Below are 144,179 nucleotides of genomic sequence, written 5' to 3'. Positions count from 1 at the left end.
GTGTGACTCACATGTGCTGTGCCGTTTTACATCAAATTCACTCCCGTGTGAAATGGAAAAACTACTTCGGCACAGGGTGCAAAAAGCTCTCTGTTAATCGTCATCCACAGGTCTCTTGCAGTCTTTTCTTTAATAAAACTACATTTTATTTTGTCCACATTCTTATTTTTCTTCAAAATCTGACTACGCTAATGTAACTATGTCGTTAGCAAAGTATCTATGGGATGACCTCATGTGTACCCGTTTTGAGTGAAAGCTGACAGTGGTTTGATGACAGGCTTCAGTACTTTCTTCACAGCCATTGGATGAAAGTTAGATCTGGCCACCGGGGATGATTGCTTAGTTGGCGATGCAACTGACGTTTTCCGTCTACTTCAGTTTATAACTTACTGAAATGTTATTGTAGAAACATGAGAAAGTCTTTTACTAAAACCTTAACTGTTCAAACTGTTTATTTCCAATCAAAATGCGGTAGATCGTCTCAATTTGCGCGATGAGGGACAAAGGACTACAGTGCTGTGCATTACAATACAAATTGGGACGTCTGGTTACCCTAGATTATAGCCAAGTAGGGTCTTTTTGCAACCAGGTTGTGCATGCATTTCTTTTTGTTTACAATCACCAAAGGGGTCTTTTGCATTCCTTTTATATATAGATATATAGCCGTTTCTAATACTTAAGTTAAGCTGAACTGCTTTCTTTCTTCCTCAGCACATAGTCTGGTGTCACTCCACACCAGCCCTAGACTCAGGAAGGAGGCATGATAATATAATTTCTATTTGATTTGTATACATTGCCTTTAAAGAATTGTGTCATAGCTCTATTGTCACACAGTATATACATAATTAAATTTCGTCTCTAATGCCATGTGTAAAAGTTAGCGATATCTAATGCCTGCTAGAGAATAATAAGCAAATTCCTGTAGTGTGTGTGAAGAGTATTGTTATTGGCAGTGTTAGAGAATGAAAGCACACTGTGTGTAAATGAAGCCAAGCTGACATTCTGTGTGTGTGTGTGTAAATAAACTTTGATATACTCAGCTTGATGAGTTCCTTATTTTCCACCAGTACATCTGACACGACAGCAGTTATTCTGACTAATGAGGGAGAGAAACGGCCCACAGTGGCACCGAGCTTCATTAGAGATGTTTAGGACATGATGGCTGTGAACTCGCCGCAAATGTGTGAAATTGATCCGATGAGTGTCAATCTGACTCACCCAAACATGTTTGAAGTCCAAATAGTCTGACAGAAATGATAAAATCCTCATTAAATAAGGGAGAGTTTTACTAAACAACTTAAAAAAGAGAGTTATCTAGGAAATGTTGTGATCTAGAAACTCATAATCAGACAAAAAATGCACTAATTTCTCCCCTTATACTAAAAATGTTGTCAATCAGTCAATTAATTTTGCCAAGGAGCTACAACGTTAATGTGGCATACAAGAAAACTATGTAAACCCATGTAAACTGCATGTCTAAATAACTGATTGTTTCAGGAAATTAAAAAAAAAAATCTTTTATATAATCATAGAATGAATTCATATTAAAAATCAACTGTGTCATACAGATGGATGACAGCTTTCTTTCTTTTTTCTTCTTTCATTCGATGAATCCTTGTGCCCTGTGGATCGGGCGGAGTCATCCTGGAAGAGACCACGCCCATCCGGATACAAATGTTTAATTGTAGGACAAAGGAAATCAGTCAGAAGAACTTTGTATTCATTTGCATTGACACTTGACCCCAAGGGAACAAGTGAAGATCAATCATGCAACAAAAGTAAATTCTCCCCACAGGAAAAGTGCATAACAGTGCCAATGGTTTTTCCTTTAATTTGTCACCAGACTGTATACTATCATTCGAGTCACTTCTAAGGTTCAATTCCACCTTTAAATTTTAAGCCACACCTGCTACCTGAGACGGATGCTAGCATATTGACTCTAAATTATGTGCTGAGGAAAAAAGGTTTGCGCTATTACTGTTTTTAACTCTATGTGCTTTTCTCTATATTTGTACATAACAGTGTCATACAGTGTTGGTAGATATTGCTTGGGAAATTATATCACCACCCAACTCACCTGACATGGTGTGTGATGATGCTAAACTGGTGGCTTTTCTATTCTAGCTTGAAAAATTAAAGAATCAATCTTCAGACACTAAAGATCGACTACATTTGATTTTCTCTAATCATTAAGGTGTATTACCTGTAGATTACCGGTGTTTTGGATGTTAATGTGTTGCTGTAGGCAGTGAAAATGCCACTGCTGACGAATGAATGCAAAACAAATCTGAACATGTTGAATATTTTATCCTCTGATGAATGGTGCGCTGATGGTCCGTCACTGCAGCACTGAAACACAGGCCTTCATGTACACGGGGGAATATTTCTGGTATTTATACAGCTGCAGGAGGTCCAATGCAACAACACCCACATATACGCAAAAACACAAGCACATCCATGAACACTCAAGGACAGTCAAGTCACAAGACACAATTTTTTTTGTTGTTTTTTTGTTTTATTAACTTTAAGAAAGGGGGAAAAGAAAGACTTTTAAGGGAATGACTGTTTATAGGTGTTATATAAGCAATAACAGGAACTAATTTGTTTCATGGATGTTCCATAACTTTAACTGTAATTATAAATGGACAAAAAATGGATTTAAACGCTAAAACTTCATTACCTTTTTCCCACTCCTAAGAAAAACCAACATCTGATAAAATCACATAAAATTAATAATAAAAAAACAGATATATTTAATATATGCCAAAGAAGAGGTTCTTAATTCCAGTCCTAGGGAGCCCCTGCCTGCACAGCGTGAGGTCTTCCCTACTGATGACACACCTGATACAACTGATCAGCTAATTATTAAGCCTGTAATGATGTGGGCCAGGTTGAGAGTTAAGAGAACTTCAAACTGTGCCGTGCAGGGGGTCCTGCTGACTGGAGCTCTGATGGAAACTGGTTGCATCAGAACTAATTTACACCACTGGGGGTGAATACTTATGCAATCACAACTTTTACAAGTTTTATTTGTAAATAATTTCACAAACTATCATGATTTTTTTCTTCCCACTTGAATATCATGGGCAAATTTGTGCAAATGTAATCCCAATTAAGCCCATTTCTGTTCTAGGTTGTACCAAAAAAGGGGATGGGAAAAGGATGTGTCAGAGGGGGTGAATACTTATGCATGCCACTGTACTTGTATTTTTTCCACTAGTTGTGCTATTGTTCTTTGTTCCCCAAAAGTAAAAGTGTCTTATTCCTCTTATATCCCACCAATTTGATAACAGGTACAATTATTTTATTTATTAAAGACCAACAAGTGATTCTTTTTACCCAATTATTAGTTACATTTAATGTTGTGGAACGAAGTTAGTTCCTGTTATCACTTACATTACAGCAGCTATGAACAGCCGTTTCCTCACCAGCTTCACTTTTTCTCTCTCTTGAAGTTGAAACAAACAAACAAACAAACAAACAAACAAAAAACCACAGATTGTCATGTTATGGATGGAGAAACCAACTCCTGCTGGAAGGAGTCTCCGGTGTTGCACTGACACTGGAGACTCCTTCCATAAATGCTCACAGAAAACTTCATCATATGAACAATTACACACATTTATTAATCCGTTTATGTGGATTCTCAGCCATACAGGTCCTTGTGTGTGTTGTTGCTACAGAAATGATTCTGTATTAGAACTAGAGTGTTATTATAAAATTGTAATTTTGCAGCTACACTATTGTCAGAGTTGCTGTTATAGAAAATTAATCAACACCTTCTGACCAATGAGATTCAGAATTCAAAAATGAGGTGGTATAACACCAAATAAGACATTGTGGATGGGAAAAATTAATTAATTAATTAATTAATCTTATCTTGAAAGAGAAGGAGGATGCAGCCCCTCTATCCCAATTACGATAAAAATGGAGTTTATAACTTTTTTTTCAGAAACATGAGTTTCTTATGTTTTTTAGCATCAAATACTTGTAAGTAACAGATGAAGTGTGTCAGGCTTAGACCTTTCTGTTTTGGGCTTTTAAATTTCTCTCAATGCCATATGTTGCTGTGTAAAAGAGGTACAGCCTGTCTGTATAGCTTTGCACATATGCACGATAAATAAACGAGGAACGAGCTCAGTTGAGTGGGTGGGAAATACGTTAAAATGCTTAAGCCAAAAGAGACATGGGCTGTTGGGTGAGCTGACAGGGTGTTTGGCAGGTCCTCAAGCCAGAGAAACCGACAACATGCGTTTCTGCCAAAGCAACAAAAGAGAGAAGGCAGAAAGCACATTCCACAGGTCAGCGCAGAGAAGCACATGGTTCTTAATGAGGCCTGAGCTGAGCTTTAAATGGCAGGACCACATGCGGCAAGGCCTGTTCATCACCACTAAAACGTCTCTATATGTTTAGAGTGGTCGGAATTCTGCTATATGTCAGTCAGTAATGAGTGTAACAGTACCTACTGTGGACTCAGGGCCTGAAACACACTGCTAGAGCTCAAAACACACTGCTGCATGGGTTTGCCATGAATCCAAGTCATTCTCAACAGTTTTTTTTTTTATTATAATTATTATTTTGTTTGCTGACATGTGTATCAGCAGTTTTATTGACTGTCCTCACAAAGAGACACGTGTGTGCTAATTTTGCTGCCTTTCATTTAGTTTGTTTCCATAAAATTGAAGAAATTAAGCAGCAGATTACATGAAATTACACAAAACTGAATTTTTAAGATATTGTAGACATTCTATTTTTTTTTAAACTAAGGAAGATTCTCATCAGTCCAGTCGTCCCAGTCTGTCACTATCTGTAACAGCTGTTGTGTGTTTTTTTTTTCTTCATTTCACATGAAGAAATTTGTGTAATTGGAAAATTCTTCTTGCTAATAATATTTCTGCTATAGTCCCCCTATAACTAATACACTTACAGTGAAACAATTAGCCTGCACAATTCAAATGGAAAACCGTTATAAGGCAAATCACAGGTTTATATTAATGCACTTGTTCTAATATGTCATGGTTTCTATAGTTACAAATAATTCACAGATGCTCCACATAATCTAAGATTAAAATGGATTAAAAAGTGTTATTAAAAAGGAAAAAGGTATCATTGTTGATTGATGATTAAAATTTTGTCTCAATAACACAACAATGTGCAATATTTGTTTCATGTTTGTTTCATGACTTGTTTCATGTTCCACAACATTAAATGGATAAAAAGTATGACATCATTCTTTAATAAAAAGAGAAAAACTGCAAACTGCTGCACTATACAAGGAATAAAACACTTTATATTCAACCATCTTCTTCCTCACATCATTGTTGATTATTTTCCTATATCACCACAACACCAAGTGTTTTATTCCTTACTTATTAGCCATTATATTTGCTTATTAGCAAATATTTATTGATGATCTGGTCCTGTCTGTTGTCTTTCATTTCGTTTTCAAATTCAAGTCACTAACTAGTGCATCGTTAATGGAAGAATCAAGAATACTTCTGGGTATTTTAAACATTCACAGTACTTCACTTTTCCAGTATTGAAAACAAACTTGGTGAAAGCTGATGTCAAGCAAGTGCATGAGAATGAAAGAACTACGGAGTTCTCATATCTATCATATTGTGAAACACCTCAGGTCTGGCCAGCAGGGTTATATGCTCACATTAGACCTTTTCTTCCAGATTTAAGAGTTGTGCAAGAATCTGATCAGCATCTTTCCAATTACCGAAATGACTGCCGGTCATGGTTCTAGTTATATGGAACTGTTTGCTATTTAGAGTTTTAGGGAATTCAGCTATTTAGAGAAATCAGATATGTGTGAGGTTTGAGTGCCAGCCCAAGAAGAACCTAAAGTAAGTGTAATCCAGAGATACTGTTGTCTACTACAGCTCTATAAACTAGAATTGCACCATATCTGGGCCATAAACACTGGGAAACAAGACCTACTCAAGTATCATGTATAGACTGTCCAGATTTTTTTGCAGTTGCTTGATCTAAACGTATTGTAACAGTCACCGTCTGTCACAGTTATGCTCATGTTATGTTCATCCTAGCCACTAGGGAGACCTATGTGGATCACCCCGTATTAAATAAAAACAGGAAGTAGTAGAGTAAGTGCTAGGTTCTGTTTGGAGCTGCCTCATGGTTGCTCTACATCCTAAGCCTGTTTGAGAAATATTTATGTTTCCAGCTCAAACGTTCTGTTTGGAGCTGCCTCATGGTTGCCGGTGTCCTGCATCCTAATCCTGTTTGAGAAACCTTTATGTTTACAGCTCAAACCTCAAAGCTCAAACCTCTTGATCAAGTATTGGGGCTACTTCTTTGTGCTTATGGGAAAGTGCCTTACTATATTGCTGAAGCAACTCCATCTGGGTATTTGGAGTGAAACTTTCATACCGACCAGACATCCAAGTTTAGGGCTTTATCATCAGCCTTCATAACTCTGCTCATCTGCAGATAGGACTGGTTTCCTTTATTTTATGAACTGTTTATAATCTCAACCTGCAGTGGACTGTGCTGGTCATTTCAATTCCCTACACACCCACGTACTCTCGCTTATGGCAAACTTGTTGAACTGTATGTATGTATATATATATATATATATATATATATATATATATATATATATATATATATATATATATATATTTGTAAATGACTTGCCCTGTCTGGAGTTTGTGTCTGTCAAAATGTGAAAAATGTTTGAAAACATGTTGAAAGAAACACCATTTTGTTTGTGCATGAATTTATTTATTTACTTCACATTAGGTTAATTCTGGCATTTGCAAAGAAGGTGATTCCCCCCCTTTTATTTCTTGTAGTTCGACCAGTGCAAAGTAACTGGGACAGTTATAATATGGTGCAGAAAAAATACAAAGAGCCACAGCAGAAATCTACAAATTCACATCAGAATGGACTTTTGCTTGGTAAGATTCACTTACAAGGCCTAGTAAGAACAAAAAATTGGACTTGGGAATTGACACAGACATTGTAAGAAGCAACAATTTGATTAAAATTAGAAAGTAAACTGAATGGTGCAAGAAATATTTAAGATATATTTGTTGATTGCATGATGTACAACATTGAACTCCATTAAATAAAATATAAAAAAAAATTACTAACAGTGCTGACCAACCCTGTTTACCTTTTTCAACAGCTATTACATGGAAATACAACCAGGTGTGCACTAATATTGACTGAATATATCGGTATAAGGCTAAAAAAAACCAGATTTAAACACTTTTTTTTGAAATAAAGAGTTCAGGAACTTAACTAAAACACTTCTCATTAGAAACACATTAGTAAGTCCACCATTTCTTAACCTGGAGTCTGCTTTTCACTCAATGGCAAATTTCTATCATGTAAATTTCAACATAAACGTGAACAGATGTGCTCTTGTGTTGTATAAACTAGTTTTTGCAGATATTAGAGTGTTCATGTGTAGGGATTAAAAGGATGAGACAGAAAACATGGCTAACATTCACAAATGCCTCTCAGCTCTGAGAGTAAAAATACGTGAAATTAGTGAATGCTTCAGTTTCAGCCAACCATAACACTGCCTCCTACTGATAGCAACAGGAAATGCCAAGCATACTCACATTCCAATGGAAAACTTGAAATTAAGGCACAGATGTTAGCAATTGCAGATCCTGATGAAATAAAAATGACCTTTAAAAAAAAACAGAGATATACAAAATGTGTGACCACACTTTGTGGGCATCACATATTCTAGATATATTACTACTTTTGTGCAGGAATTGTGCAGTTTGTTCTATAACATGTTCTTACCAAGAACACGATGTGCAATAGCATTGCTAACATTCAATCACTCAACATTATTGATCTACATTATACACTTTGATTTCCATGTAATGTATGAACTATTATTCTGTACTTAATACATGTAGGCCCTGACTTACTAAGATACTAAATAATGTGTGCAAGAGGGTTAATCATGCATGTAAAAAGTGGATGTGTTGCAGTTTATTTACAAAAAAGAAATGAGTGAATTACATCATATGCAAAGTAAGGCTAGAAAACAATATGTAAATGAGGTGTATGTTTTATTCATAGGGTAGGGTCTTATTTAAATGTTGGAGGCATCTGAGGAACTCTGTAATATCAAGTCATTTTAAGGAACTTTTAGAAATATTGTGAAATACTGAGGCATAATCCTGATAAACCTTCTCATTATTAAAATGAAGTGAATGGTATAATTTTGTCTTCATTTCGTGGAAACAGACTTTCGCTAATTTAATACATGCTCTCTGGATGTATTAATTTGCTCATGCATAATACAACCAAAGTGACTTTCAGGTTTAAATCAGATTGCAGAGGCTAAATTAATGTCTTTATATTGACTTTGTCCTGAACCCTTTTTTTCATGTACCAAGACAGTTTGGCTAAGTCTTAAATGCCTTGCAGGTTCTAGGTATTAAGAAGAAAATAATTGCCAATAATTTGGAGGTTGCACAACATACTTATCCAGTTAATACATGCAGTCTAATGGTTAGAGTCTTGGACTTGGAACCTGAAGGTTGTGGGTTTGAGTCTCAGGTCCGGCAGGGATTGTAGGTGGGGGGAGTGAATGACCAGCGCTCTCTTCCACCCTCAATACCACGATTGAGGTGAGACCCTTGAGCAAGGCACCGAACTCCCAACTGCTCCGCGGGCGCCGCAGCAAAAAAAGGCTGCCCACTGCTCCGGGTGTGTGTTCACGGTGTGCGTGTGTGTGTGTACTTGGATGGGTTAAATGCAGAGCACAAATTCTGAGTATTGGTCACCATACTTGGCTACACGTCACTTCACACTCACTTAAATCTAAGAATGTAGATTTGGTTGATAAACTAGGAAGTCAGTGTACAGCCAGCATTAAACATTAACTCAGAGTATTTATAGCACTCATCACAGTTCAGGATATTTTTGGAGAAAACATAACTGGAGATGCACTGATCCAATAATGAGTATCAGTATTAGACTTATATTGTGTATTATTTATTATTTATTGTGTATTATGTATTATTTATGTATTATTCATACATGAATATGTTTAATTTGATGCACGTGATACAGACCTTGCACGTGAACAACGTCTCTTATACCATGCCACTGCCATGCCTGTGATTTTTCACAAAACATGGCAACAGAAACATGGCAATTGACTCAGTCACTGTCAGTATTGTATCAATATCGACAAATAGTAGAGGCTCTGCTATGGCTATGAAAATGAACAATATGGAAATTCTTAGATTAGATTAAGTCTAGGTCAATTTGTAGATGTCATGCTGACTGTATCCCATCTGTCACACTGCACAATGTGTCCCCACTCTACCTCATCCATCAATAGAAAGAGACCACCACTGAGCAGTTTTTATTTGGGTATTGGACTATGCCAGGTACAGCAATGTCAGCGCTGGGTTGAAAAACAGCCAAACAACCAGAAATCTCCACCAAATAGCACTTCTGTAGTGGGAAACTGACCCTGATGAGGTGGGGACGATTAACACACACTGTACATGGAAAAAAGATGAGCTTTAGGCTCTCACTCCGCACCATCAAGATGGACTGACAAGATAGGAGTGTGTAATAAAGTGGCCAGTTAGTATAAAGTGCAGCTTGTCACTGGAAGGACTTGAAGGTCAGGATAGAGAAGCTAAAATCTAAATAAAAGCTGCTGAAAATAAATCTTCAGGGCACGGGTTGTCAGCTGGCAGACTTCAGCAGATTGAACAGAGCACTCAAAAATGACTGTAGCAGAACTGATAAATGTATGAAAAAACTGTCTGTAGTTCAGTTTTTTGTGCCTCTAGTTTTTTTAAACATAAACCACTGCAGCTTCTGTAGCAGATTCTCTGATTTCATAGACTTGCAAAAACATTTTTTAATTAATTTAACTTGGTCTGATTAGGGAAGGGATGAAATGGCTTGTTCAACAAAAAGTTGTTAAGGAAAACACAATGTTTAAAGATGACTGGACAGAGAAGTATGCATTCTTCAAGTCTTTTTTTCAAGTATATACATCCATACATTAATTATTAATTATCAAGCATTAAAATGCAACTGTTGATGCCATTCAATCATGTTAGTCAGTTATTCAGACCTTTGTAAGAAAGGAATTTTTTGTTGAAAACGCCTCAAAAAATGTTTGAACTGATGAGATCTCCTAATAATAAAATAAATAAATCCTCCATTGATTGATTGATTGATTGATTGACTGGTTGGTTTGTTTGTTTGTTTGTTTAGTGGCATTGATGAGATCCCCCTCCAAAAATACCCTGGCCTACAGATTTCAGCTCCTCCCGAGGGATCCCCAGACATTCCCAAGAAAACTGTGAGGGGGTCCTGGATCTGGCCCGAGGTCTCCATCCAGGGGGCGCTGTGTTTGATACAGCTTTAGTGGGAGCTGAGTGGGGGTATCCTTGTAAGGTACCCAAACCCCTTCAGCTGGCTCCAAACCACATCACCCCTTTTGACTAGAGCCATGAACTCTGGACAGATGAGACACTTTTTGATGTAAAGCAGGGAGAATAAACACATACTTCTCTACAATTGCCTTTAAACGGTTTGCTTTCATCAACTTTCAACAAACTAGCCACACTGTCAATTTGCTATGAGAGCAGAGAACGTGAAAAGAAAAATCAGTGAAAGTCTATGCTTTTTGAGCTAATGTTTCTTAAAACTGTAGCTAGTCTTTGGTCCAATGCCTTCAGTTAAATAATTTACATAAATGCATGTGATTAGATTAGATAAACCCCAACAGAGCATCTACTACAGAAGCTGTGCTGGTTCATGTTTAGAAAATTGGAGTCAGTGAACTAACGCCAGGTTTTTTTTTCATACATTAATTGGCCCTGCTATGGGATTTTTTTCAAGTACTTGATTGGGACTGCTGGAATACTTCTCTGGATCTGCATCTGGACCATAGTCCACCAACTGTCATCTCCTGCTCTAAAGGGTTGTTCAGTTTCAGGAAGTAAATCCATCTTGAGCCACATAATTGTTCTACTACTTCCATTATCCTTCAGTAATCCAGTAAAAAAAAGAATGTGTGGCATCAAGAGAACTTGTGCTTACATGGAGGAGCTCTTAATCTTCGAGTTAGTTAATATGCAGCCATGTTGCTCAAGGTCAGCCCAAGTCAGCTATCGACAGTGGTGAAAATTGAAAAGCAAATATAACATCCATTATTCATTGGGTTTTAGTGAGCTGAAAGATGAAGTCACAGCTGCTGTAACCCTCACACCCACCGCAGGAACCTTGGTCTCGGCTCAGCCCGCTCCAACTGACTGGACATGAAGGAACGAGTCTCTGAATGCTCACGTTACGAACACGTACAGCAGGCTTACAAAAGCATAATGACAGAAGAATGTGAAGTTCACACAGGCACAGTTTGGTCCAAAAATAACACCAGTGCCACTATATAAACCATATGGTATCCAGTAAATAAATACTCTGTACTGAGGTCATGCGGTTGAACGGTGTTTGCTTTGAGAACAGATGGCGGCTGAACTTTTCCCAACATTTCTGTGCTCGGCAGACGTGTTTAGAAGAAGGCTCATTAAAGCACAGGTAATGAAAAAGAGAAACAGCTAATTATTTCTGCCTCGGTGAAAGACAGCAGTTCAAGAGGCTGAGACTGACTCACTGAGTGAAAGATGAGCTGCACAAATTACACATGATAATCAATAACACACACACACACACATTAAAACCTGAAAATAAGTAAATGAAATATATCAAGTTTGAAGCTTACAAGCAAGTCTCACAAATGCTTAAAAAGGCTAAAAACTGTCATAAATGGAATGAATTTTCTTATGCCTTCTTAGAATTCCTATACATTTCGAATGTGATGTGGTAGCAAACAATTGCTATAAATGAATTTTAGAGAAGAATTTGGCTTAATCAATTTGATTGGTCGTCCTATTACTTTATTATTGTACTTAAGTCTGTTTTTAATGATCTGTACTTTAGTTTAACTTTCACTTGCTACATTTCAAAAGAAAAATATCTACTTTCTCCTCATTACCTTTTCATATATCACTACACTATAATACACTAATACACTATACTAATACACTATAATAATACTACACTCTATAATAATAAATTTGTAAGGCAACTTTTAGAATCAGATAGCTTCTGATCTAAATTCTTAACAAATCTAAATTTTAACAGGGGTGACAGCAAGAATGTGACCTAATACTAGGGTGTAAACCTCAGGCTTACGCACGATATGATATGATTTCAATTCATACGGCAACGATTCTATATTTGACGATACCACTGATTATGCTGTGTGTGTGACCGATATGTGACCAACTTGTTCAGAACATGGGTAAGACTAGCGTTAATATGTGAATGATAATGACATAGAGAAGGACTATTTTAAGTATTAGAGTTATGAGCTAATCACCTTGCTAGCCTATTTACACTTAAAATATGATTTTTTGAGCACCAGTTTTCTTTTTTTGCTAATAATCAATTTCTAATCAATAATAATTGATTCATAACCAATTTTAATTGATAATCAATTTATGACTGTTGCCAAAATTCAGTGCAATGCCAATTGTTGCCTTTTCAATCAATGCAATTCAGTTGAGGCAGACGTCTTTTTCATAATGTTTATATTTTAAGTAAATGTATTATTTTACACTTTTCTACTTTAAATTGAGTGAAGATTTTGAAACTGTACTTCAACTTTTACCAGATGATTTATTTAGAGGAGTAATCACACTTATACTTGAGTAAAGGATTTCAATACTTACACTACCTCTGTTGAGCCTCAGTTTCAATTACACAACCCTGTAATTAAAGCTGCAATTCACAGACCAGCTGAGTCCAGAATGTTTGGCTCTAGTCTGCAGATTTTCGAGGCACTCGAGTTTCAGGCCAGTCAGAGCTTTTTAATCAGACACTGGATATAGTCTGCCATGACCGCACAAAGAAAAAATATTTGAACCAATCAACATGTAGAGCTGTGTGATATATTATTTATTAATCTGGAAAAGTTGTAACACTGGTATGGAAAAAAATACCAAAAAACAAACAAACAAAAAAATTATGTTCAAATTAATGGCATATGGTTTAATCTTGACAGTTTATAATTTCACTATTTTTTTTTGTTGTTTTTGCTGTTTTGTTTTGTTTTTCAGTATATTGAATTTCCAAATGCAGAAATGTAAATTATTACAAGGAACCCTTTTAAGGGAGAGCTACTGCACATATTTGGGGAAAAAAAATGTTCAATCTAGAACCTAGATTGAAATCTAATATGTTTTGGTTTTTATCCCTGCTGGGAGAACCATTAAAGGTTCTTTGCATACCCTATGGCAGTGTTTCCCTTTCAGAAAAAAATTTGAAAGAAAAAAAATTAGAAAGCTAGAAATTTTAACCAGTCTGAAGAATCTTTTTAAGACTGTGCAGTCCTGGAAAAAAATTTAATCTAAAACACTAATATGTTCACTGGTTCTTATTTTGAGGGAATCATTAAAGATTCAATGTCAAACCTCCTGACAGAGGGTTTTCCTTTGTGAAATGGTTCCAAAGGCAAAAAAATATTAAACTAGAAGTATTAGCCAATCCAAAAAACCTTTTAAGACTGTGCAGCTCCACATTAGAATTTTTCAGGTTGTGAGCAGAACCTTACAATCAAAGAAATTCCCAATCAAAAAAGTTCTAAGGAAAACCAATTTAGGAAGCTAATAAAAGTTAACTATCTAAAGAACCATTCTGTCTAAGACCATCCATCTTTACCTGCAAGTCTGTTTTGCTGTTAGTGTCTCTTACAAAGATGAAAGCACATGTTTTGTGGAAGTTTGATGTGTTCAGTTAGATTCAACAAAGTTTTTCGTGACCATAAAAAAACCTACCAATATCAGTGGGAAAGTGTGAGATCTCCTGTATTTGCCTAATCTTTTAGGATCATAAAAGTCATATAGAAAATCCAAGGCTTTAGTCATACCGCTGGCAACATTAAGCAGCTTTGATTGGCTAAACAGCACAAGCCAAAAACAAGAACTCTCACTTCTCACCATGAGTGAAAAGAACCTGGCAGCTCATCTAGGACTTTATTCTCCAGGGCTTTTATTCAGAGCTCCACTGACTTCTTCACGGGCCACGGGCTTGGAAGCACAGCTCAAACCACAGATGGGCTAGGACACAGATCACTGAGATCCCCTTCCCTTTGAGATCCTGGCTGATGAATTAGGTGCAGAGAGAAATGCAGAAGATGGAACAGAAAAGCAGTCCAGGCTGGGAGGTCTTGGGCAGGTGCTGGCCTTCTTCCTTCAGTAGTCGATTTTCTCTGTGGTGGAATTTCTCAGATTCTCAGATTAAGGGAAAAGATGACAGAAGAGGTTGAACTAGGCCTGGATGACCCATTAGTGGACCTTCAGGAGAACCGGGCACTATTAGGCTCTTTGATAGATTCATCCATTCACTCATATTCCTTCTGCTTTTCCTGATGAATCTTAAAGTTGCAACAGGCTGAGAAGTTCAGTTCAGATATCTCTATCCCTGACCACAGATTCCAGCTCCTCCTGGAGGATCCCCAGACATGCCTGATGCAGCTCTCCTAGGAGCAGACCAGTGGGCATCCTTGTAAGGTATTGGGGCAAAAACCCAGCAAATAATACCAGTCAGACAGTCACTTACTCTGTTGAACCTCAAAGACACACTTATTCTGTAGAACCACAAAGACACACTTACTCTGTAGAACCACAAAGACACACTTACTCTGTAGAACCACACAGACACACTTACTCTGTAGAACCACAAAGACACACTTACTTTGTAGAGCCACACAGACACACTTACTCTGTAGAATCACACAGACACACTTATTCTGTAGAATCACACAGAAGACATACTTATTCTGTAGAATCACACAGAAAACACACAGACACCATTTAATTTAGTAATCTTTATTTTCATCATTTTTGCAATAGCATTACAAGCACTAATAAGTGAAACTGTTGGGATACAGTACAGTTTTGCACTGCATTCGACTTTTTCTTGTTTGTTCATTTAGAAAGAACAAACTTAAACTTCTGAATCTGTTCATGCTTTTAATTTTCATTAGGGGCTGTTTTGTTTGCCTAGTTACAAATTACATCACTCATTAAAATTTATTTAATAGACATTCAGATGCGGGGCATGTCTTAATTTTTAATTTGTTATTATTCAAGTTTAACTTAATAACTTAATTTGACATTTTTACATTTTAAAGTGTTTTTCTATCACGGTACAAAATGAGATATTCCATAGCTTTTTTTTTTTTTTAAACCCGTATTTAATGAAGGACTGCATGCTTACTAAAGGGATTCAAGTTGTTTTGGGTTCTGCATAGAATTTCTAAGGGTTCCCCTGGAGGGAAAAGCTGAATAATCCTTAATTTTTGTAAGAAACAATAACATATCAGGACTTAATGTAGTAAAAGTTCACTTTTAGAGCACTTTCTTACTATTGGCTGGGTCAGAATCAGAGTTGAAATTGTTCCATTTGATTTGTTTGCTATTTGGTTTATTTGGTTTCACACTAAATATAACAAAGCAAATTAAAAGGCACAAAGAGAATGAGTGGGGCTGAAAACATTCTTGTAAACAAATCTTTGGAAAGTGCATATAGAAATCTGGGAAAGTCAACAGTGGATGGCTCACACAAGCCCAGCCCTAAATAAATGATTAAATAATTATATGAATATCTATAATGAAATATTAGTACGTTTGTGAACTCCATCCAGCATTTTTTTTCTTTTTTGCCTTTTGGTCCAGATATCCAGAACACATCATATTTCCTCAGCACTCAAACTCTGTCCAATTGGCTCAATTTGTGCCTCACATGTCAGTTTAACAGCTCCCATTTTAAAAAATGCCACTTGCAACCCAAAATACACAGTGTGTTTGGTTCAGTTCCTGAAGTTGGGTCACATCATGTTCTTACTTTGTTCAAACTTTGCTCAAGGGATTGTTTGTAACCAGATTGAGACCACCACTCTTTGTTCACACGTGCCTCCATTTTTTTTTTTTTTGTCATAGCAGAGCTTTCAAAAGTTAAAAAGTTCAACTTTTTAGAAAAGCACCAACAGATGTCAAGCACTTTTTATTTTATTAATTTTTTTTTGTACCTCCAGACCAGTCAGGTTGCAAACTGGGGGAAAGCAAGAAAAACAATCATGGAGGACATAGTGCTGGTGAAAAATGCAAGTGAAATATGAGAAGATTTGCAACATGTTGAATTAAAAACACTTGACTGCCAGTAATCCAAAGTTGCAAAAATAACAGAGTGTGTATGTTTGGGACCTTCAGCAGTATGTGATGTGACACACACTTTAACTGTGGCTGCATACGGTCACACAAGTAGCTCAAATTCTCTTAATTTTCTGCCTCGAAAGCTCCAGTGAAGGCAAACAAGCTCCTCATCACCAGAGTTAAATCATTCTTTACTTCATCTCTATTACAAATAGTTATAAATCCAAACTAGAGAGCAAGCTCTGCTAGTTAGTTAGCCAATACTAGTTAGGACTGGTAAGAGTGTTGTTATGACTACAGTGTGTCTCACATGAGCGACTTATATATAAGCACAAAAATGTGCTCTGGTCAGTGCTTTTTCTATTAAAAAACACTGTGTGTGTGAAAGCACCATAAAAATTTTATGTTAAACCATTTTATGAAGATAACCCCTTGAGGAACCTTTTTATCTAGGAGTGAAAATGTGACAACACCAATTCCAATTCAAGTTAGAATAAATGAGCTCAGTAGAAACACACAGCTGCTGAAAAAATCGTCAGACTGGAAAGAAACTTAAAACTGTGAGTGGCAGGTCAGGAATGTCCTCTGTGCAAGGTTTAAGGACGGCCCATAAACCTTTATACACATGGGTGCAATTTTCTTAATTCCTCCATGTAGCTCTCAAATAAAAGTGACTTTTCTCCACTTACCACTGAAATGCCCCTGTCCTTGATTCTTAACCTTGCTAAAATGCAGTTACAGCTTCATTTCTGCTCGTTGTTTTAAAACAGGCTTCCTCTACGGCAGGATAAATTCTTTCCCTTGTCCAACATTAGAGTTGTCCTGAAGAATCAGCCCTCTAGAGCGTACCAGACATTGACATATCAAATTTCTTTCATTTCTCTTCATGCAGCTCCCGCTAGGCCATTTCTCACCGTTTTTATCCTGACGTATTATGTCTAAGCCTTAACTCGAAACATGTTTGTGAATCAGCGGCTGTCTGTCCAGGCCAGATCACAGCTGAGATGGTGTTATTCTTTTTGATTCCTTTCCAATGTGTACCTGGACTCTCTCATATCGGATTTGGCAAACAGCAAGCAGCAAACACATCAGCTCCCCCCCCCCCCACACACACACACACACACACACACACGGCATTATCTATCTGACTGAAATAGGGCCTTATGAAATCCTACATCCAGACCCTCCTTATACCATCACATGAAGCATGGTTTGAATTAATCCACCCCAGGATGCAGGGTTATGAAAGCTGGGAGAAGAACATGATAAGAGCAGTGGATGTCTTTCGAGGGCCAGCTAATAATCTCTGGCATGTTGAAAGTGAGCACATGAATCAAAAAAACTGAAATTAAAGGACATCTATGATTCACATTTCCCACAATGATGAACCAAAATCAAGGGATAAGGTTATCTTTCATGCAGAGATTTCCAACAGGGAAGAATATGAGTAGGTTAAGCAGAGTTTACTTATGGAAACTTTAGTCATAAACAAAATCCAGACACTAAAATATAGGACGAAAAAAAGGGGGGGGGGGGATACTTTTACCACCACAAAGTGTTTTATTCCACTTATACCACAGTAAATTTCCAGCAATTAAAATTTTATTTATTAAAGAACTACATTTATATTCAATGTTGTGGCATGTCTGCAAACCAAGCTAGTTCCTGTTATCACTTAGGTTATGGCAGCTATAAACAGCCGTTACCTCACCAGCCTCACTTTTTTACTTTTTTCACTTTTTCAAATACATGATTCAATCCATTTATGTGCACCATCTGCTATACAAGTCCCTGTGAATCAGCTGTTACTGTAGAAAGAATAATGTATTAGAACAAGTGCATTAATATAAACCTGTGATTCGCAGGTTTGCAGCTGCACTATTGTCAGAGCTGCTGATATAGAAAATTAACCAACACTTTCTGACCAGAAACAAGAATTCAACAGCAATGTGTTTTCAACAGCAATGTTTTTTCAATCCCTGCCCATGATTTTTAAATAGTGACCTCTTCTTGGATGGCTTATTTTAATGATAGAGAGTGGGATTTAATTCAGTGTCATTATCACAGCACCATTTGTTCATTCATTCTTCAGTGAAAAACTAATGTGACTTCACAAAACAGGCTCAACACTTTGAAACATATGAGACTCAGAATCTAAGTCGTGTCAATCTGGCTAGTAATGGGTTAACACTGCCTACAGTAAAATGCAATACAACTGTACAGTGGCTTCAACCATTCACAGGGCAAGGGCAGTGTCCCAAACTATGTACCACATACTAAGAGGAGGTAAATTGTGCCAGTAAATGTAAGCATTCTCAGTTTCAGTGTAAGCATTTTGATTATTTCCTCAGACACTTTATTTAGCTAGCAAGCTATAGTAACAACTTAGCAAAATATGTGAAATTGGTGTGTAGCTGTGATGGACATGCAGATTGAAATTTTAAAATTCAGGTTTGTTGATCTTGACAAGCAGTCACCCTTTGATTGAGGCTCTTACTGTCAACTAACTTTAGTTTACATTAAGATTTCTAGATATTTAGCCTCTTATGTGTTATAATTAGGCAACATTCTAATGTTAGCCTGTTAAGAGATATCTGGAGAGAAGATTTACATTAGAGTTGGTTAGTACAGCTAGCTACAGTGTGTTAACATGTCTTATTAGTGATGATTTGACCACATGTTTAGGCCTATATTTATATTGTGAAAGTATGCCATAAAAGAAATGACAGGAAAATTAAGTTATGCTCAAGGAATGGGAACTTGATGCTCATTAAGTAAAAGTTACATGTTAATTTTTCTCTGAAAACCAGTGCACAGAAGAGCGTACTCTCGAAATATGCAGGGACAATCAGAAGACAACCTTCAAGAACCTGAAGCATGTGTCCAGAAACGTGCGCAAAAACTACACAGGCAGAGTGTGTGAAGCTGAGACTAGTTTGAGTGCAGCACAAAGACATATGTCACTTATACTGTACGTACAACTCTTTCTTAATATATGAGAGCTGAAACTTGACACAAATGCTTTTTCAGCTCGGTTTGGATGTCAAACTGCCTCTGTGGTTATGTGGCTCAAAGTCCGAGAAGAATAAAACCATGACATGGCAGGACATGAACTGTGCATGTGCATATGTCCTTAAGTGCTACTTCCTTTAGCGTGCAGTGAGTGTGGATTTACTGGCTTAGCTCACATTCGATTATCATTATTAAATATTAAATATGTAACTCCTATAAGACTGACCATGCAAATAAACTGAATAAATGAGGATGGAGTGAGAGGACTAATTTAGTCTGTTTTTGTACAAACTGAAGGTCATTGGAAATGCTATAATCAGGCAAGCGTGACTGTGTCTGGGATTGTCATATTGTGGTTGGCACGGGAAACTATGCTTTAGCAGACCGTGGATTATATTTAGCAAACAGCACAGTGGTGATGGAATGATAAATGGACTACAGTGAAGTGTAGTTTTATTGGACAGGAAATCACATAAGAAAGGGCCAGACATACTCTGCAATTATCCTTGGGGAGAGATCACTCATGGCTTTCAGCAGAGGAAATAGTCGACGCATGATTCGAGCATAACATGCAATATTATTAACAACCAGCTAATGACTGTGCGGACTTTCTCACAACCTAATACATCTACATTACAGATTGGAGTGTATAACTATACATTTATTTGACGTAACGTTTGTTTCTAGCTCTTTTGATGGAGCAGCTAATATAAAAAAGTTGAAGCTCCGTAGTAAATTTGTTTGGAAACATAACAGGAGTTTGCATTATGAGAAAGGTGATCAATAATGGTTTTATTTTACTGTTTAATATCCTGACCACATTTTGTCATTACCGTGGTCAGTTCATTCAGAGAGGTGAAACTCGTCACTAATGAGTTACAGAATTAGTTTTCTCAACCAGCAGAGGGCAACCTTAACTCCAGAGAATTTTTTTTTATAACATTACTTCTTTTGTAGGTTTTATATACAGCAGTGTTAAACGTACTGTACACTGATACATCTCACCTACAAGGCAACACACACTGTTGAAATGGAATTTTTTGGGTAAAGATAAATTAAAATGTTTTGTCTAGTAAAGATACGTATGGGTTGTTTATCTGACTAGAAAATAAATGAGTGTTTTATCTACCGGTAAAGATAAATTTGAGAGATATATCTAACTATAAAAAGTGAGTGGTTTATAAAAGTGGAGTGGCTTATCTAAGTGGTAAATAAATTGAAGTGGTTTATCTAACTGGTAAATAAACTGGAGTGGTTTATCTAACTGGTGAAAATGTTGGAGTGGTTTATTTAACGGATTCGTGATTTCGAGACCACCTGAGGTGAGGCCGGTTCAAGACCAAGACCATAGCCAGTGGAGTCTGAGTCAAGACCGACGATGACAGAGGGGCGAGACTAAGACAAGACCAACACCACACATGGCCGAGTGCATGTCAAGACCGAGACCAGGGACTCGAAGGTGTTAATTTGATGGTTGTAGTATCTTCCTAACCTGATATGAAATTTCTATTGAATTAACTAAAATAACCCATTTACTTTGGTAGATTATTATCATTTTGTACAAATAAGTATATAGGACATAAACAGGACATGTTAAGCATAGCCTATTCTTCTAGCAAACGCTGCAGTGTAATCCTATTTTATATCATTGTTACACAAAGCACACATGGGATGGGGGGGTGGACAGGGCGCATGCATGAGATAGATAAATGACACAGAGTTTGCTAGTTATACAAAAGATTCAAAGCAGTACAGCACATGTAAAGATTTGCAAATCAAAGCACATTTCCTTTGATTTAAGCACACAGCAGGTAAATAAAATGCAATAAATACTAGAATTTATTTTGGCTCATACAACTTTCTGAGACCAAATCCAGCTGTGCATTACAAGTACCTGTGCTATATTATTTTAACCATTAGAAGATGAAGCACTTTGAAACATAGTCACTTGAAATTTACACGTGCTATATAACTCCATATGCAGAGATAGACATTTACATTTAACAGGAATATTACAAAGTATTTGTTCATGGAAATGATGTTATGGTCTCGGGTGGTGTCGAAAAATTTTCCGTAGGCTGAGACCTACGTGAGTAAGATTTCACCTGGGTTTATGACAAGACCATTGGTTTGTGTTCTCAAGAGTACCACAACACTACTAACTGGTATATAAAGTTGAGTGGTTTATCTAGCAGGTCAATATACAGTATTTGAGTGGTATAGGAGATATGTGAGTGCTTTATTTAACTGGTAAATAAATTTGAGTGCTTTATTTAACTGGTAAATAAATTTTAGTGGTTTGTCTAACTGGGAAATAAAGTTGAGTGGTTTATCTTCCTGGGAAATAAAGTTGAGTGGTTTATCTAGCAGGTCAATATACAGATTTTAAGTGGTATAGGAGATATTTAAGTGCTTTATTTAACTGGTAAATAAATTTGAGTGGTTTGTCTAACTGGTAAATAAAGTTGAGTGGTTTATCTAGCAGGTCAATATTACAGTATTTTAGTGGTATAGGAGATATTTGAGTGCTTTATTTAACTGGTAAATAAAGTTGAGTGGTTTGTCTAACTGGGAAATAAAGTTGAGTGGTTTATCTTCCTGGGAAATAGATCTGAGTGCTTTATTTAACTGGTATATTAAATTTTAGTGGTTTGTCTAACTGGGAAATAAAATTGAGTGGTTTATCTTCCTGCGAATTAAAGTTGAGTGGTTTATCTAGCAGGTCATATACAGATTTTAAGTGGTATAGGAGATATTTGAGTGGTTTATTTAACTGGTAAATAAATTTGAGTGGTTTGTCTAACTAGGAAATAAACTTGAGTGGTTTATCTTCCTGGGAAGTAAAGTTGAGTGGTTTATCTAGCAAGTCAATATACAGTATTTGAGTGGTATAGGAGATATTTGAGTGCCTTGTTTAACTGGTAACTAAATTTGAGTGGTTTGTCTAAGTAGTAAAGATAGCAAAGTTTAACATTGTTAAAGGAGCTAACTGAAGATTTTGAATTTTTTTCTGCTATTAAACGTTATTATAACTGTGCTAACAATGTCCCCCTGTGACATCAGTGCAGCAGACAACTGCTAACCTCTCACAGGAATAATAAAAATACAGCATCAACCCACAAAGTGGCACCAGATTCGTGAAGCACATCACAATTATTGAAATATAAACATATTAAATATATTTAATAATGTTTCAGGGTGGACTTTTCCTTTAAGGATCTCTGTTTTACAGTGTTTGAGGAACAAAATGTACCAGCACAGTATCTTTCCTTCTGACAGTGTATGTATAAATACTTGTAGCATCCTTGGTTAGGTCTCTATGTGTGTATTTCTGCTGTTTTTCAGCTGTAACTGCTTTGCGTTAGTAAGAAATATATTCTTTTGTGATACCTGTAATAGCTTTGTAATAATGATTACAAAAGTTGCAAATCTTGGGTCAGATTTTTTTTAGTGTATCAAACAATTCAAATGATTATGCTACTACTTTGGGGAAAAGATTTTGGTCTTGTAGTTACTTTAGTGATAACATAATAGGCACCAGTGTTTTTCTCGCCCTCTTGGCTAGACAGGCTGCATTTTTCTTTTTAACTTAAAACAAAAACAATAAATCAGCACACATATTAGAGGAATCAAAGCATTCTTCACATTTTAAAAAAATGATTCATTCTGGGTACTTGTATAATTGTGAATTGTACTGAGGTCATAATGTTCCCATCATTACAGAAATAACTGATATATTACTAAAAACTAAAATGAACGGTATTCGTTAGAGTAGTTAATGTGCTCTGTTTGTTCAGTAATTATGATTTGTTTGTATGGACAAGTCCTGAGGGGGGAAGCAGCGATGTGGCCTCAGTCACTTGGGACTGTATATGAAAATAAACCTCCATGCAGGATAGGCCTAATTAGTCTGTCGCTCTTGCTCTTTTCATTTTTTGGCCCTGACAGTTGCAGTCACGAGCCTGTGAGTTAAATCGGGTGGCAGGGTCGCAAGAGCCCCGCGGCACTGGCACAAGATCCATCACTCGAACATTCAATAATGCTCCCTCTATCTCCACTGTCTGTGCTGATAGATGACATTTACAACTCATTAAAATGCACTCATTGTTTACAGGCATCCAGCTCCAAGTGACACAAATAACGCTTAATTCAATGTTTTGTACAGTCTGTATGCAATTCCGGACAGATGGAATATGCAATCGTTGGTTCTTGCTCCAAGATATTGTGTCAGAATTGGCATCACTGCCAGTGTGATTTGGTTTTTAGTGGGAAATTTGCTGTCTGAAGTTTGCTTCTTTAGTTTTGCACTAATATTTACCATGTAGCTGATTGTAGTAAGGTTACCAGGGCAGCCTTCTTGGTCTGCCAGTAACAGTGTAAGAACACTATTTATTGATGTTATCATTTCAATCCCTTGGGCCCCACCTCTCAAGGTTTGAAGAAAGAATTGTACTAATAATTTCCATTACTTGTTCCTCTCACACCTCTAGATCAAACATGTCTTGGATGGTTGAGTGCACTTGGATTAAGGAAGAAAACTGTGTACATTTGATTTTTCAGGAAACTATTTCTTGAAATAATAGGAGCTGTAACCTCGTTTAAAATCTTGAGAAGCACAATGATCCAAGGCTCTAGCTAGCACCCAAAAAGGTATTTCAAATTTTCTCCCTGGGGAAAACCTTTCTATGTAGAAGCCTACAGTAGTGGGTTTCTGCATCAGAGAGAGTTCCAAATAAAACCCCTTTATGAATGTTAGAACCTATGGGGAACAGTTTTTTCTAAGTGTGTTGTGTTATGTGTAATTACCAAAACTCTAAATCCTAGGTCCTCATACATTTTGCATCAAGGGAATGTTTGCATCAAGTGTAAAAAAAAAAATAAATAAATAAAATAAAAAATAGAGACCCCCTCAGTACAGATTTATTAGGCACACTAATTTTTTAATAGTTTGTATATATTTTTTTTAATCCAATTTGGTCACCTTCCAATTCCCACCCACCAGCCAGCTCTTCCCTATCATACTGACTGTGGCATCATCAGGATTTGAACTCCTGACAATAGGGTGAATGCTTTTCTGGAGCCCCATAGAAACCATTTTTAGTGAAATTCCAGTTTATTCAGAAGCAAAATAACTGACAATAGTGAGTTGTAGTTTCTACCACTGGAACAAAATTAGAAAATCACAGACCTAGTTGAAATTTACTGACCCCACTTTGAGAATTATGGTTCTGGAGGATCTATGTTGACAGCTTGGTGACCAGTTTATGACAGTAGTGGTATTGTTTATAAGGGTATTCCATTCTCAGGAACTAATCCAACTCAACAATCCAAAGAGTATTAAGCTACATTCACATTACATGCTTACACATAATTCAGATTTTGACATTTGTAACTATAAGTCACCCATATCTGTCTTTAATTTGAGCACAACCATCCCCTAAAACACTCTGTACACACACACATCGATATCAGTTTCACATGATTCATATGAATAGCAAAAAAAAGTCTTATTTGTGAAACAATCCTTCATAGTAGAAGAAACAAAAAACGCCAGATGGCCAGACTGTCAGACTGTGATCCAGACAGGATTCATAGTATTTCTATGGGATAACAAGTGGATTTATCACTTAAAATGCAGTCAAATGTTTGATAAAAGAGGCATGTTGAGTCTTTTGCCTCCTTGAACTTAACGTTAAGGCTCATTGTTTTTCTTTGGCATTGTAGCCATGTTTGTTTGTGGCTGTGGTTTTGCCATTTCTTGGGAAATTGTGTGGAAAACTACTCAGTTTTGGTAGGTTCCTTCCAGTTTTGCTTGAATCAATTCCCCAAATATCAAGTAAATCACCAGTTTCCACCTCCTTCCACTGAATATAGTCACTGCTGTTGTTGTTGTTGTTGTCAGCACTGGATGTAGACAACAGCAATGATATGCACATCCACATTGGGAAAAAGTCATTCAAATTTCAGTCTGAATGTTCTCATTCATGTCGCATGGCCACTTGTCAGATACGTATTCGATCTAGAATACGAAAAAGGCTCAAGTCTGATTTTAAAAGATCAGATTTTTGTGTCCACACCGTTCTGAAAAAAATCCGATCTTTGCCGCTTTAAGGTATAAAATCAGATTTGTGTCACTTCAACATGGTAATGCGAATGTACAGTAGTAGGGGTGTACTGATACACAGAAATTCAAATTTCATATGATACACTGGTGTCAGCAAAAATAAGCGTTGTTTGAATGAAAAAAGATGTGCATTAGTATGTAACAAAATTAAGCATGCCTAATCATTTTTTGTTTCCTTTGTTTTGTTGTGCATTCTCCACTGCTGAATAGAAAATGCCATGGTGATTTCTTTAGCTCGTATTTAATCAGAAAGGAAAGGTTGCCTGAATGCAGCAGGGAGTTTGCTATAGGGAGTTTACACGTGAGTGTGCTCCCTTACACCTTAAAGATTTGGTGCTGACTAAAGCCATTGCTGTTTTATTGAGCTAGTACTCTAGTATCTTAGTGTGGCAGCATGCTAGCCTATTGCTTATGAAAAACAGCGTGCTTGGGAGAAGTGTGTGTGTTTTTTTTATCCCCTGTAGCTTTCCCTGAGCTCAAAAAGGAAGCTACTCTTCCAGAGGAAGGTGTATGGACTTTAAATGGTATTTTATGACATACTTTATTATGTAGCCTGTTGAATGTATTGTTCAATATACAGACATATAGTATCAAGAGCCTCATATTGACTGATCTGATACGTCATATTTCTACAACCATAGAACGTGGCCTCTAGATTTCTGTGAAGTTCATGCACAGTATATTAGAATATCGGCAAAATACAAACTAAATTTAATTAATGTTACAGATTCTGTGGCTATTTAAAAGAGCATCTGTGGCTGATTATCTCCTTCAGAGAGGTGCAAATAGGTCTGACTGGTTTCCTTGGAGGGATGGGGTGTGGGGAGGGGTTAGGTGGGCTTAGGTGAGGGGTTAAGTAGAGGGTGTGGGAGACTCACTAACCCTCATGGTGAAAGGGTCAAATCAGGTCAGGTTTCCACCCTGTAGGTCACAAGTAGGTCCTCATATCACTGTACTGCTGCCAAGCCGAACTCTGTCAATCAGTGATTCAGCTTCAAGATGGATATACGACTGTTTTTAGCTCCGCAACATCCATTTTTTTTGAAGATAACTGTGTCATAGTGTCAGAAACTCAGAACAAATCCGAACAAATTGTTGGGATTTTTCCTTTGAGATTCTCATTAGGTCATGTGCAATTTAAGAAGCTAAAATGAGAATCCAGACAAAACTTACTTTAAATTTAAGTGATCAACCAAGACAGCTATAAAGCTAATACTGCTAAAAAGTGAAGTTTATAGCCTCCATTTTAGCAAACAATATGTTGCTCAGCGTCTCAAAAAGACTTGCTAATGTTACTTTTGACACCGTTATCGATAAAAATGGACAAAAGAGCAGAGCAAGCACATCTTCAGCACATAGTACTCGGCACAAACATAGTTTAGTGTCATTCCACATCAGCATCAGACTGAGGTAGGGGGCATTAACTAATGTTTGATGGCAGAGCCATACATTAGAAGTGATTTGGATGATAATATAGTGCATATTTTATGTGTATTTTCAACTATGGGCTTATTCTGCATATTTTATGAAATTGTTTTTACATATTAACAAATTACTGACCCAAACCATGTCTCTTAAAGTGAATGTGTAATGTGTTAGGGATGGACTTTGGTTACGTGTTAGCTAAATTACTAAAAACATTCAAATAAATAAATAAATAAATATCTGTGAACAGTTGTGATTAATGTTATGTAATTTCGAATTAAATAAGTAACAAAATTATATCATAAATTTCTAAATATACCATATTCTGTTATTTTTAATTGTCAGTCTTTTGATCATTTTATGATATGTATTAAAAAACATGAGGTACAGTATGTACAACAGTTTGGGGAAACATCCAGACATTACTGGTTTCATGCGTTAATCCTGTGTGGGATGTGACTGTCTGGAATTACTGAATTAATGACATAGATGACATTCTTATAATAACACACAGTGTTTTGTTCACATTATTAAATTTCCAAAAAACAACAACAATAAAAAAAATTTCTGCGCAAAAAAACTATGATGATGGATTACATTATACTTCTGGAATGTATGTTAAGGCATGTACAAACACTGAATAAAGCTTTAACATCGTATTAATCCTCAGTGCCTAATTTTTTTTTTTTTCCTAGATTTGATACTTAGGCTTACAGTCTTATACTGTATATGTGCACTGTTTGTTTACTGCAACATTGAATAATGGCATAAACAAATAAAAAATGATAGGTCATAAGGTAGTGTATGAAAACTGCTGTTTCTAGTACAACTAACTTATGCCTTGAAAGTCAAACAGCGAACAAATAAAAATACAAAAGCTTTACAGAATGATAGTTTATAATTTGAAATAAGATAATTCGAAAAAAGCCCAAATATTTTTACTATTAACTGTGAAGCTACGAGTGATTTATAATTAAAAAAAATTTAATAATCATCTTTCATGGTGTGAGAGCTATCACATGTTTTAAACATCTTTACAATCAGAGCAGCCTTTAATCTTTAAGACATAACTATTTCTCTATATTTATTTATCATACATTTTATAAAGCTGTTTTGTGACAATGTTCATTGTTAAAAGCACTATACCAATAAACTAGAATTGAATTGAATTTCTTCAGATTACCATTTGATTTTTTTTTTTTTTTTTTTTTTTTTTTTTTTTGAGTTTGAATTATCCTTCCAAAAATGGCTGACTGAGAAGTCCAAAACAGCAGAAGAGCAGAAGGGAGGAAAATGCAAAAAGCCACTTCGAGGCACTTAATATGCAGCTAACTTAATATGCAGCTAACTTAATATGCAGTTAGAGCCGAGCAGGGAGGAAAAAAAACTGCCAGGCTCTAACTGCATATTAAGTTAGCTTTGGTTAAATTTATTACAACTGCATGACCTGGTGGGTCAGGAATGCTGGCCACATGAGTGCAAAGTGTTCATACAATCATTATTCTGTCTCCTGTAAAACAGCCAATTACTGTCAATCTGTCTCAATTTATTTATACCCCAACATGAGAACAAACATGACATTATAGAATAGAGTGAGCGTGTGAGGATATTTATCCTCCCTGATGAGAACAACGGGAACTGGAGAGACTATTAGAGCAACATTCTCATATTTCATCCTAAACTTGCTGGCCACAGATGAAGACTACAGCATTTCATATTGAAGTCCTATAACTTTTGCACACAGAAAAGGAAACTCAGAGTTAGTGTCTCTGTAACACTGAGAGAGTGAGAGTAAGGGAATGGGAAACAATAATTCAGCTTTGAGCCTTGGGGTTAAATGACCTGATGGTGAACTTTGCCCCCTTTCTCCCCAGGTGGCAAAAGCTGAGACCGGAGACGTGACAGCTTCCACACTGACATGAAGAGGAAACAGGAGGAGGTGATAAGCTATTAGGTTCTGTGTCTGACATTAAATGCCAGGTTTAAGTTTAAATCTTTAGTCTTTTTCCAATCACTTGGGCCTCTCAGACCGTTAACATTCAGAATGTCACTTATACAGCATCACTGCTGAATTCTGGATTCTGATTGGTCAGAAAGTGTTGATTAATTTTCTACAAGCTCTGACAGTAGTCCAGCTGCAAACCACAGGTTTATATTAATGCCCTTATTGTAATACATCATGATTTCTGTAACAGTAATCATTCACAGCTCATTCACAAGACTGATGCTCCAAATAGTGTAAGTCTAATAATAAACAGATTAAAATGTGCTGTTATTTAACAAAGACAACATGTAATTGTTTATATGGTGAGGTTTTCTGTAAAGAGGCTTTTATTTAACAATCATGGTAGGAGTCTCTAGTGTCAGTGCTTTGTAACAGTTAAAGATAAAGCAGTTTTCTGATACAGAAAGGTTTTCAGCACAAAGGAGTTTACCCTTTCTGGGCTTCATGGTAACATGACAAGCTATATATTTTGCCAGCAATGTAACCATAAATGGATCAAAAGTATGATGACTTTATTTAATAAATAAGAAATTAATCATTAGCAAATTAATGTGCTATAAGATAAATAAAACACTTGTGGATGTGCTTCAGGGTGGTAACAGTAACTCCACTTCAGTTCGGACAACATCACACTTAATTATATTCATCACACATAATTATTTTCTAGTAACCACACATCCACAAGTTTTTTTCTTAGTTAATAACGAATCCTGGATGGATGAACAATTGAAACAAATCAAATGTGAACCATAATATTAACCAAATCTCTTTTAACAAAGTGATAAATTCCATCTTCAGACTTAAGTCCATGACCACTACCAGAGTCTGAATCTGATGCTTTGTTTGACTAAAGCTTTTCTGACATCCAACTAGGAAAAACCAAAGAAAATGCCCCCTTCAACTTGGAATTCCTTTTTTGGAAAGTTAGCGTCCTCAACCCTGAGTTCAGCATGTAATTATATATTAACATGGCTTATCACACTGACAGTAAATATAGAGTAAATAAGCAGTAAATAAAAGTTCCACTTCTCGTATTTGAAATATGATTATAGTAGCATTTAGATCAGACACATTAGTTGGTTAAATCTATAACACTGACCATACAGTTGAACTGTTTTTAGAAGGTCCATACATAAGTTAGCACTTATTTCACTAATGTTAGCTCACTGTTGCTAGTTCATGAGTGTTTGTTGCTTAGACAGAACAAACTAAAGGCAAGGTTTCATGGAGTCGTACATGCAATTCTGTAAAATGTGTAATTCTGTGCTCTGATTTCCCACATCAGAGTTAAGTTGAATGCAAGCATGAGTCAGACGCTGGCGTGCAGTGCTGTTCTGCAGTTAGTTCTGCAATGTCCTTTTGTCCATGTTTATAGAAAAAGTATGTCATACAGTGTCAAAAAACATCAGTAAGTCTGTTTGAGACATTGAACAACCCCACAAAGCCTTTAAATTTATGTCAAGATAATATGTGCAATGCTAAACCAGAGGCTATAGGCTTCTATTCGTTTATAGCAACATTATTTGATTGGCTGAGGTGTCACTCCCAGAATAAATACCATCAAAAGTAGCTATAACCAATATGTATGTATCACATCCTGTCTCACTGTTCCAATCTGATAATGTGACGTTGTGGCGTGGGATTTTGGCTGTTCCTAGCACTGCACTTTTCAGGACAGATTGATGTTGTCATTTCTTGAATTCTTTAAGTAGTTGTAGCTGCTGTTCCAGTTTAGGGGTTACAACCCTGGGTGCGTCTGTCACCTCTGGGACAACCTTGGCTTTAACCTTCAGTTTCTGTTGTGTCTTAAGTTTCTCATATTCCTTCCTTACTTTCTACACAAATAGAATACATATAAATATCTTTCTTTCCTAGTCAGGCTTGTCAGATTGACTGTATAAAACCTTCCAAACTGACTAGAAACCATCAAATGGTGGGCAAATTACAATTAAAATTAGTAATATCTATCATCTTCCAGACCAATAGGATTAAGAATATTCAAATTTCAACCAGATTTGTTAGCAACCTAGCTAACATTAGGCTTTATTATTAATCTATGTAGACCATTAGCAAACTAACCAACATTAGGTTCACTGTTGTATTGTTTCCCAGATAGCAGATGGCTCTGATCTGGAACCACGTTTCCTCCAGCAGATCCACTTAACAGTCACCTCTGTTTAGCAGATTTGGACCGGCTCCAGTGCAGATTCAGTTCATGAATCAAAACTCCTGTATGGTAAATCCACATAGAAGTTGACTAATAGTCAGATAACTAATAGTTAGGTTTGCTAGTAAGCAAGCTAATAGGTTAAACAAAATATTGTGTAAACCCACAGTTACAGATGATAGCAATCTGGACTTGTTAGCACGTTTGCTAACATTATACTTGCTATCATATTGTGTAGCCTATTAGTAAAGATTGCCAGCAATCTAGCTAACATTAGGCTAAGTATAATATTGTGTAAAATGACAGCTAAGCAGGTAAGGTAGCTAACAGTAACATAATAATAATATTGTGTAAACCAGCAGTCAAAGTTAATAGCATGCTAATTAGGCTTATGATTATATTGTTTAAACTATTAGTTAGGTTTACAAGCAGGTTAGCTAACATTATATAAACAATACAGTAAACCAGCAGTTAAAAAACCTAGCTGTCTAACATAAGACTAATCATAAGTAAAGCAGTGATAGCAAGCTAGCTAACATTATACTGACTGTTAGACTATGTAAACTATTAGGTTGGCAAGAAGCTAGCTAACATAGCTAGCTAGGTTAATCACAGTATTGTGGGCTAACCATAGTAGGCCTAATGTGTAAATAAGTAGTTAAAATTTTTAGCAAGGCTAATCATAATATTGTGTAAACCAACAGTTAAAAATGCTAGCAAGTTAGTTAACATTAGGCTACTTATTATGCTGTGCAATTAGACCATTAGTCAAGTACTGCATTTTTCAAAAATTTTGTTTCATTTGTGTATAAAATATGACATTATATGAGTTAACAAGTACATACATTTTGTAAGTATCATTTTACATATGCCATTATTTATAGGTTAACTGTTTGGTCCACTGTATAAAATGAGGACTTTTGTCCACAATTTAGAAAACTGTGACCCTGTGTTGTCCTAACGATAGCATAAAGGACTGGAGTTTATCATTAATTAGTGCTGCTAGTCATTTTGTCAGTGCGTCTTTACAGTTCATCTGAAAGCTCACTTAGAAAACGCCCAGCATTCCAAGCTGACAAACTGGGATGTGATTAACGACGTGCCTGGTCTACTGTGAGGATAAAATCTTGGCTGCGTCGCTTTTTATAAAATGTGGTTTGCATGCTGAGGTTCGCCTCTGCTCAAACCCAAGATAAAGGAGTGTATGAGTCACTAGATAGGACCACAAACTCCACCACATGGGAACCAGAACAGGCCTATTATACCTCCATCAGCCCCAAGCTTTCCCCAGGAATCATTACTGTCCTCAGGCAGGAGGAGGGATTCAAACCCTCAAGGAGTGGACAACTTCCTGGACGATTTTGGATTAATCAATCAGCCCTTTGCTTTGTTAAACTCATTCATCTGAGGTAAAGTTAGAAAATGGAAGATAAATAAATATATAACTGACATATATCAATGTTCTGAATATTACATTACAGATCATGTTACAAGTATGATGTGTTTCCATGGAAACACATGTTGGAAATATTGGAAGTCTGATAGGTTTAATAATGTTCTGTGCTGGGATACACCAGCAGCCTTACTTCAAGCTGTAACGCATGTATTTGGAGCCACAAATATTGGGATTTGCTACATTTCTCTGCATCCAATTGCTCCAATTAAAGGTCTCATTGTATGACACATACAGTGGAGTATGTTTCTATAGGTATGTTGACCAAAAAAGCTTTTCAAAGATAAACCGAAACCATAATCGAAACGCCCAGCATAAACTCTTCCCCAAACAGCACATGACAAAAAAAATAAGAAAAGCAAATTATACATGAAAAATGAATCAGTCAGAATATGGACTGTAACTAACTTAGCAGAACCAAATGGAAACTATTTAAAAAAAAATATTGAGGTATCATCAAGCAACACTTGCGAATTTAATACAAAATCCCACTTAAGCATGGTAATTGAGTAATCACAGCTCATAAAGCTACCACCTCTGCGTGACAGTCGTCGGATTTATCCTGTGCTTATGTTTCCACGATTAAGCGAGGTGGTGCTTGACATCAGTGTCACTTTAATTATATGAGGATTTTGTCTTTATCTCAGTGTTGTCATGGACAGTTTTCATTATAAATCTTTACCGATCACTAAATAAATCATATTTCTTCTATTTATGACTGTAGGGGAGTTACAATTTGTCATTTTCGCAGTATGATAACCTAGCCTAAAAATATCATGGTTTCACAGTATCATGGTATTAATCAACTATTTAAAAACACACAAGCCTATGGTGAAAGGAAATATTTATTACAAAATCTTGTAAAAATGTACAAAAGCCTCTTTGCACATTCTTGTCATAGTGTTCATTTTGTCTTATTTTTGAGAATGACTTTTCCATAATACAGTACTGTGCAAAAATAATGAAATTAAATGTTTCTACATTTAAAAAAATACTATAAAGAGCAGTAAACAGTAATAAATGAAACAAAGTCAATATTTGGTGTGACGATCCTTCACTTTAAAAAAAAATAGTAGTCTCAGGTACAGTTTGTGCAGTTTTATAAGGAAATGAGCTGTAAGTGTTATTGAGCATCTTGCAGAAGCAGACACAGTTCTTCTGGAGACTTTGACTGTCACACTTGCTTCCTATTTTTGCAGCAAAACCCAGCAGCCTTCATTATGTTTTTTTGTCTGAAAAGTGTCTCTTATGTAATATGCTGCTTTCTTTACTGACATACAAACATTTTTCTGTAACATTTAGTTTTGTGCTGGAAAACTAATGTTTGGAAATCTAAGAAATTTTTTGTACTGAATCAATAATGTAGAAGTCATAAAATAAAAATCTATAACAAAGTTTGTATTAAAAAAAATAGCGTGCCTAAGACTTTTGAACAGTACTGTATCTCTTATAATGTCAGCTTTTTTCATATTGTCATTATAAGCTGAAAGAGAGAGTAGCTGTGAGGAAAGGCTGAGCCAAAAACCGAATGCAGCAGCAAGCTTATAAGCTAAAATACTCTCTGCTGTTGTATTGGCCATCGTGTGTGAATGCTCCAGTACTGCAGGTGGCGCTATTAAAATTTCATAACAATGTCCATGACTACAGTGAGAAGTTTGCAAAGTGCCAACAAAAGCAAAAACTAGGTTTCAGAGTTGTTGGAAGTACATAAATGAGGAACAGGAAGAACTACTTATTTTGTTCCACATCTACAAAGAGAAAAGGGAAAATGAAATAAGATGCAGGCGATATGTGGGAACATTATATAAATTAAGGGTGAGTTTAGCACTCGATGCTTGGAATGAGTCGGCTTGGCCATACTTCATTGGTAATGACCAATCACAAGTGTAGTGCGATTGTCCGTAGAGTCCATTTGCTCCACAGTTACATATTGTTAGAATGTCTGCTCAGCAATGCCATGTACTTCTGTGTTTTTGATAGCCTTGATGTATGAAAAAGTTAGGACCATGCTTGGAGAAACAGACAAGGTAGTAACGTAATGTATTTTCAGCAGTCATGTCCCTGCACAGAGAAATTGAGGTGCTTTAGTTTGATTTACGGACACAAAAGGGAAGAGCACCACTGGAGTAAGGAACTTAATCCAGGTGGAAAAAAAGAATGGATAGACAGTAATAAACAGAAATGTATCTTAATCGGTATTTTGAAAACGTCAGCAGTGAGGATACAGAGTGCTTTATTCCTTTCGCAAACGTACTTAAGGAACATATGTAAGGAACCTTACGGAAACTCCTTCAAAAATATAAAATAATAAAATCTAAATAAAAGATTTTATTTAGACGACCACATGTTCGAAAGCTTGACTGGCAGTTTAATGTGGAAATAGTTTCAAAGTTCAGCTACACAGTGAAGTTTGGATCAATTTATAGATAACAGGAAGTTCCACTGTGTCCTAAACCACATCAGCATGCATGTGTGTTATGACTTAACAACTGCATGTGTTTTGAGACACAGATTTACACAGATTTTCGGATGTTGAGACACATCCATTATTTGTTCACTACACTAGACTTGACCAATGACGCAAACGTTGGACGCAAAACGTGTCTTGGCTCGACTACATTTGGCGAAAGTGGGAAACTGTAAATTTGATTTTTCGTTGAATAATTTCTTTTATATCGTGCTTTGACCATGGGCTTTGATTGACCATAAAAACCATATGCGACCCTGGCAGTATAGCAGTATAGCATTTTAACCACATTTGAATGTCCAATTTAATTGCGTTTGGCGTGTGTACATGGTTGACCAAACCACAGGGTGCACCGGTGCTTTATGGTTCTAGTTAGCTGCAGGTAAGTGAATGCATTCATTTCTACAATGGATCGTTTCACTGTTGACAAACTTACAGTAATGGCACTGAAGCATGGCTGCTGAGATTCCTTGAAATGTTGGAGTCTTGGGTATAAACCAAATCTGCCTTAATTAACTGCATGTGCTTTCTGGAAACGATAAGTCGCATAAAGTTGCAGATTTACAGCACACTGTGAAATGAAATCCGATTGGAAAGAAAATGCTGATAAACGCCTGCATTCTTCGAAAAGTCGGATTTCGTCTGAGGTAGACACTATTAGTCCAGCCTGGGAAGAAAATTTGTATTAATTTCCTTCCTTAATCTCATTTCATAGTCTAGTGGATTTAGTGGTTTGTATTGCTACTTCACCAGAGACCTCGCAACAGAAAACAAAAAGCAAGGCAGCCCGGCTCTGATTCATATCCTTCTAAAGCTGCACATCCTCCCTTTCATGAGCAACATGTAGCCCAACATTAATAAAATCAGTCATTTGTTGCTTAGCAACATGTCACCATGCCAGTATGCTGTTTCTTCCCTCTTAATGCTCCTGAGATGCCGGCCGCTGCGGAGCGCTGTGTCTGGCTAAGTGGGGGTGGGAATGAGTAAATTACTGACGCATATGGAGTAGTTTTCTGTGAGAAGCTCTGCTAATAATAATTTAAAAAAAAAAAAAAATCCAAACTATTTTAGTTCAGTGTAATCTGAGTGGCCTGAGACTCAGTCTGCGTTGTAGGTTTGATAGTTTCATTATATATCTCGAGATATAACATGCAATGTGAAAAAAAATTAATTACTTTGTTGCATGGTGAACTTTAATCAGCTTGACCTGAATACTTCATAAAAAAAATCAAATTTTCTCTTTAAAGAAATATGTGGGCAAAAAAAAAAAAAAAATCAAATTTGCACAATGTACAGTATGTTCGATGTCTAGAACTAAGTAGTAAATAACATCTGGGTCATGCAAAATCCTTCATGTAAATAACCGCCTCAAACGCATTCAGTTGTTCAGTGAGGTCACACAGACGTTCTGCTGTGGTCTTAGACACATCTATATCTAGTAAACAAATGTTTACCATATAGCTGAACACTGGAACATTATGAGGACAGCATATCCTGAAGTGTTTTATTCCTCTTATACCACAGCAATTATATTTTTTATTAATTAAAGTCTAACATTTCATATTCTTGGACAATCAGAACCACTTTACAACATAATGTGATTTAGTATCAGTCTGCCCTCTAGACCCCTCCTCCCAAACTTTAAAGCAGGGACTATACAGAAAAAGAACTGGATGTTATTTAAATTACAATCATATCTTTTTAGTCACAATTCTATTTTATGGATATTTACAGAGCTTTACTATGTAATTAAGTACAGTATCGTGCATAAGTATTTACCACCCTTGAACATTTCCACATTTTGCTGTGTTACAACCTGAACTTAATCAGGATTATATGTCATGAATCTACACAAAAGAGCCTATAGTAATGTAGTTATGCAAAAGTATTCATAAATAAAAAATGAAAACGTGATTTGGGGGGGTGTTGATGGTTATACAGTTATAAGAACCATATAAAGATTTGTCAATGTATTTCTAAAGAGATTGTCCTCTTACTCAAAAGGCAAATGTCATCATCAATTTCATCAGATAAGCTGCATGAGGTGAAAATTTTAATTTTAATGATTTAAAACTTAGATGTTCATATTCTATGTCCATGCCTGACACAGAGCTGCAAATTCAGTGACAGTAGCCCAAATCCAAATGACTGTCTCAAATGATCCTCAATCCTCTGGCGCATGTGATCTGATGTTTCTTTAATTCCCCACTCACGACTTTAATTCCTACCTGTAATTACTTCCCATTCACTCTTTGACATCTAAAATTGAAGAAAAAAAAAAACTTAGAAGCATAGCAAATAGATTTAGCTTTCTCAATCTGAGAATGAATATAGTACAAAGTGAGCATGTAAGATATAAATCAAATAACCAATTTTCACTTTCAATTTACTTTGTGTTAAACTAGTTAGCTGTTGAGGCTAAATAGAGATTTAAAGCACTGGACAGTGTGACAAATGTATCGGTCACTACACGCCCACAGGAGACAAACTACATGCGATATGACGGACTTATCATTTGCTAATGTGAACATAGAATAATATGTCCGGAAATTAGTCTTTACTTTAGAACATGATGAAATTGAAGTTATAATCGTCCAGAACTTTACAGGCCAGGAAAGTTGTTTCACTTTTCGGTGACACTGTTTGCTCATGATATATCACCCCCGCTTTAAGTATATTGACTGATGAAATGGAAACAATATGATGGCACAGCAGGGAGTTACATTCTGAACCCAGAATCCTCGGCTCCAGAAGCCTCACACCACTCTTGATTAAGCCACTAATGCCAGTGTCAGTGTCAGTGACAACAGGCTGCCTCCTGGCCCTAATTGATTTTCCAATCCTCCTCCACTCACTGCACTCATACCTACAGTGTGGGATAGGCTATTTTGAGGGATGATATATTATTCATCTAAAAGTCAGTGGCAGAAATGCCACAAAAGAGGGGAATCTGTAGCCGCGCTTCCAAGATGCCGTAATGAGCCGTGCCTGTGACTGAGTCGTGCCGTTGGCCCATTAAAAAGCAACACCAGGTTTGCAGTCGTTAAAAAACAGCAGCTGCGTTTTCACAGGTCATGACTGATAGAGGACTTGCGGGTTCTGGTTCTCTCCGATACAGGCTAAGCTAATTGTAGAAATGCTCATTAAATCAGATAAAGTAGCTCATAAATCAGACTGAAGGGTTGAACTGTGGTCAGTCAGAGCTGTTTGGCGAGAGTAAATCTCTTCGGGACTTTTTTATTTAATGCCTTAGATCTCATTACATCTTTTTCCTGACTGAGTTCCAGCGGCTGTGATACCGCGTGAGACCTGCCCTTGTGCACAGCTGGTTTCCGTGGGCTTGGATAAAAAGAAAGCGATATATTCTTAAATAATGTCATGAACGTGAGCATGCAACTCAAATCTCTCCATTCTTATGTGTTAAGGTTTTACAACCTCACTACTAAACCTTAACATAATCTCAGCACTTATACATTCTGTAGGCTATAATTCATCACATTACCTCATCTTACACCCCTCATAAAATCAACTGACCAGGTAATTAAATGATATTTATATTGGCATATGAAACCTGTATTACAAATCCTCAAAATCTGTATCCTGAGGACTTCCTCAAGAACCCTTAGCATAACTAAATGTGTGTTTTAAGCTCATTTAAAAGAATAGTTTGGCAAACTTACTCCAAATGCAGACTAGCAGCCAAGTCATGGTTACTGTCTGAATTTTGCTGCTTTAGATTTGCTGTAACAAGTGAAGGAAGCCCATATTACATCTAACCAACTTTATTTGTAAAGTGGTCTTAAATCAGCTTCAAAAAAGATTAATAAATAAAACAAGGAGCAATAAAACTGTAAAAGATAAATGAAACAATAAAAAAAGGAATGCTTGAGTTTGTATTTTCTCTCTTTATGGGGCCTTATTGGTTGACGCATCTAATAATGCTAACAAAGTCTCAATGGACCTCTGAAGAGGTGGATTGATGGCAAGCCAAATAGAGGAATGCACTAACCGGAAGAAGAAAACAATAAAGTCAAAATCATGTGATAAAAATAGAAGAGATAGAAGAGTAAAATTCATTTCAATTAAATAATATCATATAGTTTATAGGTAGTACTTCAATGTATACAATGGATATAAAGAAAGCTACACACCGCTGTTAAAATGGCAGGCTTTTGTGAAGTAAAAGAATGAAACTAAGATAAATCATGTCAGATCTTTTCCCACCTTTAATGTGAAATTGCAAAGTATACAAATAGTGGGAAACAATCAGAAATTCTTTTTAGCGAAAAATAGGAAAAATAAAAGACTTACAATAACCTAGTTGCATAAGTGTGCACACCCCTAAACTAATACTTTGTTGAAGCAGCTTTTGATTTTATTACACCACTCAGTCTTTTGGAGTAAAAGTCTATCCGCATGGCACATCTTGGCTTGGCAATATTTTCCCACTCTTTCTTGCAAAAATATTCTAGATCCATCACATTGTAAGGGCATTTCCTGTGCACAGCCAGCTTCAGGTCACCCCACAGATTTTTAGTTAGATTCAGGTCTGGGCTCTGGCTAGGTCATTCAATAACATTGATCTTCTTTTGGTTTAGCCATTCCTTTATTGATTTGGATGTATGCTTTGGGTTATTGTTGAAAGGTGAAATTCCTTTTTATCTTCAGCTTACTAGCAGACATCTGAAGGTTTTGCACTAAAATCGACTGGTATTTGTAGCTTTTCATGAATCCCTCCACCTTGATAAAAGCCCCAGTTATGGGTGAAGAAAAACAGCCCTAATGCATGATGCTGCCACCACCAAGCTGCACCATGGGTATGGTGTTCTTTTGGTGATGTGTTTTTTTGTTTTTTTTTTTGCACCAAACATACCTTTTGGAATTATGCAATTATTGTACCTTTTGGAATTGGCTTCATCAGACCATAACATATTTTATCACATGGTTTAGGGTGATTTAAGTCAAGTCAAGTCAAGTGGCTTTATTGCGATTTCAACCATATACAGCTAGTACAGTACACAGTAAAACGAAACAACGTTCCTCCAGGACCATAGTGCGACATAAAACAACACAGAACTACAAGAGACTACACATTGCTGCATAAAGTGCACGTGTAAACATACGCAAACAGCACAAGACAGTACAGTAGCTACTAAAACAGGACAATAGGCACAGTTCTAGTATTAAAGTGTCAGATATAACAAGTAGTGCAAAAGAATAACAATATAATAGATTGCTGTGAATGTAAACGTAACAACTATGACACAGTATTCAGCAGATAGGCTTATACCATATATCGACATAGCAGTTATTGGGGTAGCAACCAGGTACAGAGTATAGTAATGACAAAAATTATATACAATATTTATAAAAATGTAGGTAGTAAATACAGAAATGTGCAAAAATTGTAAAGGGGGTGGGATAGTGTTCATTTGAATGTGTGTGCAGTCATTCTGGTCTCTGAGTATAGAGGAGTCTCATGGCTTCGGGGAGTCTGGTCATGAGGGCCTGAATGTTCCGGTACCTTTTGCTAGATGGCAGGAGTTTATGAGAGGGGTGTGTGGGGTCATCCACAATGCTGGTGGCTTTGCAGATGCAGTGTGTGGTGTAAATGTCTATGATAGAGGGAAGAGAGACCCCGATGATCTTCTCAGCTGTCCTCACGATCCGCTGCAGGTCTTGCGATCCGAGATGGTGCAATTCCCAAACCAGGCAGTGATGCAGCTGCTCAGGATGCTCTTGATAGTCCCTCTGTAGAACATGGTGAGGATAGGGGGTGGGAGATGGGACTCCATCAGCCTTTGCAGAAAGTAGAGATGCTGCTGGGCTTTCTTGGTTATGGAGCTGGTGTTGAGGGACCAGGTGAGGTTTTCCACCAGGTGAACACCAAGGAATTTGGTGCTCTTGATGATCTCTACAAAGGAGCCATCAATGTTCAGCGGAGAGTGGTCACTCCATGCTCTCCTGAAGTCAACAACCATCTCTTTAGTTTAGCTTGGATGTTTTTTGTAAGAAAGGGCCACCATCTAGCCACCCTACCCCATAGCCCAGACATGTGAAGAATATGAGAGATTGTTGTCACATGCAGAGAGTAATCAGTACTTGTCAGATATTCCTGCAGCTCCTTTAATGTTGCCGTAGGCAGCCTCCCTGGTAAGTTTTTGCCTAGTTTTGCCTTTTGTAAATTTTGGAGGGATGTCCTGTTCTTGGTGATGACAATGTCGTGCTCCATTTTCTCTATTTGTTGATGATGGCCTTCACAGTGTTCCATGGTACATCTAATGTTTTGGAAATTCTTTTATACCCCTCTCCTGATTGATACCTTTCAACAAGATACCATGCATCCTTTGTAAGCTCTTTGCAGCCCACGGCTTCAGCAGTCGGATGAAACAAAGAAGATGTTAAGAAAATCCTACAGAAACAGCTTCATTTGGGGTTAATCAGAATAATTTCATTGATGACAGCTGTATGATAATTACTTTTGAACATGAGATTTAATGTGATCATGCGATTCATTCTGAACACAGCCCCATCCCCAATTATAAAAGGGTGTGCAACCAGGTTATTCTAACTAATTTATTTTTCCTATTTTCCCCTAAAATGTTTCTGATTGCTTTTCAATTAATTTTTACACGTTGTATTTTAACAGTAAGGGTGGAAAAGTTCTGACGTGGTTTCATTTTTTTTTACATAACAGTGACATGCCATTTTAACAGGAGACTTTACATATCCATTGCAGGTGTAACTTTATTTGGAAAAGTGCTGGGGAAAGGAATTTTGATGAGGCAAAAATAAAATAAATATCCTGTGCAATGAAATGATTGACAGTTACTACTCTGAGGGGTTCAACGTACATATTTGGTCCTGTGTTGGTCTTAGTGTAAATCATTCTGTAGCAGCAGAACATTCAGAGAAATTAGTAGTGTTTACTGGATATACCTGTACTTTACATTACAATAAAACTTTGGGAGCTGGAGTCTAAGGGCATGAATGATACCATGAAACAAGCAATTCTGGTATTCCAAGATGGCAACCCTCATAACATTCCTGCATTCAGCTACACAGTGAAGTTTTCTTTGTTAGGAATAAAACACCATGGAGCATGCTGATATAGGAAAATAATCAACAGTGGTGTGGTGTGAATAGGCTTGCTGAGGTGAAGGTAATGTTACTACCCCAAAATGGATTATGCTCATTTTATTCCTCTAATACCACACCAGTTTGCCGATGAAAATTTTTTTAATTTATTAAAGAATGTCACTTTTTTTTTGTATAATGTCTGCAAGGTAAGTTTTCCTGTTATCACTTACTGTATGATATAGCAGCTATAAATAACTGTTCCGCCACCAGCCTCTCTTTTTTTCTCTCTTGAAGTTAATAAGACAAAAAATCATGTTATTATGAAAGCTATGTACTGAAGACTCCTGTGGAAGAAAACTTACTGACTGTTACAAAGTACTGACACTGGAGACTCCTTCCATCAATGTTACATAAACATTTCCTAACAGAACACTTCAGCATATCAATTATTATACTTTTTAAGTTAAATAACTAAAAAAAAAAATTAATTCATTTTTCCGTAATCTGTAATTTATTATTACACTTAGATTATGTGGCGAGTCCTCTGTACAAGTCCCTGCGAATAAGCTGTTACTATAGAAATGATAATGTATTAGAACAAGCGCATAATATCAAACTGCAATTTGCCGCTGCACTACTGTCAGAAATTAATCAACATCTTTTGACCAATCAGATTCGACAATCCAACAGCACTGTGGTGTAAATGTTTATAGACAGCAGGAAGTTCCCGTGTTCTAAAGCACATCAGCAAACCAGTGTGACACCACAGTTTGAACAGGATGTGGTTTAAGGTGGATATTTATACAGAAGATTCCATGCAAAACATAACATATGGGAATGAATGGATAAATTTAAATTTGTTCAGACTGTACCTTTAAGGGCTGAAGTGATCACTGATGAATTGAGCTTATTGTTAGAAGTGAAATGCTGCCTTTATTCACTCTCCCCTGACTCTTGTACATGAACCATTGCCCATCTGAAGGTCACGCTCTGTCAGAACAGCACTCTTGGAATAGCACGAAAACACATTAGATGCCTCATTTGGAGCACATGTTTCAGGGAGGAAGCCAAATGCTGATGGCCAAACAATACAAAGTTGGCTCGTTGAATATGTGACGTGATTAATAACTCACTTACATTTCCTATGTGCGTGCAACAAATAGCGCTGCCTCCATTATCGGGATTAACTGCTGACTAATTGATATTTCACCAAGGAATAAATCTCAGGTTTGTGTCCTCTGTCCTCGAGATACTAATTGAATTCGAATGAGGATTCCTACATGATACGGTTTACAACTCAGGCTTGATGAGTGTCGATGTGGATGTATGTAATGTAAAACTTCGAAGGTTCCTGATGAACATTAAATATTCGCACCCTGTGCTTGAGGAGAAAGAGAGCTTTGTGTGTGTGTGTGTGTGTGTGTGTGTGTGAGTGAGTGATCGGCTGAAAGTGAGAGTGATCGAATCCCAGTGAGCTGCAGCTTCTAAATGAGAGACAGCAGGGTCATTCCTCCTTTTCACACCTCCCGTCTTCTTGGCAGACAGCACATCCCTGAGACAATATGCAACTCTGACACATGCTGTTATTTGAGCGCATGCCTAATTACAAGCTGACAAGACTGGAGCCAAGAGAAATATGCATTTCAGAAATATGCATCTCCGTGAGTTTAGATCAGCTTGTCCAGACGCCATATGGAAAAATCGAGGTTGAGGAAGCTACTTGATATAGCCGTGTGTTTAAATGCAGCTCTAGGAGGAGAGGGATAAAATACCTCAGACAGAACTGTTTACATTCACACTGTTTCTTAATGTCTGCTTTTGGGCTTTTAGGGACTCAGCCTGTCTCGCAGTGACAATAAGGTTAAAGTAAATGGGCCTTCTTTATAAGTGCACAGTGAGGCCTTCTGTAAACACTCACTCACTCATTTTCAGTAACCACTTTATCATGATCAGATTCACAGTAGATTTAGTGATTATGAGGCGGGAATACACCCATGAGGGGACACCAGCCCATCACAGAGGACCATGTATAGGTGTGAATGAGTGTGAGTGTGTGTGTGTACATATATATATATATATATATATATATATATATATATATATATATATATATATATATACTCATTCACACCTAGGAGCAATTTAGAGTAGCCAATCCATCTACCGTTTTTTTTTTTTTTGGGATGTGGGTGGAAACAAGTGTACCCAGAGGAAAAAAGGGAAGCTCCAGTCAGACAGTAAACTGAGCTTAGGATTGAACCAGGGACCCTGGAGCTGAGAGAGTGACATCCATACAAATACAAATAAATACAGCTTTATGTGAAAAGAAAAAGTGGCATCATTTACAGTAGCCTTGAACTGAGAAGCACGTTAAATGGTTAACTCCTCTCAGCTGATTCTGTATACATAATTATAAATGCAACACAGAATGATTTTTTTTAATTTTTAAAAAACTTAAAAATTTAAAAAACTAATTTATTTAAAAAACTAATTTTTCAACATCGAACCTAAGAAAACATGCATTTAAACATTCAAAAAATGTGTTCAAACCTTGATCTCAGGCAACAATACCTCATTTTTTAACAAGGTTATTTTGCTGCATTTTGCTCTTAAATGAGTAACAGGGTTGAAAGTAACAGCGCTGAGGAGTTTTTTTTAGCACAGAATTAACAAATGCACATAATGTGGTTAACTAACTTCCATGCTAATGGCACAAGGACATTAAGAACATTCTAATGATTTACATAAAATCATTTAAATTAATAATTTACTTGCAATTTATAATTTGGGTAACAGCATGAGATGTTAAACGGATTCACACATAAATGGTAAAATACCATGATTTTTGAAGTATTATATTTCAGTGTAAAGCAAAAAATATTGTTTGCTAAGTGCTGTAGATTTTGTAGATTTTATAAATGTTTTAAGTGATTTATCTGAAATATGCACAAAGGTTGTTGTGAAGGACACTTTACCTGTGTTTACCTTACGTGCATATTTGCAAAGGTAATATCAGTGGAACACAAATGGCACCTCAATTGTGGAATCATCCGAAACAGATTTCTCCAAATAAAACAGATTCACTTGCATAATGAGCTTAGTTACGGATGTAATAAAATAAGCTCCACAGCTTTGGAACAATCACATCCAGGTTACAGATTGACCTGAAACCTGGAAACTCTGGAGTAAGCTAGCAGGTCATGATAATCAAAATTGTAATGTTATATTTTTCATAGGTTTGGCTTTAGGTTTTTAATCACTCAGAAAATGATGGCGTAATTCATGAAAAAATCCCACTCATGTAATTGCAAGGCAGTTTGCTAATGGTTAGACAGCTGGATAGCTAAGTTAGCTAACATTATTGATATTGAGATGGAGGTAGGATGTTCTCCTGTACAGAGAAGCCAACATTGCTAACAAAATCCTAGCAGTCAGACAGATAAAGACAAAATACTGTGTGTCTATTGTATGTTGGTGGACAGGACCAGTAATTTTTTTCAGATGTGCACCAAGCAACGGTAAGAAAATAGCCAGGCAAAAGTCTGGTGTGTCACTACTTAATAATAAGCAGCAAACTTTAATTTCTTACTGATCAATGAGACCACAGTCCCGCCTTCTTGGTTTCGATTAATGCAAAAACAGAGGCTTGTCAAATTCACAGGTCAAAATTCACATAGAGAATGTCGATAAAGTGAAAGTAACCATGAGTTTCATGTTCTGTGTCCTTTCCCCTTCAGTGAATTGGCTTTTCTTCTTAGCTGAGCAAGCAAAAAAGTGTAGTTTTCAGGTATCTCCCATATCACAGAAATGCTAAAACCCTAAATGTTGGCACATCTAAATGTGTGTAAGCTAATTTATCAGTTTATAGGGCATTACAAAAAAACATTATAAACAATTCATCACTCTGTATAGATTATTTTTAATCCTTTGACATGTTCAAGGGGATGTAAAGGACAGGAGAAAATTATCAATAGTTTACATGTAAAAACATTTCAGATTGGATGATGACTTCACATTAAGGTGTTTTTTTTAACCTCAGGAATAACTTATAGTTAGCTTAGCTAGCAAAGTTTTCTCTAAATGATAATCATGTCATTCATGTATAAAAATGCATATTAAAATGAGACTAACACCAAAATGACCTTGCCAAGTGAGAAAAATAGGACCCTGGAAATGCAATGCTGAATAAAACGAGCAAGGTAGTTAGACTGCTAGCCTACTAATGTGACATAGTATAATTAAATATTAAGATGTTCCCTAAGATTGTAAATCCAAGTCAACTCCGGACACTTTAACATTAGTTATTATACCAAGTTCTTTCTTTTTTTAGAACAGTCAACAGACCTTATTGTAGTCTTTACAGTGCCATTTCTGAAAATAATACATAAATTATTCAAAGAGAATGGGAAAAAAAGAATGGAAGTTTTACAATAGAGACGATTTTTGGATCCTCTTGAAAAAAAAAGAAAGAAAGAAAAAAAAACCCTCACAGTGAGCCCTGCATGTCTGAAACCACATCCTTATTGCATCTGGCTGCTTGGTCAACACCAAACCGTAAACCACACTGGCTCAAGTCATCAGCTTTCCCGTCCACACATAATTATACATGCATGCATTTATCTTGCCAGCACAGACTTGATAACTGCTGTAAAGCATCCATGAAATTGGCAGCAATTCTGTTTGGGGTTAAATGTGTCAGATTTTTGTAGACTGGCTTTCAATATTGTAGTACACAGAAAATAAAGCAAGAAACTTTGACATTGCAAACTACATAATATTCATTAGTCCTTTAGGGAAATTTTCATTTTCTTCTTTAGGATTTTGTAGTGACCAAAGTCTTTTTCATTTTTTCCAGTCTAAAATATGTTGTTTATGCATTTCTTTTAACCACAAAGAAGCTGCTTTAGATGCTCCACAGTTATTCACGGTCATAGTAGCCACATAAAAATTCTCTAAGAGTCTCTTTGACCCTAATGGAAATTGGAAAATACAGAAAATGAACAATTGAAACTCAAGGCCTCTTTCTAATTAACTAACAAGCGTATAAACCCACAAAAGTACCTCAGTGTCCAAGTGATTTCAGAGAGACGGTTCTCAGATGAAATCTGAGTACAAATTGTACTGACTCACTACAAAACAACAATCTGGCCTTAAATGAAGGATTCAATGAAAATCAAATACATATTTTTCCACTTATCCAAGACATGTTTGGTGAATGACAGAGAAGTCTAGAATTATTTGCTTCAAACCACATCCAGTTCTTCCCTGATGTCACACAGACATGCTGATGTGCTTTAGGACACAGTGGTGGTCATTCACCAAAGTTGCTTAGAAATATGCGATGAATCAAGAATGGAATGATCTACGAACGAATCTGGGTATAGTTTATGAAATGCGGACGAATCGACTCTTTTAAGCCTCTTGAGACTTTTTGTTTTAGGTGACTGTTCTTGCGTTTCTGAAGGACCATTTTTGTGCAAATAAAAGTCGCTGTTCCATATTCTGTAATGCCATTAATCACTCACAGGTCAGCCATAATCTAAAAGACTTTAGTGAATAATCCGTGTTGCTTGGCAGAGCATAACAATTAAGAGCAAATTCAAGTTAAGGCATGTGTTTGACTCATCCGTGTGTTACTGAATCAACATGGTGTATATATTATGTTGTATTGTGGAAGTTAACAGTTATCAGGATAAATAAAATTAAATCTTCTTTAAATACTAGTTCAATGAAATTTAAGTGCAGATACAAGGAACACAATAAAATTAATAGGGTATTGCTCATTGTAGGCTATTTTTTAGCTTAATTATGCAGAACTTGCTGTTTTTACATATACTTTACAATTATATAATGCAATTCATTGAACAATTCAACCGTTGGATAGGCACACTAAAAACTGGCTGTAAATTTTACAGTATTTTATTGGCAGCAGGGTTTTTACAGTTTACCGTAAACGACCGCAAAACGTATTTACAGTAACGTACCATAATAACTTACATAGTATAAAAATAACACATAACCCAGTACATATGCTCATTTGGCTGATGCATTAAAAAAAAACTTACAACTGATGAAAGATATAACTGAGTTGAAGGTTAAGAGTCTTGCTCAGGGACCCAACCATGCCAGCTTTCCGGTGCTGCAGTAATGAACTCATGATTTTCTGATCTATAACTCAAAGCCTTAACCACTAAGCCACCACAACTAGCTAAACTAGCTTGCGCTGATTCATTGCAGTCTGGTAATGTGATGTAATTCAGTGGTAGAGGTGGTTGCATCAGTGAAAGCTAGTTGAGCAAATGTACTGGATTATATGTTATACTGAGTAAGATGTTACAGTACGTTACTGTAAATATGCAACCCTGCTGCCAGTAAATCACTGTAAAATTTACAGCCAATTTTTCTACAGTGCAAAGACCAACAACTTGGACTGTTTCTGTGAGCAATTCTGTAGTTGAATTATTGGTGATATGAATTGATTGATCTGACTCACTGAAAAGAGACGGAATTCCTATCAATATTAAGCGCAACTAATGGATCAGCTTCGGCTGAGTGGAAACAATCTCCTAATCACTGGTCCTTTATTTCCATGCTATCTGCATATAGCATGCCCCAATTTACCAATTTACATAAAAAAAACACCTTCATTTTATGCAGGTGTTGCTGTAGTGAGTCAATAAAAAAAGCATCACGCGAGTCAAGAAAGACAAGTAGTTCACCAAATAATTTTGCTGAAGTGATTTAGAGGCGCTTGTATCTGAGTTTACTGCTAATTTAAAAAAAACTCAAAAGTGACATAATATAGTTACATAAAATTATAAAATTGTTATGTGCTGTAAAATTCTCTATAACAACAGCTTGGACAGTAGTGCAGTTGCAAATCACAGGTTTGTAGTAATGCACACATTCCAATATGTTCAATAAATTTCATAGCCTACGTATTCAGCTTCATTTTCAGATTCTCAGTCAGCTGCTTAGAGGAGCCCATAGTTGATCAGTATTAGCACAAGGTTTGAAGAGTCAGATATGCTCTGGAATTGTTAAACCTAATGACAATACTTGACCTGACTAAGGAGTCATAATATGTCAGTTGAGTTGAGCCTAATGAGTTAATTAAGTTCTGTGGCTTTAAATTTTGAAAGGTGTCCAAACTTTTGCACAGGCCACAGTTACTATCTATACTATACTAAGTTTATCAAATATAAAGTAATTGTGCATTAATATTTGCTGTTATTTATTATAGTTTGCTGCAGAGGTTGTGTTCATTTCATTTTACTTAAAAAACCAACAAAGTATATGGTTTGGCCGGGGATGTCAAAACTGCATACCAATATATGTATATAGTATATATTTATGGAAAAGATTTGGGTGACATAGACTTCCATTACTGACGTTAGAGTTACATTAGCCTTGTAACTCAAATGCAAAACTGAAGAAGCAAACATCAGATACAGAACAAGTCTTGGCTGATCAACTACATTAGTAGTAAGTGTGAAAAAAAGTGTTCGATTTAGTCCTTAGTCCGTATGGCGACAGTATAATAAAAATAGCACTTATGCCTCAATGGAGTCAGCCAGAGGTACTCAGCCGGTAAAGATTTTAAAAAGCTTCATAAAACTGCTGTTATGGCACTAATTAAATCCTGCCATGACATTTGCAGTTGATAAAGTGGTATGTTTAATGTGATCATTATTCCATGTGCGACTAAGATACCATTATATTCATCCACCCAAAAGAGTATGAGGAACATATAGTACATTTCAGTATAAAAAGAAAAAGAGAAGTTGACTTCTGCCCAGAAAGCACACAGATGCTGTCCTTACTGCTGTGAATAATGCACTGTTCTGTCTGTATGGTTATTGCAAGGTGTAATCTGTGCTTAGCGCTGTAATTGAGCTGTCCTGTCTGTGAACTGTGGCCTAGCGGGATGTGAGTGTGATCAGCCAGGTGCTCCTGAGAGATTGCGTCCGACTGGGCCACATGCCAAACAGACTCTGTTTCCTCTAGCCCCCCATCCCCAGCTTCTCTCGTCATTGACAGAATGAATGTTTTTACAGTTAATACATTGTTTATGTTTTCAGAACAAAAAAAAATCATGCCCATTGAATGGATAGTGAAGACACAGGGTGTCTCAGGAGTAAAAAGGCAGTAAGATTTCTCATTTTAAAAAATATTCTGGGCAAAAATAAAATGTACACTATATTCTCATAATCTGAAATGTTTGTTTCTTTTGATATGCACTGGATCTACAGAGCTAAAGCTAAAGGTGGAAGCTTATAGCTAGCCATAATCATTACATACTGAACTCTAGTATTAAATATTAAATAAAATATTAAAAATGGGAACCGGTGACAATTGACATTAAGGTTCCCTTTAATAACAATAATTACCACGTTAGTTAACATGAACGATTAATAAACCATAAATAATGTTAACAACTAAGTAATAAAACACACTGTGTTGTGCTGTTATAGTAAAATAATCATCAGCAGGGTGGTGTGATGAAAAGGAGTTACCATTACCACCCTGAACTGGATTATTTTCTTGTAACAGCATGTCCCAAAGCATTTTATTCCTTTTAAACCACAGCAATTTATGACTAATACATTTATTAAAGAACAACACATACATTTTGTCCATTTAATTTGTTTAACATTTAATGTTGTGGAACATCTTTGAAACAAGTTAATTACTGTTATCTGTTATAATATAACAACTAGAAACATCCTGAAGAAATTGTGTACATTATAGTTTTGGTCTCACTCTTCCTTTACACAGAAAAAAAATTTAGCAATGAACTCATTCTGTTTTTGAATCCTGATTAGAAATGTAATAGTTTAACATTGCCACCTCACAGCTCCAGGGTCCCTGGTTCAATCCTGAACTCAGGTTACTGTCTGTTCACATGGGTTTCCTCTGGGTTCGCTTGTTTCCTTCCACCTCTCAAAAAAGGCTTGCAACATTATCATTAATAACTCTGTTCACAATATTCTTGCTTATGATGTCTAATCACAAATCTCATTAAGTCTCATTATTTAAAATAATAGATTCCAAAAAAATTAGTGCCTGTTAATAGTTTCAGTAACTTCTGAGACACCTTATAGACATATGGCCCCTTTTTATATATAAACTTAATGCAAGACAGTAAATACATTTTGGTACATTTTTGCTGTTGTTTTTGCATGTGGGTCAATGTCTCATTTGCCCATTTAAGGTGAACACAGTCATGTTGCATACAGTTTGTTCTCTGGCCGTGGAAATATCAGCCAGCCTCAGGCTTTCATTGGTTGAAAAGAGAAATGATTCCTCTCTGCTATAGCGCCGGAGTATTTTTAGATCGCTGAATAGAGTTGCAGATGGGCCGCATAAAAACTGAATAGTGTTCCATTTCTGAAACAAGTCCTGAATTTGGCCTTTTGAGGCATTTGGCAGGCTTTTAGCAGCAGCTGAGAAACATCATACTCCCCATGCTTACAATATGATCACTCTATTTTCACCAGGTCGAAGGACTAGAGGTTACAAAAAAGAAAAATTAAAAGATATCATCTGCTGAATATATCGACTGCTTTTAATTCCCTCTTTCTTCATCCATTTTCGAACAGCTCAGGTTGCCTTATGACCAAGCTATAAAAGCTATAAAAGTTTACTATAAGGACATCAATATGAGCAAGTTCAAAGTTATAACTGGATTTTTCCATTGACACATCGGGGTTCATTTACATTCTGTATTGCATATACAATAACTCAGACTAAATATTGATTAATGTTCAGTATTTAAACCCTTTGTGAAACTAAAGATGGTAACACTTTACAAGACTCTTCAACAGCTCATAGGTAACTATGCAAGAACTAAGTAGGACTGAATGAGTAGTTCTTCGTTAATACATATTCCTATTAACTATTAATAACTACTAGGTAATTACTCAGTAAGTATGTTAGTAGGAATTCATTATTAACTTGGCTGTAATTACTGAGTCCTAAGCAGTTTATTATTGATTCTTTCATTTCTCCTGCAGAGCTACTTGCTAACTATGGCTACTTTACTGATGAATTGCTGATCACATCGACATTAATTCCCAGTAGCTCTCGAAGTTCTCAGTTCTCGACATTGATGTGTTGGAAGCAGGAAAAATGGGCAAGCGTAAGGATCTGAGTGACTTTGACAAGGGCCAAATTGTGATGACACACCTTGTGGAGTCCTCCATGCCTCAATGTGTCAAAGCTGTTTTGGCAGCACAAGGGGGTAGTAAGTAGGTCCTTATAATTTAATGGCTGATTGGTGTATACCTCAACCTATTCCAGTATCTCAGTGTCTAAAATGTAAATGGGTTTCCTCAGAGGAGCACAGAGTTGGTGTGTTGTTTATATTTAGCCAGGCAAGGGCTAAAGAAAGAAATGTACAACAATAACCAACAAGAATACAAGGCTGTTATGTAAAAGTGAGCAACAAATACCCTCCATTAACAATATACGTTCAAAAGAGTAAATATTTCACATTTACATTTATGGCATTTGGTAGACGCCATTATCCAGAGCGACTTACAGAAGTACTTTGAAGTCTCTATCAATAAATACATCCTGATACTAATTCACTAGGTCACAGACTAAGAATGCTAGCAATGTGAGAGGAAAAGGACAGTTGATTGTCCATGGTTACACCAAGGTTGAGTGAAGTGACCGAAGGTGAGATCTGAGAGTTGACCAGGGAGATCACAAGATCCTGACGTGGGGATGAATCACCTGGGATGAACAACAGTTCAATTTTGCTGGAATAATTTTCAGCTGATGAGCTGCCATCCATGATGAGATGTCTGTCAGTCATGCTGCGATCTGAGCAGAAACAATAAGTGTCTGAGGAAGGGAAGGGGAGGATGAGTTGAGTTGAGTGTTACCCATATAGCAGTGGTATGAAAACCCATGTGAGAATATGACCTCACCAAGAGATCGAGTATAGAGGGAGAACAGAAGAGGACCAAGTACTGAGCCTTGTGGGACACCAGTGGAGAGCCTGCATGGAGCAGATGTGGATCCCCTCCATGTCACCTGATATGACTGACCCTCCAGGGTTTTAACAACACTACCACTTCAGTAATTGCTAAGGAATTACCATGTGTAATACTGTTCCACATTATCATTAACTACTGAAGAGCAATACAATAACACTTCACTCATTAGTAATGAGTTTCCAAGTGTTTCATTTAACAATGCAAAACAACTTTCTTTCTTTTGCAGTTGGTGGTAAATTCACCACAGAAACTATAGATAACTGTAAGAAGCTAATTATAAAAAAAAATCGTTGACCAGACCTTAAGAAAATTATTAAAGAAGTTACTAGAAGCCAGTGGAACTTGGGGTTCTGGTTCATTGTCCAGTAGTAGAATACCATCATTATCGCAGTGCAAAATAACACCTTTGTTAAATTAAACATAATAATGCTAAGATAAAACTGATTAGATATTCAATTAACCATCTCATATTGGCTGTAATAAACCCACTGACAATAAGGCTTAATAACAAAGGTTTTTAAATTTTGTGGACAGTAATAATACGAAAAATCTAGACTACAACCAGCATTAACATTTCAACTGATTACAGAGGAAAATGAGAAAAATGAGACAAACAAAAATAACATTGTAGGGCTTTTATTAATGCACTAAATGTTATTAATGTACTATAATGTACTATATATCACTCTGTATAATCAAAAAAGGTTTTTTTGTTGAGTGTTAAACATTTTTCGAGTGATATGTGTAACCAATTGACAATGAGCACTGCTGGTAGCACCACCCATTAACAATAGTGAGCATTTATCAAAGATTGATGGAAACTGATGGAAAAAGCACAGTTCTACTTTTCTGGTGCCAATAGTTACAGTTACCACACCCAAGTTGATTATTTTTCTATAACACCAAGTTCCCAAGTGTTTCATTTATCTTATACCACAGAAATTTGCCAATGACTACAATTTTTCGATATTAAAGTACAATAGGGTGTACGTTTTATCCATTTATAGTTACATTTAATGTTGTGGAACGTCCACGAAACAAGTTAGTTCTTGTTATCACTCACATGATAGCAACTAAAAACTTCACAAGGCTCTCTTTTATTCCTCTGTATTGAAGTTAATAACAGAAAAACTGCAACTTATCATGTTATCAAGGACCCACAAAGTGTAAACTCCTTTCCAGTGTCAGAAAACTTAAAATTACAGCTTTACCTCTGACTGCTGCAAAGCGCTGACACTGGAGACTCCTTCCAGAAATGTTAAATAAACCTTTCCTCTCAGAAAATCTCACCACATGAAATTATATTATCAATTCTAAGTTGTTTTAAATCAGTTTATGTGTCCACTATACAAATCCCTGTGAATAAGTTGTTACTATACAAACAATAACATATTACACGTGCACTAATATATAACCTGTGATTTGCAGCTGCTGTTATAGAATTAACATCTTCTGACTAATCAGGATCCAGAATTCAACAGTGCTGTGGTAAGATTCTGATTAAAATTAGCATAAATAGGACATGTGGTCTTATACCATTTGATAACTGCTAATCCTGTAAGCATTTGTTTGGTATACATGATTTTTTTTTGTCTTCTGCTGTGGAAAAATTTGTTCACACGAAGTAAACAAGAATCTCTGCCATAGGGGACTGTGTTTTACAGCATATGTTTACTCAGTAGGTTGCTCAACTTTTTTGAATAGTTTTTCACTTCACACCTCATAAAGACCTTTGAGAGGCTAGTCCTGAAACAGTTTCCACCCATGATGACAGACCATCTGGACCCCCTGTAGTTTACCTACCAGGCACACACAGGTGTAGATGAAGCTCTGATCCATATGTTTCACACAGCTGACACGTAATTGGACAAAGCTGGTGCCATAGGTTCAGGATTAACTTCTTTGATTTCTTCTCACCTGACTCTGAGTGGCGGAAAGCTCAAGGCAATACATCTTGAGATGTTCCCACTGTCTCCTGAATCTGTCTAACTTCAGCAAAAGTGAGTGTAAAAATTTTTTTACACTCTATACGTCTGCCTTCTGGTACAAAACAGGCTCATGTCAGCTTCTACTGGTGTAGTGACAGGATGGATGGATGCGGGAGGCTTGCTGGAGGGCTTTGTCTAGTGATGCCTTGAAAACCATATGCAGTGTTACATCAGCAAGACGAGACATCTGGCAATGGACTTCTGACGTGATCCTAGTGGAAGATGTGGTGCAGACAGGACTGGACTAACGACACTGACCAGTTCAGCCTGAACAGAATCCACTTCATCAATGCTGCTTATCAGACCTACTATTAGACCTAATAATCATCCTATACTCTAGACTTTCAAGTTCATCCACTGCTTCTCTGAGAAGCTGAAACTACCTTTGGCATTTTGTTAATTAATTTTCAGATCATTACCATACTGATGACAGCCAACTACACCTATCAGCTCCTGCTAATTCTACATTCATGATTATTCAAACTCCAAACTTCCTACGTCCCACCTCAGAGTGCTTACATGACCTCAACATTAAGGTCAGCCATGAATAGTTGTCTGTTTAGTGTTTCATTTATTTTAAAACTGGATGTAAGATGGGAGGCACAGGACCAGGGTCTCTGGTTTGATGTTGAGCTTGAGTTACTGTCTGTGAGGAGTTTCACATGTTCTCTCCATGTCCGTCTTGGTTTCCACCAGGATCTCTTATTTTCTTCCAAAAACATGCAGTTATGTGGAGTGGCTACATTAAATTGCCCATAAGTGTGAATATATGTACACAGTGCCCTGTGATGGACTGGCATCCCATCCAAGGTGTATTCCTGCCTTGTGCCTAGTGTTCCCAGGATAGGCTCCATATATTTAATTTCTCGACCCTGACTAGGATAGTGCACTTACTGAAATTGAATGAATGGATATATGATGTAGGCAATAATTCACTCATTGATAGCACTAAAAAAGAAAAAACAAATTCTTCAATCCAACTATCCTCCTGTTCATAAAGCATATTGAACATAAAAAGAACTTCAAAAGGGAAACTGCTTAAAAAATCAAAAGCATGCTACTTGTTCTATGCTTCTTGTTCTTATGTTGTACAATGTGAGTTGAAATAACCGTATGGATTTGCCACTTGGATGGCTGCTCATAGTGAGGACAGAAACCTCCCAGATCACAGTTCCCCACAACAGTAAATCTCATTTTTGGTGGAAGATCAGTTTACTCACAATGAGAACTGAGCTACATCAACCAAACAGCCAAAAGGGTCTCACACTTGTCTATTGCATCGTATATTTATTCCTAAAGTGATCGCTCATTGCTCAAATGATTAATAAATTATGGCAAATTTGGCTGCCTCTAACGCTTTATTTTGCAGTTGTGTCTTTTTTTGCACTACATGTACAGTATGTGCAATTATGAGCATTATGTTTGTTATTTGACATGTTTTTTTTTTTTTTTTTTACAAACATTTTAATTAGGGATGCATTAATACCAATACAGGTATTAGTATTGGTCAGATACCATGCTCATTTACTTGTTCTCATAAAAATGCTCAGATACCAACATTTGATATCATGTGATACGATGTGATATAAGCCTAGTTTTGTGTTGTTTTGCTAATGAAAATGCAACGTGAAATGACACTTGCCAATGTCTATACTACAGTGTCTATACTACTTATACTCTTGTGAATCAAGGTGCAGTTCACAACACCTTGTACTCATTTTTAATCACCATGCTCGCTGATACTGCTCTGAGTGCTCAGGTCAGTCACCGTCACGCTCTATAATAAAGATACTGTTTAACCCTCTATGGTATGCATTATGATACATATTGAAACAATAAATATCAATCTGCATAGCCAGCAACTTAAACATGCATGTGGAACAAGATGTGATACCTAAAAATTGAAATGTATTACAAATACATTGTTTAATTATCCTATTTTAATCATTCCTGCCATTCTATCTCCTTATTCACCACCACCACCATCATCACCATCATCATCATCATCATCCTCACTCTCCTTTCTCCCTGTAGATTTGATACCATCATTGTACCTCCATCCTCACCCTCGTTATCATCCTCACTCTCACTTTCTCCATGTAGGGTTGCCATCATCCTGCTCATCACTAAATGCAGTCTCATCCTCACTATCCTCCACTGGCAGTGCTACCTCTGCTTTATACTTCTTTGAAGTTCAGTAGAACAAAGAGGGATTTGTCTTATCATAAAATAATGTACTATAATTCTTACATAATATATGAAAAAAGAATATAGATGAATAAAAAAGGTTAATTCATGGCTATAATGCAAAAACATTCAGACCATACTATATCCCTAACTATATCCCTTACAAATGCAGTACTTCTATAGCGAACTAATAGTTTTATTATGGCCTAATGTGATTACAGTATGGTTCATTGTTCAACGTTCAATTTGGTTTTTTTTTTATTTAGATGAAAAATTACTGGAACATTGTTTAAAGGGTCGATTTTTACTAGAGAAAACATGATGCTGCAGAACATGTGCATACCTGCTGAAAGACTCAAATTGGCTGCCAGTGGATCATATGACCAATTTTTGCATTTCTATTGCTTAGTATTGGGTCCTCTACTCTTGATGAAGCATGGATTCAGAAAACTGGTTGTTGAGTTTTGTTGCAGCAAGCCAAAATTGTTCATGTGCCTGGAGGCAAAACAGTACCATAGATGGTTAAAAGTCATAACATCTTAAACATAAAACACAGCACAAGAAAGAGTTCAGTGCTAGCAACACACAAGCAACCTACATAAACAGAGCTAAATAAAATGTTCCATGACACCCCTGATTGGTTGTATGTTACTCATTTCTGTATCAGTATCAGTATCAACGAGTACCAAATAACGTACTGATACTTGGTGTGAAAAAAAATGGTAATGGCTTTGTATTTCATGACGCCAAGGTCTGTGGGACAGCAGTTCCGAGAATTTAAAATTCTCCAGGCATAAAGCTATAAAAGTGCTCCAGATAGATCTCTTTTTTAAATGAGTCTATGCACTTGAACTGTCTTTATTACCCCTCACTGACATTATCATTGACCACTGAGTGCACCACATAGCACTGTAATAACCCAATTTTGTGTCAGTGCTGGGTTAATCAGCTTCCTCTCTCACTTACTTAAAACAAATCCCACTAAATTGAGGATATGAATTATGACATAATGACGCGATTACCAACCTTATTAAACGAGTGAAGGGAAAAGTGTATGTGTGCACGGTTCAGATGTATCACCAACACAGCTGATGTCACTCAAACCTGCAAACCTGCGCCTCTCCTGCTTTACACTCCCGACACCTTTCATCATAACACAGCAGTAATTGCACACAGGGCTCTCTCTCTCTCACACACACACACACACACAGCCTTCAGTCGATGTTTGATGTGAATTACAAATGGAGTGAGGATCCTGACAGGGGAGGCTCAGCCAATACACAGCGCAATAAAGAGAGAAATGATGTGTCACATCCGCATCCACTTCGGCCCTGCCATTAAAGATGCAGATGAAAACCTTCACTTGAATCTAATCTGGATGTGTGACACGGCATCTGGTTTGACCAGGATAATCCATGACCTGAGCCTTCATAAAAACTCTCCTACTGCGGAGTGAGGGATGAGCTGGGGATTAACGGCTCATGTGCAGTCACTGTGCTCTCCATTCGCTTTCTTCTCAAATATTGTAGTGACCTTCAAAAAAAAACGACCTGTGACCAGTCTGTGAGGCGCTGACATTTGTAAGCAGTGTTTGAATTGTGAAAAAGTCCAAAGGATGGACAGTGGGTTGAAACAACAGGGGAACCCACCAGCCTAGCAGATGCCAAAAAAAATCACAAAAAAGTGATTACATTTTAAAGTAAGTTTGTAATGTTTTAACAGTTTCTTAATCTAAAATAATTTCCATGAACTTGTTAATTTAAAATCTGTTGATTGACTTCATTTCCTTGCAATGGATCTCATTAGTTTCATTTTAGGCATCTGTCTAAATTTTTCTGGCCCTGAAATTAGCTCCCTGACTAAACATAGCGGCTAAGCTTTGAATATTTTTTCAGTAAAAGGTCAAAAATAAGTTCAATATATATTAATTCAATCTCCCAGTAAAATAAATTGACATTTACTGTTTCTTTTTAAAACTGGGGTATCTGATTTTCCATGGATATTTTTGTAGCTACATTCCATTTTTAAAGGTTGAAACTACAGCATTCTGCTCTATTAAACATTCCATTGCATTATCAATTAAATAGACACTGCTGAATTCTGTATTCTGATTGGTCAGAAGGCATTGATTAATTTTCTGTAACAGCAGCTCTGACAATATTACAGCTGCAAATCACATGTTTATATTAATGTGCTTGTTCCAATATGTTATATAGTAAAACCTCGTTCACAGGCTTGTATGGAGGACATGTTGCATAAATGAATCGTGTGATCATTGATATGGTGAAGTTTTCTGTAAAGAAATATATAATTACCTTTGTAACAATCAGAGGTAAAGCTGTAACTATAAGTTTGCCAACACGGGAAAGTCTTCAGGACAGAGGAACATATACTTTGTGGTTTCTCATTAAAATGACAAAGCTGCGTTTTTTTTTTGGTTTTTTTTTGTCTTATTAGCAAATAAATATAAATGGATGAAAAGCATGATGTGTCATTCTTTAATAAATAAACAATTAGAAACATGCCAAATTGGAATAAAACACTTGGAAAATAATCAACTTGGGGTGGTTACAGAACCTCTGCTGCATCACCCCCTAAACCCACCCCTGCCAAATCCCCCCCCCCCCGCCTTCAAATCCACCCTGCCGAACCCAGACCCCCCCCGCCGCCTTCAAATCCAGCCCTGCCAAATACTCCCCCTTCAAACCCATCTCTGCCGAATCCCCCCTTCAAACCCACCCCTGCCGAATCCCTCCTCCTTCAAATCCAGCCCTGCCGAATCACCCCCCGCCTTCAAATCCAGCCCAGCCGAACCCCCCCAAATCCACCCTGCCCAACACCCCCCTCCCGCCTTCAAATCCAGCCCTGCCGAATCCCTCCCTTCAAATCCACCCTGCCAAATCACCCCCCACCTTCAAATCCGGCCCTGCCGAATTCCCCCCTTCAAATCCACCCCTGCCAAATCCCCCCTCCTTCAAATCTAGCCTTGCCGAATCCCCCCCTTCAAATCCACCCTGCCAAATCACCCCCCACCTACAAATCCAGCCCTGCTGAATTCCCCCCTTCAAATCCACCCCTGCCAAACCCCCCCTCCTTCAAATCTAGCCCTTCCGAATCCTCCCCTTTCAAATCCACCCCTGCCGAATCCCCCCCCTTCAAATCCACCCTTGCCGAATCCCCCCCATGCATGTGAGAAAATGGGTTCCTTCAGACTTCTTTGGGTGGTTAGCAGTTTCTGCTTCCTAAATACTTTGAAACCTTTTTGTCATAGACAATCCTTCTGTTGTAGAGTTCTGAATTGAATAATTAAGAAACAAAAAAACATGAGCTTTAGATGGCACTGTTTATTTGGGAGTGTGTGGATCGTAATTGAGAGACACCACAGCAGAGACACATTTACAGCAATGACAGATTTATTTAATCTTTTTTTAATTAGTTTTAGCTGCTCTGACAAGTGTATTTACAAACAATGGCATTTGAGGATATAAAAACGTATGTAACATAAAGCAGAAGGTTTCAAGCATCAGGTGAAGGTGACCAACGCAGGGGCGTGCGGAGGGACCGAGCCAGACTTCTCCAAGATGGTCCATGTCGAAAACAGGTGAGTGTGAAACTACATATGCAATCATGTCACAGTGCTAAAGGGAAATGCAACAATCCAAAACTATATGTGCAATGACTCATGCGTGGCTAAAGTTAAAACGGACAAGACCATCATCATCATCATCATCATCATCACCATCATTCCACTGTCATTTCTTTACACCTTTAACAAGCACTTCCATTATACAGAAATGAAGTGACAAGGCTTCCAGTTACAGTCAAAACTGAACCAATGTTTGCACCAGTCATGTTATATGACAGTGAGATTTTGCAATTTCACAGATAAAAGGACTTTCCAGATGTTTTGCTTCTTCCAGACCCTGTGTAGAAAAGCAATTCTGGTTTGGTTGCATATGCATTTTTATTTGATAAGGCTAAATTCACGGTCAACCCCTTAAACCTTCAATGTGGTCGAGACTTACATTCCTCAGTCTCCTAACTGAATTAGCTAAACTCAACCTGGCTCTCGAGAACCCCCTGTCCTATGCATTTCTGTGTTTTCCTGCTCTAACACACACTCTTCCTGAGCCCCTGAGTTGAAGTGAGTGTGTTAGAGCAGGGAAAACAGTAAAATGTGCATGACCGGGGAATCTCCAGAGCCGAGGTTGACAAGTTTAAGGGGTTAATGTCGAAATGTATTGACTACAAGGTTACTATTTTGGTTTGTGCAATATTTTCTAACAAACTTAGTTGACAATATTTCCCAAAATATTAACAAATTAGTCATTTAATCCACCATGACCATGACCAGGATAAAGCAGTTACTGAAAACGAATGAATGAATGAATGTTGTAAATTTGTCATGCATCTCCGCACAAGCACTCTGTATGCTCTCATGTTAATGATCATGGCCTTTCTGTTCCTTTTTTCTTCAAGTTTCATATCTGATTGAATGAAAGTAAAAACGGCCTGTTTGTGTTGCTATTTTGTTGATCCTAGTCCCAGCACACCACTAAAATCATGCACAGGAAAATCATTAGCATCACATATAAAAGAAATGAACATGAACACTGTAATTTAGCATCTTTTTTGCATGTTAAATGTCTCACTTGTATTATCACTGTATATCATATCACATAGACAACCTACGGATACACAGTATCCACAAAATTAGGATCCATATGCTCCTATGTTAAAAAAAAGATGATAGTTTTGTTACAGCAGTGCACTGCATAAATCTCCAATCAACAAATCCGTTGAAGGAACATGAACCAAAAATGAAATTTACACAGTTTTTCCCTTTTGAAGTTTTCATCTTTCGTTTTGCTCAGTTTTGGTGAGTTGTTCTGTTACTCTAGCTCAATGTAAAATTGGACAAAAGGATGCAGAGCTAAAAAGAGTTGCTCTCTTCATTCCGTTCAGCTTCATTAATTAATTAACTTATTCATTAATTACTAATGAATTACTAATTAATAACATTAAGTAATGACTATTAATTACTCTGTAAAACGTTGCATGAAAATATTTTGTAAAACTGCTAATTTCAAATGTGACTGTGGTTTAAGGCAAGGAGAAACTGATTAGCTATAAAAAAAAAAGTATTCATGTACTTCTTAGTTAGATTTGCCTTATAGTTTTAAAATCTCTGAGTTAAAAAAACAAATTTAAAACCCCAAATGTGTCTCGGATGATTTGTGGTAAGGTTAAAATTGTATACATTTAATTTTTGTTCGAAGTGTTCCTTGTATTGTAACAAATGCACTATTTAATCTTTCCATCTTCAGAGGAATTGTTAAAGGCTACATGCCTCTTTTGTCACTCACACTAGAACTGTATTGTGCAGGAAATCTGTACCAGCACTGAGACTGAGGCAAATATTTACCATTTTATTCAATCCGTAAAGCCAATTACTATTGATCGCAGCAAAAACTCGTCCCCCTCCCCCATGTGTTTGAGTTCACGTCAGTAACACTAGCCTACCACTGAACTGGACACCGGTATGGTCTGACGCACCAGTCGATTTTTAATTCCAGAAATGACCCACACGAGGCCGCAGTATGTGGCCCGCATTCCTGTCACCCTGGACGACTTCAAACAGTCTATTAAATCACGCCAGGCCTCCAGCTGCCACCAGGGACAGCTACAGTGCACTGCTCTGTCAGCATCACCTCGCCATGAACATATCATGTTTACGTCTTAAGAAGCTGAAAGCGAAAAAAAAAAGGCGAGAATTCTTAAGATGTGTAACGATGATTTATACACATAATCGAGATGTGAAAAATTTCCCTGATGCTTTAAACTGTGCACAGATATGCAATGTGTTACGTTTTATTGTTTTGTTTGCAATAGGTGATAATGATAGCACATTAGCATTGAAATGTTCATGATATTCATGATAGGCTTTAGGATGACACTTAGTAAGTTGCCAGTAAATTGTAAATCAATCAATTAGTAAATGTGGCACTCACCTTAAAAATGGACCCAGTTCAAACCGCTTGAAAAAGATGTCAATGTCTTAACCTGTCCTACCATCTAATTCGGATTATGCTTACAAAATCAAAGTGGTTTTTTTGTATATGTACCTCATTTACCTTGTGTTCACACTAGCAAGTGAAAAAAATAGTCACAAGCAAACTTTACTTCCTGTGCAAGTTTATGACACAAAGCTGTGATTCCAGTGATCGCAAAAAAAAAAAAAAAAATGAATTGGGATTCTCTCAGTTTTACGCATATTAGCGACAAATCCAATCCTGTGTCGGAAATTATGAGCTACAACCTATCCTATAGAAGCAGCACAGTGCGTTATGGCATAATGCTATTATTATCAGCTAAGGTACATCAAGCCATTTCATGTGTGCTGAGTATACTCAGCTATGCTTTCAGACATGATTAAAGAATGGCAAATGTCCCAAAATAATACACTGTATGGTGAATATGGTGTGATTTCGTATATAAGGCAAGTGATTGCTTTCAGTAAATTCCTTGGATCAGTCATTCGGCAGGGTTGACCGATCTCCCATCTATCTCTCTATCCTCACAACTTCAATTCCTTCCTATTCAACAGCACTTGCAAAAAATGTACTACAACATAAACAAAATTTATGAGTATAAAATATACGGTAGCCTGTAAACATTTTGACCTGTACCATTTTTTTTTATTATAGCTTATACCACAGTGCTGTTGAATTCGTGGTTCTGATTGATCAGATGTGTTGATTAATCTTCTATACAGCCGCTCTGACAGTAATGCAGCTGCAAATCACACGTTTATATTAATGCGCTTGTTCTAATACTTTAGCATTTCTACTGTAACAGCTCATTCACAGGGACTTCATGGTGGACACTCCACATAATCAGATTTAAAAAAAAAAAGTGTAATCTCTGATATGGTGAAGCTTTCTATACGGAGATGTTTATTTAACAATTATGTAATGGAGTCTCCAGCACTTTGTAACAGTCAAATGTAAAGCTGTAACTTTAAGGTTTCCAACACAGGAAAGTCTCCAGGACAGAGTTTATGCTTTGTGGTTTCTAAGTAATATCACAAGCCGCATTTTAAAAAAAAAATCTTATTAACTTCAAGAGAGAGAAAAAAGAGAGGCTGGTGAGGGAACGACTGTTTATAGCTGCTGTAACTTAAGTGAACTAACAGGAACTAACTTTGTGGCTGTTCCACAACAATAAATGTAACAATAAATGGATAAAAAGTACAACGCGTTTTTCTTTAATGTGTAGTTGGCAAATCGCTGTGGTATAAGAGGACTAAAACACATGCTGTTATAAGAAAATGATCAATTTCAGGGTAGTAACAGTAAGTCCTTGTCGATTGCTAGTGTGAACGCAGGGTGAATCCTCACTATTAACTGCAGTGGCAGTGTGTGAAATAATGAGTAATAAATAGGGAAAAATGCTTTTTGTCAAACAAATAAGTATATTCACTTAAACAATTGATCAGTGAGGCTCCAAACTCTATAACAAAAATACCACTGTTGCTACTACACTTGAGCACTTATTCACTTCAAGAATACAGTCTCCACTTTGTATCCTGCTTTTTAACCTGTACACAATGTACAAAACAGACGAGTGCTTATTTCTTTTTATATAAGAAAACTCCTTAAAAACAACAATAAAGTCCTCAGGTAAAGACTTGCCCCATTAAAAATGATCTCTTCCTTTTTTTTTTTGATAGAAGAACACTCTGAAACCAGTTCTCCCTCAGTCCTGTACACAGCTGTGTCCAAAATGTTTCCCATGTTTCCAGACACCTGGCTCATAAACATGTCGATGGGAGTCCGCCATTGCTTTTTACAGAAATAATGTCCAAAAAAAAAAAAAAAAAGAACCAAAAAACAACAACAAATGAGTATATATGTCTTTTCCACCTTCCATTTTAAGGTAAGTCATTGCTTGATGAAAGAAGTTCTGTGTATGCATATACATGTATCTGGGGAGTGTACGGATATCCACCAAGATCCATCCTGTAATGCATCCCGGATGAGAAGATTCCACCCTCATTGACTGAGTTCTGGTGTCTTCTCGTTAGAGGAACACGTTCTGAATCTCAGCGGAGATAATGAGGACCTCTGATGTCTACTTTTTAAAAAAGTGCTCTTTTAAGAGTCCTCCTCTGTGTTAAGATTGGGACCTGTTATCGCACCCACACACACATAAGCCGCTATAATGATATGCGAGAGATGAAGATGATCAGGGCTGAGGCTAGCGGGAGGCCAGCCATACGTACACGTCCGGCAGAATTGACATCCCCTCGGGATGGCTCGGCCGATTCGTGGCTCGTATCGTCTGAAAGGAGAAGGGAATTTTTTTAAATGGAGATTTGGGAAAATAGATCACAAAAACATCCAAAGGAAAAGTAGGTGAACATACGAACCTCTCGGCTCTATTGAATTACTGTCATTAACGTCAAAGACCCGGTCATGAACGCTGACGGTTTTCACGCAGTTGTCTGTGAGAGGAGCATAAAACAGGCTGCTATTAGGACAGGCTGATGATGTCATCTTTTCATCACTCTTATCCTGGTCTTGATAAACCACGCATAGATGAAACAGTGTTAAAAGAACCCCACCAGGAACTCGTAAAACTTACTTGCTGGTCTGACGAAAACTTTCAGCCTCAGGCAGGTCTTTCTCCCATTCTCAGCAACTGTAGAGGCTGTGGAAACAATTAAGATGTTTACTACTAGACTCGCTGAATCCATGCCACATGTGAAGTCAGAGCACTTCTGTTTACTGTAAAACATTTAACCCTATAAAACCCAGGCTAAAAAGTGGCCGCCTGGGCCTCTCTAACTCAGTGATCATAACGTGATGAAAATAGTATGTGAAGGAAAAATAAAAACAGACGTGAAGATTATTTTTGTCAAAGAAACAATGAGAACACACAGGACGAAACTATTTGAATAAGTAACATGAACAATTAAATTGTTTATGAATTAATAAAGTGCCTGGAAGTCTGTTGTGTATCTGGACAATTGCCCATTGGCTTTTTTTTTTAGCAAGAAAAATCATATGTATGCAGGGTGCAAATTATATGAGAGTTTGGCTTGCTCTCGTCCTTCCAATTAAAACTAAATCCCACCCTTAAGAAAATAAAAACAAAAGTTTGAAAAGCGGTACTTGTATTAAAGCGTGTTAATAATAAATATTAAAATGTTCCTTTGGCCATGTCAGAAAAGAAATGACCAAATCACAGTTTTGAACTTCCCTACAGCAGCCTGTACCATTTCCCAACCTTTGACACTTAAGCTCATTCACTGTGAGGCGAAACTATTTTTTTTCTGAATTAGCTAGCTAGTTAAGCCGAATTTGGACTGGATTAGTGTTACATGGGGAGGCAGGGTAATGTAATTATTACAGGAGTATCTCTGGGATTTTAGTCCCGTCCATCATGTCAGTAATGTCAATCCATTATGTCAGTAATTTTCATGGACTGTGCATCTGGAAAGATTATGCCATATTTTCCCTTCTATAATACGAGCAGTAGAAAAACCTCAAGTAATATATATCAAGTCTAAATTGACAAATTGATCAAGATTCTACTATATCCTGCAGGAAAAGAGGCTTTGCATTTTTTTTATTCAGTATAAAAACACTCTAGGAAGAGCATGCTCTTTTCTATTGTTTCCCACTGAAACCAAAACGAACCCGAGTGTTTAAAACACAGAACAATAAAAAAAAATACAGATGACGTTTAAAAGGGCATGTCTGAGAAGTGACGCTTCTGCTGGTTTTAGGGATGCTATTGAGCACAGGTACAGGATGTTATGGTCATGTGACCCCCCTCCAACAAGAGCTTATAATAAAGGTGAGAAAAATCAGTTTGTATTAAAAATGAAGTGTATGTAGTATGCACGGAATGAAAAAGATCATTTATACAGAGATCACTTATCCCATGAGAATCATATTTACTGGAGACATCCTCCAGAAACATTAGAAAATAGACATATGTCTAGAAAACGAATCCTGTCTTTTGTCTTGTAATTTAGCATAGTCTAGGAACTCTGCAAGATGGAGTCATTATCCTGCACGGGAACACCTGTCCTCCCTTTCGAAATGCCATGGTATATCTCACACTCTGCATGTATACAACAGAAAGCTGCTACAGTCCAACAACCAGTGCCCTGCTTAGATCACTTGCTTGGTAGATTTTCTCTGATTGGTTGACAGACATTTTGGTGTGATGACAAGAAAGACCTTATGTTAAAAATGTCTGAACGGCTCCTGCATGGTGCAACACAAATGCATTCGCTCTGTTGTCTGGAGATTGTGAGTACAAATCCCAGAGATGCCAAAGCTATCTATGGCCAGGAATCCAAGACAGCAAAATTGTCCATACTGTCTGGGTGGGAGGGATGGCATACTTTCTCTCCCCTGTCAATCACAGCAACACTAGCCAATCACAGGCATCTTTGAGGTCATGTATAGGGAAGAGGGTGGATAGCACTTTCTTTCAAGTGTGTTACACTGCCCTGTGTAAGCACAGTTGCATGAGCATGAGCAGCAGTTCAAAAAGACATAGTTGGCTGGCTACATATGTCCTTGAGGAAGCATGTGTTAGTCTTCACCCTTCCTGGCTGGTAGCTGTCGTATGATAAGAGATAACGTGCTTACTGAAGATGAATGAATGAATGAATTAGGTCTTAAGCACCATGATAGTACTGTAAATTAGTTATAAATGCACACTATACTTTTTCAGGTGAATGCTACATCATTAAGAGAAAGCAACAGAAAACAACACCCCACTGACAAGCAATGCTTCAGTATTGTACAGTATTTTTTTCTAACCATGATGCTAATATCACAAATGGTCCAAAAGTTATTCAAGTTTGAATAAGTGTCGTAAAAGTGTCATCAGCAGCTTATAAAGTGTAAAAAAATGCATTATCAGGACTATACTGTCCTCAGCTAGGAGCCCTTTTTCTGGCTTGCTAATGTGCTGTGATGTATCAGAAATGGCGAAGTGATAGAAAACAAACCACTTGGAACTGCACTTTGATACTCGAGAACTCTATGTCTCCTCTGAGCCATTACCTGCCTAAGCAGAGCTACTGATGTCACAAGCTCTGTACATGTTCCAGGTCTCATTTAAATGCCTGTGCGAGCACACAGGCCTCAGAGGGAAACGCAATCAGCATTCATTTCATTTCCTAGCCATATATACAGACAGTACTACATCCACTATGCTGTATCCACTGCCCTGTCAGCCATGGGCCATGTTTCTCAATTTGTCCTTTCCATAAAAGAAAGCCTATTAGTGCTTAAAAAGGAGCAGGGAGACAGGCCCTTCACTGCCCACCCTCTCTTTGTGCAGCAGGTAATGTAATCTTCTGCTGTCAGGAGTTAATGCAAATGAGGGTCAAGGAATGTCGGGAAGGAGAGAGAGCTATGCTATTTCTCTCACAGATCACACAAGAAGTAAAGGTGACTATGTAATGAGAAATGAAAAAAACATTTCAAATAAAAGCCTCCATTCAATGACACATCACACAGTACTACCTGCAAAACAATAGACCTCTACTGATTCAATTAGTTATAAATAGTTTTAGTTTATATGTATGCGATTTAAGTTGACCGGCTAGAGGTCAAATAGCTCGTCTTGGTCACAAGTAACACAAACAAAATGCTTTTAAACACCCATGTGTGGGACATTTACAGTGCCTCTGACCTTTTTGACCTCTATTGGCCGAACATGATCTTTCCACCTGCCTCTGAATCTTGATTGGCTACTACATACATCAACACCTGCTACTTAAAGTCCTATTGGGTGCTAATAACATCGACAGCTGCAGATGACAGGTGATAAACGCCACACCTGTTAGACAAAGATCTGTACTGACGATACAAACGACCTCCATTCAATCAATGCCACTGATTTTGCTGGAGTCAGATCTACAACGACTAACCAGACACTATCTGGTTTTTAATTCGCGTACCAACTAATCTCAGGTTTACAAGTTGTCTAAAGCGGTATTTCAAGTAAAAATCTACAGCAATATAGAACATTCTCCATTCAGACTATTCATTTAGCTGATAATTCAGTACAAGTATAGATTTGTTTAGAATGTACAACTTTAGATTGCAGCAGAAAGAGTCAGTATTTAGAAACTGAAGTTCATAAGTCCTATTCATATGGAATTAATTTCACATAGTGATGTCTGTAATAACTCTTTTACACAACTCTTGATAAAACAATCGCATCTAGACAGCAGTTAAATTTACACAGGAGGGCATGTTTCTGCAGGCTGTTTTGTCTACAAACCCAGAATACTGCATCACACATGATCATGTGATTGTGTTTATTCATTTGGCAGTTTAATGTTGGATGACTAAAGAAATACAACTGCTCATTCACCTATTTCTAAAATGAATCTTTTGAATTGTTTTCTAAAATTAAATATTGCATGATATTAACATGACATGCATATAAAATGGCTTTTATACCTGTAGCTGTCATTATTATAGCTCCTTTAATTAGCCTTTGTGATCATGCTCTGCTGATTGATTTTATTTTCTTTCTCCTGCTAATGGACCCCCAGTGTAGGCAGTATGAATAGGAAGTTATACCCATACCAAGCAAGCTGTTGGGAGAGACCTCAAAGCATGACAACATGGCAGATTGAGACTGAAGTTAAAATTGAACTTTATTACCATTCATGTTACTTTCACCTTTTGCATACAGTTGCCCCTGAAAACTTTGGGAGACAGGGTTCTGAGGACAAAGAGATACCAGAATGCCATACCGAAGTGTGAAGTGATACCAAAAACACAAAAGTCCTTCAGGTTTTCCAAAATGGCTGTTTTTATAACGTTCCAGAGTTTAGTTACACAGTGAAGAAGATTTATTTGTGTTTACAGATGATAGTAAATCCGTTACTGGATCAACCTGAAATCAGCTGGATGTGGTTTGAGGTGGGTAGGTCCGGAAAGACAGACTTCTATTACTGAAAAAAGCAAACTTCAGGCACCAAACAAGTCTGGACTGACAGAACATGACTGAAATATGGGCTAAAAAAAGAAGAATCATAATCTGAACAATTAGGAATACATGTATGAGCTAGTATTACAACCGAAAGTCTGTCGGCATATCAACTGTGGACATTTTGTTAATCCCTGAAGCCTGTGTATATTCCCAGAATGCAGTGCATCGCTGCCAGACCTGACCCCCATGATTCTCTGCTGCGTGGGGTCTCCAGCTGCTCTTAATCTGCCTGATGTCTCCCCTTTCATCCTTCCTTCCATACTGTGGGAAGAGGATGGGTTAAATCAAAGCACTTATGTTCTGTCTACAGGGACACACTGGGGGTTTGTAAACCCTTAATTGTGTCCCCACAAGCATATTTACTTTTTTGCCTTTTGCCTCATGTCTCGAGTCCAGCCCCATCCAGAGCAGAAGCCCAGCGCTGATTGGAAACATTCCATAAGAAATCTGGCACGGCTCTGGGCGGTCCAGCACCGCCTTCTATTTATTACCATCTTTTACTACTTTTACAGTACGCACTGAGACTCTTTCTTCAGTTACAGAATGTCACTGATTATTTAGCCCAAATTACTTCCTTCAATTTTTCATTCCTGTTTTAAGTGGTACCTGTCACGCTTACAGAGGAATGACAGACTCCCGGTGCCTTCATTTGCCTTTCAGAATTTCCAATAGTGAAAAAGAACAGCTATCAACATTTCAGTCCATACTGCATTAAGATAATTATGCGGGTGGTGCATAAAAGGCACTTTAGTCCAGTCGATCACTGAAATTATGCCTTTGTCAGCCTGGATCATGTAACTTACATCACTGTGCAGGTTCAGACACAACTCAAGACAGAGTAACCCAGGCCCAGAGGACTCAAGGCCACTGCAGGCTGCCAAAGCCTGAGCAGCTTCTTCATGTCTCCAGACTCACATAGCAGACATTACATCCGCAGCATAGCCATGCATCCATATTTAAGACGGGTAAACCTTGTAGACACTACTATTTCAGCTATGAGATCAGACAAGATGAAACCGAGAGGTCTGATAAATGATAGGGAGATGGATTGATGCCCATCTGTGAGATAAGGCGCCCTGCTGTCTTCTGTTCTGCCACATTCTTATGCTCTGAGAGCACAACATAAAGTTCAACATGGTCCTCCATTGAAGGATAGCATATCTAACACTGCCACATTCAATCTGAGTAATCAGTAGAAATGTGAGTGGATTTTAATATAATAGTACACTTTTGAAGTTCATAACAAACAGAGAGCGCCACCATCAGCTCCCTCGACATACCCCCACTCCACCCCTCCTGTAGCATATGAGGGTGGAGAGAGACAAAAAAAACTCCCTTGAAATTGGATTTCTATCCTCCCAGATTAAGATCAGACTTCCACCCATACCATATTGGAAAAACATGCCGCCCTAAGCCATTCAGGAATCAAGAGTTCGACCGCAACCATCGAAACATGGTCACTTTTGACCCCGCAGGGGCCGGCCCTCTGATCCCTACTGATCGCTTCCTGAGCAGGCCGGGCCTGTGACTGACAGCTCTGAGGCCGAGTGTGTCGCCCTGAGGCTCTGTGAGAGCGACCTCTCACTTGCAGTGATTAACCATCACAGGCTGTAACAAAGGCATACTGTGTAGCTCATGCAGACACACAGACATGTAAATCCAACAAACCAAAGAAGGACACAAACAAATTCACAGCTATAAGACATCAAGCAGCTTAAAAAACACAACAAAAATAGACAAAAAGTTACAAATTTTAACTAGTAACTAGCACTAAATTGGCAAGCTACTTTAAATATGCAGGTAAATTGCTAGTTACAGTTATGAAAAATGTAGCTCATATTCACTCATCTCTGTTCAAGAAAACCATTAAGCAAAGTTTAACTAACCACACTAAATTAAATCAGAGAACCACTAAACTATATTAAATCCGAGCAATATACCTAGCTAAACTACACTGAATAAGATAAATATAGCTAGCTAACCCGCAATAAATCAGAAAATATAGTTGGCTAAATTACATTTAAAAAAACATAGCTAGCTAACTACAAACTTCATGGTGAATGTGGCATCCATGACTGATGTCACCTCTTCTGACAATTACAAACATTAATCAAAAGAAGCATCCTTTTTTCTGTTAATGTTAATTGGGTGAGTATGAATTAGGTAGATGCACTCACTCTTTTACAACAGTTTTATCTTTCAAGACATATAGACTCTATAAATTGTAAATATCTACTTTAACTACTTGCAAACGTTTTGATTTAACCATTTGTGAAACACAATAATATCTATGTCATTAATACAGGCAGATAATTGTTAAAAAAAATGATCAGCATTGGACAAATCCATAGAATAATTCTGATATTTGATGAGGCTGTTATTGTATTTTGTATTAGTATAGTGTAGTTAAAGTTGAATGTTTTTAAACTTTATTCTTAGAGTTAACACTTATAGCCCATTTGAGGACCAAGAAAATTTTCAGTAATTATGACACTTTCATTCTAAATGTTATATATATAATTATCTGTAATGCTAATCCAGGTGGATCAGGTGTGTACTGGCTTCAGGAGATGCATATGTATGTGACAATTGTTGGATATCAGCATCGCTCCTTAATTCCCATATTAAACTAGTAGCTTTGCTACTTTACATTTACATTTATGGCAGTTGGGTTACTTGCAGTAACCCAATTGTCCAAAACTGTTTAACTCACACACTTTCAGTTGTGCAAACAATTCGGAAGTGTTTGGCGTTGATACGATCTGCTTGACTGCAATCTAAGCAGTTGCTTTCTGCTTGAAATTAAATTCCCTGCTATGTGGGTGTATGATTACCTTAACACTCCACTGTACACTCCAACATGAGCCAAAAAATGCCTGACTGCTGACAGATTGTTTGTTATTTCATCCTCCCTTCAGTTGCATCCGTAGGTCGGAGTAACTGGCTATTTGTTAAAGCGAGTCCACAACTGTTGAGTCATAAAACTGAGTCACACAGGAAAGAGCTGTGGGCTGTGCACAGGCTCATATTCTCTCACTGCCTATTCCTGTAAAACCTTCCGATTACCTGACAGCTCCAACATTTCATCTGGTTACATGTCCTACTGTTCTGACTCAAAGTCTCAAGATAATGAGCTCCATTTTACATCGTGGCAATTCCTTTCATACATGGCCATGTAAAAAACACTCTGATCTGCTGTGATCTCGCACCTAATCACTGTTTACTGTGTAGCTCTCTCCTTCCCTCTGCTCTTTTTATATGCCACAAAAACAACTGCGTTGTTTTGACGTACCCACATGATCTGTCAGTTCATCAGGATGAATCATGCTAATTCCAAATCTCCTGCGTGCGTCTGCATAAATGAAGCTATCTCCAGAGCCAGAGCTGTCCAGGCAGTCAGACCATTCCTGCATCTTATTTTGTCTTCTGCCTCTCGCTCTACAGGGATCTGACTCCAGTTGTAAAAACATGGGTTTAGATGCTTGTTTTTAAGAGGCCTCTTGCGAGCATGCGAAAGTTGAAACTTTGAGGCCGTAACAAAGACCCCTTACAGGATAGACGGTTTTCCATCAGGGTTCATGTTTTTGTTTCAGTCCGTTTTGTCAGGATTGCTGAAACACAAACTTATTCTCAGCAACAGCTTTTCTTCTCCCTGCCTGGATTCAACTGCTTATCCAAAAATTTAGCCATGTACCATGAGGTCACGACTGACGCATTATAAAAAAAAAAAAAAAAAAAAAATTCAAGAATCAGTTCACAAATTCAGATTTTCTACTGAAAACATTAAAACGACCAAACATTTCTAATAAAAATAAATAATGAAATATATTAAAGCTAGTATTTTTTTTATGAAAGGTCAAAATGATATTATAATGTTTCAAAAGCAGCATGTGGTAAAACTGTAAAAAAACAATGTAGGCTATAGAAATTAAAAAAGAGATGCATGAAGATGCATATAGAATCATTTTACTGCACAACAAAATATGATGGTACTATATCTGGGTTACCTTCGCTCTAAAATTATTACCAAAATGAAATAAATGAGATAACATTCATCATAATTCACCAAAAATCCCAAAATGGAAAATATGTCAAATGGACTTTTTTTTAACTTTTTTTTTTTTTTTTTTAAAGTTTATTTCAGTTTGTCTCAATATTCCCCACTGCAAAAAAAAAAAATCTTACAACTTAAGATTTGCAAGTGGAAATTTCCTGAGGACAGTCAAATTGATAGAGTATTTCCTATTATAAGATTACAATAAACCAAATATAAGTTAATTAAACCTATTAGACATTTTTATTAATTTCAAGCTTGAAATAAATTTGTTCTATTTGGCACATAATCTTGTTAATTTTAAGCATTTATTTCTAAAAACAATAAAATAAGACAAGACAATTTAAAGTTTGAAATTAGTGAAAAAAATGTCTAGAAATAGGTTTAATAATCTTACATTTGGTTTATTGTAATCTTATAATAAGAAATACCTAATACATTTGGCTATATTATATGCGATAGTTTCACTCAATAAGATTTTTTGTAGTGCTACTTTGCACTTAGTTGTACTTTTCAGTTGTACACTTAGTTGTAAGCTTTGTATGGTTTTTATTTTTCCACTCATTCAGTTTTTTCAGTAACCGCTTTATCTTGGTCAGATTTATGGCAGATCCGAAGCCTACTCCTGGAACACTGGCCATGAGACTGGAATACACACTGGCTGGGATGCCAGTCTTTTACAGAGCATCATGCACACACTCATTCACACACACTCACATGGACATGGGGAGAACATGTGAAACTCCATTCAACAGTAACCTGAGCTCAGGATCGACCCAGAGACCCTGGAGCTGTGAGACAGCAATGCTAACCTATTTTTAGTTACAAAAATGTGTCTTATAGTTTCACTTTTCATTAATGATAATAATCCAGGTAATGTACCTGTGTTATGTGGTTTATGCGGTTTAGTTCTTGACTATACTCACATATATAGTAGTATTCTCTGCCTGGTCGGAACTCAAAGCCCAGCGAGAATGGTGTGAAGAGCTGAAACTTCTCAGAGAACTTGAGAGGCCCGTTGGGAGAGTAGGGCCGATTGCACTCCCAGCGTTTGAAGCCCGTCGCTGTGTGGTCGCAGGTGCTGTAGCCATCGTAGTTGACCATGTACAGCATGTAGCGCTCGGTCCTCGCCTCCGGCACAGAGTCCATGTAGTGGGGACAGTAGACGTCCAGGTAGTCATTGATGCACACATCAAGGTGATAGTCACCTCGGTAAAATCTGCAAAAAGTGAATAAGGGACATAAATTTAAAATCCCTTCCTAGAAGAAAGGGAGAGAAAGATGAATCTTTTATAAAGATTTGTATATATCATGAAGGAATCTAAAACATGTGTGGTGATGATGAGTGGTGAAATCAATAATCCTATACTTGACATTGGAGCTTTAAAAAGTCTTAAAATTATGAGGCTTTTAAGGGCAAAATATGACAAATAGAATAATGACACTCAGAGGAATTTCAGAGACGTGAATGATGTGCATTCCATATGCCAAAGCAGCCTGCTAATCCAAGATTTACATCCTGTTTATTGTGGAAATAAAAGAACCTAGCAGGACTTTTGGGGGTGGGGGTAGGCTGGTGTTGTGAGACATGTGAACGAAGAACAAGGAAGCATTTTAAAATCATGTACTCCCCAAGGCACCATATAAGGTTGCAGCAGAGTTGAACTGGGTCAGGTCTCACAGCTAAACTCTGATCGTTTACAGCATGGGATCATGTGCTAGTGCCTGGACATGCATGAGGAAACAATGTAGGATGGAGGTGTTTTGTAGCTTGGAGGGATGCATCAGAGCATTGACTGATTTTAAACCCAGTAAAAGAACCTCGAGTAAGCAGACACCCAGCAGCGACCCTGAAGCTCACAACTAATGTGAGGTTAACGCCGAGATCCTGCTGTGGACAGCAGCTCTGTTGGCGCATCGACACAAAGATTTCCACTCATTAGATACAATAAAAGACCACTGAGCCCAGATGGAGCTCAAGAGCACTTGGATTATCATTATGTGGATTTCAAATGCACCACTGGAATACTGATTGTGCCTGCTGTTTGTGAGTGTGTACGAATGTGTTTCTCAAACTCATTATGCATGAAACTTGTGGAGCTACATTCAAGAGCCATTATTCACCAGGGTGCAACTTCATACTAACTAAAAAAAAAAACTAGGCTAAGAAAAAATATTGTCTCTTTCAACTTGCCCATACTTTGAAATTTTTCCACATCATGCATATGCATTTCACTAAACATAATAAGGTCCTGCTTGTGACAGGCCAGCAGGTATGTTTGGATTTTTAGTTTCTTCGTTGCTGTTCCATCCATCATGGGTCACCGATGGTGAAAAGTCAGCCATTCCCTCAGCCAAATCATTAACGTCTTACATTTCCTGCAAGGGTGATTCTGCTCGAGGCAGGCGCTGACGAGACATCATCAACATATGTCTCAGAGCCTTGAGACAGCTCTGCTGACTGAACTGGTATACATTACGCCTATGCAGCGATTTGCATGCTGGGAAACGCTGCTTTAACCATTCAATACCCCAATCAGAGCTTCAAATTAGAGCGCCACATGATCCCAGTCAAAGCATCCAGCCATCCACTTGTCCATCAGCGCTTCTTTAAGGCTGTCACACAGGATTATGGAGAGCAAGCCAGAAAAGATCATCTTGCTCTAGGATATTGAGTGGTTGTCTTTCCTGGGTCACTGAGGCAAGGGTTTGTGTCAAAAAATCTCAGAAAAGAAACAGCAAAGGATTATTCTGCTCTTTGGGCCACGCAGCCCAAAGCAAACAAGATGGACCTGTCATATATCAGAAAATCAATAAACTGGAGGATTAAGGTTGTCACACTGCAACATTTTCATCATCACACTGAAGCATACATCACTTCTGTTATATGCCTTCAGTGACCATAAGATGTGCTCTGGTGATTCCTGAAGAGAACCGACCCCATTAAACTACAGGAACAAAACAAACAACTCATCAACATGACACTAATTCATTTCTCTACTCATTTGCTGAAGAGTGATGATGCCAGCTGGTCAATAAGGCACACAATACAATCGCAATTTGTCATTAAGATGGAAAAAAGTGGCCATCTATCACCGCTACTTAACACAAATACAGAAACGTAGCAAGGCATTTCCATGATGCTAATCCCCTTTATTCCTACACATCTCTCTCTGTGACCTGGGTAGGATAGGTGATGACCGGGGCAAGCTACTATCTAAAGAAAGGCAGAGGACTGGTTGTGAAAGCCCTCCTGGTGTTTTCATGATTGAAAATGGGTCACCACAAGGTCAGATTCCTGACATTCAACAATGGTTTGAAAAATGGCGGAGGTACATGAGACTGTTGCAGAGAACCAATGTTTCTACTTAAATGGATAAAATAATTTGTATTATACATTTAAAAAAAATTCAAAATGGCATACTTTTGTACTGTACTGCAACAGCACATACTTTATACTGAGTATTTTCCAGTTACTGTGACCCAAAGATAAGCCAAAAAATTGCTGTAAAGTGGTGGAGAAAGACAGGAAAATGACGAAAGGAAAGGAAAGACTTAGATTTGGAACAGAAGTAAGTACATGTAGTATGCATACTATGACATTTCAGACCCAGCCATAATAAGACAGCAGGAGAAACACTGATCATCACTCAGCAATCTGTGATACAGCTGCGATGAGAGCTGAATGTTCAGACCTTCAGCCCACCTGCTCTCAGTCAATAAGTGCTTAATCTCCCAAGCCTCTAGAGGGAGCTCTTTAGATGATTACTGACAGGGCTCCCTTGGGCACAGGTCAGTTAAGCCTTTGGCCCGGTGGCCCTTTCAGAGCCACAGATGGAGGGCCTCCATCTCGTATTACAGCTCCCTGAGCAGGCCTAGAGCGATCTTGCACAGTTGGCCCATCATTCACCCAGCGGACGCAACAGCACATCTTCCAGCGCTTCACATATCACTCATTCTCTGCTTCCAAACAAATGTCTGTCCAGAAGCATTAACGTTACACCCACACAATAGTCTGCCAGAGCTCCGTGCTGGGCGTACTTGGCAAAAGCCTCAAAAGGCAGATGAAGGTGGAGGGGAAAAAAATGAATAAATAAGACAGCTCCCTTGTTCTGTGCATTTCCCATGGAACAAAGACTCATTCTTGGAATTCTATGCACAGAGACAAGAAATATTGCTCTTTACATGAAAAACACATTGATGTGTCTCTATTTGAATTATGGAAAAAAGGACTACATCAGAGATTGGATAAATCTTTTGTGGCTGTCTGACAGAGATAGGGAGAAGAAAGAAGTGTGACATTAACATTAACATTCATTTATTTGGCAGATGCTTTTATTCAAAGTGACGTTGAGCTTAGGCAGATTGCAACCAAGCATAGAGCCGAGCAGTTGAGGGTCCAGCAATGGCTCTCTGGCAATTCTGAGATTCAAACTAACAACCCCAAAAGCTGAACAGTGACAGTCCTTGGGTTTAAGCTCATGACCTCTGGGGGGGCAATGACTCTGTGGGAGTTCTGGGATTTGAATTTACAATCTCAAGAGCCAATAGATCTTTAGCTGTCACAGGATCACCTTTGACCTCACAGCTTTCTGGTTACAAGCACAGAACCGTGAGGTACCCCTCGATCTCTTATCTCGATGGAAGGAAAGATAGTGTGAGTGAGTGGGAATGGCTCTATCAGTCTGGGTGACATTGGTGTGTGTTTTACATGCACAATATATGGAAGGTATTCTGAATGGTGTGGCTAAAGCTGGCCGTTCTCATGTCACCGTGATTAGCGATGAGTGTGTTCCGCAGCATGGTGAGTGTCACTTATCACCTCCCCACCCAGCAGGACTCTGTCACTCCCATCTTGGTTAACCCTCAGGGCTGACAACCAACACACGCCGACCCACGCAGGCTGATGGCTGACCTTCACGCACAGTTTCCATGGTGCTGTCTCACAATGTTAAGCTCACAACAAACATAAAAGCTCCTTCACAGTACGCACACCCTGAGTTTTTCCGTAGCTTTGTGCCCTTTTGGAATGATGCACTGCACTAAAATTAAAAAAAACTCATTACCTAGAGTGGCACAATCTGAGTAAGAAGCATCTCAGTGCTCTATCAATCTCCCATAACTAGATTGATGAGAAAGAGTGCCTGTCACAAAATACACTCTAGTGAGACTGATGAACACAGAGTCTCCTGTGAGGTCAGAAACAAAGGTCAGGGGGGTCATGGAGTGCTTATTATTTTAATGGAAGCCCTATTATTCAGTGGAGGCTAAAAAGGGCAACCCTTGGGTCATCCATCTTTGGGGCGTCTAAAAAGGTTATGCACTTCACTAAGATACAGGAAGTGTGATTAACTCAGTGAAAAGCTAAATCTCCTGGCCTGGCAAACATGAACAGATTATCCTTTCAGCAAAACAAATAAGCAACAGGGGCCAAAATGGGAGTCCAAGTCTAACCTAATGGCAAAAGTACCTCCCGCCGATGGCTTTTTCTCAGCCTGAGGCAAAGCTGCACACACACCGTCAAGTCAACAGCAAATCAATTAAAGTAAAGGAAGTAGTTAGCTAGCCACAAACCCTGGCTTCATATCAGCAAGCCACACTAATTTTCTGTGGTGTTCAGACAGCCATTTATGGGTGATTTGAAAAAGTGTCAACAGTGCAACATGTATTGAAACTGCCATGCAGAGGTGATTTTAAAAAGTCCAGTCTGGATTGATCGGCTGAGGTGGACGGATGCTGTCTATTCTGGCAGAGCCAAAATGAGCACAGAGAGAGTCAGAGGGTGGTCTACATGCTGGCTGGGAGACCATTTTATCTTCAACAAATGCAGTAGCTACAGAAAAACATTGCATGTAACGTAATGTAACAGCTAAATTTAGAGCGCCCTCGGAGTGCCGAGCATGCCCAGGCCCCAGACACCTGGTGCCCTCAATCTCTCCTGGCCTGCCCAGGCTTTCCCCTCAGAGCCTGTCAAAACCTCCTCCATCAGCTGGCCGGCTGGCCCACAGGGCCCTCAGCCAGCACACACACACACACACACACACACATATGCTTGCAACCATGCACACTCTCTTTTTCACAGTTCACTCAAAGGCTTTTACGGAAAGTAGCATAAGATAACAGACAGATCTGAGAACTGTATCAATGGGCATGGCCTGTTATTCTAATGAGCATGCTTATTTGACACCTAGTGTAGTTAGTCTTGCTTTCACTGTAGGTTGCTTGGATTCAGACATAATGATAAAACACTTATGAGTGGTGAGGGTATATGAACTTTACCCCAGATTATATCAAATGAGGAGAAATTCAGGCAAAGTGCATTGGAGAGATGCCAATTATTCATACTTTGCACTGTGTATTGCAAGGCCAGCTTTAACCTAATTAGAAAGCTTAGAGAGGTTTGATGGGGCATCTTCTGAAGCATTCATACATTTACATACTAAATTCAGCAACTTTGCATAATAGGTTTGGAAAGTTACAGTCATACACAGCACAATTTTAGCAAATGAATTCCAGATTTTTCTCACAGATGATTAAGCATCATACATCACAGATGATGGGACAGAATTCCTGAAACCTTAGTACACAGTCAACTGACTGAAAATCGATCTTTCGTTTTTCTGCATTTGCAAACATTTCAGTAACCTGAGAAACATGGATTCAGACTGATGTTGCCTGAGATGCTCAACTTCCACCCTTTCTTGAGGAACAACACTTCCCTCCGACTGATTTTCTCCCAGACTGCTCAGGACGGACAACATGGTCAAACTGCAGTCTGGCAGCCGACACTTCAGCCCTGAGCCAAGTCCACTCCTTCCCCAGCTTGGCTAGGTCCCTCACACTCCTCTCATAAACACCAGGATTTACCATCTCCATCTGATGATAGGTGATAAAGCAGGACAGAGCACCTGCCCATAAATCAGTTTCCTCTGCTTCTGTCCCACTTTCTTCCAAACAGAGCACGGCCTAATGGACGGAGACGACTGGGAAAAGCAGGGCTGCCAAATTCCTTTAAAAATTACAATCCAATGTTAATTACCTAAAATTTAGTATCTGAAAGTATATGAATATTAACTAGCCATAGAATAACATAGTCAAGTTACTTAATGTTATGGCAGCTTATACCACAGTGCTGTTGAATTCTCTGCTCTGATTGGTTAGAAGGTGTGGCTTAATTTTCTATAACAGCAGCTCTGACAATAGTGCAGCTGCAAATCACAGGTTTATATTAATGCACTCATTCTAATACTATAAGTAGTAACAGTTCATTCTCAGGGATGGTGGTCACTCCATATAAACGGATTAAAAATGTGTATTTGTTGGTATGGTGAGGTTCTTTGCAAGGACACATTTATTTAACAATTATGGAAGGAGTCTCCAATATCAGCACTTCGTAAAAGTCAGAGGTAAAGCTGTAACTTTATGTTTTTACACATGCCAAATTTAGGGATAAATTCACAGTGATAAATTCAAATATTTACAATATATTTTTGTGAATCCATTTATTTCTGTAAAGCTGCTTTGTGAGAATGTCCATTGTTAAAAGCGCTATACAAATAAAACTGAATTGAATTGAATTGAAAGTCTTCATGACATACTGATTCAAGGGCATTCCAGGTCTAAACACAGTGTGTTCTCTAAAGGAGGTGGTCATTTCTAGTACAATCCCACAAAACCCTGCTCTCATATCTACATCCTGACCTGAGGGCTCCAAGTTCAACAAGCTCTTTTGTGAAAATATTTTGCATGGGCCGCGGTTGCATGATTGACATCGTAAGATAATATCCCAGCTCAAAACACTGCAATTGCTGTGGTATTCGTTTTGAAGTCTTCAATTGCAGCCTGTAATAGAAACATATTAAATCTACATTTGGGCTATTTTTGTTTGATGAGGATGAAGGACATTTAGCCAGCATATTACCGTCATGGCTGTGCTTGATTAGCTTGTTAGACATGAATCTAAAGTTCAGCTGCACATTAATACGGGGCTGTAATGTATCAGATATGCAGTTATTTATTTAGCATCCAGACTAAAGCGATTAGTGTTACTCAGTAAACTGCACGCCACCACATTTACCCCGTTGTCTCAGGAAAGTGTTATTGCTATGCAGTAGTTACCGCTCTATTGTTAGCCCACAAATTCTTTGGCTGTTCTCACTTTAACGGACTCACAGAGTGGCCTTGCCCTGTAGGATGAAGAGAGCAACAGAGCAGAATGATGAGATAGCAAGGCTGACATACACACGACTCTGTGTATTAATACACAGTCCAGTCGAGTGACAGGCACGGCAGGGCCTCATCCAGCCCACGCACAGCGAGAAATGGAGATATGACAGTTGTGTTACAGGCTCTGAGCATCAGCCCTCCTTCTTACTTATTATAGCACTTCCAGTGCATCCCTAACTCTTTCCACTGTAACATTAATGTTGTTCCTGGCTTGTCTAATCACAAACAGACACATATCTACTTGCTAAATGTTTGGCAACGGCTGGTTTATTTATGTGTCTGGGAAAAATCACAAAAAACCTTTTAGCGCTATCGTGTATGTGGCCATGGTGGGAAGGGAAGGGAAGGGAAGAAGGGAAGGGAAGGGACGGCAAAGGAAAGGAAAGGAACATTACTTATAAGCACCATTCGAAGGTAAAATCCTTTGACAAAATGCTAATGCTAAGGTGTGGACCGACCACAACATATACACAATACAAAAAAATATCCAGTCTGTCAGTCTTACCGAAGCTTCATTAGCCAACTCGAACATTATGGGAACTCAACTTTGTGATTTTGCAGCTACGCTGTCACTGCTCTCCAATGCATCTGGCTCTTATTGACATAATTGTAGCTCTGTTTTTGTCCCAAAGCAAAATGAAGTGCATTTGGAAGCCTCAAATAAAATCCTAATAAAGTATAAATTATATCGCTTTACTGAATCGAATACTTCAGCAGCTCATAAGTGCTTGGAGAGAGCTTATAACTGAATCGTAAAATCAATAAACTGTTAAGTGGGAAAATGAAGCAATCCAGCAAGCTTGAGGTTTCTGCTGCTGAAAAAGTCCCAGCCTACGCCTGACTGACAAACCTTGACCTAACACAAAGAATCTGTGCTTACCAGGCTACCAGGCCTGGAGAAAGACACTCGTCCACCCTCGGCTCTGGCTCTGTGTTTAGAGTTAGAGTGGGTACCCGCATGTGTTTGCTTCAGGTTCTATTTCCATTCTGAGACAAAAGAAAATGCAAAGGTGCTTATTCATGCAGCATATTGCAGGATTTGTTCCTTACTCTCTCTATTCTGAGATTCATATGCCTATATATGAGTATTATTTCTGGGTGATTTATACACTGATGGTTAGGAGTGGGTGATAGGACAAAAAAAAACATATTACAATACAAGACATTTCAGTGATATCTGATAATTAACATGACCTATAGGTTTGCTAACAAACAAGTGGTGCTGCATTTAAAAAAATAACTTTTTAAATATTCAAACCATCTAATTGGCGGCTTTCAATTAGAGTTTATAACTTATTTAAAGAACATTCTAAAAAAGCTAAAAAGTAATTGCGACAACTAAGAAAAGTGTATTGTGACACAGTTTATCACAGTATTAATATTATATAGTCTACTTATGATTAATATATGCTGGATCTGTATTTTTAGACAAATATCCAACTTTGTTCTAAAAGGGCTTTCTGTTAACCAGCCATGAAAAAATCTAATAAATTTATCTTGACTAAAGCATAAATTTCCCAATTTTGAGTCAATAACATTCATAAAAAAGAAGATATTATTGCAAAGAGATAGATTAAAAGTCAAATTGTGAATAGAAAACAGAGTGTTTTAGATTGTATACTTTGGCAGCCATTTTGGAAGTAAAAAATGCTGATAGCTCCTGTGGAGGCTCAATGACATAAGATACTGCACGGTGATGTGTCATCTGCATTTTGTCCAAAAATTTAGATTTTGATTTGGGACGATGCTGCCCTACTGCTAAGCAGCCATTAGAGAGTCTATAAGCATTAATTTTTTTGGTCAGTTTCAGGCATTTTTGCCTTTTCTTTGTTTATTTTGCTCCAAATCTATTTTAACTTTTTCATCATAAAAATGCTTTGATAGACTTGCTTCGTCCAATAACCTCTGACAAGCATCATTTTGGTCGAATGCTTTCAGAAATACCTGAGATTTTGTACAAAGTTGAGGTTGAGGAGTTCTGCAATGCGGTCGGAGGTCCACTGATGATTTTGCACTTTCTCTAATCCTCCTTCAGTGCTAAAGAAAAGCAGGTGAGCATTGATTCAGCAAGAAATAGATCCCACAAACACACCCAAAGCAAGACGTAAAATCCTTATTGTGAGCCGGATAAGAGAGTATACTGGGACCGATAAACCACAGAAAAATAACTCAGACAATACAGCTCGGGAAACCATTTGGTGGTCTTTCTGAATGGTGGGAAACACGAACTGACCACACGACTATAGCTAAAGGCTCTGAGGGATCAGTATCTGCACAAAAAAGCATGGAACACAAACCCACGTACACAAACGCAACAATAAATAACATACGCAGAAAAAAGAGCTGGGCCCACATTCAGTGCTGCCATGCATAGCATTCATCTGTGCCTGCTGGCTCTTGTCCCTTCACACTTGTCACTCTGAAATTCAGCCACTCGAATGTTTTCGAGTCATCTGAAGAGCCTCTTACGGGGTTGTTAGCGTGGGGGAAGTGTCAGGTGACAAAGCCTCATGGGGGGGCCTCTCCAATTGCCAGGCACTTCAGCTTGTTGTCTACACAACGGCTAATTGGAAAAAACTATGGGGTTTGAAAATCCAAGGTTTAATCAGTATTTAGCACCATCTGGATGTGGGCTGCTGGCCTCCTTCTGCTTCTCTTTATTCAAGACTTCCTGCTAAAGCCGAGGACTGTCAAATCCTGCCACAAAATGGAGACGGACGACGAGAGAGATGTGTGCATGCTGTAAAACACTGAAATCTTTTTTTTTTTTTTTGCTTTTGAGCGAAGATGGTTCATGCCTTATAACGCTGAACAGATGTGCGTCAAGTTTCTATTAAGGGATCTAGAGAGAAATTTTTTTTTTCCATGGTATAGTAAATTCTGTGTTCAAAATCCAATACACATGCAGGTGGCTGCAACTTGCGTTTCAATGCAACGTCATTGTGTCCTTCAATCCCTCATCGCTTTGCTCTGGATCTTTCAGCGAGAAAGCTGTTGCCTCAGCAGAAGAGAACAGTAGTCCCTAATGAGTCTTTCACAGCGCCGCAGCGTTAACAGCAGGTCTTTCACACTGCTGCATTGGAAACTGCAATGGCTGCCAAGTCTTTCTTCCATCGACAGGTCATGCTGAGGCATTTAACATGTTTTTTAGAGTGAGCTCCTCACACACAAACACCACACAAAGCACTGGAAGATTTGGTTATTCTCTCTACAAATCCAAGAGCAAATAGGGCCGAAAGGGAGAGGGGCTTAGTGGATTCCAGATTGCTTTACAAAAGGGGATGAAAGCAGCTGCACATGTTTACCAAAGAATGAGAGGATGGCAGCATGAAAGACAAAATGTTGCTTTTTCCTCTTTACAAAAATGCAATATCCACCCAGAACAACAGCTGTCACTACAGTTATACTTCATGTCCCCAGGTACTGGTGGTTTCCATCAGTCAGCTCTCGTTTGCTAGTACTGATGCTGAAACCAGGAACTGATGACATCAGGGGTTTGGGGGAGTCATTATTTAATTGCTACATTAACTCAAGCAACTGGGTTTATTTACTGCCACTTGCAACAACATGAGTAAGACTTGGGCTGCAAGCTGGTACAAAGGGTACTGTTGCTGCCTCACAACTTCAATCCTGAACTTGGGTTTTTGTCTATGTGGACTTTCTGTGTATTTCCCCTCGTGCCCATTTGGGTTTCCTCTGGGTTCTCCGGTTTCCTCCCACCTCCCAAAAACCATGCCAGTAGGTATACTGGCAACTAAATTAACCCCTAGGTGTGAAAGCATGGACTGTTGCCCGATCCAGTATGTATACTAGCTGTCTGGGATATGCTCTGGATCCACTGCAACCCTGACCGGGATAAAGCAATTAATCAAGATGAATTAATAATCAATGAACTACACTTCCATTTCAGAAAAGATTCCAATTAAATTTCCTTTAGAAAGCTGGAATGGTTAACCATCCAAACACTCCTTAACGCACCCTTGTTTTTTTTTAACAGAGAGCAGCTACACACTGAGAATAGCTAAAAGCAGTAAAACAGGTCTTATCTTGCAGGCAATTGTTGCACAACTGTGTAATGTGGCCGCTAGAGTATTTCACTCTGGATGGCGAAATTGGCTCTCAAAGCCAGAACTTATTTTTTAGGCTACTTAGCAATAAACTCCCACATATGGTCATGCACTGGCCATTCCTTTAAGTGGAATCCGGTTCTCTGTAAGTAAAAAAGTATCAGTGGGTAGGGATGAAGAACTCTGAGCCTTCCTGCCTTTGTTCACCAAAGAAGAGCTGTTACACGATATCATGTACATTACATCAGAAAATCTTGGTTTAAGCCAATTAAAAGCCCATAGCCGGCTTTCATCATCTCGTCATGTCTTTCCCTCCTCAAGGAATTCCCTGCCACCCTGAGGCCGTTTATGTGTGCTGCTGTTTGGAGTAAACATGATCATCTCCATTTCACAGCACTATCATCTTCCTCATCTAAGAGGATTTGAAATATGAGATGCGCAGAGCTCTTTTCCTCTCTGTGAGAGCCGGACGCGTTTCCAAATTCAAACCCAGGCACTGTTCACATCTAATGAGACTTAAGCTCACCTCTCAGAGAGAAACTCTTAGGTCCTGATATCCGTGAGTATAAACCTGTCCTAACACGAGGTTTATCATAGTCCCAGTGGTAAATCAGCCCTGAGGCATGAGTGCACCAAGGACAGTGAGCGTTAAGAGGATGTGGAAATAGTTAACAGGAAAGTCACAAAGCATGTTTGTTTTATCAATGGGCTTGGCTGCAGCCTCCGAGGGATAAGACCAAGACAGAATACAAGAAAGAGAGAAAGAGAGAGTGAGAGAGAGAGAGAGAAGGAAACTATTTTTTAATGCATTAGCAGAACAATGGTGTACTGTAAGCAATCCAGGTGTAAATATTTCGGAATATTTTTTAAACCAACTCCAGCCTTAGAGTGTTTTGCTGCAGGCTAAATAACAGAGTGAGTTTGCTGTGTAGTGACAGGCCAATGTTGAAAAGTGTAGACTCTGTTGCCGGGGTGAGGTTTCAGAGCACACATTTGAAATAGCAACTAGGAATTCCCCGTAATGCGTCGAAACGGCACATTAGCGGGTGTTGCAAATGCAAGGCTTGTCATAATCGAGAAAGTGAAAATATGCCTAAACAGAAAGGCATTCATTTTCCTGTTGTGAATCACAATGCTGGCAGTTTCGCCAACACGCCTCCGTCGCCACCTCCACCCAGCAAGGCGTAGCTTCTTTTCCTGCAAGGTGGAATCAGACACCCACTCCACATGGAGATGCCGTCAAGTTGTCAGGCTCAGAGCCCAACCTCAGTTGTTACACAAATGGATACTGTCCATGGCACATGAGGTTGAGATACCCTTATCTGGGTTTCAGAGAGCACACCTCCTTTTTCACTCCTCCAGCTCTGGTGCTACTGCACGGTAGAGGATGACCGACTCCCCGCTCTATCTTTGGAATGTGGGAATCTAATCTGCGGAACACTCGGGGCCTGGGAGAAGACCCTCCGCGTTGACAGTCGGCCTCTTCAGACAGACACCTTGGGCTGGTCAGGAATTCCAGGGGCTGATTAGCGCTGGGCTCAAAGCCTCATCTTTCTGCGCTTCCCACTCCCCACCCACCCTCAAGCACTGCTCTCTCAGTCCTGATCAGGTCTCAGGAAGGACAACAATAGCCCAAACCCTGCCCCTGAGCTGGCTCAGTCCACACCTCACCTCACAGCCTCACGTCACAGCCAGAAGGGATCGATTAAACACAGTCTGAGAACAAAAGATAAAGGCATTGCAAAGTGACAGGACAAGAATTTACAGGCATGTCATCATGTATGCCTGGTGACTAGAAATTTCCATCCAATGATTTTCTCGGTTTCTGGTTTCTTTAACAACATACCAATGAAATGAGAATACATCAGCAGAGTATCTGAAATTGGGCCTGTATCGGCCCAGTATCAGCCAAACCGCGGGCTCACTCAGATCCCAGATCCTGTATTTTCTGGTTTGATATATTTTTGTGACAATGACGTAACTTTTGTGTTTTTAATCACGTCTGTGAAATTTCAGATGACTTAAGACCTTTGGATTTGTTTTACATGGGGAGGTGAGGTAAAGTATTTACTACCAGACTATCTGGGATTTCAGTCTTGTCCGAACCCATCGCATGTTACAGTCATGTGACCTACAAATGATCAAGCACAACTTGCAAGGCCACGCCCCCTAAAACAAGCATTTATAATAAAGGTCAATACATTCAATTTGTATTAACGTACGTAGTACACGTGGAATTTTTAGTGTGAAAACCATGTGTACATCGTGATTCAGATAATATCGTGATCTCTGTGATTTCAATCATAATTACTACAGATGTCCTTTACAACATTACTTATCAGACATATATGTACGGAAACCTAATTCTGTCCTAATGGAAACCTCAGGTAGTATGCACGTTAATCCAATCATTATCTGATTTTCCAAGTATCCATGACTGTACCATGAAAAGAGCACATTATGATATACTATATCAAATTATAGCCTTTATCGGATTTTAAGAAATCCAATTATTGTATTATAGCAAAATAATTGGATTATTCATCATATTTAGACTGTATGATTTAGTTTTTTATATTTTTAAACTTCTGTGCATGTGCACAAATAAAACTAGATCTAACACCATGCCCGCTAAACAGTGACAAAAAATACTTCCTTTCCAAAGCTAAGTCTGAAATAAATATTTACCGTATGTAACATGACTAATTTTTTTTTTTTTAAAAGAACTTGGCTTGTTTTAATTTTACATCAAGTCTTTCTTCGTTGGTGGGTTTATTGGCAGATCGTAATGCAGCTGTAGAGACACATACATCATGTGTTTAGGAAGAAAAGCAATTATTGTGTGATTCATGTAGCCCCAAACATTTTCCTGTTATCACTTTAGTGAAATGTGTGTAAACATGCTGGATTAATTAACAGCCAAAATTTGATCCAGTTGTTGGCTTATTTTGTAAATGCAAACAAAATCACATCAGTATCAGATCATTGTTGTGTATCGGCTAAAGCTCAGAGTTCTGGTACCTACACAGAACAATGAAATTACAATCACATACAGATTTAAAGGGTGAAAAGAAACACTTTTTTTTTTAAAAGGACTCGAAAAGAGCTTCTGATTCTAACAGATGGGGCAAAGCTGTCCAGAGGGACAAAGACTTCAGTGTCATGCAGGTGCTTCTCACAGCCTCCCAAGCCTCCCTAATCCACTAACAAAACACAGATCAGGAATTATTGACACACTCTGTCTCTGCACCGTCTGCTCCTCAGTTGCGTCCTTAAATAAAGTCCAGAGGTGAGGGAGGGATGAGCGGTTCATCAGCTCTACACTGTAGACTGTATCTCATGCTGTACACCTCACTTAATTCTCACTCTCACTCCCTTCCACTTTCTCAAACTCAGTTCAGGGAGGGCAAGCGGTGGATCTGCTTGATGAATGAGCCATGAGAGATTTGTTTTGTGTCTCGCTTGCTATCTCTCTCCGTCTCTACCCCCGGTGCTCTGCTAATGAGTGTGCCGCTTGCCGGCGCACGGTGGCTGGCCATCAATATCCCTCCATCTGGCAGGTATAGAGGAGGGGAGCGGATGAGCCTCCGGCAGGCCCACATCTGCTTAAGCATCCGTGCTCTGCTGCTGGTCTCCTTCACCACACACACACACACACCTACACACACCTACACACACACACACACACACGGCAAAGGTGGCATTGCTAATGCAACAGGCCTTGTTAGTGTGCACCGATGAGCCACTTATTTATTACATCACTCCCACATGTTTCTAGTGAATGGATATAACGTTCCCCAGATGGCTGCCATGAGCGTTCGTGTTTTTTGGTAAATCCGGGTTGCATGAAACGTGCAAGTACATGCCGTGCTGGCACAAGATAGATTTCGGAACTCGATAGCTCAGACATCAGACATAAATTCTTCCTTAGGCTCCCAAAGACGGTCTGTTATGGTCCCGCAACATTCCCCACCAATTATATAAACAGAGTACATTAGTGGTGGCTGAGTCTCCTACCTGAGCCTAAGGCGTTCATACACGATGCAAAGAAAGATAGAGTGAGAAGACAAATAAAGAAAAAAAAAGGAAAGATAGAGAGTGAAAAAGAAAGAGTGAGAGAGGAATGAAGAGAGACTTCAGAGGCTTCAGTGTGGTTCCTGTATTTCATTACATTTCCATCCCATTATTCAGCCACAGCTGTTTGGGTGGTCGAACATTTAAACAGCTGTTATTTTACTGAATTGGCAGAATGAGGACGTGGCCATTTCACTATTTTCCCCTCTGTAAAAGGTTTATGCATATGAGCAATATGATAATAAAGGATGAATATTAAAGGAAATGTTCAGTGAAAAAAAAAACCTTCTTTAGTGTTGCACTGCAGCTAAAAATTAATATAATCTAAATCTAAAAGTAGAGGAATTCTATTTTATCTAAAATATTTTCCATTAATTCTTGGCTAAAACCTAAGGCAATTATTTGTTTGTGGGCAGATATTTACAAAAATATTTTGGGTGAGATAAAGTTGCATTATTGGTTGGCAAGACTGCAGTGTGCAAAATTAAAGAAGCAAATGTCAGACAAATATGTCTCGTACATACATGGTATCTGGAATACTGATTTAAATAACTAACTGATAAATAAGTAAGGAAAAAAAGAACTTGGTGTAGTGCTGTTATATGAAAATAATCAACAACAGGGTGGTGTGATGAAGAGGAGTTACTGTAAGTTCCTATAACAGCATATCCTCAAGTGTTTTGTTCCGCTTATACCAAAGCGATTTGCCAACATTTTTTTTTATTTATTAAAGAATGTACATTTTCTCTCGTAGAGCAAGACAAGTTACAAGATATTTACTTTAAAGCAGCTATAAAAAGGCATTCCCTCACTTGCCTCTTTTTCCCTCTATCTTGAAGATTGAATATTAATTAATATTAATATTCAATATCTCTTAAATATTAATCAACACTCAACACCTTCTGTCCAGTCCAGAATCCAAAATTCAATAGTGCTGTGGTAAAAGCTTTGTTAGACAATCGATTGAAGGAAGGAACAATAGTATAATTTTAATATATATTACATTCCCTTAAAATTTCAATTATAAATTAAATCAGAATAAGGTTTATATCCTCGATTCTTTAGCTGTACATTAGTGAGGATTTAAACATGCAGTTTGTGTACATTCACACTGAACAGCTGTTAACTAGATTAGAAAAGTAGCTTCTGTGTAAATCTATAAAAAAAATAAGATATGAGCATCAAACATGGCTTGGTTGGTTGATCACAGGTTACATAAGTTGAACATTTCTTTTTTGTACTATTTCTTCAAAATCAATGATCTAATTCTTGTGTATAGACAGCAATTAGCAGCAGGAAGGGCAGAACGAAGAAAGACATAGAGGGAGTCATCCTACTTTCACAATTCAGACAAAATCCAATATGAGCTTGTGACACTTGACTCAGCAAGAGCAGTTAACAACACCGCGCCCATTAGCCAAATGGAGAGTACTTCAGCAAAATTGATCAGGACCTCTATCCACTTGGCTTTGCATCCTGCCATTTTGCAGGCACTAAGCTAACGGGGCAAAGGATAATAAATTTGCTCCAGAGATGACAAGCAGAAGCAGCATCTCTAATGGCGAGTGACAGACACTGGGCTCCTCTCCCGCCCGCTCCCTCCTCTCCGAGTCAGGAATTAATGTGTGCCGGGCCGCTTTTGATGTCGCCACAAAGCACCGCCGCAACCTTGTGGTAACCAAATGTGCAGCTCCGTTCCAGAGTGGTCAGTGATTCATCCACCCCACTAGAGTTTTCCAATATTTTCCAATCTATTTTTCATTAGTTTTTACACTCAAACAGGCGGCATAACAAGGGACAGATGAATATGACTCAAGAAGATAGAGTAAGTGATATTGGAAAAGGTCATTGTCTATGGCTGTGCTTGGTCTGAATTCATGTAACAATGCTCGAGTGAGAGGGAACTTATATCACCGAGAAAACGTCTTTACAGGCAAGGATTTGGGTTTACACTTCACGTTATTCCACATTCTCAATCGCTTATGCTAAAGCAGGCTCTCCTGGTTTAGCCTCCCAATTTTCCAAAGTAGAGCATTTAAATCTAATCCCAGTGAGAATCCACTGAGCAAAGATATCCATTACTGGACCAGTACGGCCCTTTCCTAAAGACAGAAATGCTGGCTAAATTATTCCATTTAAACTGTCCCATAAGAAGTCTTTATTTTTAACCCATGCAAGCAAGTCCTGGTCTGCCTTAATACACGTCCTTTTTGGCTCTATATTTAGTTTGACGTCTTGTTCACGACCACAATCGTCGTCTTTTCTACATCCTCTAGAGATGTATTAAAATCTTTTACTGTGACCAAAATCTAGACGTCCCATAAACGTCTGGCAAAGAGGTCTTTGTGCTCAGTGGGTTGCCTAAAAGTCTAGCTCTGCACTACAGGAGTGCTAACAACTCGCTGTCTGAAGCTGCTTTTATTCCTGCAGAGTCCGGTCCCATACTCTATCATTATTATTAAGCCACTGCCTGTCACCGTCAGAACGACAGCTGACAGGAGTAGATACATGCGATCCCTGAAAAAGACATATTGGCCCCTCACCAATGTGCTGGCGGCCGATCGAGATTAAAAGCATATCCTTATGAAATATTGATCTTTTTGCCAGTGGTTCACAGATCTCGGATAACAAGGAGTCAATCGAGCTGCTCTCAGGTTCTCAGGGCTGACAGAGAATACCAGAGGGGGTAAAGTCATGCCCTGATGAGCTCATACCTCCCTGCCCTTAATGTACAGATAACAATGTGCATGCTGCTTTTCATCAAAAGCACATGGTACGGTACAGAACTAATTCGTCTTTCTTTCTCAGAGCCTGCCTCTTTCTCTGCAGACGGAGTGGACGGAGTGTGCGGTGTGTTTCAAACGCCCGAGGTGCTGTTACAGGATTTATCTTGGCCTGCAAAGGTGCAATGTGTTTGCCTGGACTCTTTTTGTCTTTTATCATGTGGATTCAGTCGCGTTAGAACGTATGCATGAACACCCCCATGTTTCCATGCAAATATTGTCAAAGCAAACACACAACACACACATCGAATTAGTAATTGCTTTCACTGTAACTGGCAGCACATGACTCAGAATACCAATCTGTTGTGTTTCTGAACTTACACCTACCCTACACCTACTGGCACAGGCTCCAGTCATCTGATATTGGTGCCATCAGGTTGAGAGGGGCGAGCTTTGCGGAGGTGAGATCAAGGGACACACAAACAAACAGATACTGCGATACCACCGTATGACCCGAGTTCTCACACTATTAACAAAGGAGGCCGCACATAAAAAAAACCCAGTCCGCTCGTACGGGGCCGACATTGTGTTGTACATGGTAATTATCTCAGTCAGAAGCTGGCAGGAGAACAATTGGCTTTTCAGAGCAGCTCTAGCGGAGAATGAGCGGGAAGGGCCAGTGCTATGTACCACGTACCATGTATTCCCTTTCCTCCAAGAACGAAGGCTCAGCTCGCTCTGCCCATGCTGAGGGAAACAAGCAGGAAGTACCAGTGTAATTGCCTTTGTATGTGAAGGAGGGGGGGCCTGACATTCACACTATGTGGTGCAAGATGGGACTCGCGGCTGTCGCGCTGCAATGAGTGGCATTTGAGACCTGGCAGACTCCAGCAGAGGAAAGGTCAGCGTGGTAGTTGGCACAGTCTCTCGGGACGCTACTATAAACCTACAAATCCCACTGCTGATTAGGCCTGAGCCACTCATTTGCGCGTGATGCTGAGGGGTAGCATTGCATTAGCCTCTAACAAACACAGGGGATCCAGAGTGACAGTTTAGTGAGTGGATCAGATGACATGAGAGAAAGGCATGTAGTATCAATGCCATTGAGTTTAAAATCCATACTTGTCCAGAGAAAATGATACAGGACACTAATTAGCCCAAACCCTAAGCTTTGACGGTGCATGTCTCATTGTGTAGGGATTTAAGCTTAAAAAAAAGCGCACTATCACTGGCATCACGTAACATTTGTTTATTACTATTGCTCATTAGTTTATCGGATTACCTGACAATGAATCCCAAACTACTGGTGGAGAAAACAGATAGACTACTGTTTGCTGAATAAAATACATTTTCTTGTGAACAAAGGCCATCAGCAAGCTACCTGCAGTAGCTAGCAATTTATCAGAATAAGTTATGAGGTAGTCTTGTATTAGCTCATTAACCGCAAAACAATTTCTGGCAATCTACAAATACTAATACAAGTGTTAACTATATATAAAAAAAAATCAATTCACTTCCATTTGTAAACGTTGCTCCTGTAGCTGAGCAACAGTTTGTTGAAACATTTGTGGAACTATGATGTAGTGAAGAGAATAATGGGAATGCCCACACCATGAAAAATCCATGCAATATTTATTGCCCTCACATTTGGACAAAATAAAGTGCTTGGTGAAATAGGTGCCAGCTTATGAAATTCACTGGGTGTGCTAATAACAAATCATGCAATTTCTTAAACTACAGGATAGTTTAGATCAACTGGATGTCTTCCCACTAAAAAAAATGAGATGCCTTGCCCCCTTTGACCACAAATCTTATACAATTTCCCATATAATACATCAGAATTGGGAAATTCTTGCTCTTTAAACAGCATATGTGAAGAGCATCAGTCAGCTAGTGCCAGAATGAGCCGAAGACGTTTGCTCTTTGCACTCACTGCCATCTATGTATGACAAAAGCACCTTTTTAAATGCCTTTACAACACTAATTCAATAGATATCGTCCTTACCAAAGCACAGCATTCAGTGTGTATCTTTTAAACAAATCCTAAATATCGGCTTCTATTTTTTAATCTGAAATATTGGCGATGCTCGAGCTCCAGAGGACCCACAGAGCTGGCGTCTAGGCTCAAAGGACAAGTGTGTTCTGAATAGGACAGCTATATGTTCAATATTATTATCAAGGATGCTTCAACATACCATCACTTTTGAAGCTGCAAATAAGCTGATATAAAAAAAGAGTGTCCCTTTTGAAAGGCAGCACCCCAATGACCGCAAAGACATTCGAAAGACATGAAAACAGAGTCTTTGCCAGATTTTTCTGGGATGTCTACACTTCTTTTAGACCCTGAAAAGAAATACAGGACATATACATGATGTCAGGCTTGTCAGTCTAAGCTTACTGTGACAAGGACTGCTGTCTTCTAAAGGCCGTGATTTCAGATTTGAAATTTGAAGGAGCATTTCATGCGTCCTTTTTAGAAAAGATAATGACATAATTCTGGGGAAAAAATTGTGGATGGGACTGTATAATGCAGGTTATGTAAAAACTGATATTCAGAGTAATTTACAGATTAGTTTTTAGGTTTAATTAGTTTTTTAAAACATTGTTGTGACAATAAATTTTGCTAGAGGGTTAGCAAATTACCCTCACATGAAAATTAAATATCATTGTCTACGTTTATATGCTGCCTAAAATTCAGTTACTAATCTGACAAAGAGTTCAATCGCAATAAAAAAAGGTTCATGGAAACATCTCAACTGGAATAGAGTAAACCGATTAAGGTCGATCTGAATAAAATCAAATGAGGTGGGTTAATGTCCTTTTAAGAATCTGTTAAATAGAAGAAGAAAAGCCATGCGTACGAATGCACAGCTCATGTTAAAGATTGTATTATAAATTATATATATATAAATATGGCAAAAATAGGAAATACTTCTAATATTTAATATTGGCAACATTAGAAGTTTATATATATATATATATATATATTATGTTATTTTCAACAACCAGAACATATTTGCACCAGAATCTTGGGCAAATATGAAATTCTTCTTCATGCTGTCTGTTAACTAATCACATTTGGATGACATTTTGATGAGTAATTAAAAACCTGTTAACAAGTAGCATGATTACAAATCTATATGCGCTAATAGGACGCACACATTTCTCGTTGTCTTGGTAACATTGACATTAAACCTGGCTCTGTGCATGCGCATAACTTTGGATAATATTACGTGTATATGTGTATATGTGAATATGTGAATATGAACACAGATTTTCAGTTCATTTGGAATCTACAATCGAAATGAATTCATTCGGATTGGCGAAAATCTCTGCACATAAACGCTGCCATTGACAAGCTCTTTGAATTCTGGAGTCTAGTGCTGGTGATGGGAACGTTGTTACTCAAGCCAGCCCACGCAGATCCCCGTAAGATTTAAAACGAGAGACAGGAACACCTCATCCATCTGGCTGAAAATGAAACCGAGATGTTTATTTTATTTACAGCGTCAGAGACAAAGACAATATGGGTTATCATAAGACTCACATTAAAAGAAAGCACATGTTTGGCCTCACATGAGAGCCGACTGTCAGGGAAACTGAGAGGCTGGGAGACGCCTGGATTCGTCTGGGATGATTCCACTGATCCGCAATCCGGCCATTAACACAGACATGATACAGACACTTTAATGTTAACACACGAGCAATGTTTTTGACGTGCCATGGAATTTTTGGTGACGAGCCCAGTGGCCATCGAATGCAACAGAAAATTGGCCTTGCATAAAATATTCTAGAAACATATAATAAGTTGAGACTATTAACCCTGGTTTGTTCAGCCACAGCCTCAAGGTCAGTTCTGTGCTTTTGCAGAAACAAACATCATGAAACTGTCTGCTCAAAGATCCACACAGCTTCAAAGAAAACCACACACCACCCAGCAGTACACACACACACACACACACACACACAGTGCAAAACCAGCCGGTGTGTGAATATGCTCCTAGCCATGTGTTTGCCTGTGTGTGTGTTTGTGCTTCTTTCGTGTGCAAAATCCTATCAATGTCACAAAGGTCACGCTGTCTCAAGATAACCCGGAGAGATTGCCATGAGATCCTGGGATTTTCAGCCCTATTATTTTGTGATTAGGTGTCACCCGAGTTTCTTCGGTGTCACAATGAAGCCTTTCATGTTGTGGGTTCTAGTGGCTGAACAGGCACATTCGTATTTGTATTCAGCACGAATCAAAAAACGGGAGAAGCGGTCAGCTCACAATGCTTATTCAAGCTGGATTTATATATACACCAGCTCTTTTAAAGCTCAGGAGGAATTCTCCTTTTTTATTTCAGTGCAAGTGTAATTCCCACAGGAAGTCTGTGGGTATCGAATGCTTCGTTTTGTTTTTGTTTGTTATTTTTAAAATTTAATGGACACCAGTCAGTTTTTGCAGTCCAACTTATTCAGGTGAGTTAGGTTTCAGAGGATGGTGAAAGGCTAAAGTCAGCAGTTGGCATCAACTTGGCAAAGGAAAGCACATTAAGAAGACAAACCTGTCTAAACACAGCCTCGCCATAACTCAACAAACAAGTAACTGTTCAGTGAAACCCAGAGATGTAGCGCTTATTTACTGAAGTACTCAAACGCACAAGTCTTCAGTTAGCAAAGATAATTAACCTGTCATTTACATGTTTCAAATGAATAATATTTTAATAATCTGTCACTACGATCTTGGCTATAACTGTAGCCTTGGCATTCAGCTTCTTCAAATTCTTTTTTTTTAATATCTTAACTGTAATCTTAACTATAAGCTGTACAATGTCCAACATTGTATTAATGAAAGTGCTGCTGTAAGTAAGAAAAAAAAAACAAAGCGTTTTATTCCTCTTATACCACAGCAGTTTTCCAATGATTACTAGTTTTGATTTATCAAAAAAAAAAAAACTACGTAATATTTTTTATCTGTTTATAGTTACATCTAAAGTTGTAGAAACTCTGCAAAACAAGTTAGTTCCTGTTATCACTTACATTAGAGCAGTTATAAACAAGGACATGTGAATTCCTAAGATTGTCCTTAGATTTTCTTGTGTTGGAAAACTTAAAATAACAGCTTTATTTCTGACTGTTACACAGCCCTGACACTGAAGACTCCTTACAAAAACTTCACCATTTTAACAATATTTTAGATCGGTTTATATTTTAAACTCAAAAACACTAACAAAAAAAAATACATGTCAGAGTGTTTATTTGAAGTATACAGATGGTTACTGGCAGCATAAATTCATGGGTATATGTGTTTTATTTGATATACAGCTGTACTGGATTAATGGCCATTCTGGACGTTTTACAGCCTGATTCACCCGACAGTATTCAGGCTCATAAAAGCAGCTCTCAGACCATGCCACATGACAGCACCATGACAGGCCGAGTTAATCACAGGCTTATTTGCGCATTTCTTTAGCCGCAATTTAAAGCATGATAATGGTCCGAGACTAGCTGTATTTGAAATATTTACAGGATGATAACCTAGTCTAAAAATATCAGAGTATCATGGTATTATCAACCATTTAAAAACATACAAGTCAGTGGTACAAATTAAACGAAATATTATTACATGGTCTCTGTACCAAAATCTCTTTGCACATCGTTGTATATGTAACCTAAACCAAAGGGAAACAAAACGATCAAATCCCCAAATTCTTCTGCTTTATTAGAAAGGTATTTTTGAGGATTAGTTTTCTATAAAATCTAGTACATTGTCAGTATTTATCACCTTATTTTTTATAAGATAAAAGAGAGATTGGCTGTGAGGCAGCGTGCAGCACTGTTTAGCCAAAAATAGGACGCTGTTTGGTTTAGTCCTGGTCGGCAATGCTATGTTCTTCTGCATGTTTTATAGTGGTTGTGTATGATATGCCAGTTCAGAACATGGCAGCAGAGGCAGCAATGTAACATGTTTACAGCAGTAGCAGATCACACACAACAAAAGGTTTGCAGTGCATTTGCATCCCTGTGCAGAGAAATGGAGGTACTGTAGTGTGATTTAGGGCAAGTCCTGGGGGAAGGGGTGTGAATTTTTTTTGGGGGGAGTCACAGCCAGACACAAAAGGGATGAGAACTACTCGAGTAAGGACCTTGATCAGGTTTAAAAAAAAAATGAATGGGTAGACATTACATCTACAAATACATTTTAATCAGTATTTGGAAAAATTCAACAGGAAGGTAACTGTCTGATCATTCACCATGAAACTGTGATACCGTTAAAAACTCATTCTGAGACCTAAAAGAGCGTAGCGATGACGTGGCATGCTTCCGTCTGGCTGCCACACAACAGACTGGAAAAAATACTGTAAGGACTCTGAATGTGCTGAACGCTAGTCTGGGAGTTATGTGAGACGAGTGTTCTGATGTTGGTGTTGGATCTGCTATCTGGACCTTCCGTGCTGGGGTCAGTGTAGGCTACTTTGTTATGGTGATGGAGGTCTCATAGAGGTCGTAGGGCGCAACAAAAGCAGCGCTTGTACCGGTCATGCAGGGCGAATTCAACCAAGTGACCCTGCCTACTGATTTTCTGCACAGGAAATTGCCAACAAAGGCCTTTTTAGGCACACACAATTAGCTGGGCACTCAAGGGGCATGTGTGAGCACTTACACACACACATACACACACACACCCACACACTCATGGATGCATGCACCGATGCACGCTTAAGCACTTCTCAAGGTTTTCAAGTGAAAAATCCATGTGAGCCAAAGCAAAATGGGATTAGCCGCTAATCTAGCTGGCAGAACACATGAGAATACAGCGACGGCTAATACAAGAAGAGACGGCGCGTCTAGCCTATCAGATAAGCTTCAGCATGGCTTTAGGTGGCCTCAGCAGCTGGGGTGAGAAAGAGAACACACCGGTGCGAAAAACAGTGATTGTATTGATAGTCACACTCTTGACGTGTAGTTTCCATACTGCTGAACGATGAAGAAACACACACACGTTTGCCTTACTATCTTTGTGGGGACCTTTCATTGATATAATTAAAAGAAACTTTTATAATATAGTATAATATGATATAATATTGGCTCTTTTGATTTTTTTAAACAAAGGTTTTTTGTAATAAAGCAGTTTTCCTTATGAGGACCTGATAAATGTCTCCACAAGGTCAAAACTGTCAGATTTGTGGGGAGATTTCTTCCCAACCAAGATTTAAAATATCCACACACACACACACACACACACACACACGCACACACACACTTGTATATATACACGGGGTGGAGGGTGGGGTCAGCCCCAGACTGTAATCACTAGCAGAGTTTGTGTTTATTTATTTGCTCGCACAATGCAAACGCCTCACTGTGACGTTTATTTAAACAGCTAATGGCCCGAAAGCACCGGAAACCCGAGTCACTCAATCCAACTTGAGCACACTGACTGAACACTCTTTTTGTCCTTATTGATGTGTAGATTTTTCCGATAGAAGAAGTTAAATGACAAACTGCCTGGTGAGAAATGAGCCAAGGTTTTTCCATTCACATTAAGCTCGAGCAGACGTGTTGAAAGCTCCTGCATGGGCCAGAGAGATATGTCAGGTATTATTATTAGCGTGCTTGCTCTTGCCTAAATCATTACATGTTGTTGGCTGCGTAGGCGTTCCTTTCTTGGCTGTAGTGCCCAGCTAGTTGTTTCGTATTTTACTGCACTATTTTTATTGTACATCAGTGATTTCACCAGAACTCTTGCATGCAATAAAAACACAAATCCTACTCTTTGAGTATATCATAATGAGAATAAAAATAGAGCAGAACTTTCAGGCAATAACCCAAAGTATTATTGAATTATTTGATTTTTGTCAGAGACACACTGATTACTCAAGATGCACTCTTTTCGAATTTTTCATTTCAAAATTCTATTTCACGTTAATAGCTAATTCAGCAGAAAAAAGCATCTTATATCTTATATCTTCCCATGGGTCTCCTTCAGAAAGATTATTTAAAGTTTTAAACTTTTGAATTTTATATATATTTTATCTCATATGAAGTGCACATCTAATGAAAATCCATACTTTTTTGTCTAATTATGTTGTCATTGCGATGTGTCTTTTGGTTCTATGTTATAAAGACTACAATGGAGAAAGGCTCTGGGGCTTTAATGTGGTTTTATCTGTGGTGATTTTAATGTGTGTAATGGCTGCCATGCAGTGTTGCACATATTTTAATCATCAATTAAATTCATTCATTGAAATGAAAAACTGGATCAGTGCATCCCTAGGGCTTCTTGTTTCCCTAATCTCTTTCCGCAGATCTACTTCAACAACTGAGATGCATGCCAAAATAGCTCCAGATGTATTTTTACCTTTACATACAAAACAAAACCAAGACCTTGAACCAAGAACTTGACAGTAAATACCAAAACAGCGATCTGTCATGGACGGCAGGTCAAAGGTAAAACCATGCACTTTTTCATCAAGGCCCATTTGGTTAAGTGGCTAAGTGGTGTTTCCACACAAACACTTTAACAGGACACACACATTTAATTTGAAGAGCCTCAGGAGAGCACAGCACATGATTCACTATCAGGATATCGGATATCACACAGTTAGCACTTTTTCACTCAAAACACCTCCAGCATGACTTGTAAAAATGCCTGTGGGTTTTACGCAGTCATGGATATGAGCGAGCTCCTCTCTCTGTTTTTTCTTTTTCTCTCCAGCTCTCCTGTGCAGATTGGAGCTTTTCTGACAAACGCAGCAATTCAATTAGCACCTGAAAGATAGCAGAATCCTCAGGGGTAATTGTGTCATGTTTCTGTGCTCTCTAATTGGAGGGTTTTGGGATGAGCCTAGAGTCGAGCGTGGCCTTCATCAGCACCCGTGTGATCGCTGTCCGATATTTCATTCTCACTTTGTTTGTTTCCAGGCTTCCTTGGCGGCGATTGCACACAGCAGGTCTGGAATTGAAGAAGGTGCCGATTACGACTAGGCTGGATGTGCCTGCCTCTCATTAATCACCACGAGGTAAGAGAGTGTTAACAAACAGCATTCGGGTTGCTTCAGCTATCAGGTATCTGCACTTTCATTAACACGCCGCAACCACCATTAAGTCGGTAACATGAATGGAGTTCTCTGGCAGCTTACAGTTATAGACAATGAGGGATGTAATGAGTAAAAACTAGCCTCTCATTATAAAACCAGAAAGAAGAGCAGTAATATTAAGGATGTAAATTGGCCACAGCCTGAAGGCCAGTGGGAGAGATTTGTTCAGAGCTCATTGACTGCTTAAGACTGAATTGACTTCTTCCTGACACTGCAAATCTCTCTGCCATGCACGGTTATTCGAGGAGCGCCAGCAGCTAACAGTGCTGAAGAGTGACCTGGGTTACCACACACACACACACACACACACACACACACACTTATTTAGTCTCCAAAAATACACCCAACATGACCTCACACTAAAAGCCAACACTGGGCAGTGGATAAGGAGTTCTTTGCCCAGACAAATCTAAATCGCTTTTAACCCCTTCAGACCTGCAGTACGATTTAAGACACTGCAATTCTAAGAGCTTAACTATGAGGACTGTGATTTTTCAACTAGTAGAAACTCAAAAAGAAGTAATATTTTGCTGAACAAAGAATTTCATTTCAGTTCAGTAGAACCAACCAATAAGGTACAGTCACAGCAAAACCTGGATCCGTGCTTTGTGTTGTTTAAGTGCCATTTTAAATACAAATATTAAAGCAAGGAATAAAACATTTAATGTCATGAAAGGTATCAGTGTTGGGGTGGTTACTGGTAGGACCCAAAAGTGGATTATTTTCCTCTCATTCATCTTATACCACAGTAACTTGCACCTACTTCACTTATTATTTACTTATTTACTACACATCATTCTTTTTATCTATTTATAGTTAAGAAGTGAATTCCTGTTATCACTTCATCACAGCAGCTATAAACAGTTCCCTCACCAGCCTTTCATTTTCTTTTTCTTGAAAACCAAAAAGAACCTGCAGCTTGTCATGCTACAGAGAAACCACAAAGTGTAAACTTCAGATCTGAGAATTCTGAGAAGCGCTGAATAAACTCTGTCATTCTCTATTATTAACCTAGAAAAAATTGTAGAGCAAAAAATGTACAGTTTACATTTTTATATGATAGAATTTAGCATTCTGTCTTAAAACAAACAAGTGAAAGACACCAAAATAGGATTTAAGTGATTGCTAGACGTCATCACATTTCATCCATTATGGTGACTAGTTTCTGAGAATGAATAGACGAATGGCTTAAAATAGAAGCTCTGAACTGTCATCTCATACTTACTGTAACTTCAGCATGATGTGAACGTACTAAAATAATTGCTCTGTCCACCACCAAAGATGGTGGATGACAACTCATCTGAGTGAGTAATACACTAAGAGTCTGTCTGTTTGTCTACCAATTTACCTGAAAGAAATTATCCAGATTAGCAATAATCAATAAGCTCCCTGGTTTCACCAAATACCTCTAGTTTTACAAGAGTGGATGAACTGAATGGCAGCAGTGCTCTAAAACAACATGGAATTTCCCGAAATATGATATGTATTGTACATTTTTTACAAAAGGAAGTGAAGCAAGGAAAAGCAGCTTCACTTTCCAGGTTCAGTGTGCCCTTGCTAAGCCCGAACCAAAAGCAGCACGAATCAACATGAATTATTACTTCAGGATAATCAGACAGATTTTGTGCACATGCTCCAAGAGACATAAAACATTCTAAATGCATCATAAACATCTCAGAGCGGAGCGGCGATTAGCTCAGGCTGGAGCCTCTTCGCTCGTGGGGGTTAATGCACTACTGCACGGTATGGGGCAGGAACTCAAAGCAATGTGAATGTGACCCTGGACCATAAACCTCTGGATCTAACATTGCACCACTGCCATGGGGTCAGCTTCTGCTTCTTTCTTCTGTCTCACAAACAGAATGTTTTATTGTCTTGATGTAAGAAAAGCCAGAAATAATTGGTTTCAGGTTCGTCTGCATTCTAGAGTGTAACAAAGAACTACAGTATATTCAGTGTCTTATTTCAATATTTCAGTACTCGGTTTTGTACCACAGTGCTCGAATCTGATTGGTCAAAAAGGGTGGATTATTTTTCTATAAGCTCTGAGAGTAGTTTATATATTTCTGTAAAGCTGCTTTGTGATTTCCATTACTAAAAGAGTTATACAAATAAAATTGAATTGAATTGAATAGTGCAGCTGCAAATCACAGGTTTATATTAATGTGCTCATTCTGATACATAAGCGTTTCTATAGTAACAGCTTTGTAACGGTAAGTTTTCTGACACTTGAAAGTCTTCAGGACAGAGGAGTTTACGTCTTGCGCTTCATTTTTTGTCTTAATATCTTCAAGAGAGAGAAACAAAGAGGCTAGTGAGGGAACAACTGTTTACAGCTGCTATAACATACTAACATTTTGCAATTGTCCCATAACTATATATAATAATAAAAATAATGTGTAGTTCTAAATACTAAATTCAAAAGTTTAATTTACTGCAGTGTAAGTGGAATAAAACAGTTCAGGACATACTGGTATAGGAAAATAATCAACTTCGGGGCGGTAACAGTTAACTCCTCTTCATCACACCACTCTGCTGTTGATTATTTACCTATAACAGAATGCCATGTTATGTTGTAATCCTATGTTATGTTTTATATGCATGTTTTAATTCTTATTCACCAACCTGTCTATAAGCGCTACATTTCCCGTTCTGAGCTTACACCATTTACACTGCTAATCTATTACGTTATATATATATTTTATGTGAAGTAGTTGGAGCACAGCTTTCTTGAGGTTATGTGTGGCTAACAAGTCTGCTCTCTCCAACACGGTCCAGAGACAAAAAAGGAAAACCTAAAATATTAATTAGTATGTTCTGGTTTCTGTGAAATGAATGCAAATGAATGAGTGCTTTTATTTGTCTTAGTCTGTTTATGTGGGTGGTGAATAACACGGCATTATCTGTTTCTTGCTTTTTCCCATCACACACACACACACACACACACACACACTGTTGCCACTCGTCTCTTTCAGGGCTGAAGTCACCACAATGGAGCTGTTTCTAATGGAGGCAGTAAATACTCACGACTCAAAGACATTCCTGACCAATGTCTTTTGTTTAAGTGTGTGTTTTATCTTTTACGTAATTGTGTTTTGCATCTTCTTTCAACCGTTATTTATAATTAGAAATAGAGGTGACATCAGTTACGTTACAGCTCTCACATATATCACTTTCACGCCAGCTACATTACTCATCTTATATTCATCTAAATTCATTTTTTAGCTAGCTATAGCTATCTGACTTAATGTTGTTTATTCATCTGATTTAATCTAGCTAAGTATATTTGTCTCATTATGTCTAGTCTAGCTGGATACTTTCGTCTGATTTAGTGTAGTTCATCTAGATATATTTCTCTGATTTTTGTCTCACAAAAAGTCATGCACAGGTATGGACTTTAGCAAGCAAACTAGGTGTATATTTACAAGAAGACTGGCCAACAATGACAAGATAGAGCCAATATTCATGTATTCATTTATTCATCTTCAGTAACTGCTTTATCCTGGTCAGGGTCACGGTAGATCCGAAGCCTATCCTGAGAATACGGCGAGCGAGGCGGGAATACATCCTAGACGGCACATAAATACTAATTGAATGGTGTACTTGCAGTGTTAGTTCTTTGTATGTGGGAATTGCAGGGTGTTTATTGTAAAACTAGAAACATCGGTTTAACTAGTAAACTTTTTTCATTCACTAATTTGCTGCCCAAAAGTAGCAGTTATTTAGACACAGAGAATGAAAAGGAATGAAGCATGTGCCATTTTATTATTTATGGACTAACATATAATTGTGAATAAAAGGGTTTATTGAGCAACATATCTCATTAACTGGGTTGTACTCAATCTGGAGATCTGTAATCATACAAAACACAAGGCAATGCAAAAGCAGAAAGGCTTTTCTGTAGATCAGAGCAAAGGCTTTTCTGTAGGTCAGAAAGGGTTAAAGGCTTACAAACAGGGCAGGACGTGCCACATCTGATAAGTGTAATAGCAGAGCAACGTGCACTGTTAGCGATGTTAGCTGTAGCGTCTCCACCCTGTCTGCTCCCACATTTCCACCGCAAATAAAATGAGTGACTGTCGACTATGCGAGAGTGGGGACTCAAATTAAAATCATGCAGTGCCTCGCAATCATCTGAAGAGCATCTGGACTCACTGACGATCTCTGCACACCGTATCAGCCTCACACAGGAAGTGATGTCAAAAAACAAGACAGCAGTAATGAGAAACACAGGACTTGCAAAACTGAGGGAGGCAAAGTGGTATAATTAAAAAATATGAGTCATGTACTGCACAGGGAACAGCGAGTATGGTGGTGTACATGCAGAGGCTGCTGGGAAAAAGAGTCCAAGCATAGATGATAGATTATTATCAGTTCAGCAGGGTTACATGAGGACGGAAATTCAATATCTGATTTCATCTTAAATAAATCGCACTGCCACTTTATATCCGTACGCAGTGGATTCGACTGTAGATCATGTTCCTCACTGCCACAGTGTATTTATTGCCATGTCTATTGTAGTTCATATCTTGTACTTAATAATGTTTGTGCTAAATGTTATCCCTCTGCCCCGCTTGTGTAACTACACTGTCTACATACATCACATGCTGAATGTTGATCGAAACCAGAATTGAACCAAAAAGCACTTTATTTTATTGTATGCCTGAGTAAGAGTGGGGGATGTAGCCAATATATATTTTAAATGAATGGCAAATATTAAATATAAAGTACATGTACATTTATTTATTTAACATTTTTATGTCTTCTATTTTTTGTCTTAAAATTAACCTGTGTAGGAGTGCAGGATGTAGCCAAAAATGTCTATAATTTCACAAATGGCAGCTAGCTGTATACTATATACAGTATGTACATATAGAATAATGCAATATACTTTTAAGGATGGACAATTGTACATTTTCCTTAAGTTTTTTTAACTAATACTGAAAAGATATTTACACTCCATTTTAAAAAAGTTCCTTTTATAAACCTTGAATTTTGAATTTTATTTGTAAAGGCATGCGAACCATGATTTAAAAAAAAAAAGCTAAATTACGAGCCCCTTACGAACGATCTACCTCAAGAACCCAACAGTTCTGCAATTTCAAATCACAAGCTTCAAGGTTCCAGAACAGAACTGAACTAAAGTACCATGTGAGCAGGTAAAAGAGGCTGAGAACAAAACTGAGCCTGGATTCTGGCCAAATGTGAGCCATTTTATCCCACAGATATCTGATAGTCAGCCTTATAACACACTCAGTGGCCATAACGCAGAAATCAAACAGAGCTTTCTAGGAGGACCGATACCTCATTTCCACCACCAAGGTACTTGCTTCTGATCTGAGGACATTTTCACATATACACAGTTTAGAGAATGGAACCCTGGTGTGTTCTCGCCCTCTGTAATATTTTTCTGTAGACACGATGTGCAAACTGAGACAAAGGACAGAGCAGCAGCACTGCAGAAATGCCAGGAGTTTTGAAGACTAAATGTGAGCAAAACTAAGTATGCTAAAGATAAACGTTTTAAACTAGTTATTTATATAATCGGCAAATTATTTAATTAGTGCCAACTCTGTGTTCTCCATGCTCTAAAATTAAAAAAAATTGTTTTATGAGTAGGTTTTCAGCCTTATGCGTCCCTCAGCCATTTTTTTGGCTTTTGATTTGTTTAATTATGTGCAATGTGAAACCAAACCAAATAACAAACAAACCAAAAGAATTCATTTCACTCTGAATTGGATGTGGCAAATGGACTAATAGGCAGCAACAGAACTAATTCCAGCAACAGAATGCTGCTGTTTGGAAACCAAAATCTGGTGAGGTCAGTGGTTTGGAGATGGCATCGTTGCTTTGCCAATACAATGACTCGAGCAAGTTATTTACATAACTGGCATTAAAAATATGTAAACAGTGCCGAAGGGTTTGAAAATCATTGCTGGAAAAAAGGCAAATGTTACACTGTAGCTGTGAATCAACAGTGAGAGGAAGAAACAATTGTGAAAATTTTGCTGAAAATTGCAACAAAACACTATTTTCTTTCAAAAACAAAGGACTAAAAGCTGGAATATTAATATGTATCTCCCATCTTGTGTGTGATAATTGTCTATATGCTTTTTCACAAACTCCTACACCTGATTACGTAAATGTACAACTCTTACATGGCTGTAAATGTAGGCCGTTTTTTTTTTTTTTTTTTTTTTTATTCTCAAGAGATTTATCAGTACCTTAAACCCACGCATGCTCTGTGTTGGTGGAAAAGTTGTGGCAAAAGAGGCACATCTCACAGAGAGCGAAAGGTCTTCAGGAGTGAGTGCGTGTGTGTCTCTTACGAGGATACACACTCTCTTACTCTCAGACCATCTCAACAATTAAATGTGAACGCAGTAGCAGCTTCCAGTTTATGAACTTTTATATAAAACACCAAGCAAAGCAATCACGTGCTCTATATTCATTCCCTCCAAATCTGATTGGTCACCCAACATCTGCAGAGACCATATCTGTGCATCTATTGGTCGACATTTCTGACCACTCCCACTGATTTCTCCATTTGTGTGACCTAGTTCAAGAAAAGTGTGCACTCATTATAAGATAGTAACGAAGCTGCTATTCCAGCATCCAAGAGAATTCCTGAAGGATGATATCAATGAAAAATGAAACAATGCTGAAAATTTGATAATTAAAGGGTGAGTGCTTGAGAAAATGATACAATACTGAAAAAAAATCCACAGTTAATTTTCCATCAATGTCACTCAGGCAAAGAGGAATAATGCTGTAGGCTTTTTCCTTTTTTGGAAGTCAATGCATGCAGGCTGTACAGTAAATGCATGTTGCGTGTCCCATGTGCATCGCGTGTCTGCACCTCACCACCCGAGCTCACACATCCATGTGACTGAAGCCATGCTCACGCATTCAGTGCACTATTCCCCTTTTCACTTTGGGCCTTGAATCATTCCTGATGCTCAGAGGGGCATAACAGAGGACAAGTGAGCAAGTGAGAGTCACAGAAAGGTTGCATTTAACCCCTCAGTGCCAACACATATACAATAATGTAGAATAATAACTTTTTTTTTTTTTTTGCAAAACTGTATTTTTAACTTTGGAAGTGTTTCATTCAGGACTTCCTTGACACGCAATTCTTGATCAAATTTGCCCAAAATAAGGAATCATATAAATCATCTGTCTTTATATTGCCTTTAAATGGAGACTCTTTATTACAGAGTGTTCAAAACCTGCTAGAAATGCTGCCTACGTAGGCCATATAATAATTTGATTATAACAGTATATTGTATAATTGATTTTCAGGACAAGTCGATACTGCAAAGATGTGGAGAATAATAAAGCAGACAGACTCTAATAAAGTATAAATTAAGAAAAACAGAATGTGGAATTTATTTTCTTAGAAATCATTTGCTGGAGTAATTCAAAAGGATATATATATATATATATATATATATATATATATATATATATATATATATATATATATATATATATATATATAAACATTTCTTACTGTGGCTGCAGCACACAATTAATAGTTTTTTTTTTTTTCTTTAAAAAAATAATCAATCTATTTTAAATGCAGAGAATTTGAACTCACTAAATTGGAGACAAATTAAAGTGTAGATGAAATTCATATGTGTTAATGTTCAGTGGTATCACTGTAAATAATGTCTTAGCAATTTAAAATTAAATACATTTTTTTTTACATGAGAAGGAACTGTACATTGATCATTAAAATCCAAATTCACATCATGAACAGAAACTAACATGCTCAGACATCTATTTGTGCCAGAATGTTTATTTATTTATTTATTTATTTATTTATTTTGGGGGATAATTTTGTCCTGTGGTATTACAAGGATATTACAACATTGAAGGTCAGTATAAATTATATTACCGGTCAGAATTTGTAGTATTTTACACATTTATTTAATTTTGACATTTTTTTTATATTATTAATATATGGTTTTGTGAGCAATTGTGTTTACAATAGAAAGAAAGGGTTAAAAGGTCTTCAGTACTTTGTTCTTTTTCGAATAAAATTTAACACTTCCTTTCTTATTTTCTTTCCCAACTAAACTACAAGCATATATTCAATATTGTGGTGTTATTATTATACACAGGGTGTCCCAAAAGTATCCATACACAGGGGAAATGAAGACTTTTTAGCAAAATGTTTAACAAAATTTTTCATAGTTAGTTTATACTATATATATATATATATATATATATATATATATATATATATATATATATATATATATATATATATATATATATATATATACATTTTTTTTCAGATAGTCTTTAAGAATGCCTTTGACAAGAGAAGAACGTATTGAAATCATTCTCATGGCTGGATCTGGAAGCTGTTACAAGGTTGTGATGGACTGGTGCTGGTATTCATACTCCGCTATGTATGGAGACTTTTGGGACACCCTTTATAATATTTTGCTAATCTATTTCTATACCACAAAAATGATGAGCTGTTAAACACAACAGAACTTTTCACTAAATAAAGTGTGTGTGTGTGTATACACATATTAGCCCACTGTGAGGTCCAAACCTGGTCCTGACCCAAAAATAAATAAATAAATAAATAAATAAATAAATAAATAAATGGGGGGGGGGGGGGGGGGTCAGGTTATATTTGGCATTAATTAGCTACAGTGATCATTATATCAATGGCTGGTGCTCACAGAATATGTGTGTGTGTGTGTGTGTTGTGGGGAGGGAGACCCTTTGAAGAAAACTGATTTAAAAATGGCAACTTTATTTAAAAAATAAACTGTTTCTATTTGGTTACTATGGTTAAGGTTAGGGTTATGTTTAGGAGTAGCATAGTATTAATTAGTTGCATTAATAATAATGTCAACGGAGCATCCTCACAAGAATAGTCAAATGTGTGTGTGTGTGTGTGTGTGAGAGAGAGAGAGAGAGAAGGTATTTGTGTTTGCAGCAGAGCATAAAGTTACTTTATTTGATTCCTGAGCACATTCGCTGCTTATGTTTCCTTTATAGAGTCTCTGCAATATTTATGCACAGGACAGATGGCTTCCTTTACTTTATACCACAATCACTTTTTGACCTCTCTGGAAATTTACACTCAAATTTTCATCTGATTTTACAGTTTTTCAAATTCGTTTCAAATATTATTCTCTAACTTCTAAACTTCTGAAATCCAACTTCTAAATGTAAATCTGTGTAATGTGAATCTATTCATCATTAGCATAGTGTTTGGCATATGAGTGCTCTACGCTGATAGCAAAACAGGGTTCCTCAAGGGTTCTAGCTTTCCTAAGAGGTTCTAGCTTTTGTTTTGGGAATCTACACAGAACCTTTAAAAGTCTCTCACAGGGGCTTCTTTTTTATTTTAAAGAGTTTTTCAGTGCTTAGATAACTATTTCCCACCATAACGAACCATCCAGGTAATGCAAATAAAGTAGCTGGAAAATAATTTTTGTTTATCATTGCGCCAACAAAAAATGTTTTCAAAAAAACATCCAGGTAAAGGTTTAATTTCATGGCATCACACTACAGAACCTTTCCTGCTAACTTTATTGCAAAAAAAATATATATATTTTACAAAGTGAGGTCTGCTATTTTATTGGTAAATATTTCTACTTTCATAATAATAATGTGAGCGTATATGTGATTTACATTTTAATAATAATAATAATAATAATAAGTTACTTAAAGTGCAATTTTGCACATGGATTAATAAAAATATAATGATTAAAAATAATGGAATATAATGCACAAGGAGAAAATAAAAGCTTACGGAAAAATATAAGTATAAAAATGAGTGTAAGGAGTATTATGTGTTTAAATAATATTTTGATTATAATTTATTCTATGTTTAAACTAATTGTGTGTGTTTGAGTTACACTTTGTTGAAAGGAAGCTGAGTTTGTTAAGTATTTGCCAGGTATGTTTATTAATTGAAAAAATGTATATCCGTAATATTTTTAATATAAGTCTGTTGCGTTTGTGAGCTTCATTTTCAATGGTTTGGTTAATGCTGTATTATTGTTGTTGCTATAGTAACCTACCTCCAAACGGCTTCTGGTCACCTGCCTGAACCTGAAGCTGTGGTCATTATTAATAGTCTTTATTATTTGCAGTAGATGATCAAAGATAAGTGTAGAGGGATATAGTAGAAATTGTTTTCCTATTTGTGGTATGATTTCTTTTTTAATGAAACTAACCTCAGCAATCAACTAGGTACTGATATAGATAATAACATTCACAAAAGATCGCTCAAAATGAAAAAAAAACAAAAAAAAAACAATAAATGTGAGCACTGATACCTGTAATTTCTCAGCTTCCAAAGAAAATGGTCCCAACTGGTACATTCTTTGTATCCTGTATGCGATGTAGCCATATTTTTTTTGGTTAAAATTGATTTTGACAGTGGAATTAGCAGCAAGCATCCAGCAGACCTTAATTAGCAAGTATGTCTAACAGCACCATTTAATTCCACGCATTGCTTTGTCATCACTGTGGTCAAGTTTCAGTTTCTGGCCAGATTGAATCAGAGATTTTGTGAAAGTCAGGGTGTTATTCAGGCTGCTTTGAAGCAGGATGATCCTGACTAGCGTCTTTCTCGCCCCCATTGTTAATGAGACAAAGCCGAGGTGTTCACTCATTAGCACCTCTTTGTAATGTGACACTGCTGACTCACCTGTACAAAGCCCCTTTAACAAAACCCACTCCATGCTCACCATCACCAAACAGGCACTATTTCCCTCGTATTATGACAGCGACACTCCAGTTTATTTTCAGCCAGGCTGGAGTGAGGAGAATGACGTACTGTACTGCTGTATGAAAAACGCCAAGCTCGACTGACTGCATGCTGACATGTTCCTCCGGCTCAGTGTCAGGACCTGTTACTCCAGATGCCCTCTCCTCGTCTGCGAGTGTTTGCTGCCCGACGCACGCGATCTCCCTCTCAGCTCTGCGCTCGGCCGCCTTACCGCTTCGCTGCACCCTCTCATCGCATTACTTCTGCTATTCTAACTTTTCCATCAATTATGCACAAGAATAACTGAGGCCAGACCGGCACACAGGCATAAAGGAGAAGGAGGACACGCGTGCACGCTCCCTCTACCAGCGATACGAGTGCCAGGATGCCAGAACCGAGCAGCATGCTGGCACTTCCACGACACACGACGGCGCAAAGTTTCGGAATTTTATGTTATTTTATTTGGAAAGCTTTCACTCCAGTGTCCAAAGTGCTGCATCAATAATATTTCAAATTTGGCTGATACTGTGTGAGTCCTGCCAGCAAAAATGTCAAACTTGGTTTCCTGATGTGCCTTTTAAAAAAAAGCAGCTCTGCACAGGACACAAAATGGAGGCGAGTTACGAAATGGCTGCTTGCGTGCTTAGCCTCATCTCCGCTCTCTGTCCTTATAAAATACAACTATTTGACTCCGAAAAATAATAAATACTGTATTTAATACGCTGTCATATCGGCCAATATTAAACTCACACATGTTAATCGTAAAGACGTAAAACAAGCCCCAAAATGGAACAAAAAGTGGATAGAAAGTCGAGCCAAATGTAACACAGCACTGAGACAAAATGTCCACCCCGAAATTCCAATCATAGACGTCCTGACCTGTTTTTCCTCTAACGCTGCCCGTGAAGGCTTGCTGGCTCAACCTGACTTTGCAATCACAAACAGTTTTTAATACGTTATCTATCTCAAAGCTGTACTCAAATATGACACAAGAGAACGCTCTGAGTTTTTCCCTAAAGGGTAATAATTCGCTAAAAAAACTTCCTCAAACCAAGACTACAAAAATATTCTCACACAAGATTCTGCAGCTTTTTAATTACAGGTTTTTTTTAGTTACATCTACTTTGTTCAATCAGTTACTTTCAGAAAATTGCAGTAAAAAACAGCAGAGACATCCAGGATGGGTGTTAAACAAGAGCGTACAGTCCTTCCCTAGAAGCGCTGAATACATGACACAAACAGCACTCCAGTCAAGTGCAGCGACTTGGTTTTTAATTACATTTTAATGAACTGCTTGATAAAAATGACACCACGGTTCCCTCTGAGATGTTTTAATCAGAATAAAAATCTCGGTTACTGAAATAAAGTTTCAAAAACAATGTAATGCGAAACATGATGTTAGGTGTCGGAAATAGCATTTTGCTAAGTCAGCAGAAGTGATGATGGAACTGCCAGAATAAGGACCGAAGAGATGATCTAATATATCTTCAAACATTGTTACATGTAACATGAAACTCTCCAGGTATCTGAAAATAATCGAGGTGAAGACTGAAAACAATATCGTATAAGGTTATCATGCTTATATCATGCTTACATGGAGGCTTTGTATATGTTTTGCTTCCTCATAACTGATGGAAATATATCACTTTATTTAGCTAACTTTCGATTCCAATACATATCAACAGTCTACTATTATATGGCTGTTGCTATAGCTACATCTCAGAAAGTGTAATTAGCTCATTCTGTTCTTACAGAGCGTTCATGTCAATTTTGAAATACGGCAATTACGAGATCATGTAGACTGATCGCCTCGCACGCAGACAGTTATGTCTATGGAAACACAAACATTGCAAAGTTAAACAATATTATCAGTAAGCTATCACCGTCAGCACTAGAAAGTGATATACGTATAGCGTTAAATCCTGACCTAATGCTACATTCGACCAAAGCTCGTAACTCGGATTTTCGAAAGTCTGACTAGGACGAAAACAAAGAAAACGCCCCGTCAACTAAGAATTCCTGCTCCATAAGTTGGGAGTTCAGCACAACACATCAGAGATCAGCGTGACTGCTTAATCCATCGCTTAACATCGCAAATAAAGTTCTTTACTTTTAAATGAGCTTATAGCAGTATAAGCTTTAGCCCATAATCAACACATTAGTCGGTTAAATCTGCAACATTTATCGTACAGGTCACTGTTTTGTGAAATACTTCATCAACGTTAAAGTTATCACTAACATTAACTAGCTAGATTGTAGCTAGTTCATGAGCTTTTAGTGCTCGTACAGAGTTAAGACAAACATGGCATAAAATTTTTATTACCTTAACTGAGGAAGCCAATGCTGTTGTTTAAGCCTGTTTGTTTACAACATGATGTCACACACTAGTAATTTGAAAATTTCCACAAATTCCAAGTTTCCACCTGGTAAATGCAGGTTCAACATTTTAAATGGTTTTTAAAAGCCAGGTGCCTTTATTTACGCATTATAATTGCTTCAATGAAAACATGTTAAAATCTTTTAATTGTTGTTAAGTAAAAAAGGCAACTGAAAAGTGTACACACAGAACTTGTCGGAATTATGTTTGATGGCATGTTTGCGTAGTCTGAAGAGCACCAATTTACAACTGTAATAATGTTTTTGCAGATATTAAACAGAGAATGTATTTAAAGAAATGATACACCTGCTAGTCAATCAGAAAGGAGTATATTTGTGGTTATGGTATTCTTCCTAACGGCCGCCATATTAATTTTTAAAAATATCAAATATTTACTAAAATGTAAAAAATAAAATGCCAGGTGCATTGCTTTTTTTTTTAAAGTCAAAGCCTGATATTTTTTTTTTTTATTTAAAAAAAAAAAAAAAAGCATTTCTCTCTTTCAGCCAATGAACCTGGTAGAAGCGTTTAATATTTTCAGTATTTACTCAACATTCAGTCTTGAGTTTTCCTATTTCCTGCTTCCTATGACAGACACAACTCATCAATGAGCTCAACAGTGTTCCTTCTGTTAGTTCCTCTTGCCAAGTAGCTTAATTTTTATTAGCTTAGTCTGTCGGACAAATGCCTCCATCATTATTTCCTATTGCGATTAAATGTGCCGTAATGAAGAGCAACAAAGAGCTCTCGCTCTGCGCTTTCGCCTCAGCTGAATGTGCAGAGCAGTCGTTAGCGCACGCCATGTTTCCCTACAATGCACATCAAGCAGGTTTAGCCAACTTTAGGATCCTTTCAAGAACTTTATCGGGGTCTTTAGGGCCCGAGGTTGATGAATATGAATGGCCAGTGAGGTTGTGGCTCAGTGGAGGAGAGACAGAAGGGTGAAGGGGTTCAGAGGAAGTGTTTTGTGTCTCCGCACAATGGGCCGATGACCTCTTAAGCCCTTTAAAGTCTCTCTGTTAATACCTTCACCCAGACCTTCAAAGGAAGCGGAGAAGCCATTTCAACACTCACATTTTAAAGAGGAACTGAAAGTATGAGCAGTTTACTACGAGTAAACACGAAGGGATGAAAAACAGAAGAGTCCCAGGAGAGAGATGGATCACTAAGGCAACAAAACAAATCCTGATTTTTTTTTTTTTTTTGCTCTTTAAAGGAATAGTTGCATTGCTACAAACAGTCTTGTGACAAATTATTTTAGTGTGTGTGCCGAGATCATGAAAATCGCCTCAACATTTTCAGGTCTTTGATTTGAATTGATTTTTTCAGATCAGTTCTTTTTTTTTAAAAAATGACACATTTCAAAAAAACAATTATTTCTCAATCAGAAGCGACAGAGCTGCTTGCCACATTTTTGAAACATCCATTAAACTCCCATCTGGCGAACTGAATTATGGGATTTCCATCACTGTGAAGCACACACGCAGTGCTCGTGCAAACCTCTAACAGACAGCTGGGTTTTATTCTGTTTAATCAAACCCAGTGGTGGTGATGAGATTTTGAGGCATCCACAATAACAATATTGTGGAATATCGCTGTATATCGTATAACTATTAACCGGAACATGCCTACATCTTACAATCCTATTCAGCCATGACGAAATAAAAACGAGGTAAGGGGTCAGGCAGTCTCTCCATGTGAGAGGTCAATAAACAGCAGGATGTGCTGCTTCCCCTGCAGGAGGACTCGGCCCTTTTTGACTCACTGTGCAGGGATGCAGGATTGAAATGCACTCTTTTCCGGTCCAAATTAAAGCCACCGTAACGTTCTCTAAACTAACATTGACATGTAACTTTGGCAAATCAGCCCAATAAACTCTTAGAAAAAAAATCTTTCTAGAATTTCTCTTTTAGAAAAGGATTTCTCTTTTAGAAAAGGTTCCGAGTAGACCCTGGTTAGAAAGCTTAAACTTACACTAACTAAATAACCCTTGAGGAAGCATTTTATCGAGGATTGTTGAAGTGGGCAACATATAAGTAATAATCAGCGATTATTAATAAGCGAAAGAGTGGAGTTACCTGTACGACACCAAAGTTGATTATCTTCCTACAACAGCACATCTCAAAGTGTTTAATTCCTCTCACAAGACTGCAATTTGATCATGTGATTCAAATTTTTTTTTTATCTGTTTATAGTTACACCTAATGTTGTGAAACGTCCATGAAATATATACGTTCCTGTTACCATTTACATTATAGCAGCTATAAACTGCTGTTCCCTCACCAGCTTGTCATGTTACTGAGAAACCGTATCTGACGGATACAAAGACTCCTTCCAAAAATCCAAAATAAACGTTTTAATACAGAAAAGTACACTATATCATGAATTACAAGGTTTTTTTTTTTTAATCCATTTACAAAGCCCGCCATACAACGCTTTGTGTAAGTTGTTACTATAGAAATGATACCGTTTTTAGCACCCTAATATAAACCTGTTTTTTCCTTACTGTCAGCACTACTGTCAGAGCTGCTGTTATAGAAACTTAATCAACACCTTTTGACTAATCAGATTCACAAATTCAACACAGCTGTGGTATAAGGCAAAAATATTGTATTACAATATCATCACAAAGTATCAAAAACAGTACCGCGTTAAAAACCTACAGAAAATTATAGCTTCAGTGATATCTTCATTTAACATCTAAAAAATGTGAATTACTTCACAGGGAGCATAGAATCAAAATATATTTTAACACTGACGTCAGCTACTCGGCATTGAGAGTAACAGAACTGCAGAGTCGGTGAATGGTATGATTTTACTAATAATGTCACGATACTCTCTGGAAAGTGAATCGTGTCCTAATTTATCACAATATCAGTATTGTACTGCTGTATCGCCCAACCCCTATATAGCAAGGTCATTTTTTCTAATTCAAGGTAATCACAAAATAATAGCAAAGGATCCCAGCTAATCTGGCAACACTGACCCTGTGTCCCTTGAGAAAGTTCCAGTACTGGCGATACTGCCCGGGCCCCTCAGTTCCCATTTCCCCTTAGTCTATAAGGGCTGAGCCACTTCCAGACTATTTTTTATGCCCCTCCGTATGCCTACAAGCCCTGCTGTGCCCTTCCCGTGTGTACAAGCGTGCATACTTCAGACCCTGGCAAAGCTCCACTAAGCCACGAACAATGGCAGCCTTTCACACAGGTTGGGCACTAGCTGGGACACAGCCGAGCTCCTAAAACCCAGTCAATATTTGGTATTTGGACGCAAGTTTTTTTTTCTTTTTTAATCCAAGCAGAAACCAGGCAGCCACAGGGGAGTCAGGAACGGGAAAGAGGGGGAAAAACGGCAGGTAAACACGGTGAACAATGCTCACGCAGCACCAAACAACATCACAGAGCAGCTATCACAACATCGACTCTCCACAAACCGCAGAAAAGGGGGGCTTTGTGTTTTAATTGGAGATTAAAACTGAGCTGGAACATAAAGGAAAACATTTGAGGCCTTTCAACATGAGATGCAAAAGAGCAGGGCATTACAAGATATCCAGTAGAAAAAGATTTCACATTTCTCTAAAGGCCCACTACACATGCATTTAAACAAGGTGTGGCTCACTTGCAGGCCATAAATCTGTGAGATTTATAGGGAAAAGTGTTTCACATCTGTCACTCAGAGCTTCGGAAGGAATTATCCAGGATTAAAACAGCACCGTGGAACGGTTCCGCTCTTCCCGAGATCCTTCTCTCCAGCTGTTGAGTGCTTAGATCTATCTGATGGATCTCTTTGATGGCTGAAGGTATCAGCTTCCATGGCACCACATACACAAACACCCTGAAGATTAAGACTGGAATTTAATACTGATTCTCCACTGATCCATCCCTGAAGCAATAAATAAACAATGCTGATTGTCAATACTGGATGATTTCCTTGTAAAAGGAAAAAAAAAAAAACCCTGCAGAAATTTGCCTAACACAATAAATCAATCAGAAATCTAAGATTACTTTAACGACATATCTAACTTATGAAGTAATCAACCGTTTTTTTTTGTAAATCACGGTGGAAGAAGTGAGTCAGAAGAAATAATAAGCTTTCTTTCTCAGCACATAATTCTCAAGCCATGTGAAAATGAAGCAGGAGGCTTTTGAGGAAAAACTTGCCAACTTGAATTGACCCAAATTTTGTAATTGCAAGTGGGCCTGACCGCTTTTCTAACAGCCCCGAAACCCTGTGAGAGTGTAATGTGGGGACGGAGGGAGGGGGCACTCGCATCTGAATGGCTGCTGGGAGCTTCCACACACTTTAGCATTAAAACTAAAGCAGCAGTTCCTTTCTAAAGCCCCTAAAGAATTTCAACACTAGCCATTACCACAAAGCTCATTTTTAATATCAAACACAAAACGCAAAACGCTAGTAAAATGCACATTGTTTACTTTAGCCTGTGATTAAAATGAGAGGTAGATCAATCAATAATTTTTTGTTCTTTTATGGGTTTAAACAAACCAACAAACAAACACTTGGTCACTTGCTACTATACTATTGGGTGATATGGCAAAGATATTACATCTTCACTATACACAATATCACAGTATCATGGTATATCATTTTGCTGAGTAGGGCTGACAAGGGCCTCTATAGGTGCAGAGAAAAAATAGTTTTCCAAGTCAAGTCAAGTTTTACAGTATAAGGTTAAGAATAAAACACTCCGTGTCGTGTTGCTATAGAAAAACAGTCGATAATGGGGTGGTGTGATGGAGCACAGTTACCGTTACCACCGTGGTGTTGATTATTTTCCTATAACAGCATGTCTCCGAGTGTTTTATTCATCTTATAACACAGGAATTTACCAAGGATTCCAATTTTTATTTGTTAAAAAAACAACACATCATACTTTTAATCCAATTACAGTTACATTTAATGTTGTGGAACATCCAAAAACTAGTTAGTTCCTGTTATCACTTATGTTATAGCAGCTATAAACAAGTCATTCCCTCACCAGCCTCTGTGTTTCCTCTCTAATATGACAAAAATGCAGCTTTTCATCTTACTGCAATACTGCAAAGCATAAACTGCTCACTCCTGAAGACTTTTCCATGTCAGAAAAAAGACAGACAGCTTTACCTCAGCACTGACACTGGAGATTCCTTCCATAAATGCTAGATAAACATACTGTATAAAAAAAAATAAAAAGGTTGGGCATTTTCTTACAGTTTGTATGAAAATGAATGAAATATCCAACCACACTATCATTCCTCATAAAGAACGAAACGACTTAGCGCATCTGTTTCTTTAAAACATCATTAAAGTTATTAAAAGTCTAATTAAAACTCTTCTAATGCACATCATCACATTCAGCCACCAAACAGATGCATTAATATTTCACAGCATGCCTGGCTAAATCTTGGATTTGATCTCTTGTAACACTCTTTCTAATGTCTGTAATTTGTGCACATTAATGAGCTACGTTCAAAGATGCAGCTGCTACAGATCTGCTAAAGGGTTGGATGGAAGGCGGAAAAGTCATGATACAAGAATTTTAATCCGAAATGCTAAATAATTAGAGATCAAAACATCACATCGTCCACACTTTTTTACAAATTGCACGCTCTTTTTGAGCCGAGTTTAATGGCCTGCTGATAGCACGCAGCTTTAGCGTCAGTCGCTCTGATGAAAATTTCCGAGGAGAGGACGTGACTCCTTTCGGGTGGGGTTATGACTGACGGATGGCCAGATTTGGGGCCCCAAGGTCATGACAGACAGCACTGCTACATTATTCAGCTCAGCCAGATTTGGATTAGGCCACTGGGTGAGCGCATGAATGCGAATGAGAGACACTCATTTAGAGTAGCTCATTTATTTACCGGAGGGGCCTCATTGTGCCAAGACAAAACGCAGGCAGGGTGCCACTAACACACACACACACACAGCTAGCACCCCTGTGTGTGCACAGCCTCAGAGACATGGTTTGCCCCGAGGTTGCACCCTAACCAGAGCGCAGGACTGCTTCGTTGATGGTTAACACAGACCGCGGTGCTGTTAGTGCTAAATGCGCGAGCTCGGCATGCGCCCCTCTCATGAGCAAACCCCCGGCCGGGCCGCACCACTGCTCGGGGCCACTCCGGGCCTCAGTCTTTGTGTCCGCTCAGCATGGGGTGCAGGGCGCAGGGCGATGAGGGAGCCCCATGGCAACTGAGCAAGAAAACCTGGGAATGGGGAAGAGCTCGTTTCAGAAACAAACCATGGACTCCTGCAAAGAGCTGTGAACACTACGGCTGCCAGTTTAAATGCATTCTCAGGGCCAAACTTTTCTAAAAGGATGGGATAGTTAGGAGTTATATAATCCCTCTACAAGCAGGGGTTCTCCAACTTTTTGTAGGCAAAACAAATTTCGCACATTTTTCAAACTTTCAAGTATTAGCCTCATTATTTAAGTGTGTACAATACTATTTCCGCTATTTATAGGAGCCATAAAGCTTTTTTTATTCATGAACATTCCACCGATCCAACTTCATTTATCGGCAACTTGTTTTCGAGTTATTGAGGTTAAATCCATTAAATTCAACAGACCAGTCAAACAGGCTAATAAATATAAAAATCAGTGAATATAATAACTTTGATAATAACTGGTTTTGATTTTCATCACTGCAACTAAATTAAGAATCGCAGACCCTCTGGCTCTGCTTCACGGACCCCATTTGAGAAACATTATTCTGTAGTATTTCAATGGCTTCTGCACATTTTGATGCCTTATCATTTAGGCCTGAAAGTATAATTTTCTCCCAAAGTGCCAGTTCATGATTTTCTTAGACATCACTTATTTGATGTTAAAACTAGGAATGTGCCATTTTTTTCACAGACGATTTTAAAGCATTCTGTCCTTTTATCAGGATTCACAACATTGCCATAAATAAATATGATCAGATCAATGATTAACAATTTGTACGACATTAATGGGTATGAAAAGTTACAAAGGTTGAGGTTAAGGGCAGGTTTAGTGGTTATACATTTTATTCCAACTTTATTCTCATACAACCGAACGAAATCCAGCCACACTGTACTCGCACATTTACATCCAATCAATTTTTAACTAAGCATAGGTTATGTATTTAAATAAAAATTAATAAAAAAAAAGGCAATACTTTTCTCTCTTGAAGTTAATAAGACAAGTAAAAAAAAAAAAAAAACGCAGCTTGTCATGTTAGACCAATGTTAGAGAAACCACAAAGCGTTAATTACTCTGTACTGAAGACTTTCCTGTGTCAGAAAACTTACAGTTACAGCTTTACCTCTGTAACTGGAGACTCCTTCCATAAATACTAAATAAACATCTCCTTGAGGAAAACTTCACCCTATCAAGATTACATATTTTTATTTGTTAAATAACAAGAAATGTTTTTATTCTATGTTTTTTATTACTAGACTTATGTGGTGCGTCCACCATCCAGTGCCTGTGAATGAGCTGTTACTATAGAAACAATACTGTATTTTCCAACCTAGTCTCACACTTTTTTACTTTTAGTCATATAAAATCAAACGAAACACAATTTCATTCTAATTTTTAAAATAAACTCTGGGTTCTGCAATTCAGTAAATGTACTTGTTTTTTAAATCTTCTGCTGAACATGGAAATAGCACTGGAAATGCCTTCTCTGAGTAAGACACATGCGATGCTTCTTGAAATTTGTCCCAAATAAGGACCCGTAGAAAACAGGAAAAAAGTTTTGATGCAACCTGGACTCTATATCTCAGCAGCACAGACGCTGCCCTGAAAACCTGCTTGTCTCTGCAGTCTCCTCCTGATTTTTAAGTGACTATGATAACAGTATTAGAAAGTTTAAATACTGCAATATGTTGTATAACTCATCATCGGCACACACCTACTTAAAAAAAATACAACAGCAGAGCACCAGAACTCAGAGTAATGGCCGATACTTGATTCAATACCGTCTAATATTTTTCCCCCTATCTTGACTGTGGAATCGGTGTAAAAGCTGTTGCTGCCTAGACGCCCTGTTTGTCATTATTTTTCTTTTCAGCTAACGAGCTTAAGATGGAAATAATCCTGACTGAGCTACTTGACTTTGCATATGAAAAACACTGTTAGCTGACATCACACGACATCACCGGATCCAAAAATATGTCAAATCCCATTCAACAACATCCAGTGTTTTACCAATACTTGAGTTATATCACATGAGGATATGTTTGTTATTAAGGTCTACGTTCAGTTACACAGGCACACCAACATAACAAAAAACGTAAGATTAAAATGTCATAAGAAAGACTTTCCAGCTGGACTAATTAATAAGACCAAAGGGAGATGTTTCCAAAAAAAAAAAATCTATAAATGAACCCTAATGTACTTGTAGGCAAGATGGCAAAAACATTATATCACAGCTTTTGTAAGCAAAACAGCTGTGCCATGTGTAAAAACCTCTAAAAACAATGATTTTAATGATATTTTATTTCGCATCTACTAAAGTATGTTATTTACAAAAAAAAAAAAGTCACCACTTTCATATAAACCGATGTCAACCTCATGTAACATGCTCATTGTGAATAAAAGTAAATCAAATTACTTAATAAACAAAACTCCAAAAAATGTATTGTGTCGTATTTCATATCGTCACACTGACCTATTATTTTAAAGAGCCCTGAAAAGTAAGGATTTTTTTTTTCATTCCAGCAACTGCAGATGTGAGCTGCCGTGTATTATTATCGTGGCATTAAATGCACTTTCAGTTTTTTTTTTAAAGTACTAAACTGGGTTTTTAATGTACATAAATTTGTCACAGGGGTGTTGAACTCAAAAGTGAATGTTTTATATTTTTAAATAGAGGAATAATGCTGTATGGGAACATCGTTAGGCTTATAATTAGTCCTTAATGAATTGATGATGCATCTTTGAGAGCACATTTACATTGTTTGTACTTGACTGATTTACTGGCCTGCATTCGAACAACAACAACACTGTCAATGCAGGATCTAGGTGTGTGTGTGTGTGTGTGTGTGTGTGTGTGTGTGTGTGTGTGTGTGTGTGCGTGTGCGTGCTTGTGTCGAACCAAAATAAGATTCTACGCCATTTAAATGAAAATGTTTCATATTCTGCTGCTATGGTTGGGCAATACGACTTTATTATACCGCTACATTATTATATTCATATAACTCTAACTGACTCCTGTGTTACTCTCAGAAACAAGAAGCTAATTAAAAATGTATTTTTTTACCCAATGTCTCATTTTCTCTTCTTTTCTTAGCTAACTTGTAGTTTATTTTTATAAACGATAGGTAAAAGAAGCCTATCGATGCTGAAAAGCTCTACTGCACTCTGTTATCAAGCTTAGATATTGTAACACGTCACGTATTGTAAAATATCTTCAAGTATCGTGATACAATATTTCTACCACATCTGCGAATCTTTACAGTGTCTGCGGGTTTGCCGAGTTCTCTTCAACACGCAACTGCTTGTCATAAGAAATGTGTGAATGTTAATAATCGTGCAAATATAGCTTACAGAGCCTAAAGAGCCCTTGTATCAAGGTTCCTACACCGTCAGGAGAAGAAAGCACGCTGTATAGCATTTTGTTCACCATGGTACATATGATGGAAATGTTCCGTCAAAGGTAACATACAACTTTCCAACCTTAACAACATTCCTCTAGAGTTACGTTCTTCTCAGTAAAGGTATAAAAGATCTATCCTTGAGTTTGTACCTTACAACCCAGGTTAGAGTGTAAGCTATACACTGGGATATCAGCAGAAACAATGTGTATAGCATTTAAACAGAACAAAAATCCCATTTATTAAGTGAATAGTGTTCATAAGAGTGTAGATAATATTGGAAGATGTAATATAATACTGCATAAGTAGAGGTGAATATGTTTTAGGTGTTAATTACGCCTCTGCGCTGAGGATAAGAAAGTAACCTAGACAATGCAAGATGTCAAATAAAAAGTAATTCCATCAGGTTCCTGGTGGGTCTTTTAGAGGAACCTTTTAAAATCTCTTTCAGGAATCTTGTTGCAAAGGTTCCTAAAACATGATTTTATTTTTTTTTCTCCAAAGATTCCTACACTCTCAGAAATACAGGCACCAATCTGTACTTCTCCCTGTCGCTGGGGTGGTGCCATCCAGGGTAGATATTTGTGTCTTTAGTATAGTCTACATCTTTATACCTTTAGAAATTATTTAAGGTGGATAATTAGATAAGGATCATTTTACTCTAAAAGCTAATTAAAGGTAAAAACACATGCACCTTCCCATAAGATACAAAAGATGGTCCAGCCCAGTACTGCTTGCTACCTTTATTTGTCAGAGTGTAGTGGAGTCTTGTTCTTTTTTTTTTTATTATTATTACCAAGGTGTACTATAAGACTCTTTGCATGGTTGCATGAGCTCGGGTTAAAGGAGTAAGCCCTTTAACTCTAACCCTAACGTGTGTTTCCCGTTTCCGCGTGCACTCACCGGGGATTCGTGCGGTTCCAGTAGACGGCGTATCGGTCGGCTACGGCTTTAGCAGCAGGTTCTTCACCCAGCACCGACACCCACACTAACACAGCCCCGATCAGCAGCATCCCCACCGGAGCCATCTCCAGCAGCCTCAAGCGCGCAGCTCAGTCCTGATCCACGCACGCGGTACCGGGGTCTGTCCGGGGCACGAGCGCCGGGTGACAAAACAAAACACACCGGCAGCCAACTCACATGTGATCAACCCTTTCCTTAGTGAAGACTCCCACAGGTCTGTGCATGAACTGTTCCCACTCTGAGGATGTCCAAGAGCTGTTACAGTGCCAAAGGAGAGTTGTGGGAATGTAGAGTTTATTAAAGCTCTGCTGCAGCGACTGCGCGTGCCGGCTCTCAGGCTGTAGTCCGGGCGGAGTGGAAGCGCATCCCTTCTGAGAAACAGACTACAAAATCCACCCAAATCACCAGTGTTCACAGTCCCTCTTACAATCCTTTACAGGACACTTCCTCGTTCCTGCGCCACCGGCAAACTGTCTTACACGCGAGGAAACGATTGTACTGCGCACCTTCTCACACTGTGAGAGAAGGAAAGTTGCAAATTAAAACATGGCAAATCCGTGCATGCATGAACAACACACACACACACATGCAGGAAATCACGAGGGCAGAGTGTGTGTGTGTGTGTGAGAGAGAGAGAGAGAGAGAGAGCTGCTCCCGGTGCTCTGGTCCTGCTTCAAGCGCAGTTTGGTTCTCCGCGTCGCCTCCAAACTGAACAGACAACGAGAAACAAACCAGAACCCCGCAAACACACAACACGCACCGCGCTGAAAAACGGCTGAAAGAGCGCGGAATCGCACTGAGCAGACTGGATTTACAGATCCTGAAAAGCGTAAAGTCACTGAACCGGAGCGGAGGGACAGAGAAACTGCGTGGCGCACAGCAGCGGAGCTGATCCGAGTGAAGCGCCGAGCGCGTGAAAGCCGCACGAGAGAGGGAGAGAGAGAGAGAGAGAGAGAGAGAGGGAGAGAGAGAGAGAGGGAGAGGGAGAGAGGGAGAGAGAGCAGGAGGGAGGGGGCGCCCTTTAGGCCTTACCGGGCTGCATTTCGGAATGATCTCGCTTTCCAAAAAGCCAGTAAAGAGGGAACGACTGCGTCCTTGTGAGCTGCTCAGAACCTAGAAACGTACAATCAATAAATGCATCATGAAGCCAATTAACAAAGAACAGAATACAAATACAAATAAATAAACAAATAATGAAATAACTCATGAATTTGGGACATGGAGTCTTACAAAGTGTCCCTCTCTGGTGGATCCCTTAAAGCCTTAAAGTGAGTTTATAATTTTGTTGCAGTGGTGGAAACCCATCTTTTTGAAATTTATGGAATGGAAACTTATGACAATTTTAATTTAAAAAATAAATAAATAAACGTTGTATGGATGGAAAGTTCAGAAATAAAACTCTCTTGTTCAAGACTCTTATAATAAAATAGCCAGACTCTCATTTTATGTGTAAATAATGTGCCTATATTTATTATTATTATTATTATTATTATTATTATTATTATTATTATTTAAGAAATATGTGCTCAGGGGTCCATGGATTTTTTTACCTTACAGATTCTATGTAAACCCTACAACCAAGAGATTCCCTAGCCAAGAACCATTAATTATCCAATGAACCCTTAAAGAAGCTTTATTTACACAATAAACTGTTCAAGCAGGTTCCGGTTAGTGCAGTTACACTCCACCCAAGAAACTGGGGAATATAGATACACATTCAAAAGAGGCTTGTGTTCATCATGTTTACAAAATGATTCCACATGAATCAGACAGTCTCGTCAGGTATTCATCATTTCAAAAGTCATTTTCTAAGTAATGTACCAATGCATCTGAAGAAAATGTTGATATTCCAGGCGGGTTTGTTTTGTTGTCACCTAGAAAAGAGTTAACATTGACCTAGCTGGTTAAATCGATAGCATCAGATATTAGATACCTTCTAGCTTGGCGTCCATGTTCTCAAAACTTGAACAACAGGCATAATCATGTGTCATCCTTCTTTTGTTGAAAGCACAGAATGGGGCGGCATGATGGCACAGTGGAGTGTCACGTGTTTTCCCCACGTGGGTTTTCTCTGGGTTCTCTAGTTTACTCCCACTGCTCAAAAATATGCGTTTGATAGGTGGTTTGACTACACTAAATTGCCCATAGGTGTGAATGTGTGTGTGTGTGTGTGTGTGTGTGTGTGCATGGAGCCCTGCAATGGACTGGCATCTAGTTGGGTGAAGTCTTGCAACAAGTGTTACCAGGATTGGTTCTGGATCAACCAGGACTGTAACCACAATAAAGCAGTTACGGAAGGTGAATGAATGAATGAATGAATTTGAAAGCAACTATTACTTAAAAAAATAGTTTTATTACTATTAATATTTTAAATATAAATAATAAATTAATTAAAGAAAAAAGCAAACAAAAACACACAAACAAATTAATAAATAAATAAATAAAATAAACAAAGTATTTTTGTATTTTTCAGGAACATATTTTTTGTAATGTTACATCAGATCCTGCCAAGAAATGTTACTGAATATGCTAGATGTTCTCTGTTAGTAAATGCACAGTTTTTGCTGTTCCTCAACTAACCCTGTCAGTAAATTAGGCTCATTTTGAATGCACACTCTTTGTAAGACAAGTCTGTCAAAATAAAATTAGTTCAATTTGCGTAAATGCCATTACCAAAAGCAAGCTTTATCCTTAGATGTGTTATTTTTTTACATGCAAGTCGTCTACATGATGTGTCACTGAGCTGAAAATTGTGATTACACCAGATCTTATCGCTTCCTTCCGCCAGAGTTGTAACACAGCACTGAAACTGACACCTCCAGGTGTGTTTGGGGTCTGTGAAGCCCACACACGCCCCGCAGTGGAGCCTGAGGAAAAGCATGCATATGTCTCTCTCTCTCTCTTTGTGTATGTGGGTGTGTGTGTGTGTGTTGGTACTCACTCAGAACAATGACTCTCTCTCTCTCTCTCTCTCTCACACACACACACACACAGAAGAACTGCAGACTGTACTCTTATTTACAGTAGTAAAAGCTGACACACTGACTAAATGGCCAGCTGCTTCAGGCACTGGAGGACACATGGACCACCTCTGTCTACAGGGGACAGAAAGCACAATTTACACTAAAATGATCTCATGTTCATTCAGATGAGACCGTCATTCAAATGCACCAACCTCGTTTATTTGATTGGATTTTATTTGCAGGCAATAAATGTGTCCTGACAAGCATAACTAAAACAAATCTAAATATAAATCTATAAAACATGACAGAACCCCCTCACCCCCCCACCCCCACCCACTGTGGAGATGGTACACTCCATCCCTAATCAATAGTCTACACAGAGTTATGGTTAGGGTGGATGGAAGCTGTGCTTCAGCTGTTCAAAGCTAATCTAGTGAATAATTCAGGCCATGACTCTCTCTGGCCTTTTCAATAAGAGGCTGTATAATATCATAGCATGTAGCATGTGTCTTAAAATGAGTCTTAGTTGATATAGAGTTTAAAAAAAGGCAAAAAAAAATTAATGGTCTGTCCACTATGGGGCATCCTGCAAGGTCCACCAGTCTCAGTGTATAAATGACCATAAAAACCTGCAAACATTTCTCTATAATGTTCATTCATTCATTCGTCTTCAGTATGAGCGTTATCCAGGTGACACTGAGTTCGGTGAATGTCCGGGGAAACACTGGGCACATGGATGGGACGCTAGTCCATCGCTAGGCACCATTCACACATTCAATCACACCTAGGGTCAACTTAGCATAGCCACTCTGCCTACCTGCATGTGGACAAAGAAAGAACCCGAAAGAAAACTATGCGAAAGAAACCCGAACCCATAACCGTGGGGCTGTGAGGCAGCTAAGCTACCCACTGTAACACAGTTCCGCCTCAATGTAATGTTTAATTTGAAAACAACTGGAAACTTTAAACTTGTGCTTTTCTATTGACACAATAACACAGAAGATATTAACATCTACGACTAAAAACATAGCTAGTCAACTGGCTGCCACCTTAAGAAAATCTGTGATGGAAATATCTAACATCAAACTGAACAATTAACAGTGTACAATAATATTCTTTGAAAAATACCACATAAGCACAACAATGGCTGCTATGTAAGGAATAAACCACTCTATGCCATGCTGTTATAGGAAAATAATCAACAATGAGGTGGTGTGATAAAGCGGAGTTACAGTTATCACCCTGAACTTGATTTATTTTCCTATAACAGCATGTCCTGATGTGTTTTATTCCTCCTATACTACAGCAATTTGCCAATACAGTATTATGTCTGCAAGTCAATAACAAGTTCCTGTTATCACTTACATTATAGCAGCTCTTTTTCTCTCTTTTAAGGTTAGTATGACAAAAAAGTGAAGCCTAAACCCCTCCTGAAGACTTTCCTCTGATGGAAAACTTAGAGCTCTGACTATTTCAAAGCACTGACACTGGAGACTCCTTCCATAAGACTAAAAACATAGCTAGTCAACTGGCTAGTCAACTGATTACAACATCATCATTACACTGATTACACATATTAATCCGTTTGTGAAGAGTCCACCACATAAGTCCCTGTGAATGAGCTCTTACTATGGAAACAATAATGTATTTAAATTTGTGAATTAATATAAACCTGTGATTTGCAGCTGCATTATTGTCAGAGCTGCTGTAATAGTAAATTAATCAACACCTTCTGACCAATCAGATTCCAGAATTCAACAGTGATGTGGTATTAAATGTTTGAAAACATTTCATAGTTTCAGTTCTTTCATTTCTTACATAAAAATGTAATTCAAACATTGTCATAAGATTCACGCAGGAAGTAAATGGCTTTGCTCATGTAAAGGTTTATAGTACTGACATGAAATTGTTCATATTGACTCAAGACTGCATAGAATTTTACCTGTAGCAACAAATACATTAATAATTAAAAATCTAAAGCAAAATTTTGGTTACATTTGTGACTGGTGGGAAATATTCCATTTTGTCTACCAGAAACCGCAGATCGCTTCGTCTCACCCCGGGGTCTCGCCTCTGTCTCATTTCCATCTACTGATGTAGGTCTACAGTGCTCAAGACAAAGGGGTCTTTATTTAGACAGAGGACGCTGAAAAAAAAAAAAAAAAAAAAACGGCTGCCATCTCTTCCTTTTCTCATACACAAATGTAGACTGGAGCTGGAAGCAAATGTCTTAGGTGGATATTACGGGCTGGGGAAATAAAGGAGATTATGAGTGCATTGAAAGCGTTTCTCCATTTACAGCAGTATTGATATGCAACAATAGCAGTTGTCATGAGACACCCAGTTCATTTGTACCGTAAAGGACATTGCTCCAGAGCCTCATTCTATTAGTGAGGGATAAGCTGGAGGTAATCACATAATAGCTGCACAATTTGAGTCTTTAAAAACATTTCACATCCCCAGGATAAGCTTCTTTCAAAAAAAATACTTTCCCAAATGCAATTATTGCAAAGGAAAATAATAATAGTAATATGCACATACAGTATTTATGTGCTTCTTGAACGGTGAGCAGATTTGTAAAGACAGTTGCGCAGATCTAATATAATGTAATATTATTAGTTATAAAATAATGATGCCCAGGTTTTAGCTTTCCAGTCTGCAGCATTTTTGTGAAGTAGTTAAAAGTAGAATTTGGAGAATTAAAATAATAATAATAATAATAATAATAATAATAATAATAAGACATGTTTGGTGTCTGAGGTTTGTTTCTGTAGTTTCGCACTGGTGCTACAACACTAATATAGCTAATACATAATAGAAGTCTATCTCACCCCCCAATAAATTTGCATAAAAATGAACTTCAAACCAGATTCAGTTGGTGTAATATGGTTTAGGATTCATACTGTCATCTATAAACACAAACAAAACTTCACAGTATGGCGGGCAGCCATCTTGGACAACTTTTTTCCTTAGTGCATTTAGGTATGACGCTACATCCATAGGCCATGCCTTCCAAGGTTTACAGGCAGAATACCTAAAAGCTGGAAGTGATATGGATGATAATATATTTCCAAAACCTAAAAATTTAAAATGAAAAAAAAAAAAATGCTTCTGTGGAAAATGTGATTTCCATGATATGCAATAATTCTATTGACTATTGCCTTATTTGGATTTTTTTAAATAATTATAAAATTATTAAAAAATTATTATTATATATATTAAATTATTATTAAAATACTAATTTATACTTGCAGCAGGTTAAAAGAGCCTGGCCATAACATATATACAAATATTTACATATTACTGATATCAGGTTTTATTCATTTATTTGCAAAGAAGCACCCTGATTAAAAATGGTGCAAATTAGATTTTTTTTTTTTTTTTGGCCACAGTTCACATTTAATTTTCAGTTCTGCAGTTATGAGGAGTCAAAACTCTGCACAGCCCCCTTCTCCTTCCCGTCCTGCTAATATGTCTTCACCAAACCGTTCCTGTGCTGCTCTGCATGTAGCACTCCCCCCCCTGCTGAATGAACTCCTCCTGGCAATGTTTATCAGCGCCCTGGAAAACTCGTTTATGTGTGTGTATCTCAACGAGCTCAGGCTCGAGCAGCTGAAACTCTTAATGTGAGAGACTCCAGCTGGATTCCTGTGGAACTGGAAAGTATCAGAGATGGAAGAGCAGAGTTCAGGAGTGTCAAGAGAAAGAGAAAGAGAGAGAGAGATAGTGAGAGAGAGATGGATGGAGTGATGGATGAGTGAGGCTGTAAGGTCACTGCTGGTTTGTGACTGAAGAGGAGTGAGGCTTGTTATTGATTAGTCACATGTGTTCCAGTGAAAATGGCTGATCCAGACTGGGATAAGAGTGTGAGCGTGTCTTCATAGCTGTGATAGCAGCAATGGTTGAAAATACAGTACTCTTGCTAGAAGAGATAATGTGTGATAATGTAACCAGACACAAATTGGAGACACCAGTTCTTTCTTGTGAGTTTTTTTTGTTTTTTTTTTTGCTAGAAAGCTTAGTATCTGTTTTCAAATAGAGGAACCAAAATGTTGCACAATCAAGCAGTCAGTCAAAGGCCATGTTCATTAATGTGAATGCATGTGTCATTAAAGCTTTTATAATATACTGCATTGATTTATTCCTCCTTAGTAACTGCCTTGTGAGAATTTCAGAAGTGACGAGATCCACTTACACAGCCCCACCTTTACAGGGGGACATCCAGGGAAACTGTCCTGAGCCTGAGCCTGGGCCAGGTCGAGGATTTAGTAGTCCATTGGCGTGCAGAATAAAATAATCTGAAATATGTATATTTGATCAAAATATGATGGTCAGAAATGTAGGCCTATGCATCATTTGTAACTATTAGATAAGCTAATATTTTCCCTATTTAGTAAAATGATTTGGTCCGCTGTGCTTTCAGAGCTGTGGAAAGAGCTTCCACGCCCACTAAAACTATTGTTTCTAATTAATGACAATTTCTCATATGTAGAGGGTCTCTGGCTATTTTTATATTCATATTTCTTCCTTTGCCATACTGTCTCAAACACCACTGTATTTTATTTATTAAGTTTACTCTTTCTGCCTTTATACTTTTATAGATTGTTTTAAATTTGTTTGTTATCACTTTCTTTATTATTTTTTTCTTCGTGCCCTGTGATGGGTTGGCACCCCGTCTAGGGTGTATCCCGCCTTGTCCCCCGAGTCTCCTGGGATAGGCTCCAGGATACCCATGACCCTGTGTAGGATAAGCTGTACAGAAACGGATGGATGGATGGATTGATTTCCTTCTTCAACACCTGTAAGAGCATGCAAAATAAGGATCTTATTGTACAAGGAACCTTGTGTTCTTCCTGAATCTTGCATCTTCCTTTAGAGTTAGTTATTTTTAAATTTCTAAGATGTTGCATAAGCCCGGTGCACAAAAAGAAAAGAAATAATGAAAAGGGCTGATTAATGCAAGAGGGACTGGTTAATGCAAGAAGGACTGGTTAATGAAAGGGAGTGTATGGTAATGTTCTTATAGCAAGCAGTGGAGAGAGTACAAAACACACATGAGTAAAAATACTGCTAGTGTAGTAATAATTCACCTGAGTAAATGTAAAAGTAAAGATCAAGAAATTTAATCAAGTAAGAGTAAATAAGTCACCTGGTGAAAAACTACTTGAGAAATTACTTTACAAATGATGCTTTTATACGTTTACGGTTGACACAACTACTCTGAGAATGTTCTATTTCCTATTCCGTTCTTATATTAACTAACCAGCTATGCTGACGTGAACACCACTCTGATTATCAACAGTATATAGAGAATGGCAATGTTAGCTGGCTAGCTAACTTAGCCAAATTCTGTTGTGGGTTCATGAGATTGCCTACATTAGCTAGCAAGCTAATGTAAAAATGTTAGCTATCTAGTAAAGATACCCCTTACACATTATCCTGAGCATTACCTATAGGCTGTAGCAGCACGTAGATATATTTAACACAACAAGCAATCACTACCAAACATCGAACGGACATCTTAAGTTTAATACAGCACTTTTACACCTTAACGCATTAAAAGTCCTGGCTAGCTAGTCTCGCTCACTCCCCTAGCTAATTTCTTACCTGTACATGTTTCTGCAGGTTGGATGTTGAGCTGTGAAATGCTGATATCTCATGTAATTTGCAAATAATTATCCCTCTGTTTCCTTTGAAGCATTTAAAACTGAAGATTCCTGATAAATTGGGTCAGGGATGCTCATCTGTCTCCACTGTTTCAGACATCACTGCTGCTGGCTGAACATTTGGCGCCTTAATTGTAGCCTTTCTGCAGGAAACTGCTTTATTATGATTTGATCTTTAAGTTTAATTATTTAAAATTCACACCTACTGTCGTTTAATTGGCGTACAGACTTCTAGGGTTCAATGCATTATTATTTTTCTATTCTGTACCAGTGATGAAAAAATAAACATTGCAAAGTTGAATATTTTATTTAAAAAAACTCAAGTAAAAGTACTATTATTTAATTATACACAAAAAAGTACTGTTACAGTGAACCATGTATAACAAGTACAGAAACAAGTAGTTACTTTCCACCACTGCTTAAAGCAATATTGGATATTGCATTAGAATTAGTTATAATTCGATTATGCATTATAGCCGTTTACATTTTGTGGGTTGTTAGTGTGTGTGTGTTTGTACTTCTTTGGGGGCCCTTTTTAAATGGTTTGTCCTGGGCCTGGGCAATATGCATGGCATGGCTCCCCTTACACATGGGAAACCTACCTATAACATGCTTTTTTATTTTTAAACAAGGACATCCAATAATCCTGATCCACAACCAGCTCCTTCCTGCAATGAAAAAGCTGATCGGCATCATTCACATAATACAGTGAAATATTAAACTACGTCTGACATCATTTTTTTATTGGTTAGTGTTATTGTTTGTGCTTTGGGATCATTTCCTTTAAAAAAAAAAAAACACTGCCAAAATGAGTTATTAAACAATTGTGTGTTATCAGCACATAAACACTAAGTGTGTGCCTTATAAACAGACAGTGATAATATAGTGGGCACTGAATCATGCAATTATCCAGCAATGAGAAATAAAAGAGCTTATTTCATCCACAATAATGAGGTGATAAAGGCCTTATCTAATAATGTGAGAGGTTATTTTCAGACTCGTGGAGATAATTGTACCCTGTCTGCTTCAGAGGCGGAGCTCGAGGCCCAGATTCAGAGTTGGGAAAAAAAAGACAAAATATGCCCATCCTAAAACCTTTACACTGGCTATCTTTGCCAAATGTACTGTAACATTCACAAATAAGTTTTTACATAACACAATTTGTTTTCACTACGCTGTATTAAATATATGCACTCTAAATAGCATTATATCACACATACTGTAATAAATAAAGACAAGACATACTGCATTACAAATAAAAATGCAATTTGTACTTTATATGCATTTATTCTAGCTATTTCCACCGATGTGCATTTTATTATAAACAAAGCATATAATTCTATAATAAATTATGTATTTACAGTATGTTTTAAAAATTCTGCTCAGAGACCTTTGGCTTCCCAGAGAGAAATATCTGATGATGTGGACACCAACATCAACTGATCAGAACAAAGAGGCATCAATTCCGAAAGCTCCACCTCATTTTGTCTTACTGAGGTGTGGCTTTGGAGGGAACACTGAATAAAGGGCTGTATTTAACACCTAGCTTCAGCTAACTAACAAAGTTACTGACTGTACCTTTAATTGAATGTATGCAAAACACCCAACCCTGAACAAATTAAAAAAAAAAAAAAAAAAAAACATGGAGTTGAAAGTAGTCTATAACTGGAGCCTGGTATCTAACTCATAAAGCTTGCACTTGTACTAACATGTGATTTATTTTCAGTCTGTGTGTGGCACCCCTGCTAACCTCTCTTATCTTCAGGTGACCCCTGGTTCATGCACATCAGCTCTTTCCTGATCACAGACAGGGCTGTAAGGACTGGGTATATGTTTTCACAAGCATGTCCTCAGATGCAGTGAGATACCCAGCGCCCGTGACCGACACAGCCTCTCCTGTTTAGGCTCATTGTATAAAATGAGAGCACTGCTGACATCGGAATGTCTGCTATTCCAGAACGGGAAGTTCTCACCGTAGTTCAGCGTTACCGGGGCGACGGAGCACACGGCTCTGATGGAGGAAGAGGAAGGGGGGAGAAAAGCTTCGCACCACAGGCAGCACAGCTGATACAGCCAGATTCGGAAAACAAAACCCTGGATTCATTCAGTTAGCTTGGCTCAGCGCATATATTAGTTTCGACTGACTTCATCCGGGTAATCTCGGCCCCTGAACACATTCTCGGATGACGGTGCGGCAGATAAAGAAATCCAAGTCTGGGAGTATTACAGGACTTTCTTTCAGCGTCTGTTGTATCAAACCCACAGAGATTGTTTAACTCGATCTAAACAGCAAAAATGTATGAGAACTGGATACAGGTGGATGAAGGGAAGTCTTGTGAAATATATGCGCAGCGAGTTACCCGATCTGTCCAAATCTATTAGTAAATATAATGTTGCAGAGATGCAGTAGGTACTGAGCTGTCGCATTTCAGATGAAAGCTGTTAGTCGAACTTGCCATCAAACTCTACAAATGTACATCTGATACATTCAAGGCCTGCACTTTCCATTTGGCTACAAGTGTGTGTCGACATAACCTGACTAAACGTTTACGCTCAGCGCTTTTTGATAGGAAGCGTTTCAACTGAAGAAGGAAGGCACTTGTTGAGGACAGGCCTATCGGGAGTTTAGATCTGAGGAGGAGCATAAGCTCGCACAGATGTCGAGTTGATCTAAGGAGCCGTGTGTTCCAGAGACAACAGCACGCTCCCCATCACATGAAACCAGCCGGGATTTCCCCTACACAGGCAGAGATCTAGGCGTGACATGGTCTGTGGTGGCACAAGGGGGAATACGTCGGGGAAAAAGAAATGTCTGCCTTCATTTCCGACAGATACCCGACCCTCCTGCGGGAGTTGGTGAGCATGAATGAAGCCGACGGACGCATTTCAATAAAGTCAGAGAGCCAGAGGTGGCCTTTTTCCACCGCCTGAAAAAGACAAAGTCATCCCCAGCGTGTTCAAGAACCTGTGATTGACACATTGATGGTGAAGCAGTCACTTTGAAGAAGCAATAATAACAGTGGGATTATTGTATTAAGAAGTACGGAGATGGTTTGAAGCTTCCTTTCTATGGTTATAGTTACATGGTAATCCTATACCTGGGAAGTCTGTTGGGTTTGCTGGGGGCCAATTAAAATGGCTTCTGGAAGGATATAGTATATCAGCCCCTCAGCTATGGAGAAAACGTTCTTGCCCATTGTCAGATTAGCTCAGGAGTTATCCCATCCTCATCTTCTGCAGGTAATTGGGGATGGGTCAGATCCTCTCTCCCCACCTCCACTCTGAAATTTCATCCATTTAATAAAGATATTACGGCTTGTAGAACACAGAAGAGCTGCCTTCTCTGCGGAGCCATGTCATGGGTGAGCGATTATGAAGACAGAGCCACTTCATCTTCGGCGACACAAGGTGGCCACAGCCTGGTCATCTAGCATCCAACATGATGGAACAGCAAACGATCAGTGGCACCAAACGGGCTGCTGTCAGCTTCTGAAAGCTCCCGTCGTTTCTCAGAATCAACCAAGCTCGTTACAAATGGATGAGGTAAACGCTGTTGACGCCAAACTGTGATTTATTAGTTTCTTCACGTGCCTAATAGCTTCCTTATTAAGATTTACGATATCAGCCGCACGTATGATTAATTCGTTTTTGCCCTTTTTCCAAGCACTTTGCTTCAGCTACAGAATAGGAGCCCAACAAACCTAGTTTCGTTTACTTTCAAATTACAGGTACAAGAAATAGTTATATAGCACAATCCAATTGAAGAAGCATTTTGAATAACCTATTTATGATTCTTAATTTTTGGTTGGCATCTTAAGGAACTGAAGAATCAAACTGAAGAATTCTCACCATAAATATTGCCTATATAATTAAACCAAAATGCGTTAAAAAACCTATACTAGCTCTGTTAATGTCTACAGACATTCAAGAAGGTGTAAAACATTCTCCTGTGAAAGAATAATGGTTTTACCTGCCGTGTTAAAGGCTAGATCAGTCTGTCTGTCAGACTGCAGGCTGTGAAGCAGAGAACCAGAGAGCTTCAGCCTGGTGTTCGGCTCAGGCTGGAGAGAGTCAGGGGTCACTGCTACACTCATGATGCGTGGCATAATAATGAGCTGCCTCTTCGCTCACCCTGTCAGGATGCATTAGCGCCGGAGAGCCTGAGTCGTTTCGCAGCTTTGCTTTCTGTCCCACACAAGCTCATTTCTTCTCATGCATTTCAGCCTCATTCCTCTACCCCCATCAGCAGTACCACCTTCTCCAAAAACACTAACAATTGTTTATTTTATAAAATAATCGCACAGATATGCAGGAAATAAAATTACATGAAACCCACAAAACAGTTTTAAAAGGTTAGCTAGCCTGTGTTTTCCCTCAAATATCATTCGGTTATTCTGGAAATGCCTTAAAATACATTTTGTGAAGGGTTAGAATTCGCTAAAATTAATCTTATTACTCTGGTAGATATTTAAAAAAAATTACACAGATATGTGGAAAAAAATGCTCACATGAAACGCATAAAACAGTTAGATAAAAGGGTAGCTTAGCTAGCCTGTCTTTTCCCTCAATTATCATTCAAATATTCTGGAAATGTCCTAAAATTAGGTTTGTGAGGGAAAAAAAGCTCAAATTAATCTTATTACTCTGCCAGACATAAAAATTATGCAGCTATGCAGAATCCCATCCCCTCCCCCCTCACTCCACATACAAAACATCTAGTTGTCGTATTGCTTTGCCATTTTTGAATGTCTTGTGATATTATTAAACAATATCACATAATGACATCACTTATCCAAAGCTGAGAGAAAACAGGGAAGGCAGTTTTACAAGCAGATGTTTTGGCCTTTGTTTTAACCAGACGATGGCATCCAACCACAAATCCTGGTTTTTGGTTAGAGATTAAGAATCACAGGTGTTTAGCTGAGGGTGGCCAAAAAGAGCCTGGCCGACATCATCATCATCATCATCATCATGATTATCATCATCATCATCATCATCAGGCTGTACCACACAGCACATGGCTCACTCACTCCACACAGAGGAGGTTAGCTTTTAATGCAGCCATTAGTCAAAGCCAGGAAAAAAACAATGTGCTGTTCTCTTCCAGGTGTCGTGAAAGCGAGTGCAGGCCTAATGCGTCGAGCACGTCTTTTTTCTCAGCCAGGGAGAATGTGCATGCGGAGCTTTATACATGACATGTTAATCCCGCTAACTCCAAACACAAGCTGCCCACCATTCCACCATTCCACCATTCCACATGTGCACCCGGTAACACTCTGGCTCTCTTTATCCCTGCTGCATCACATACATAAACAATAGCAGGCACTAAACCCTGTCTCACACACCCACCTAGACACACACACACACACACACACAAACACGCACGCACACCCTGAGCTCAAGGCTACACTTAAAAAAACATGTTTATGAGCACAAGTGGGGTAGCAGAGGTTCTATGGCAGCAGTAAAGACATCAGTCCTCAGCTGCACTCCCGAGAGAGCTCGCCATAAAGCTGCAGACTTTTTTCTTTTCAGCACTGTGTATTTCTTTTTTTTTTCAGTGCAGTAACTGCAGAAATGTGCTCTGTGGGATTAACCGGACATTCTAATGAGGCTGAGGTTGGATGCGGGGTCAGCTCGAGGGCTCTGCTCACCTCACAACTCATTCACTGAGGGAAAGCGTCAAAGCCAAAGAGGATCCTATTGTAAAAGTACAGCATGCAGTAGCCCAATAGTGGAAATAGAAGGTGATACCAAGATGAGATGAGATGAGGATCTGAGATTTATGGTCTCTAAGGTCCTCTCAGTAATGATATGTGAGAGGTGGGGGAAGAGCTTCTCATTACAATGCTACGCACTGCCAGCCTGTTCATGGGCCACCATTTTCCAGACATCCAATCACAGTACAGTAAGAAACAGAGCCTCCATATTTCACTACAGTCACCTGAACATCTTATCAGGGAGGAAAGAATATAAATTTTGCATAGCTGCATGTACAAAATGGCTGAGGGGAATCAAAAGCATTTTAGGAATGGAAATTCAAAGAGAGGTTGGATAAATGGAAACCTCAAAGACACAAATATTCTGTGTGAGAACTGAAGCATTAGTCTTGCCAGAAATAAAATGTACATATTTTCCCTATTAGCTCAACTCGTTTGTTTTTTTAAATCTCCATTTGTCTGTATAATAAAAATTAAGTATACACTGCAATAAAAAATATCTTGAATATAGGCAAACTGATGTAATATTTCTCATTATACAACACTTGAATTCTTAGTTCTGTTTGGTCAGATGGTGTTGATTAATTTTCCATAAAAGCAGTTCGGACAGTAGTGCTTCTGCAAATCACAGGTTCATATTAAAAATGCACTTGTACTATTGTGTTATCGTTTCTATAGTAACAGCTAAGTAACATGGAGGTGAATAGTGGATGCTTTACATAATCCACATAATCTAAGACTAATAATAAATGGATTTAAAAATGTGTTGTTATTTATGTCTAATTGTTGATATGAGGTTTTCTGTGAGGAGACATTTATTTAACATTTATGGAAGCAGTCTTCAGTGTCAGTGATTTTGTATCAGTCAGAGGAAAAACTGTAACTGTCTGTTGATCAAAAATCTTCAGCACAGATGAGTTTATGCTCTGCAGTTGACAGGCTGCATTTTTATGTCTTATTAATTTCAAGAGAGAGGAAAAAGAGAGGCTGATGAGGGAAGGACTGTTTATCGCAGCTATAACAAAAGTGTAAACAGGAACTAACTTGTTTCACAGCTGTTCCACAACATTCAATTTAACACATGTGGCATGTCGTTCTTTAATAAATAAAAAAAAAATTTAATCATTGGCAAACTGCTGTGGTATAAGAGAAATAAAACACGTTACGATGTGCTGTTATAAGAAAATAATCAACTTTGGGGTGCTAACAGTAACTCCATTTCATCACACCACCCTGTTGGTGATTATTTTCCTATAACAGCATAACCCCTGTAAAAAAAAAAAATCTTTGAATGTGTTTTATTCCGTACTTATGAGTCAAGTCAAGTCAAGTCAAGTGGAGTTTATTGTCATTTCAACCATATACAGCCAGTTAGTACATAGTGAAACGAAACAACGTTTCTCCAGGACCAAGGTGCTACATAAGACAAACACAGGACAACGCAGAACTACAAGGAACTACATAAATTTATACATAAAGTGCACAAGTGCAAACATGCACACAGCACAAGACAGTACAATAACTACTGGGATAGACAATGGGCACAGTAAGTCCCAGTGCAGCACTGACCAGTACACAGTTCTAACTGAAAGTGACTCCAGTGAGAATAGTGCAAAGAGTACAAGAGTACAATATAAGTAGCTGGAATAGTGTAAACTAAAGCCTATGTACAGTATAATAAATATTGTAGCAGCATAATGTAATGTGCAAAAACTTGCAGGAGGATGGAGGATGCTCAGTTGTGTGTGTATATGTATGTGTGTGTGTTCTTTCAGTTCAGTTTCTGAGTGTTTAGGAGTTTGATGGCTTGGGAGAAGAAACTATTGTACAGTCTGGTCATGAGGGCCCGAATGCTTCGGTACCGTTTACCAGACGGCAGCAGGGTGAAGAGTGTGTGAGAGGGGTGTGTGGTTCATCCACAATGCTGGTGGCTTTGCAGATGCAGTGTGTGGTGTAAATGTCTGTGATGGAGGGAAGAGAGACCCCGCTGATCTTCTCAGCTGTCCTCACTATCCGCTGCAGGGTCTTGCGATCCGAGACGGTGATATTCCCAAACCAGGCAGTGATGCAGCTGCTCAGGATGCTCTCGATAGTCCCTGTGTAGAACATGGTGAGGATGGGAGGTGGGAGATGTGCTTTCCTCAGTCTTCTCAGAAAGTACAGGTACTACTGGGCTTTCTTAATCATGGAACTGGTGTTGAGCGACCAGGTGAAGTTCTCCGCCAGGTGAACACCAAGGACACCAAGATGAAGATGAACATTAAACAAATGTAAGATCATTTCAAATTTGAAATTGTCTTATTCTATTAATAATCCTGTATTTGTTTAATCGTAATCTCACACTGAGAAATGTTACATACGTTCAACTTTATTCACGGTTTTATTTATGTCATTTTTATGTCAGTGTACAGCTCAAGTTGGAATTATTTTTTCATGCAAATCATTTCTAAAGCAATTTCCAGAGGATGAAAGTGATTCCTTTCCTCTTCAGAATAGAGCTTGTTTTTAGGTCTGCAATGTTAGTTTGCCCATTTTTTACATAAGAGTGGGGCATACAGTGTCAGAAACCACATAAATCTTCACAGTTTGAGGCAAGTGTACAATTTATGCATACACTATGATAAAATAATTGTTGTAAAAGTCTTGTTTGAGTTTGGTTTAGGGGCACTGGTGTGTAATTTAAATTTTTGTCCTAATTATTACTGTGTACACACAGTCTGTTAGAATTAAAATTTGAGGAAATATTTTAATTTTTTAAATAAAATAGTCTGTAGAGAGTGTGAACTTGTTTGTCCTTGTACAGGAACTCGACGCAGCAGCTCCTGGCAGTACCTCCCTGTGAATCACTGGGCAAGCAGCAACACGGCTTATGATTGCTTTCTGCCTGCATCCATTTACACATTATGAATATGGCACTCTTTCAATTTGCAAATTTGGCCATTGCATAAAATTATGGTGCATTTTCATAGGAGACTGTTATGATATTGCAATCAATCCACAGTGTAACATACCTGACAGACATTACCTAAGCAGTTCCATTTACATTTACTCATTTACATGTTAACAACTTCCCCAACTACTTGGATTGTATAATCTCTCACTTTGAAATGCATCTGTCAAATGAACACTCACACTGAAAATGTCAAATATGGCAGATGTGTTTATCCAAAGCGACTTTCAGTTGAGTGCAAATGTTTGTGCAAATGTTTTTTGAAAAGGAAGAAAACACAGTGTACCGCCATTTTACAATGGATCTAGATATAAAATCTATTCCAATAAATTGGAAAATAAAATGAGTCTTGCAGCAAGAGAGGAATCCAAAACATACAGCAAAATCAAGAAGACAAATTGTTGAAAAGGTTTTGCCATGAAACAGTGTATGTCACCTGGCTGGTCGAAGAAATATGTCAAGAATAACAAATGTGAATATTACTGTCAGGATCCAAAAGACAATTTAAAAGAGGCTATAAATGCAAAGGCTTGGCTTACAAGTTTTAAGGAAATATTTATATAAGACATTCAGAAAGGGAGATGCAAACTTTTGAACTAATATTATTTAACTAATTTCTTAACGTACACTGATGATTTGTGGTGTTGGTAATGATTAAGGAACATTTTGTGGTATTTGGGATGCTGAAAAAATATCTATAAAACCCAAGACACAAAATATCTTGTTGGTATAAAATAAATTTGTCATCATTTTTTCCCAAGGATGCGCAAACTTTTGCACTTAACTGTACATTTTTAACTGGACTG

The 144,179-nt window shown here is 38.1% G+C and overlaps 1 protein-coding gene across 1 annotated transcript; it reads right to left on the bottom strand.

Annotated features, from left to right (window-relative positions):
* Positions 1 to 60,450: 60,450 nt before the first annotated feature.
* On the bottom strand, positions 60,451 to 126,999 carry efna5a (ephrin-A5a). Its single transcript, XM_026940932.3, has 5 exons — positions 126,015 to 126,999; positions 75,180 to 75,472; positions 65,808 to 65,873; positions 65,593 to 65,667; positions 60,451 to 65,504 (listed from the first exon to the last, which is right to left on the bottom strand). The coding sequence occupies exons 1-5, from the start codon at positions 126,137 to 126,139 to the stop codon at positions 65,380 to 65,382; spliced, it is 684 nt and encodes a 227-aa protein (XP_026796733.1). The 5' UTR covers positions 126,140 to 126,999; the 3' UTR covers positions 60,451 to 65,379.
* Between the last annotated feature and the right edge of the window lie 17,180 nt (positions 127,000 to 144,179).

This window comes from Pangasianodon hypophthalmus, chromosome 15, assembly GCF_027358585.1.
Source record: "Pangasianodon hypophthalmus isolate fPanHyp1 chromosome 15, fPanHyp1.pri, whole genome shotgun sequence".
In the NCBI taxonomy this organism is placed as follows: domain Eukaryota; kingdom Metazoa; phylum Chordata; class Actinopteri; order Siluriformes; family Pangasiidae; genus Pangasianodon; species Pangasianodon hypophthalmus.
Note: the sequence above shows the minus strand (reverse complement) of the source record. Positions and strands in the feature narration are given on the sequence as shown.

Excerpts from the sequence above, each read along its gene's own strand:
- efna5a (XM_026940932.3), bottom strand. The coding sequence starts at position 126,139 with ATGGCTCCGGTGGGGATGCTGCTGATCGGGGCTGTGTTAGTGTGGGTG. Across the intron at positions 65,874-75,179 it reads CAGAGAATACTACTATATAT|CCTCTACAGTTGCTGAGAAT; the intron begins GTGAGTATAGTC and ends TTGTTTCCACAG. Across the intron at positions 65,505-65,592 it reads TAATTCAATAGAGCCGAGAG|ACGATACGAGCCACGAATCG; the intron begins GTTCGTATGTTC and ends TTCTCCTTTCAG.